Genomic DNA, 120,881 nt, shown 5'->3' with positions numbered 1-120,881 from the left:
TGGCTCCCATTTATCCAGGGCTCATTCTTCTCTTTCCTGAGCACCCCCTCCTTTCCCAGAGATATTGTGCCATCCGCCCACCACGCTCAAGAGTACAGTGGACTCCCAGCTCAACACACACACACTACACACCACATGCACACCCCACCCCGTCAAACATACATCCTCTGGACTCTCCGTACCTGCTTTGTCCCCTACTCCAGAAGAAGCCAAGCCACCTGAGACTGAGGGCACTTGTACATTCTCGTAGGTGAGTTCCTCATCCTCATCAGTCTCTGGGTCTGGAGGGGAGAGAAAAGGTGGAAGTGGGGGTGGGGTCATGAGGGAGCATGGGGTTGCAAAATAAAGAAGATGCCTCTTGCACCCTTACCCTGTCCTAACCGGCTGGAGATGCTCTTCTTCAGGGGAGCCTTCACGAACCGCAGGTCTGCGTAGGTGATGGCCTCAGCCATTGCCCTGAGCACCTCTGCTCCCACCCGTCTCCACCTTCTTCCACCAGCCCCAAGCTTCCCTTGACACTCTCCCCTCTGTCCCTTCACACTTTTGGGGTCTGTGTCCCTTCTGTGACTGCACAGCTTAGTGCTTTGCCCTGTGACTTCCAGTTACAAAAGAGGAAGATGTCAGCAAGTGTCAGACAGATGGGTTCAGTGAAGCAGATTGCATCCCTGAGCCTCCGCCAGAGGGACAGCGGATGGGAAACTGAGGTCCAGAACATGGGGGTAGAGCCTGGAGGTGTCACCGGATCACTACTCAGGCCTGTCCCTTCGTCCTGCCTGTGCCCCCCCCCCTTCATGCGTCCCGGATGCACTTTGGCAGGGCTGGGCTCTAAATGCGTGTCCCCCTGCTCATCTACCCTGATTTGCCCTATGCTCTTCTCTTGGCTGCTCTGTCCACGGGCTTATCCATGTGTTGTCAGAGCTCTTTTGTGCCCAGCTGAGCCCACAGGATCTCCCCAGTCATTGCTCCACAGTGGGGCTCCATCCTCCCCATCATACTGGGGGGTCCTAGCGTGGAGCCTTTGCTCCTCATCATCCTGGGGTTCCCAGCAGGTATGGGCTCCCAGAGAGTGGAGCTCATTTCCCTATCAGTTTGGAGGCTTTCAGGGTAGACCCGGCTCCCCTCCTGCTGTCGTCCTGCGGAGCTGCTGAGGATCTCATGGGCAGGGAGGTTCTCACTCCAAAGCCCTTCCAGAGTATGTGGCGGCCCTTTGGAGGATGCAGAGGATCTGGGACCACACTGTTTCTCTTCTACGAACTGCCCTAGATTCCCTCTTCCCAGCCTTGCCCTGGCCTCGTCCACCCTTGTTCCCTCCCGATCACACCTTTGGCCAATCAGCCCCTTCCTCATCCCATCCTGCCCCCTGCTGGACTCATGGCGACCTGTGTCCCGACATCTGAGCTGATCCAGCAAGCTGAGTCCGGAAGGCACGGGCTAGGGGACAGGCCTGGGCTGGGGGTGAGGATGAGGGACAACCCCAATCTTATGCACCTTTGGAAAAGCCTGCAGCAATGACCCTATATGCACCCTTGTGGGGGGTCAGAGAGCAGATGAACCAAGGAGTTGGGTTGCGATGAAGAAGGGCAGTGGCTTCTTAGAAGGAAGACAAGGAAACAGAGCAGGACTAGGTGCTGAGCGCACAGACTCTGGACCTGAGGTTTTGATATTTTCTTGGCTTTGTTTTGTTTCTTACTTTCCTAAAATTCTTACCTTAAAAACCCTCAACATTGTCCCTTTATACCCAGCCCTGAGGAAAAAGGGGGTGTTTGTGGGAGAAGACCAGGGGCTGGGAGGCCCTCATGGGTGGCAAAAGCCTGGCTGATGGAAGGGAGGGAAACCGGCAGGGGAAGGAGGGTTGTTGAGCAGTGGTTCAGATGTGCTCCCTAACATTCTTTTACCGACCTATGACCCCAAAAGGGCTTACTTCTGCGGGTGCAAAGAGGCTGAAACAAGACCGGCTATGTGGGTGGGAAAAACCCCCTTGCAGTGGGTGGCATCTGCCCCCACGGAACCTCTTCACACGCTGCACCTGTGGGGAGGAAAAAGGAAGGGGAAAGAGGTCCTCACCGCATGCTAACAGCTGTAGTGTATGACTAATGGTGTGTGGAGGGGCGCTGGAACGGGCCCTTGGGTCTGCTGAGAGCTCGGCCCCACAGCACCACCCAGCCCTCCCAGAGAAAGTGCCCACTGAGGTAGGAAAGCACATTTGTCATCGGAGAAGAGGCAGGTGTATGCATGTGTGTGAGTGTGCACGTGTGAACATGCATCCTCAGGTCTTCGTGGTCTGTTGGGGTGTCTGTGTGAGGTGAGCTCTATGTCAAGGCTTGCTGGAAGGATTGAGCTCAGAGGATTTTGTGGGCTGAAGGGTGCCTGTGATGGCTGTTCTTTTTTTCCATGGCAGGGAAGGAGGAGCCATTTGCAGAAAAGTCTTAAAAGGTCATGGGGAGAGGTTATAGAAATATTTCTTTTTTCAGGGTCACTGTTTCCTAAGGTAACCCAGCAGCTGTTAACCGTCCTTGCTTAATTAAAGTTTCCAACAACCCGGTCCCCTCCCCCAGCCCCCCATCAGGGCTTCCTCCAGATAACAGACCGTGGTGGGAGTTGGTGACTCCCTGGGGGCCTCTGGGACCTGTGAGACTGAGTGGGAGTATATCGAGCAGCTGGGGGCAGGGGTGGGTGGGGGCAGTCAGGGTACTTCGAGTCGGGGGGCAGTGCGTATGTAGACCAGTTGCAGGAACATTTGCAGGAATTCAGTAAACTGTAGATAACGCCCAGTTTTCAGAACCAGTACACAAGTGAACATGGCCCAGGTGCCCGGTAAATGCCAAACCACGTTTCTAGTATGTGCTCAAAAAAAGGATCAATGGCTATGCTGCCTAAAGGGGCCCTTGGAGAGGCTTCAGAAGAAGGGCACCCAGAGGCAACTGGAGTGAGCTAGACTGCACTTCCGCAATGGCGCGGGTACGTGACGAAGGCCTGGCCTGCATCTCTGTCCTCCTTAGCTCCTTTGGTGATGGTTCCGCATCCCCTTATGATGCTCTGCTTTCCCTTCCAATGCCTTCTTTTCGGACTGGGCTGTGAGAGCAGGATCCTTCTGCCGCATGTGTGTCCCACGTGATGTTTACAATATTGACCTTCACATTACCTTCCAAGACTGGACATTATGGAGGACACCTGTAACTCATGTCAGGAGAGGCTGCGGGCTTTCCAGAGCTGAGCGGCCAGCGCTATGCATTTCAGCTTTTCCACGGGTATCATATCATGGGAGCACCTGCAGGACAGACAGTGGAGCCCTCTCCTTGCTCAGTCCTGGCCTCTGCTTTGTGTGTTCCAGGGCTCTGGGTTGTAAAGGTGAACAAGAGGAGGGAGCCCAGCTACGAGGGCATTGGGAGAGTTTGCTGTGTGGAAAGGGGCTCATCTATGTAAACTTTGGTGAAGTCCAGGCCACATCAAGAAGTCAAGGAAGTCTCCTCCCTGAAAGTCAGGTTATAACCATCTTCATTACTTTAATCCACCGGCTCCAGGAGGCGCTAATCCATATAGACAGAGCATGGTAGGCAGATTAAGGGCCTCTGCAAAATGTTCACACCTGAATCCCCAGAACCTGTGCGTATGTTCCTTTACTTGACAAAAATGTAAATGTGGTTAAGGACTTATTGCATTTGGTAAAACATCCAAGATATGTTAAATGAGAGGAATAGCAGGCATCTCCGTCTAAATGTTTATTTTATTGGAAGTAGTTTTAGTATTTCACCATTGAGAACAATATTTGCTGTTAGGTTTTAGTAAAAAGTCTTCGTTATAGTTCAGCATTTTCGTCTTTTTCATTTTTACTTGGAATTTTTATTAGGAATTGTATTAAATTATGCTAGCTCTAAATATTAAATATGGGAGCTTTTCTTCTTTTCCTATAGTTTTAACTAGATTAAATGTCATGGAAATTATCATTATTTAAGAATACATAGGGGCGCCTGGGTGGCTCAGGCAGTTAAGCATCAGCCTTTGGCTCAGGTCATGATCCCGGAGTCCTGGGATCGGCCCGCATCGGGCTTCCTCCTCAGCAGAGAGCCTGCTTCTCCCCCTGCCCCTCGCCCAATTCACGCTCTCTCTTTCAAATGAATAAATAAAATCTTAAAAAAAAAAAAAAGAATAAATAAAACTTGGGTGCCTGGGTGGCCCAGTCCATTAAGCATCTGACTTTGGCTCAGGTCATGATCTCAGGGTCCTGGGATTGAGCCCCAGACCCCCATTCTGGGCTCCACGCTCAGTGGGGAATCTGCTTCTCCTTCTCCTTCTGCCCCGCCCCCACTTTTTTCCCTCTCTCTCTCTCTCTCCCCCTCTTCCTCTCCCTTTCTCTCCCCTCTCTCAATGATTTAAAAAAAAAAAAAAGACTACATAAAACTCAGCTCTGGTGCCCTTTGAATGCAATCTTTTCCAAAAGTAGGTCTATAATCACCTTCTTTTTCTAGTTTTTTCTAAGGTAGGTTGAGCTAGTCAAGCTTTCTTCTTTCTCTTGGGCCAGTTTTGGTCATTCACATTTTTCCTGAAATGTATCCATGTCCTCTAAATTTTCAAGTTAGTCGATGAGGAATTTTAGGTTACACCTTTTTATAATTCTTTTTTTTTTTAAGATTTTGTTTATTTATTTGTCCGAGCGAGAGTGCAAGAGCACAAGCAGGCGGAGCTGCAGGTAGAGGGAGAAGCAGTCTCCTCACCAAGCAAGGAGCCGGATGCGGGACTCATCCCAGATCAGGACCTGAACCGAAGGCAGAAGCCTAACCAACTGAGCCACCCAGGCATCCCACCTTTTATTGATTCTTCAATTTTTTCTTCTGTCTGTCATGTTTTCTTTCTCAGAACTAATCCTGTCTATTTTTTGCGCTTTTTTCTCTTTCTTTGCGCTTATAAGAGGCTTTCTTTGTTAGCCCTTTTAAAGAACTTTTTAAAATTCATGCTTTTTGTTTGTTCTGCATTTCATTCATGTCAGCTTTTGATATTTCCTGATTAATTTTGGTTTCTTGCTCTTTTTATAATTTATTGAAATAAGTACCCCCTTTATTTTTTCTCTTTTTTAAAGCTTGCTATCTTCATAGCATTTTGGGGACATATAATACAGGGTAATTGAGAGGGTATCCAGTATCACTATTTTTTCATTCAGTGTTTAAATTTTGTAACTACTATAATTTTGTTCTTTTTTGAAACCAGTTTTACTGTATTGTAATTTGTATGCAAAAAGTTTTATCAATTTTAAGCATACAATCCTATGAGTTTTGACAAATGTATTCAGTCACACAACCTCCACCATAGTCAAGGTACAGAAGATTCCCATCACCCAAAAAGTTCCCTCCTACCCCCTCACAGGCAATCCTCACACCGCTTCCAGTCGGTAACTTTAATTCCCCTTACTGGATACCAGCATTACCACTGCTTTCTGTTTATCTGTGTGGTATCCCTTTCCCACGTCTTTATTTTGAATCTTTCTTGATCGCTTTGCTTTAAGTATATTTCTTCTAAGTAGCGTTGACCAGGATTTGATTTCTAACAAAGTCTTAGGGTCTTTTAATGGAAGAATTCAATCCACTCATACTTACTATACCGAGTGATACATTTGATTTATTTCCATCTTGTTTTTAAATGTGTGAACGCTGGTGTGAACTCTCCTTTTCTTTACCTTTGCTGGACTGAATGAATGGTTATTGATCCCACTTTCTCCTTGTTAATTTGGAGTTTGTCATTCTATTCATAGTTACCATCCCTTGCTCTGTTCCCTAAAATAGATGCACGTGACCTAGTGTGTGAAAACAGAACAGCTATTTCCATCATACTCTACTTATCTTCTACTTCCTCTCCACCTCAATAAGATATGGTCTTTAGATTACTTTTACTGCCTTTCCTCCTCCTCCTTCCCCCGCAGATCCTGGAACACTCACCTTCCCCTTATCCTCACTACCTGATTCCAGAGTTTTATTGAGATAATTTAGTCCTTATTAGAATTTCCCTTACGACGTGTTCCTTCTGTTTCAAGAGTATTTAGCGTATGTGTGACATGTTATACATATACAGGAATATAGATATAAATATATAGATCATGGTTCGTTGCCCCCCACTGATTTCTTTCCTCCGCCCTTGACCTTCCCCCATCTTGAAGTCTGTTCTGATTCATTTGTTGCTTCATTAGAGCCTTTTCTTAAAAGTATTTCTCACATAAAATACTGAATGATTTTTGTAAATCTTCAACCATCTTTTTTCCCCCTTCGCGAGGTCCTGGTCGCAGGCCTTTTCCATTACCTCACGTTCAGTTTTACTGTCCTTTAACTTAACTGCAAATAAGAAGAACGAACTTTCTTTCTGCTCGGAAATGTGTGTAACATTGTTCTTATCCTTAGAGGAATTTTAAGCTGTATAGGGCTAAATCTTTCTTCAGCTCAGGGACATTCCATGTATTATTTAATTATGACCTCTCCTCTGCTGTTCCTCTTCTCCCAGAACTCAAAGACTTCGCAGGCTAAATTCCCTGGGTCTGTTTCAGTCTCCCATCCTTCACCACATAATTTGCATCTCCATATTTTTGTTGCATGTTTTGAGATATTTCATCTGTTTAATTTTCTGGACCTCTTTTGGGGATTTGGCAGTAACCATCCTCTCCTTTGCTTTATGTATGGAAATTTTTAGTTCTGATATCACATTTTCTAGTTCAGGGAAATCTTCTGTGTTTGACCTTCACGCGTATCTCCCCCAGGCTCTCATTCAGTTAGAGACCATTTGTTTCCTCCACCAGGTCTCTCCGCCCTCTGGTTTGTCCGCATTCTCCTGGCCTTAAAGGCTGAGAAATTCAATCCACTGTTAGTTTTTAGAGAGCTGGAGAGACTCGGCAAAGCCATTGATTGTTCCTAGGAAGCCACCTCTTTCTTGGACTTGCTGCCTTCCTGAAGGTCCTTTTTCTTGGCTCTCAGGCTGTTCTCCAGAAACTTGTCTGCAGGAAATTCTCCCTGCCAGAACTAAGCAGAGCCCATTTAAATTTCGTCCTCTATAGCTGGGAGTTGTCAAAGGGGCTGTGGAAGGGAGAGCTTCACCAGGGTTTCCATATACCCAGACTCCCCTTGCTCTAAGTAGTCTAAATATTATTGACAGATACAGTGATACTCACCAGAAGACTTTTTTTTTAAGATTTTATTTATTTATTTGACAGAGATAGAGACAGCCAGCGAGAGAGGGAACACAGGCAGGGGGAGTGGGAGAGGAAGAAGCAGGCTCCCAGCAGAGGAGCCTGATGTGGGGCTCAATCCCAGAATAGCGGGATCAGGCCCTGAGCCGAAGGCAGACGCTTAACGACTGAGCCACCCAGGCGCCCCTTGCCAGAAGACTTAAACACAGAAGCCATTAATAGCAGGTGCCTCCGGGAACTACAGCTGAAAGTAGGAATGAGGTCTGGGAATGGCCTTTTACTTTTTTCCCCCCATACTAGTATTTCTCAACCTCAGCACTTTTAACTTTTGGGGACCGAAATTCTGTATGGTGAGTGGCTGACCTGTGTGTTGTAGGACGGTCAGCAGCCTCCCTGGCCTCTGCCCCCGAGAGATCAATCGCTCAGGGCGCTCCCCAGCTGTGACGACCACACACATCTCTGCACATTGCCAAATGTTTCCTGGGGGCAAAGTCACTTCTGGTGGAGAACCACTGGTGTCTACCTTTCAGTTCTATTTAATTTTTTTAAACATGTGCACACATTATTCCTAAAATTAAACATTGGAGGTCATGAGACAGAGAAAATATCAAGCAGCTGTGAGGAAGCAGAAACCAGAAGTAGAGAATGTGCAGTAAAGGATGAGGAAGCAAGTTAACAAAGTAGGGGAAAATGGGAATAAACAAAAGAAGCAGAAACTCTGTCAGAGTCATGGGACAGGAGGAGCAGGAGTGGGAAGACCCACGTACTCCTGTCACCAAGGTCCCCAGCAGGGCTGTGACTTGAGACCCGAAACCCAGCAACAGTCTGCAGAGGCCCAGTCATATCAGAGCCACTGTTCTGCGGTCCCCATTCCATTTGGCTTCCTCCCTGCCCCAAGTGTCCTAACAATAAACACCCCCTCACTTAAGGAAGGCTAAACGAGTGTATTCCTTACAAACAAAGCCCCGTAGACTTGGTTCCCAACGAAGAGACAGGCTCTCCACAGTTTTCTGTTAGTACTATCTTCACTTCTTAGCATCACACTTTCAGAGAGACTCTGCTCAAGCATAACAGTGAGAATGATGAGTAGGCTGCGAATAAGGTCTGTAAAAGGAACTCAAAAAAGCTTTTGCCGGGAAGGAGGGGAAAAAAAAGACTTAGGCCATCCATCAGGGCTGTCATGTACAGGAGGGAGAAGGGTGATTATATGATTGTAGCTCAGGAGGCATAACTGATGACAAAAGTAACAGGGAGGCAGATTTTGGCTCCAAAAAAACCCCACAGTTCTCTCAAAAACAAAAACAAAAACAAAAACAAAAACAAAAACAAAAAAAAAACGATTGGAAACCAGCACGTGGTAAGGTAGTGCGTTCCCTATTCCTGGAAATGTTTAAGAAGAGGCTGGTAGGGTGGCTCCTGCAGTGGGTATAAGTTTGGGCCAGATCTGCCTCCTCCCAGCTGTAGAATTCTAGAATTTTAAAAGCCTGGCAAGAGGCGCACACTAAGCATAAATATGTTAGAGTCAAATGGCATTATAGTGCATTGAAGTAAGTCAGAAGAGGGTGACTGGTGGAGTTGAGCAATAAGGGAAGATCTCAGAGGTTCAGCATCTTCTGCTGGACCTGATGTGCTGGTCTTTCCCCTCACAGAATTGGTCAGAACTGGTGGTTGCAAGAGATAGAAAAATCTAATTTAGAATGACTTAAGCAAAAAAGAGAATGCATTAGCTTACATAACCGAAAAGTTCAGGAGGCAGATCTAGCCCTGGGCATGTCTGGATCCAAGTTTCAACTGAAGTCATTAAGACTTGGTCTCTCTCCAGGTCCCAGCTCTATTTCCCTCCTTACAGCCAAAACCAGCTTGGAAGTTTAGACTCATCTTGACAGAGTACAGAGCAAGGCCAAAGATGGAGGGGTCTTGGCTGGATGGCTTACTAGGCCCCTCCCCACCTACAAGTAATTCCTTAAGAACTTTCTATCATTGAACATTTGACCGTCGCAAAGACCCTTCCTCTTACAGTCTTGGGCTTATCCCCAATCCTCCCAGCTGAGTTCTCAGGAAGAGGGGGAAAGCTGGGGCTCCAGAAGGCTCTCTTGGCTTCCCCCACTGATCTGCCCCCTGGGAATTTGCCAGGAACAGGGCACTCCTTATGGCTGGAATCTTACACGAGTCAGGGAAGGGAGGTCACTAGGGAAAGCACCCCTGAAGCTTCAGAAGGGAAGACAGCTGCAAGGTGTTTGGGAAACGAGTGGACCAACTAGAGAAATGAGGCAAGGGAGTCCTCTGGAGGTGTCTGAGGTAGATCTGGCTGCCCCAATTTATTTTTTTTCCAAGACGTAGGGATCAACTAGGAAGTTGCCACCTCGGAGACAGACAAGTAAGACAGAAAAATTAAAAGGCTGTAAGGCAGAGAGAAGGTAAAAGATCCAGGCGTCAGGGACCAGAGGGAAAATAAGGTTCAGATCGTAGCCAGCTCCAGACCGAGCGAGTCGCTCGCTACGTTCTGGGAACCGGGAGGCGCTGTTGAGGGAACCGCAGGGTCCAAGCTCCGCGAAGCGTAGGGCTAAAGTCGTGGGGCGGGGAAGATTGCGGAGGTAAGGGGGGGGGGGGGGGGGGGACGAACTGTCGGGACTACATTTCCCAGCATGCCATGGACCGGGCAGCTCTACGCATGAGCAGAGATCGTGGCAAGACCGCGTCGCGCCAGGCGGGGGCGCTCCGGGTTTGGTCCTGAGCCGGCGGAGACCTCCGGAGATCCGGAGAGCGGTTGAGAAGACAGAGTGTTAAGGCCTGAGATGGTGGTGTTTGAGGTCTCGGCGGCAATTTCCGGCTCGTCCCAGTGGGTTGGCGGGACCCCAAACCCCTTCTCTTACAGAGTCCGGCTCTCACGTCCCCCAGGCCGCGAGCACATCGAGCGGTCTTCAGACTAGCAATCCTCAGAACCCCACATCCCGCTGCCAGTGGTTCCCCGCATCCGGTGCCGGCCCCCAAAGCCACCCTCCCTCCCACACAGCCTCAGCTGCCTGTTCTTTACCGCGACCGGCGCCTCTGCTGGGGGAGGCCCAGGTTGGGGTCCACGGAGGCAGATCTAGCATTTAGGTTATTCTGTGTGTGTGCCGAGGGGTCTGCCTTATTGGGACCACCAGGTAGGGCTCAGGAGCACGGTTCCCTACTCTGGTTTTCTCTGGGTCTGTGAGTGGGAAGGAGAGATATTTGGAAGTAAAAGCCTGGCTGCCACTGTCTTCTGGCCCTGAAACCTCAGAAAGGTCTGTTAAGCCAGACTTGCCTCTACAGAAACCCTATGGGGAGGTGGGTAGCCTTGAGGTTGTGGATGGCGGCAGCGCACTTGCAGAGGCCATGGGAAGAGTAGGTCAGGGGCTGGTAAGCTTGCAGGCTCCAGGTGGTGGGAGTGGGGTGGCTCTGAGTGCAAATTCTGACGATGTTCTATCAGCAGCAAGTACAGCTTGAGCTGGGCTCCAGCCTCCACCCCTAGCACCCACCCTGGCAGTGTTGATGCCACAGATGCTCTTTGTCACTATTCTCCATCACGACACCCCCAGAAGTGCTCTGTGCAGAGAGCAAAGCTCACACCCCTACCACGTAGGGCCTGTTGCAGGTCTGTAGCCCTCTAGATAAAAAGCTAAACACTTTCTGAGAAGTTTTATTTGAAAACTTGGGGACACAACAGAGGCAGCAGGATGTGGACTGATATTCTCCAGCCAAGGTTCTCAGATAAGAAGTCAGGTTTGGGTTCCTCAGGTCACTAGGTTCCAAGATCCCTCCAGACTGCGGGCTCCCAAGGAGTATACCCACCCTTCTCCCCTCAGGCTGTTACCCCCTCCACCACTGCCCACTTCCTGTATCTGAGGGGACACTGAAGTAGTAGACTTTAAGGGAGCCAGAGCAGAGAGGATCTGGTTAAAATCCACAAGGAGGGGGAAGTGAGAAACTTGGGAGCTTGGGGCCTTCGAGGAATAGATAGGAAAAAGAGAGAAAGAGAGTGATGGAGAGGGGGCCACTGCCTCTGTTTCCTCCATCCCCAAGAAACTGGGGACCTACTTGTTCCCCTGAGGTGTCTCCCTCACAGTTTAGATGGGAAGTCTGGGAAACATTACCTCCTGTGACTGGACAATGGCTACCTGTCTGTGGGGGGTGGTTGGGAAACAGTCATGACGGGGCAGGGTAACAGTCATCCCTGCAGCAGAGGAGGCTGGGGCATGCATGTCCCACTCTGCCAGCCCCTCCCTCTCAGCTGGGTGCAGGCTGGCTGTTGGCATAGGCCTGGTCTGGGAAGGAAGCCCGCGCTCTGCGGGTCTGGGCACACACTGAGGCGTAGAGCTCCGGCTCGGGGCCTGAGGCCTGGGGCTTTGGCTCAGAATCCAGCACCACCTCTGAGTACTTGATGGGGGTTCCGGGGCTGGGGATATGGCCCTGAGAAGGCCGCAACTGCAGGCTGGTATAGCACATCACTTTCTCTGCAGCCTGGAGATTCAAGGCTGTTAGAAGTTCACTGGACCCTTGGAAAAACCCCCACTTCCTTCCCTCCCCTCTTCCTCAGCCACAACTGACTCACCGTGCCGGGGCCTCTAGGAGTTGGGTCTTGCTGGTCTGGCCCTGGTTCTTGAGATAGCCGACCTGAGATAGGGAACAGTAGTAATCTGGTCACTTCTTGTTCTTCCTCCTGCAATCCCTCATCCCACCCAACCAGGACGTGCATGGCCTCATTGCCCCTCCCCTCTGCCAGCTTCCTACCAGTCTGAAGATAAGGCAGGTTCCCATATAGGGGGACCTCTTCCACAGATCCTCCAGAGCTGCAAGACAGAGATTAGGGGATGAGGGGACTTCTTCCTAAGGGGGAACTCTTGATCACTTATCTCCGTTGTCCCCTACTCACCGTCCCTGTCCCAGATGGCTCCCGCTCCGGCCACTAGTCCATCGGAACAAGTGCGCAGCCAGTGAGATGAGAAGCAGCAGCATCGCAGCCCCTAAGAGGGCCCACAACCCCCAGGCCTGGGTCACGGTGGGGATTCCTGTGGATGCCGGGGGATGGAGGGTGTTACTACCCAGCCCAACCCCCCAGGTCCTAGCAGGTGGGACACAGGGCCATGTGACCCCTCCCCCTGCCCCTGCCCCGCCCAGCTCACCGGGCGCTAGCGGTTCTGTGCAGTTGTCACCTCTGCTCATGACTGCTGACCTGGGAGCTGAGTCTGCAAGCCCTGCGCTGAGGGGTCAGCCTGGTTTATGGCCTGATAGCTGCTGCAGGCCCCTCTACTCTCACCCCTCCCTGGGCCTGGCCCCCACAGCTCAGCATCCCCAATACTGCTGGTGGCAGAGTCACTGGTTTCCGGGGAGGAAGGGGGAGGGGAGGGATGAGTGAAAGAACAAAGACACCGCCCTGTGCCTGCACCTGCGCCACCCAGCATCTCCCAAGCTTCCGCCCCCACCCCTCGTGGCCCTATACCTTCTTTGGCCAGAGAAGAGAGAAGCAGGCCTGAGATTACTGTGCCACTGCGCAGGTGAGCCTGGGAAGACTCCCAGAGACAAAGTAGCATGAGGCAGGACCAACAAGACAAGGAAGCCAGGCCATAGGACAGAGATCTCCTTCCGCCACAGGGTGTCGCCTTTTCTCTCCAACTCCGAGACCCGCGAGAAAGAATGTATTCCTCACTGAGCATGCTACAAAGAGGAATGAGACAGGGAGGCTTCTTGGTACCTACGATCCCACTACACCCTGAGGCTGACTGTAGGGGATAAGATGACCATTGTCATTCTTATTATTCCTGGTATAATAGTTTAGGGGATAGTGGAAACTTAGGTTTCCCCACTACCCCCCGCCCCGACCCACTTCATCCAAACTGTCCCTAAGGACTGTCAATCTCAAAAGTTAGTTGAATTTAGGGGCGCCTGGGTGGCGCAGTTGTTAAGCGTCTGCCTTTGGCTCAGGGCGTGATCCTGGCATTCTGGATTCGAGCCCCACGTCAGGCTCCTCCACTGGAAGCCTGCTTCTTCCTCTCCTACTCCCCCTGCTTGTGGTCCCTCTCTCGCTGGCTCTCTCTCTCTCTGTCAAATAAATAAATAAAATCTTTTTAAAAAAAAAGTTAGTTGAATTAAAGAAACCTCTACCCCAGTATATCCTGGGAAACTGAGCCATGTCTTTGCACTTGCTCACTTCAGGGAGTGGAGTACCTGCCCTGCCCAGACACAGCCAAACCACAGGGGCTGCTCTTGATGTGGAAGAAGGATTTCAAGTTTCTTAGACCAGAGGTCAGTGATATGTCTGGCAATAGTAGGCCCAAATTCCCTAAAGGCAACAATCAGTTGAGGACCATTTATCATATTATACCTGGCCTGAACCACTTGTTTACGTTCACTGTGCCAATTGGCTTAGGGTCAAGGTTTGGGCTACACTGCTCTGCAATCAGGCTGCCTCTAGATAGTCAGCTAGACTACGGTAACTCCCGTGAGTGTGGCTCTCTCCTGCCTGCCCTGCCCCCTCCACTTCTGGAAGAACAAGAAGATACACCGTAGTTCATTCATTTATGTAGCACACATATACCTCATTCGAGTCACCTGTGCCAATTGAGCGCTTATGTGCCAAGCTCTGGAGATAAAGATGCGAGTGGGAAATGGCTTCTTTCCTCAAAGTGCTCCTGATCTAATTAGGAAGATGACCCTATGTATCCCAGACAATTAAAAGGCAGCATGAAACACAGGGAAAGTCTCCAGGTCTGCCTGAGGTCCTGGCGGTGAAAGGAAGGGCTCGGGGTGGGGTTTGATATGAGGTAACTGATAGGGACACAGAAACGTGTTAGAATCTCTACTTGCCTTTCCCGTGAACTTACTTAACCTTCCTGAACCTTTGTTTCCTCATTCTTTGAATGAGCTTAATTAGGGGTGCCTACGTGGTTCACTCAGTTAAATGTCTGCCTCCTTCAGCTCAACTCATGACGTCTGGGTCCTGGGATCCAGCCCCAGGTCAGGCTCCTCGCTGAGTGGGGAGTCTGCTTCTCTCTGCCCTCCCCACCGCTTGTGCTCTCTCTTTCTCTCAAATAAGTAAATAAAATCTTTAAAAAAAAAAAGCTTAATTATATTTACCTGTTGGGTTGTATTTCATTCAACAAGGATTCATTGCCTGCTAGCACCAGGTGCTGTGCTAAGCTGTAGGAATAAAATGATAAAGAAATATGGCCCCTGCTGTCCTGCAATTTACTGTTTAGCAGTATTTTCTTTTTATAATTAATTTTAATGGATTAACTGATTTTTAAATAACTGATTTTAGAGAACCAAAATGGACTTTTTCCAGTTTTATTGAGATACAACTAACATATGGTGATGGTTTAAAGAAAGTACAATAGCAGCACTAATGAATAAATTAGAAGTTTAGGGGTTTTTGAAGGAAACACACCTGAGGTCTGAAGGGTGTGCAGACGTTAACTGTACAGAAGGGAAATAGCAGGGGAAGGTGCAAAGGAGAGTTATAATTTCAAGTGCCTGGCTCGTAGCAGCTGCTCCGGTTAAAATCACTAGTAGGTAGGCACGGTTCTAAGCACTTTACTTGGATTATCCCACTTAATCATTATAACAACTCTGTGAGTTACATATATGTGTTATCATTATCTCCATTCCTCAGAGTGGAAACTGAGGAAATAGAAATTAAGTAACTTGCCCAAAGTCAGCTTTCGAGTAGTGGAGGCAGGATTCTAGGCCAGGCAATCAGTCCACAGTCTACTGTGTGCCATGCTACACAATGAATGGTGGCTATTAGAAGAATTTGCCGATTGGAGGGGGTGGGGAAGAGGAGGCCATTGTAGGAAAAAGGAACTGCAAAAAAACCCACGAAGAAAACCAAAAAACAAACCGTCGTGATTCGTAACGTTTGTTAGGTCATAGAAGGGAATGGTTCGGGTGAATTAGTCTATTTCTACGAGGGTCCAAAGCAGTTCCGTGCTTGAATGACTAAGGTGAGGGTCTTGAATGACTAAGGTGAGGGTCTGTCCCATCTGTAAAAGGCAGCCGCGCTGAGAATGAGCCCCGTGTGGTTGGTGCGCAGAGACGCACTGCCTGTGTAACTAGAAGTGCTGACGGACGACGCCCCCGCAACACGCCGCTCAGCTCCCCCGCGCACACGGGATGGCTTCTTGGCGGACATTATTGTGCAAAGCAGGGAAAGTCAACGTGCAAGCGCACGCGGCACTTTCTGCCAAAGGTCCGGGGACTTTCCCCTAGGCACGAATAAGGAACAAGTCCCTCGTCTGTAGCCTAGGAAACAGGCCTTCTGCACGAACTGCGTGAAAAACAGCTATACTCTATTCTTTTATGGTTCGCCAGGGCAGTCATTTTTTGATTAGGGTGAATAGGTTGTTAGCATAAGAAATAAAATCAATTTTCCAGCATAATCTTATAAGAGTGTAGGCTTCTAGAAGCATTCTGGCCAATAGAATTCCTAAATAGATGAGATATGAATTCATTTAGGAAAGCTGGTCCAACGTCCTATGCTAATAAGCCTGTCCCGCCCACACACTAGGTGGGCGTGACCTCCTAGCGCGTCCGGGAGCAGGACCGACGCACTTCCCCGCATGCGCATGCGCCCTGGGGCTCCCGGCCAACCCTGGCGCCGCCGGGCGGTTCATTCTGTGGTCTGCAAATGGCGGGCTCGGTCTGTCTTGCGGGTTTGCTGGGGTTGCTACTTGTGTCTGCACTGCCCGGGGTCCTCGGAGACCGCCGCAGCCCCGACCTCCGGGTACACCCAGGTATCAGCGAGGGCTGCTGGAGGGAGGCTAGGACTGCCTACGGGTCCCAGCTCTACTGACCCGCCTCTGCCGTCCTCCGCAGGGGACCCCGCCCAGGTCGGCCCTGAGGCCACGGAACCCCGGCGACGGCCGCCGCCCAAGGACCAGCGCGAGCGGGCCCGGGCGGGAGCTCTGCCTTTGGGGGCGCTGTACACCGCGGCTGTCGTGGCTTTTGTGCTGTACAAGTGTTTGCAGGTGCGGGACGACCAGGGGTGGGCATGCCCCGGGCCTGAATCTCCCATGGGGGCGCTATGGTACCATGAACAAGACACTTCTTTCCGTCATTCTGTAAACCGGACTGTAGTTCCTTGACTTTCCAACACTAGGGGATTATTTTGAGCAGCCGGTGAGGTAGCAGGTGTGAAGGGCGCTTGGTAAATTGTGAATAAATAGTGACCACCACATTTAATTCTCCCAGCAGTCCAATGAAGAGACGAGGTCATTTGGTCAAAGCCACGCAGAGCAGGTAGTAACTGGTAGGGCTGGGATTTGAACCGAGCTAGTAAGTGTCCATCCTACAAAAGTGTGGCTCCTGGTAAAATTCCAGTCGTGGCACAAAGTGTTGATTGCTGTAGCCACAACATTCAAGGTACCAGTCTCCTGTTCTTAGAAAGGAGACCCTGAAATGTGAACTGACAGTACATTTTATGGAAATGGTTGAAATGGAAAGTAATATCTCCCACGGCTCTATCTTCAAACTGGCCTGATTACTTATTTGCATTGGGAAGTAGAGGGCTGAACCAATGTGGAGATGATATGAAATTAAAAGGGTGGCTAATCATGATTCCAAATAGATTTGACAGGTGAGGATGAGGGACTGAATTTAATAATGAAATCTAAAGAGAATCAGTAATAAATTCTATTTGTGGACCCAAATACTATCTGGAAGAAACAGTACTTAGCAGCAGTTTTTTAGTTGAACAATAAAGTTCAGTTGTGTCATGTGACAACCCACTTCCCCAGTCAATGCTAGGAACAAGGTATTGCACCTCATCTTCTAATCAGAACACTCCTGGAGGATTTTATTGTCTTCAGGGGACTACTTTTAAGAACACTACATGCCCAGTAGAGCAACCAGAGAAAACCATGTGGAATGAGCACCAAATGAATAAAATTGGCAATATTAAACCAGAAAAGACATGGGGAGGGGTGCCTGGGTGGCACAGCGGTTAAGCGTCTGCCTTCAGCTCAGGGCATGATCCCGGCGTTATGGGATCGAGCCCCACATCAGGCTCCTCCGCTGGGAGCCTGCTTCTTCCTCTCCCACTCCCCTTGCTTGTGTTCCCTCTCTTGCTGGCTGTCTCTATCTCTGTCAAATAAATAAATAAAATCTTTAAAAAAAAAAAGACATGGGGAAGGGAAACGGGCAAGGACCATTGTCTTCAAATTCCTGAGCGGCTATCATGTTGAAAAGACATGATTTTGGAAGGCAACATGGAAAGAAGATACATGAAGGAAAATTTTTGGTTTTGTATATAAACTAACAACCAGAGCTTTACCAAACTGGAGAGAGCTGTTCATTCCTGGGAGTGTGTCATTAGACTGAATCACCACGTGTAGGGGCATACTGACATGTTGCTTCAGTCCTGGGTGAGGAGCTAGACAAGATGTGATTGTGATTCTCTGAAGTAAAAACCCCATAGCTTTCTCGACTTCAAATTATCCTTCTCCTCCTCCTCTCACGGGCTTTTAAGACGGAGGTATGGAGAAGCTTGTTGCTGCAGGCTAGCCCTGTCTTTCTTCTATAGCAGGGGAAAGATGAGGCTACAGTTCTCCAAGAGGAGGCAGGCAAGAAGGAATCACTGCAGTCAGGTGGGTTTTGCACAAGTCTGTGTTCGGCAGGGGTTTAGGGGACAGCAGAAGGTATAAATAACCATTGCTCTCCTTTTCTCCCTTACCCCCAGAGCAACAGCTGGCCCAGTTGACACAACAGCTGGCCCAGACAGAGCAACACCTGAACAATCTGATGGCCCAACTGGACCCCCTTTTTGAGCGGTAAGAGCAATGGCCCTGTGGCCGGGGGAGCTTTGTGATAGGTGGAAGAGGTGGGGACAGAGATCGGCTGGCCTCTGAGTGGATATTTCTACAGTGTGACTACCCTGGCTGGAGCCCAGCAGGAGCTTCTGAATATGAAGCTTCAGACCATCCACCAGCTGTTACAAGACAGCAAGCCAAACAAGGGTGTGGACGTTCCAGAACCAGGTAAAGGGTTGGGTGGTGAGAGTCTGGTGGAGGTAGAGACAGTCTGAGATAGGAATATGCCTGATCTTTCCCCTCACAGAGGCCAGCGTACCCTTTCCTGAGGACTTATGTATAGAGGAGGAGGAGGCTGGTGACAGTCAGGCCTGGGAGGAGCCCTTAAACTGGAGCACAGAGACAAGAAACCTAGCCACTCCCTGGGAAGTGGAGCAGGGGCTAAGGAGAAGATGCAGCAAGGCTGTGGGAAGGGCCGCAGTCACGGCCCCCACCGGCAAGGAGAAATGGCAGCTGAAGGTTTAGTAAAACAGTCTGTTCTTGTGACTGGATACTCCTGTGTGCTTTTTCCATTCCAGCTGGTCCTACACACACCCTTACTAGGTGCCCAAGAACAACTGGGCCTTCTTGAAAACCTTCCCTTATTAGGATAAAAAGAGGCCACCTTCCAGTGTGAGAGCTGAGAGATAGAGGGAGCTCCAGCTCTTTTCCTTATATTCCTGAGGCCACCATCCTGCCTGCCTTCAGGGCTTAAAAACCTCTCCTTCTCATATTGCAGAGCTGAGACAGAAGGGCCTTTCCAAAAAGGGGGGGGGGGGGGACACTTTACTAAAATCCAGTGGGAAAATAAATTACAGAAACTGCGTACAACATAAAAACATCCATGTTTACAAAGCTGCAGTCCTGATAAATGGCCAGCCCGGAGCTTATCAGTCCTGAATCCCCTCCTCTGTGCTGGAGGGGCTGGTTCAGCAGAGCTTCGGTTGGGTCAGACTTGGTTTCCTGATTCTTAAGGGCTGGTCGGATGAGCGGGCACGCCTTGGTCCCATGCAAACCCGAAACAACCCTCCTCAAACCATGAAGGGCTCTGTGTTTTGTTCTGTTTAGTTAGTACTGAAGGTTTCTTTGTACTCCTGACTTTGACCTATCCCTCAAGTATCCTGGGTTCTGGAATTTTAAGATTCTTCTAGTTCTGCTGGCTGCTATGGAGAGAAGACAGTTCAGGCACTGGCATGAGCACTCTATGCAGACAAAATCACCCATGGCGTTGGGGGTGGGGTGGCCCAGCAGATAGAAGACGTGAGATAGGATTAGAACTGCTCATTCCTAGCCCATGGGCCTCATCACACACGCTCCCTGAGGGAAGGCACAGCTTACCTGATGGCCAAAGTCAAACTGTGGTGCCAGCGCAACAGCTCCTCCTGGTCTGTGCACATAAGTAGTAGCGTCTCGTGGGGAAAGGACAGCTGGGGAGAAATCACCTCTCAGTGCATGGCTCAGAAAGGTCCAGGCTAAAGCTGAAGGCCTTGCTGTTTCCATGGAGGTAATTCAGGGCTGAGGTGAGAACTAGGGATGAACCCCAAGCCCCCACTATCTCAGTGCAGGTGGCTTAGTTCCTCTGAAAGGGGCCCAGGCCAAGGAGGTAAATAGTCCATAGGCACTTGAGGTCTGTTTTGAGCCTCTCCTACTTAACTAGGGCTCCCGCCCATAACTTACGCTGAGCAGTCCACCACAAGGGCCTCCTGAGTGGCCAAAGACCCTCTGGAGTTGACACTGGGCCATGGGGTAGAGGGCACGGCAGGCAAAGGTGCCACTCTGCAGCAGATGCAGTGGTGGTCGCGGTTTGGCCATGAGGAGCACATCGGAGAAGAGGAAGAACATTCGGGGCCGAGGCTCCCCACGGGGAGGCACTACCAATAGCCAGCCCTGACGCAGGAACCAGCGACCTGGTGGTGGGGGCGGCGGGGGGGGGGGGGCTGTTATTCGGTGCAGCTCCAGGACCATGATCCATGGGAGGAGAAGGAAGGGGAGGCTAAGGAAATAGGGCGTATGTGCTGGCAATACAGAAAAAGGAAGGTCAAAAAAGGGCAGTTTGAGGATTGGGGATGGTGGAGGGGGAGGGAGAAGCAGAATGTGCAGGCTACCTGAGGTAAGCCCCTTTGCCTGGCGGCCACTGAGCAAAGCCTGAATTCGCTGGAGGTGCTGGTCATTCTTCTGTTTCTGACCAATGCTGTGGACTCTCTGGACAGTCTCACTTATCAGCCGGGCAGCCCCTGCAACAACATCCCCCGCCCACTCCCAGTACAGCTTTGGGTGACCGATGGTGGGGAAAGGCTGTTCTGGGGGGACTAGGGTGAGGGTCTGACCTCTTGGAGAGTAGGCAGGGCAACAGGCACGTTGTGTACATGTCAACGGAAGACAGGGACATACCAGACATTGTTGGAGGTCAGAACCAGAAAGGGATACAGGAGAGGCAGTCTCCTGCCTGTGTTTCAGAGGAGCGAGAACATACGTGTGAGCTGCTGGTGGTCAGGGCTGTGGGGACCTGTGTTTTCAGCCAAAGCCATGACAAGATTCTCATACCTGGAATTAGACAGCTGAAAGTCCATGGGGGGGAAGTAGAGCTGGGCAGAATTCCTTCTGCCTGACATACAGGTCACCCCCAACACACACTTCAGTTGCAAGGCCAGGAAAGATCTGCTTCTGATGACTGCATCCCCTCTTTCATCTGGGACTCAGAACCTGGGCCCACACCACATGGCCCTCTTCCATCCCACCCTGAAAAGTCAGGAGCAGACTGACCATAATTTGGGAGTCTAGATCCCAAGATGAAACTTAATCCATCCAAGGAGGATGCAAGAGACAGCCTGACTATATGCTCTTAACCTCCCCAGGAACAGAAATCTAAGCTAGGCAAACCTCTCATCTCAACAACTCTTCCAGATATCTTGCTCGTCACTAGCTCTATTAGAGGCCCCCACACTTCAGCGCAGAGTTCCACATTCCTAGCTAAGGGCCTGAGGCTGCAGACCTCAGCTGCTCCAGTGGGTTCACACTTAACTTTTGCAAGAGGTTTTTAGGAGCAGTTTGTTCCAGGAGAGAGGCAATGGGACAGAAGCCATAAACCCCACAAAGCTGAGAGCAGCAATCGTAGAGACTCAGAAAAGAGAAGTTGGCTGAGTCCAGGTGAGTTTACTCACTGCTGGAGCCTCTGCAGAGGCAGAGGGAGCAGGTCCTGAAGATGAAGGCTCCCAAACTCAGGGCGGCCTTCCTGAAGTCGCACAAACCTCCGGAAACGTTTGTTTTTCTTTAGTTGCTCCTGGGTGATGGGGAAAGGGTTGGCAGCAGGGAGAGAAGCCACTCCTTATATTGTATTCATCTGTGTACACATCCCCAGCCCTCTGTAAGCTGTGTCCTCCTGAGAGAACCCCTACAGTGAACTTAGGATGGGGACCCCCACAGGGCTCTATAAATGTAGGAATGAAGTTTGGAGCTCCAGAGGAAGAGGCAATGTATGGGGCAAGAGGGGAATGACTTGGGATTATCTTCAGGTTACCTGCAGGGTGGTCCGGGACCTCTCTGCGTTGGCAGCAAATTGGGTGTAGAGCTCCAGGTGGGGGCAGAAGCTTTCCAGCCCCTGTCCCCAGTGCCCTCCTTCCAGGTAGGGAAGCAGCTCTCTGCGTGGGTGAGGACAGTAAAAGAGCAGTCCAACAACTACTCAAGCACCACCTCACTGAATTCTCATAACCTTGCCCTGGAGGTAGTGGTATTACCCCATTTTACAGATGGAAACTGGGGTAGGGTAAGGCACTGGGCCAAGACCACAGGTGAGGTAATTGGCTGACTCCGTACATGAACTTGGGTTCCCCCCCCCCCCCTCCAAGCTTCGTGCCTGCCAGAGGCCAGGGCCCTCCTCTTCTCTTTCTCCACGCCCCTTCTACTCACTGGCTGGCGCCGTAAATGAGCTCCCAGGGCCCAAACAGGGTCTGGCGTTCTGCTGGTCGCAGGGTGCCCTTGGCTCTCAGAATCCCCACGAAATACTGCGGAAGAAGATTAGCGGTATATAGTCTGCAGGAAGAGGAGGCTAATGCCAAGCCGCTGCTAGAAACTGTAGAATGCTTGAGCTCCCTACATGCAGGCGGACAGTCCAAGACCATACTCGGGGTCACCGACCTCGCAGAGACCCTCCCATACCCTGGGGTCCCCGCCCCATACGGGAGGGCGTGCGCGGCCGCACCGTGGCCACCAGCCCCAGCTGTTCCTGGTAGCGCCGCTCAGTCTCCAGCAGCTCTCGAGCAGTGCGGGCGCGCTTCCGCTCCCAACGGGCACGCTGTTCTTGCACTGGGCACCTTCCGATGGCGCCCGGCCTCTCCATTCCCCGCGGAGAAGTCGATGCTTCCGGCCGCAGCCCGCCGGAGATTCAAATCCCAACCGCTCCGGGGGCGGGGCCGGGAGAGGAGTGCGCCCCCTGGCGCTGGGAGGCTGCACGCAGGACGGAGCATGCGCGGCGGCCCGCCGAGCCGCATCGAGTCTGTGCCGGTAAGGCCTCGCCCTACCGCCAGGGCGGCGCTGTAAGTGCGCGAAGCCCGCTCAGGCAGCGTCGAGTGGGGCCAGTGGATGACCCTCCTCTGAAGTGGCGCTAAGCTGAGGCAGCCGTCTGGACCTTGAGTCAGGAGATTGGGGAGTGCAGACACCAGCGGGACCTCAGTGTCCTCTCTGTAAAATTAGGAAGGGGCAAGAATTACGGCTCATATTCTGTCCTGGGCCTGTGCCAGATTCTGGGGCCCAGGCGTCCCCAGTGCTTTCACTACTAGGAAACCTCCCGGTCACAAGGTTTGAAATATTTGGGCCCTTGGACAAAAGTTTATAGGTTTTAAGTTACTAACTCGTTTTCTCCTTTCATACTGGTCCAAAACCTGACAGCCCATTAGCTCCTGGTCAGCAACCGTCGGTAACTAACATGGTAGTCAGAATTGCTGTGATTCTGGCCAAAGGCTAAAGCTTGGAGTTCATTGGTCTGTGCTACCTTGTCAAAGATAAAATGGACCAGATTTTCCTTACTTTGTTAGGTCTTTCGAAAAATTGGCAATGGCCCTGGAGGGTAAATTGGCAGTGCCATTTTGCCAGTATGTATGAGAAGTCTTAAAATGTGCTTACTCTTATGACCTAGCAATTCCATTTTTAGGAATGCATCCTAAAGAAACAGATATGTGGACAAAAATGTATATATCAGAATGGGTGGTACAATGTTGTTTGTAACAATAGAAAACTGGAAGCCACCTCTACCATTGGACAGTGGTAGAGAATTGACTAGGAGAATTGCGGTACGGCTATTTGAAGGAATAATATGAAAGCATTAAAAATGTAAAAAAAACCCTATCAATATGGAAAAACACAGAGTATATTGCCCAACCAAAAACGGCAGGCTAACAAAGCTGTTTGTACAATATGATCCCATTTATGTATAGCATATAGGACTGGAAGGATAAACAATCAAGAGGTAGTTGTGGTTGTTATCTCTGGGTGATGGGATTGAAGTTAATGCACTCCACAAATATTTTCTTAAGCACCTAATCTGTGCCAGGCACTGGATCGCTGAGGTTAAAGGGGTGAATGGGACAAATAGGGTGATTTTTTAAATTCCCTTATGTTTTTCTCCTTTTCCCAAGTTTTCTGCTTGAGCATGCATGCATTACTTTTTATTTTTATTTATTTTTTTGAAACATTTTATTTATTTGACAGAGAGAGAGAGCACAAGTAGGGGGAGCAGCAGGCAGAGAAAGAGGGAGAAGCAGGGGAGCTCGATGCAGGGCTTGATCCCAGGACCCTAGGATCATGACCTGAGCCAAAAGCAGATGCTTAACTGACTGAGCCACCCAGGTGCCCCACATGCATTACTTTTTAACTAGGAAAAAAAAAAAACTACTAAAGACCAAAATGTTAAGAAACCTTCAGACCCTGCATTCCTACCACTACGGACTCCTAGGAATTTGGACCCCAAGACAAGAACCACGGTACTGTTAGGGTTCTGAGGTCCCCTCTAGCTCACTGACACGAAGAATTCTAAGGAGAAATTCTGGACTTAGATCAGGGAAAAACAACTTGAAGGGCTGGATGGCGGAAAGAGAAAGTTTGAGTCAGACTGTACCTTGGACTCGAGTTGCAAGAAAACGGGTGATACCATATAGGTGGAGGACTGGTTACACTGTCTCAAGTGAATGTGGGGCAGTCCACACTACGAGTTCATGGGTGGAAGGGGACAGATAATCCCACCGTAATCAGTATCACTGTGAGTTTCTTCTGCAGCCCTGGGATGAGCAGAAACATGGCCCTAAGTGTCTGAAGACACAGACCCGAACAACCAAAGACTTGGCCATAAGCACCACAGAGAGGTCATGCATCATCAGGCAGGGGGCGCCCCAGTCAGTTGGTCCCGAGTACATTTTGTCCCAACCTGGGAAAGCTCCCGGAATAAGACTGTGGGAGCTCAAACCTGTTTTAGAGTTTGGCAGTCTCCCAGCTGCAAAGGCATGATCCAGGGTCAGAGTCTACACTCCCGACCCAGACCAGAGACACAGTCACACACAGAAACAAAGTGCTTAAGAAAGAGATAGCACCATGGAGAATGGTGTTGGAAAAATTAAAAGGCTGAAACAGAGAGACCTGCACATCGACATTGATCTAGACTCTGAAATACTGACTAAAAGCAGCTGAGATGGCAGGGAGACGTGTGGACATACAGAGTGCTACAGAGAAGTGTACCAGGGAATCCTGACAGAGACCCAAAAAGGAAAACGATGGAAATATGAAGAACATTTGGAAAGAGGGAAAATGGAGGAAAGCTGGGATGGGTCTTGGAGAAAGATCTCCACATGCACAGACTCCAGGCTCCAGTTAGCATGGTGCTTCTGTCTTCTGTGCTTCCCTTGACCTCTTCCACCTCAACTAGATTCGCCATTACCACGTTCTGTCTTGTCCAGGTCCATCCAATTCAGGAACTTCCATGTCCCCTCCATGTGTCAGTGTCTAACCAAGGTGCTGACGTCACAGCTGACCCAGACAATAAGCTGACCTTCCACATGGTGCATTGGATCAGATTTCCATGGATGGCTCTTAATTTGGCTCCAGAAATAGCAACCTAGATTGTTAGGCTGACTGGCTCCTTGGAGGACAGCAGTTGTTCAGTCTGTGCAAGTTTTGGTATACAGTATGACAGTTAATCTGACAGGGCAGATAATTTGGGGTGCTGTAAAAATGTGACGTCATGCTCTTGGAACAGTTGTGGTTTGACAAACACAAGTCATTGACAATGAGCTCCCTGAGGGCAGAGAAGGCATCTTAGTCGATTTGGTTTTTCTCAAGTCCTGGGCAAGGTGCTCTGCAGAAAGAAAAATGCTCAGTAATGGTTGGTGAATAAAAGACTTAATCAAATACTGGACCCTGCCCTTATGGAACTCAAGGCTATTAGAGCAGATAAAATGTCACAAATCACCATAATATAAATTGGATGGTGGGCAAGGTCATTAGCAAGGGCAGGCAAAGAACTGTGATGGTTCAGAGGCACCAAAAATATCTTCCTGTGGTAGAGAATGGAGGAGGTGGCCTTCGAGCTGAGCCTTGAACCATAGAAGGGATTGAGACAGGAGAGAGAATAAAACTATTTAACAGGGTAGTGAGTGCACAAGTACTGATTCATGACAGTGGAAGCTGGCTGGGGCATTCAAGTGGGGTCCTTGGGCCTCTGCTTTGCCAGACATTACCTCTTTAGAGAAGAGATCAGTAGAGTCCCCAGGGAGGAGTGAGGTAGCAGGAGAGCCCTGAAGCTAGGGACTAGTTCTCGACAGGATTAGAGATATTTCAATATATTTCTCTAATCCATACAACCATAATGGTACATATCTACTGAATGTTAGCCGCGGATAGGAACTTCCTGAGATGGCCTTACTCTCTTTTGGTTTGTCGGAGCCGTAGGGACCTTACTAGAATGTGAGCTACAGAACAGTAGACGCAGTTCTCTAGTTCAATGCTGCATCCCTAGGGCTTAGAATGGTACCTGGAGGACTGGAGGAGGCTTAATAAATATTTCTCAAATGAATAGGCATACTGGGAACCCCAAGTCCATTCTTGGGTCCTTCCACTCTTCATCTCCTTGCACCTGCTCCCCCCTCAAATCCATGTTCCACACCAGCCCTCAACACAACCTAATATGAGAATTGTCATATTCTGTCAGATTCTGTCAATCTCCTGCACAAGATATGTGATGCCTTTCCTTTCCACAAAATACTATCCTCCCCATTGTTTTTAGCAACTGAATTGCTACTTCTTCAAAGTCCTGATCAGATTTTGTTTACTTCTGTGTTACTTTCTGAGGCAGAATTAATCTCTCTCCACTGAATATTGTGATAGTGTTTGCCCTCACTCACTAGACAGTGAGCAGCCCCCTAGGACAGGGACTGTGTCTTACTCATTTCTGTACCTTTAGTCCGTAGCCCAGTGCTGGACATAGTAGATGCTAACTAAATATTTGTTAATAAGAGTGAATGGTATTCCCAGCAGTGAGAACTAGATGAACAAAGGTGGTCGAAGGTCTGGGGAAAAAATGAATAGTTTAATTTGGCTGGAGTATGAGGGAGAATAGTAGGAGATAAAACGAATGGAAAGGTTTCTTGGGTAAGATTTTGAAGGGCGTAGAAGTCAACTAGAGGAAGAAGATGGGCAGCCAATGAAGGTTTTTGAGCAGAGGTGTAATATGATGAAAAATAAATTTAGCTTAAAGCCATCACAGTCCCTCTCCTATATATACTCAGTTTTCCATTTATACTGAGATTCGCCTCCCACCCACCTGTCTGTCTACCCACTCCCAGGCTTCCCCAGCAGCTTGTCCTACCCCTTTATCTGCTCCCTGGCTAGGCCAGGGATATATACATGGGCTGCTTCCCCCCTCAGCCAGAGGCTGTGGGGGCCCCAACTCCCTGTCTTTCCCCTTCTCTGCCTGGACCTGGGAAGCAGGCCAGTGTTAGCTGAGGCTGGCTGGTGAGCAGCTGGGCGGTGCCAGAGAGAGCCTGTCTAGTGCCAGGTGGTGCCTTGGGTTCCAGGCCGAGCCTATGACCCCGATAACCTCCTGCCTGTGCACATACCTGCCCCTCACACCACCCCCATCCAGGCTTTGGTATCGGGGAAGGGGCACAGGGCCAGGCAGACCCACGGGACTTTGGCTCCATCTCTACAAAAGGGCCCTCTGTGAGTCAGCCTGCTCCCCTCCAGGCTTGCTCCTCCCCCACCCAGCTCCTGTTTCCGATGCACGTACAGCCCGTACACACCGTGTCTGGGACACCCCACAGCTAGCCGCATGGCTCCCCTGTGCCCCAGTCCCTGGCTCCCTCTGTCGATCCCAGCCCCTTCTCCGGGCCCTGCCCTGCAACTGCTGCTAGTCCTGCTGCTCCTGGTGCCTGCCCGTCCCCAGAGCCTGTCCCGGATGCAGGGGACGCCCGGGTTGGGAGGGGATTCATCTGGGGAAGATGATCAACTGGACGAGGAAAACCTACCCAGTGAAGAGGACCCACCCGGACAGGAGGACCCACCCGGAGAGGAGGACCCACCTGGAACGAAGACTGAACCAGGAAAAGAGGACTCTCTGAAGTTGGAGGATCTACCTACTGTTGAGGCACCCAGGGACACCCAGGGCTCCCAGAATAATGCCCACAGGCACAACAAAGGTAAGTGGTCATCAGCCCTCCAAATTTAGACTCCAGGAGGTTTGTCCTCCCCGCATTAAAGCCCAGCCCAGGCAGGGATTATTCAGAGAAGGAAAGGAGCCTGTCCTGGGACAGTAGCCTTTCCCATCCCCACGGGATCTCATGCCACTAGGCCCTTCCCCCTTTCAGGGGGAGACAAAAAAGCACAGATGGAGAGAGGTGAGCAGGAAGAGATGAGAAAGAAAAGCGGGGGCGGGGGGGGGGAGTTGGGGAGGAGAAAGAGATGAGGAATGTGAAAAGAGAGAAGGCATAGGTGGAGAGAAATAAGAATATGAGGGAAGAGAAGAGGAAAGATGGCAGGGGGGTGGATAGCAGAGGAAGAGCCAGAGGGCTTGTAGAGATCACCTCATCTTCACTCTACAGGTGAAGAAACTGAGACCTAGGAAGAAGGAATAGCAAGTAGGAGAACCTGGTATTTTGACTCAGAAACCAGGATCCTTGGGAAGGTTGTTGGAGACAGGGAGAAAAGGAAGGTCTCTTGATTTGGGCCTGGGGACTGAGGTTCTCACCCACTCTACAGACTAAGACAGCGGTTGCAGACTGGTATGTCTGGGGCCGGCAGGATCTTTCATCTGCCAAGCTATGGTGTTATGTTTGGTTGCAATCTGTTGTGCTCTATACCTGGCCACGTTAGGTATTTCCGTTCCCTGCTATGCCCCTGTAAGGCATCAGAGTTGGAGAACCCCTACTAGTTGAGGAGGACCCGCCTCTTTCTGGCCGCTGGGGAGGGACTGGGCTTAAAGATCGACTTTTCATCCTTCTCCTTGATGCAGGGGATGACCACGGTCATTGGCGCTATGGAGGTGAGACACCCACCCCCTGCACACCCAACCTGGGCACCCTGCTCTGCTGATCTGACCCCTCAGCCATCCCGAACTCTGGTCCTGGGCGTCCCACCCACTGTATCCATGTCTGCCAGTCCCCAACACAGCCCGCTTCCTGTCTCTCCGTCCACATCCCTGATTTCTATTTCCCGCCCCATGCCTTCTCACTCCACCCCTCACTTTTTCTACCCCGCTTTCCTAACTGTTCCTGATCTTGTCACCAGACTTCCTGTCCACACTCTCTCACTCCAGGCGACCTGCCCTGGCCCCAGGTGTCCCCAGCCTGCGCAGACCGCTTCCAATCGCCGGTAGATATCCGCCCAGAGCGCGCCGTATTTTGCCCCGCCCTGCAACCCCTGGAACTCCTGGGCTTTGAGCTCCCGCCACTCCCAGAACTGCGCCTGCGCAACAATGGCCATACGGGTGAGGCGGGGCGGGGGGGTGGGGAATGCCTGGCTGCAGAGCCTCAGGGAGGGGGCGGAGGCTATCTGGGGATGGGCCCCGGCCTAGAGAAGAGGGCCGGCAGGGTCAGTGCCTGGGAGTTAGGCTGGCCCTCCCAGGTAGGTTGGCCCTGCCCGTTCACCTGCCTCTTCCCTCGCAGTGCAGCTGACTCTGCCTCCGGGGCTGGAGATGGCCCTGGGCCCCGGGCGGGAGTACCGCGCCCTGCAGTTGCATCTGCACTGGGGGGCGGCGGGTCGCCTGGGCTCAGAGCACACGGTTGACGGCCACCGTTTCCCAGCCGAGGTGAGCGCGCAGCGAGAGAGGCGAAGGGGGGCGCTGGGCCGGGGGTCTTGCCCACTTCTACCCTTTGTTTCTCTCCAGATCCATGTGGTTCACCTCAGCACTGCATTTGCCAAAGTTGAGGAGGCCTTGGGGCGCCCAGGGGGGCTGGCCGTGCTGGCCGCCTTTCTGCAGGTACCAGCCCTGGGAGCCCTTATTCCCTGCTTCCCCACGCCCCGGGGCTCAGTGTAGCTTGTCCCCAGAGACCCCCATCCTAGCACACTCACCCTGGCACCTGGCAGTCCTCATTCACTTATTAATTCATTCAACACCCCCTGTAGGTCAGGCATTGAGCCACACAAAGAATTCTGAAACCGTGGCTCCGCCCACAGCACGTGGGCGGGGCGGGGGGGGCTGACATGAAAGACATACAAAAGACACAGACATAGCAAAACAGGTGGTCAGAGAAAACTTCACAGAGGAGGTCAAACTCGAAGCCTTCAGTAGTGGGAAAGATATTCCATGCAGAGCCAACAATGTATGTGGACTAAAAATATGACCCACTCAGGGAATGGCAGGTGCAACGGAGGGGTCACCGGGAAGAGTAATTTCTTGAATACTCCTATAACCTTGAATTTCCATTTTGTGAAATGCAGTAAAGTCTAGAGAAATATTTAGTGACCTCTTTGGACCTGTAACGATCAGGGCTACATACACAGTGATTCGAAGAGGCTAGTAAAATGGAGGGATGGTGAGATACCTTCTAGGCTCAGTCACTGCCTAACTGACTCCTTAACGCCAGCCTCACAGCACAAAGTTCAGGGAGGTGCCTCTGAGACAGCATGTCCTTGCTCCGAAAGTCAAACACATGAATTATTAAGGCGAATGTAGAGGAAACGGGAATACAAAGGTGATACAGTTTTCTGTGGGGAGCCCATGAGTGCGTATGTGGACATAGGATCAGTGAGACTGGAAAAGATAGTAGGACCCAGGTCACTGAGGGCCTCCTATCCTAGTAAAGTGGCCCACCTTCCTCCTCCTCCAATTTACCGTTGAAAACTAGCCCACCGAGCAGGTTAGGTTTGTTTGCAAAATAAAAGTAGATCGATGGAGTAGTAACACAGAAGATTTTGTGTTCTCCCAGCATTCTCAGAGCTGAGAAATGGGGGAAGAGTATGGGAAGCCCACCTCACCTTCAGGCCTCCAGCCATGGCCTTAGACACCTGTAAAAACCTGTCTTGTACTGTCATTTCCCAGGAGGGCCCGGAAGAAAACAGTGCCTATGAGCAGTTGCTGTCGCATTTGGAAGAAATCACTGAGGAAGGTCAGTTTGTTGGTTTGGCCACTACCCTCAATACCCTAGTTGAAAACTGTCCTTGGGGAGCCTCAGGTGTGAGGATGGAGATGGGCTCCCTCCCACAGGCAGAGAACCAACGTGTGAGCTGACTGACTATGATCTTGACAATAATTTTAAAGCTGAGCAGAGGACCACAGGCTTTATGGCTAAAAACCAAAACAGACAACCCCCCCCAGCCCCCCCCAAAAACCCCAAACCCTACAAAACCCCAAATCAAACAAAAACCAAAAGAAGACACAAAACAAGACCAATAAAATATATAGATAGATGATAGATAGATAGATAGATAGATAGATAGATAGATAGATAGATAGATAGATGATAGTGTTTGGAACTTCAGAGGTTGAGTCCCGGGAGCTAAAATTTTTCTGAAAACTGTCTATTTCTCCATCATAAGCATCAAATATTTTAAATTTGTACTTTTGTTGGAAATCTTTCTCTTCTCAGCCACTCTGAGTCATTTTAAACCTCACTACTGGACCTTACATTTTACTCAACTAGAGGGAACTGTGCTTTTTGAGTTTTTGCATCTGTTTTTTATGGTTTCAAATGTTTATATTTATTTACAAGTTATTCCGCTCATTTTCCCTTTTGATTCATTTCGGGTTAAAATCTGTAGTCCAGCACGGTATCACAGTACGAGAAGTAAGGGTGAAGACTCAGAGGGAGGACCTTGGGAGCAGTTCCGTCACTCTGTGAGGCCCCACAGCCCTTTACCTTCTTCTGAGTTAGTCTTGTGCTGAGTTAGGGGAAGGGACACGCTTAGTGAAGAAGTGGTCTCAGGAAGTTGCTCCAGCTTGGCATTTGGGAGGTGAACCTGTATCCCTATACCCCAGAGCTTTGGAGGGAGTCGATCCAGGTGGGATTCCAGCACAGGTCCTCTCCACAGACTCAGAGACTTGGGTCCCAGGACTGGATGTATCTGCACTGCTGCCCTCTGACCTCAGCCGCTACTTCCGCTATGAGGGGTCTCTAACCACACCCCCCTGTGCCCAGGGGGTCATCTGGACTGTGTTCAACCAGACAGTGAGGCTGAGTGCTAAGCAGGTGGGGCTGGGGCATGGTGGTGACGTAGGGGATGTGGGGGAAAGGGGTGTAAAAGTGGATAAAGAGATGAAGCGGCCATATGGGGGAAGAGGGGGACGTAGTGGGTGAAGCCCTGAGGTGCTGGCTGTGAGTAGGCCTGTGACCCTTTCATTTTCTTGTCCTGAGCCCACTCCCACTGTCTCCTGACCTCCCCAGCTCCACACCCTCTTTGGCTCCCTGTGGGGACCTGATGACTCGCGGCTACAGCTGAACTTCCGAGGGACACAGCCTTTGAATGGGCGAATGATTGAGGCCTCCTTCCCCGCTGAAGTGGAGAGCAGTCCCAGGACTGTTGAGCCAGGTGCAGCTTTGTGATGGCCCAGATTGCCGAGTCCACCCCCACCCCCCCCCCACCCGCCATCGCCAGGTCCTTTACCCTGGCATGTGTCTTCATTGTGCCTGTGTCTGTTACTGGTAGTCACAGCCCCTGGTTCTAATGTGTCCTTTTTCTCTTCAGTCCACCTGCATTCCTGCCTTGCTGCTGGTAAGTCTGCCCCTTCTCTGGCTCCTGACCCCTTGGCATCGTTCAACCTCAGGGTCTAGGACCACCTCTACCCCCTCTCCTTTTCTGCAGAACAGACGTTCAACCCCAATAAGATAGAGTGTCAGATCGAGGGGGAGGGGGTTCCCCTGTTGTCCCCAGGGCAAAAGTTGGTTAGAATGAAGCTCCAGAAATCTCCTAGCATCCTCCTTCTCAAACAACCTTTTACTTTGCTTTTAGGTAGAAAAAGAGGTGCTTATCTTACTCCTTCTTGTGTATCCACCCCCATCCCTTTGCTAGCCTCTTCTGGATTCTGACAGAGGGCAGCTGGAGAGCCAGGGGGCAGGGTGTGGGATATACTGAAGCGGGCTGAGGGAATCCTACGGACTCCTCTTCACTCTGAGGCAGCCTCTCCTCTCCCTCCAGGTGACATCCTGGCGCTGGTTTTTGGCCTCCTCTTTGCTGTCACCAGCGTCGCCTTCCTTGTGCAAATGAGAAGGCAGCAAAGGTAATACCTGCTCGCCTCCCGCCACCCCCTCCCTCAGACGCAGCCCCACCTCCCTGGATGGAGTCCAGAACAGTTTCATGCAGTGCGTGCCAATGGGCTCATCTGGAGGGGGAGTTTTCTCATGTGCTTTTGTGTTGTGTAGACTCCGAAGTGGAAGTGGGACCAAAGGGAATGTTAGCTACCACCCAGCAGAGGTCACAGAGACTGTTGCCTAGAGGCCTCGGAACTTGGAGAATGTGCAGAGAAGCCAGCCCGAAGAATCGGGGGGAGCTGGAGACTGTCCTGTCCTACCCTTTATACCACTTCCTTTTTAAGGTCCAAGTATTTTTTTAAATAAATGTTTCTGATAAAACATATGGAAGACAGCTTTGTTCCCCAAATCAGGAGGATGGTGTATTTATTTCCTATTGCTGTCTTGAACAAATCACCACAGACTTAATGGTAATGCAAATCTATCCTCTTTGAGTTCTGGAGGTCAAAAGTCCAAAATGAATTTTCTGGGCTTAAGTCAAGGTGTCAGTAAGGACGGTTCCTTCTGGACACTTTGAGGGGAGGGGGTTTCCTTTTTCAGGTTCTAGAAGCCAAGCATTCCTTGGCTTGTGGCCCCTTCCTCATAGCACTCCAGCCTCTTGCTTCCGTTGTTGTATCTCTTAAAACTGCCTTTGACCTTGCCTCCCTCTTATAAGAACCTTTGTGATTACATTGGGCCTACCTGGATCACTTAGGATAATCTCCCCATTTCAAAATCCCTAGCTTAATTGCGAAGTTCCTTTTCCCACGTAAGGTAACATTCACAGGACTAGGGTGTGGACATCTTTGGTGGGGGGCATCACTGCCTGGCACAGATGTTATCAGGAAGGGGGCAGAAGTGACTGAGATAGAATAGCCGTGGGCGCACACACAGCAGTGTATGTGTCTGGGGGGAGGGCAGGCTTAGCCTCTAGGCTTAAAATCGTAGTGAAGCTTTGGGCTTTCGCCCTGCTCACGTAAAATCTGTGGAGCTTTGCAGTTTTGCCTTCAGACTGGCCGCCTGCTAGAGTGGCACAGTGCCGCTGACAGCAGCTCCTTTGCCCTGCGGGTGGTAAGGGCCCGGATGTTCCCCCGGCCCAGCGGGGCCTCTCTGCTTCACGCAGCCTGTTCACAACCCTCTGCAGTGAACCCAGTGCACCAACCCTTGGCTCCCTTCGAAAAGGAAGTCCTACTGTGCAGATTGGTCACTCAGGGGCCCTCCCAACTCCCCTGGGGCATCCGGGGCATCCTCTCAGCCTTTCTACTTTGGAAAGCTACCACCACCATTGCCAACACCAAAGAAAGATTTAAAGGGCCCTGTGAGGCGGTATCATCCATTTTATTGCGTTGGGGTGGCGGCGGCGGCCCGGCTGGGCCAGAGCCGGCCTCACAGGTTGTTGAGTTCCAGCAGGGTCTGGTCGAGAGTCTGGTGGATCTCCACGTTCTCCTCCTTGGCACTGGCCAAGGTCTCTGTGAGGGGAAGCAGCATGTGAGGAGGGGCGGGGAGACACGAGGGGTGATGGGGGATGGAGGCACAGGAAGACATAATCATGAAGGAATCGGAGGATCCCGTGCCAGGGGCAGATGGACGGACTGACCAAGACAGACACGGAGGCCTCACTCAAGATTTCGGGGCCACGGGGGTGGGATGGGAAGGCCTAAGTCATAAACTACTTTACCTCCTCCTTTGGAGGGCTTAAGAGAGTTGGAAACAGAAGGAGAGGCAAAGACTGAGTCAGAAAAGGGAGGGCCAGACAGACAGACAGACTGGAGACAGAAAACAGACCTGCAGTGAAAGCCCCATGTTGTTGGCATCCAGTGTTTTCCCAAATGTCACCCCAGACCTTTCACCCCTTGCCCTTCCTCAGCACCTCCCCACCCGTCTCCCTTCCAGTCTCCTTTATCCTGGAACCGCAGCGTAGTGCTCTGAGGTCAGTGACTGGGCTGGGTCGGCACAAGAGCACATCTCTCAGAGGCAGCGGAGGGCTCGCGGTGACTGATGGCGTGATACGTGCCCACATGCAGCAGTGAGACAGTGACAGAATGACAGTGCCGTGTGGAGGGGGTGCACGGGCCACAGTGTTCTGTGGGTGAGCTCAGTGCGGGGGAGTGGGTCACAAGATTGGGTGTGTCCGTAAGAGCCAGGATCTCTGTGGGGGTGATGGACGTGCTCTCGGGAGGGCAGGAAAACAGCATGGAGACCAAGTTGAGTTTATTAAGCAGCAGAAAGAGGTAGAGGCTGGAGGGTGGAGTGGGTGGATAGAAGGATGAAGCAAGTGCCAAGGTGGGCAGCAGGTGTGGGGGGGCTCTCCAAGGCTGCGCCCGGCCTGGCTCTGCGATGCTGACCATTTTGCTCCTCCTGCCTGCCCCCTCCCCGAAGAGAATGGAAAGAGGAGAGAAGGGGCTGAGGGCGCCACACTGGCGTGGGGCTCAGAGGGAGGTGATGTCGTTGAGTGCGTTGTCCAGTTCCTCGCTGATGGCCTTGTACTTCATCTTCTGTGCATAGACTTCGTCTGGGGGGTCCAGGGGAGGGGCCAGGTGGGAGAGTGCGGAGAGGGAACGGAGGGAAAGAGGAAAGGAGGGAGAGAGGGTAATGGAAAGAGAGAACAAGAATCAGAGAGAGGTGGACAAAGATGGAGTGACAGAAATAGGCCAGAGAACAGGCTGGACAGCCATGAGGGCTCCCTCCTCCCCTCTCTGTACTCGTCTCTTTTTCCTTTGGAGCCCAAGTTAGTTCTTCCCCTTGGACCTCCTACCTCCCCCAGGGACACAGGGCACAGTGCTTTGAATAAACAGGAGTGCTTGCTTCAAGGGGAGGGTGCTGGGGCCAGAAAGGACTAAGGTCCTAAAGTTGGAGATAAAATTGAAGCTTGCCTGAGAAGGCTGGAAGCACGAGAAGTGGGGATTAGGAAAGTGAACGGGTTATTGTAGAATAAAAAGAAAATACAGGTTAGGTACGACATTCTTGCTACTAATGAGAAATAGCCACAGATTAGCAAATACCTGGATGTTCGTTTTCATCAAATCTAGCTTAAAATTGTATTTTCCATTAATGTCATGAAAACAGATATTAGACCCAATCTCTCTATATTTAATAAAAAGATCTTTGTGATATACGCACTATTGTGTTGCACTTGGAGACGAATTGTCTAGGTCAGTGCTACTCAAAGTGTGGTCTGAGGACAAGCAGCGTTGCCCCTACCAGGGAGCTTGTTAGACATACAGATTCTCCAGCCCTGAGTCAGCAATCACTTTGGAGTAGGACCCAGGAATCTGTGATCTAAAAATTCTCGGCGGTGTTCTCATGCACACTCAAGTGTGAGAAGCGCTGGAGTGGGCACACTGCACCAGGCGCAACTACTTGAATGGTGGGCACAGACCCGGGAGCTGGTGGAATCCTAGATGGTCCGACAGTAATTTATCTGGGACAGATGTGACGGGAAAATAAGGGACAGACCAACAGTCACGGGGAGCGGGGACCCACTTAAAAAGGTCTGGGGGTTAGGGGAGTATCCCTTTACCTTCCAGGTCATCAATGGTCTTCTCCAACTTTGCCACAGACCTCTCGGCAAATTCTGCTCGGGTCTCAGCCTGGGAGTAAAGGTAAGATGGGGGAATGACAAAAATTAGGCCTTCCCAGATACTCTCACTTAAGTCAACCTCCTCTTCCATCCCTAATCCCAAAGTCCCTGCCACAGGCAATCTCTGTCGGGGATGGGGGGCTCAGGGGAGAGTGGGGACAGGGACTCTCACCTCTTTTAGCTTCTCCTCCAGCAGTTTGATCTCCTCTTCATATTTATCTTCTTTGGTGGAATACTTTTAGGGACATACACATGCCATCAGGAGATCGCCTCCACAAATCCTTCACTCCACTGAGCCCACAGGCTACTCCTGGTCTTGTCTCCAGGGAACACCCAGCCCCTCCCTGCCTGGGCCCATTGCCTCCCTCCCCTGCAGGACCCCATCCTCACTGCCCCTCTACCCCCCTCTACCTTGTCCGCTTGGGCTTCCAGGGATTTCAAGTTGTTGGTAACAATTTTCAGCTCCTCCTCTAGGTCCCCACATTTACTGCAGGGGGTGTGTAGCAGGGGTTGGGGTGGGGTGTGAGGGCACAGTGTGGGAGACAGTGGAGATGGCACAGTGAGGAAGGGGTGGAGGAGAGAAGAGAAGAGCAAAGTTGTGAGAGTGACAGCAGGCAGAGTTTGGAAGCCCCAGGCCCTTCCCGACCCCCAGCAGGTGAGAAAACAGCCTGAGACTGGGGGGAAGGTGAGCTGAGAGAAGGCACCATTGCCCAGAAAGGTCCAGAGAGGTCACTACCTCCTCCTCTGAGGCCATCAGGGACTTGAGGGCCTGGTCCATGGTTCGGAGTTCCTCCTCCAGCTGCCTGGCTCGGCTGGGGGCAGCAGTTAGGGGTCAGAGAACAGGACCTGTCCCTATGGCCCCAAGCCTGGGAAACAGCCTCCCTCGGTCCAGAGTGCCCCAGAGCCATTGGAACAGGCCGAGTTTCACTTGCCGCCCCAGGGTCCCCTTACCTCTCAGCCACCTCTGCTCTCTCTTCTGAGCGCTCCAGCTCTCCTTCCAGGATCACCAGCTTCCTGGCCACCTGGGGGGAAAGGGACAGAACAAGCAGAGCCCTGGTGAGTGGCTGGGGGCATCTGGGGTTTAGGAGGGAGCAGGAAGCGGGGCAGCAGGGCTGTCACCTCCTCATATTTGCGGTCTGAATCCTCGGCGATGTGCTTGGCCTCCTTCAGCTGCATCTCCTGCAGCTCCATCTTCTCCTCATCCTTCATGGCTCGGTTTTCGATGACCTTCATCCCTCTGGGGGGCAGGGAGCGCGGTGGAAGTGGGGTCAGGCCCAGCAGAGACAGGCTCCCAGCCCCTCCCCGGCCCGCCCCCTGGCAGGCCCCCTGCCCACCTCTCACTCTCGTCCGCTGCCTTCTCAGCCTCCTCCAGCTTTTGTAGGGCTGTAGCCAGGCGCTCCTGCGCCCGGTCCAGCTCCTCCTCTACCAGCTGAATGCGGCGGTTCAGGGAGGCCACATCTGCCTCGGCCTGTGGGTCAAAGGCCAGAGGTCAGAGGGGGGTGGTCTGCCTTGGATGAGGATCAGAGAGATTCCAGAGGATGGTAAGATTCTTGTCAGAAAGAATCTGTTTTCTGGCTTCCAGACTTTTCCTCCTTCAATCAACCATCTTCTATCCAGACTCTGTACTCCAGCCCCAAACATGCATTCCTTAACAAGCTCCACTCCTCTGCCTCAGGGACTCTTCTAGCACCGTGCACAGTTTCCGATGGTTATCTGCAGGTCTTTCTGTACCCACTGCAAGCACTCCACGCTCAGACCAGGTCCGAGGAGCCCTGACTCCTCCACAGCAAAGCTTGGCCCAGGTAAGGGGGTGGGGAAACCCAGGCCAACCTGACCACACCACCGCTAAAAATAGCCAATCACAGAGCCAAGCTCGGTGATGTCACTGGCTGCCAGTCAGACTCCCAGCCAGGGGCTCAGGAGGCTAGCCAGGCCCATGGGAGACATCCGTGGCTGTAGCAAGGGGCTTCTGGCCTCGGCCAGGAGGGCCACTGGAGGCGGCGAGGTGGTGGCAGGGCAGTGTGAGTGACACATATTCAGCCCCTGATCTGCGGTAGAGGCAAAACCATGGAGGTTTTGGGGACAGTCCGTGGAAAATGATGATACCTTACCAAAAAGAGAGGGCACGGCAAGAAGGGCCTCCAATAAAGGAAAATCAGAGCAGTGCAGTTTGGTGTTAAGAGCATCGGCTCTGAGTCAGACCGTGGTCTGTGAGCTCCAGCTCACCCACTCAACACTTGTGTGACCGTGGGCAACTTATCTAGTCTCTCTAGGCCTCTGATTCCTCCTAAAATTTTAAATCTGAGTTGACACAAGCAGTTCCTCTGGAGGCTGTTCTAAGGCAATGCAGTGCTTCTAATAATCAACAGGGCCACGGGGGAGGCCTGTAAAACCAAACAGGCTCTCTAGCTCTGTGCCAGGTCCACTGAAACGAGATCTCCAGGGCGGGAGCTTGGAAATCTTTTAATTTTTTTTTTTTTTAGCTTCCAAGGGATTCTGCTGATAAGCCCAGTTTGGGAAACAGTAAACTAAAATGCAGAAAGCATTTGAGCCCATTGCTTGCAGCGTCTGCACTCCATAAATGTTAGGTTACCCCTGTCTCTCCCTCAGAGACAAAGACCTCGAGATTTGAGACTGGAAAGGAGAAGGGCCAGCGTAGGGGAAGAAGTGAAAGAGGGAAGGGATGGGTGGCAGCCCTGGGGGCAGAGGGGGTAGATAGCGGGTCCTGAGGAGTACCACACAGCGCGGGAAACAGCACCATATATAGAAAGTCGCAGATTGTCCTCCAGGTGCTTGAGGCCACCTAGAGTGACAAAGGCCATCATGGGCAGAGGGCCAGATGACTCAGTGTGGAAGGATTCTGGGGACAGCACTTGGGGTTAGGAAGAATGACCCTGTGGAACCTTCGAGGTCTGTTCTAGAGAAAGATGAGACTTTATAAAAGGAAAACTCTCTTTGTGATAGTGGGGTGACAAATGACTCTGAAGAGTCTGGGAAGTCCTGGGGTCCTCATCACAGGACTGATATTTGCCATTTTCTGCTTCTCAAGCTCTTCCCAGTTACGGATGCTGCTCTCCAACCACAGGACAGGTACTACTGTCCCCACTGGATAAATGTGAAGAGAGAAGGGAGAAACCGAGGCATGGTATAAGTGAACTGCTGTGTTCAAGGTCATACAGTAAGTCCGGGCAGTGTTTGCTATTGACTCCTGGCACTGCTGCCCTGCGTCCCCAGCTCTGTCCCTGTCCACCCCTCCTCCCCTCCAGCCCCCACCCAGCTCCTTGGGTTTCCAGTCTTGCCTCCAGCTGCACTGGGCCTTAGTTATTTATAGAGCGTCAGATGCCCAGGGCTGTCTTTGCTAGCAGCTGCAGGTCAGTTCCCTCCCAAGTGCCCGGGCTGGTGGAGAACCAAACCCAAGCCTGGAGGTCAGAGAAACCAACCTTGGGGGGGGAGGTGTTGGGGAACATGGATAATGGTCAAAATAAACAGTAATGTCATCTTGGAGCTCGATGTTCAGACCCACTTTTGCCAATCCTCCCATACCTCCAATCATAGGCTCATTTTAATTCTGGATGGAAGGCAAGTGGGGAAACTGAGGCAGAGAATGATACAAGTATCGCATCCAAAGTCATATGGCTATTCTCCAACCTCAAGGTGGGGGCTGGGAATGGCAGAAGACAGAGAAGTCTGGTTAGGGGATGTGGGGTGGGCAGAAATCTCAGAGTGAACAGGACCTGCTGAGGTGGCTGCCTTGGCATTTGTGGCCCTGTCCCTCCACCCTGTGGCCTGGCATGGTCTCAAGGCTGACACCTTAATGAGGGTAAATGAGGGGCCATTAGAACCTGAGCTGGGCCCCGGTGCACAGCAGGGCTGCTGGAGCCAGAGGTCAAGGCCAGGGAATTTCTAATGGCCCCCCAGGGGTGTAACTCAAGTCAGGCCCCATCTCTGGATTCCTCTCCCTCCTCCTGCCCAATAGTACCTACACCCACACCCCACGAATGGAGCTGCAGCCTCTTCTCCACTTCCCGCTAGAGGATTAGCTGAGGTAGATGGTAAATTCTTGACCCCCACCCACGATGACTCACTGCTTGATCACTGTACATTCTAAGAGCTTGGAACCAAATAGAGTTACAAGGCTGCGTCTTCTGGAGGAAGTGGTGGGTGGTTTTGATTTACCCACTGGCTTAGGTTAATTGTGCAACCTTGCCCTAGCCTGGGTTTCTGAGAGGAAACCATTTCTGTCCTGGTGCTGGGGATGTCTAGGTCCCCTTCTCCCTTCATCTCCATGTCTGGGACCCCTCCCAGTGCACTCTCCCACCCCCAGGTCCACACTCACGTCGGTGGCCTTCTTCTCAGCCTGCTCCAGTTTCTCCTGGGCGTCCTTCACTGACTCGGAATACTTTTCCACCTCATCCTCTGTCCCCTTCAGCTTCTTCTGGAGGGCCTGCTGCTCCTCCTCCAGCTGGGAGAGAGAGGCCTTGGTTAGTCAGGCCCGGGGCTCAGGAAGGAGGCAGGGTTGAGTGTGAGGGGGGTACTCAAAGGTATTCAGAGGCTGTCCGGGAGGAAGCAGGGTAGCAGAGGAAGGACAGTGCAGCCAGGGGTGTGGAAAGGGACCTGGTGGGGGTAGAGAGAAAGCTTCCAGCCCCAAGAGGCAGGGCCCATCATTGCTCTGCAGGGGCAGGTGTGGAAATTGGGGGACTGCAGCTCCCCAGGCTATGATGGGTGAGATTAAGTGTGGCTTTGACTAGGTCCCTGACTGTAAGGTGAAGGTCCAGCCCCCACACTGGACGGGAGAGCCTGGGACTGCAGGCCGCAGGCTAGGGGGCACAGGGCGGGGCCTACCCCTCCGTCGCTGGGGAGGAGGGCGCCGCACGGGGTCCGGGGCCCCCACCTGTTTGCAGCGGTCCTCAGCCTGCTTCTTGTCGGCCTCGGCCTGCTCCGCACGGTCGATGGCATTCTCCTTGTCCAGCTTTAGCATCTGCATCTTCTTCTTGATCGCGTCCATGGCTGCGGTGGGGGGCGGGCCGGCCGGCGGGCAGTGCGGGCAGGACCAACGGGGCTGGCTGAGCTGACCGGGCGCACGGGTGGCGGGCGAGGAGGGCCAAGCCGGACTGGGATGTCCCAGCCGCGCGGGCGCCTAAAAGGCTGGGAGGGACCGGGCGGAGCCGGGGGCCGGGACCCTCCCCCACCGCGGCCCAAACCTTGTAGGGGCAGAAGCACAGCCCGGTGTAGGGGGGGGCACGGCCGCCCCCTGTGCCCACCCCCTCGGGACCGCCCCCTCGAGGCTCCTCCCCTCTCCCACCCCCCAGCCGTCGGAAGGTAAAGTAGCTGGTACAGTCCGCTGGAAAAACTCTAGCCTTGCGGAGGGAAGGGGTGGGGAGGGGACCCTCGGGCTTGGGGCTCTGCGCTTCCTCTGAGTGACAGCCCGGCCCAGTGGCAGCTGCGGCTGGGGCCCCTGGGGCTATTTCGGGGCGTGAGCTCACGGCAGCTGCGCGGGCGCAGGGAGCCGCGTGCCCCCCTCAGCTGCAGCAGCCGCTGCCCTTAATTTAGAAGTTTCCTGTAAATCCCCTTGGATTAAATGTCTCTTGGGAGGCGGGGCTCCTCCGTGGTTCGAGTACCTCAGTTTACCCTGAGTCCCAGACTCTGGGTCTGCGTTACCGACGTGGTAGTGACAGCGGTGAGTCTCACCAGGGACTTGGGAAACTGAGGCAGGAGGGGAGCCTAGAGCCCCGGCCCAGTGAGGAGCGAGGCCCGGCCTGCTGCCCCCGAGGGCGGGCCTGACCTCTCCTTCCCTGGCTTCCCCTTCCAGCCCCTGCCCCTGGAGCCAGGGCCCCTCCTCTACGGCGGCGGGGCGGCTAGGTACCCAGCTCCGCGCCCCGCCTGCCCTGCCCCCCACGTGCCCCGCATATTTTCCCCGTAGCTCGGCCCGACCGTACCCGGCGGGCTCCCAGCCCCCCACCCCCGGGACGCGTCCCTCCCGCCCCCTTCCCCTCCCCTCCCCCCGCCCGGCTTTCCCCTCGCCGCGGAGGCCCCGCGCGCCCTGCCTCCCCTCCCCTTCTCCCTGTGGGCTCTCCCGGCTCCTCTTGCTGGCCAACTTTACGCCAAAATTTCTTTTCTGCCCTTTTTTGGGCTGTTTCCCTGTGGGGAGGCGGGGCGGGCTGCGGCGGGGAAGGCGGGGGGCGAGGGGAAGAATTACTGAGCTCCCGGCGTCGGGAGTCGGGGGCGAGATGCCTCCACTCCTTGAGGCCGCAGAAGCAGCTCCTGGAGCCGGTCCCGGGGTCGGGAAGTGTGAGGCGCGGGGCTGTTTGTTTTCGTTTTTCCTCGGATGGGTGGGGGGAGAGGAAGTGGAGAGCAGGTTCGGAGGAGGGGGAAGGGGAGACCAGGCGGAGGAAGCTAGGCGGGAGCGGTTCGCCTCAATCCCCTGAGGCCGAGCGGTGGGAGGCCTGGCTTTTGCTGGTGGGGGTGGGAGCCGTGGGAACCGTGGGCCCTGGGCCCGGGCCGCGGGGGAGGGGGTGCGGGAATGTATTTAGATCTGCTTAGCTGCCGGCTTGCTACATGTGGAACGAACCTGACCTCGCAACGTGCATTCCAACCTTCTGCCTGTTTTCTCCAAACTCATGGAAGACACTTCCACCCTCCCAGTAGCCAGTGCTAAACCCCTGGGGGTTACACAAGCGCTCCCCGGTCCCTCACTTTTCACAGCCACTTGATCCTGGGGATCTGACTTCCTACAACATGAGGTTCCTCCGCAAAGTCTCTGGGGTTGTCTTGGGGAGCTCCTTACACTACCTCCTGCCTGTGTCCGCTGTGGTCTTTCTCCTGGGTCCCCAATTCGTATGTTCTTTCAACGGAACCTTGACATTGTTACCAAAAATCTTTTAGAAAGTTGATGCCAATAAGATCCTAGAATCCTCCAAAACCCCTCCCTCCTCCCTCCCTCCTTTGAGGATAAAAATCTACATTTCTTAATATGGTATATGAAGTCCGTTTTGGCCCCTGCCTACCTCCCTGCCTCATTTCCTTTCATTCCTATCCTCACCCCCAATACACAGACGTGTACGTCATGCTGCATTCATAAAAACTACACGCAGGACCTGGAAATAACCGCACTTTTCTTAAAGCTTCCACCTTTATGTATTCTGTTCCCTCCGTCTAAAATGTTCTTCCATTGGCTGATTCTGGTGGCCTTAAAAACTCAGATCAAATGATAGCTTTTCTGAGAAGCCTTCCCTGGCCACTGCCCCTCTCATTCCCTTCACCTAAGAGATGCGTGTTCTTGGTGTAGGCTCCTATAATTCTCCCCATAGTTGCTGCTGTAATTGTTCTTGTACCTACCTATATGTCTTCTTGGCCCATGAATCCTCCAGAACAGGGACTATCTTTTTCAAATCTGAATCCCCAATGCCTAGCATAGCATCAGGCGTAAGAGTTGACACTTGATAAACTTCTGCTAGGCAAATTTTTTTTTTTTGGTAAATTTTTTTATGCACACAAAAATATTAATACTGTCTGGATCTAAAGGAGCTCATGGTCTAGTGCAGTAGTTCTCAAACTTTTTTTTTTTCCCCAAACTTTGGTTTTAGAACCTCTTACATCTTAAAAATTAAGAATGGAGTTTGAAGATCCAAAAACCTTTTGTTGAAGTGGATTATATCTACCAATACTTACCATATTAAAATGGAAACGGAGTAAAATTTAAAATATTTATAAATTCATTAAAAATAACAGAAACCCATTATACATTAACCCTGTTAACAACTTTTTTTATTGTTGTATAATTAACATACGATGTTATATTAGTTTAGGTGTACAACATCTTGATTCAACAATTCTGTGCATTACTCAGTGCTCACCACGATAACTGTAGTCACATATGTTATTACCGTATTATTGACTATATTCCCTATGCTGTACTTTTCATGTCCATGACCTATATTTTATAACTGGAAGTTTGTACCTCTTAATGCCCTGTATCTATTTCGTATTTTGTTCATCCCCCCACCTCCCCTCTGGTAACCACCAGTTCTCTGTATTTAAGAGTTTGTTTTTGTTGTTGTTTAAGATTTTATTTAAATAAATTTGAGAGAGAGCGAGAGCACACAAGTGATGGGTGTGGGGGGGAGTAGGGGCAGAAGGAGAGGGAGAAACAGAAGCAGACTCCTGCTGAGCAGGGAGCTGGACATGGGGCTCAGTCCAAGGACCGGGAGATCACAACCTGAGCCAAAGGCAGATGCTCAACTGACTGAGCCACCCAGGTGCCCCTTGTTGTTGTTTGTTCATTTGTCTTTTAGATTCCACATATACATGAAATCAAATGGTATTTGTCTTTCTCTGACTTATTTCACTTAGCATAATACCCTCTAGGGTCCATCCATCTTATTGCAAATGGCCAGATCTCATTCTTTTTTATGGCTGAGTAATATTCCATTGTGTATATCAATACACTGCATCTTTATTCATCTGTCAGTGGACACTTGGGCTGCTTCCATATCTTGGCTATTGTAAATAATGTTGCAATAAACATAGGGGTGCACATATCTTTTTGAATTAGAGTCTTCATTTTCTTTGGGTAGATACCCAGTAGTGGAAATACTGGATCGTATGGTATTTCTATTTTTAATTTTTTGAGGAAACTCCATACTGTTTTCCACAATATTTGCACCAATTTCCATTCCCACTGACAGTGTACAAGGGTTCTCTTTTCTCCACATCCTCGCCAACACTTGTTATTTCTTGTCTTTTTGGTACTAGCCGTTCTGACTGGTGTAAAGTGATACCTCATTGTGATTTTGATTTGCATTTACCTAATGATTGATAATGTTGAGCATCTTTTCATGTTCTGTGGCCATCTGTATGTCATCTTTGGAAAAAATGTCTATTGAGGTCCTCTGCCCATTTTTTAATCAGGTTTTTTTTTTTTTTTTTTTTTTTTTTTGGTGTTGGGTTGTGTAAGTTCTTTAGATATATTGGATATTAACCTCTTTTTTTTTTTTTTTTTTTTTTTTTTTTTTTAAAGATTTTATTTATTTATTTGACAGAGATAGAGACAGCCAGCGAGAGAGGGAACACAAGCAGGGGGAGTGGGAGAGGAAGAAGCAGGCTCATAGCGGAGGAGCCCGATGTGGGACTCGATCCTGTAACGCCAGGATCACGCCCTGAGCCGAAGGCAGACGCTTTAACCACTGTGCCACCCAGGCGCCCCTGGATATTAACCTCTATCAGATACATCGTTTGCAAATATCTTCTCCCATTCACTTTTTGTTTTGCTGATGGGTTTCCTTGGCTGTGCAAAACCTTTCTATTTTTGTTTGTTTTTTTAAGGAAAGCTTTTTTTTTTTTTTTTTAAGATTTTATTTATTTACCTGAGAGAGAGAGCACAAGCAGGGGGAGAAGGGGGCAGAGGGAGAGGGAGAAGCAGACTCCTCGCTGAGCCCAGAGTCTGATGCGAGGCTTGATCCCAGGATCCTGAGATCATGACCGGAGCAGAAGGCAGATGCCTAACCGACTGAGCCACCCAGGCACCCCAAAACCTTTCTATTTTGATTATAAATGTTTTTTTTTAATGAAAACTATATTCACCTCCCTAAATTAGTGAGAGGATGGCTCTCTGGTTATTTTACATTTTTACAAGTCTCTTTAATATCTGGCTTAATAGAGGACATATGGATTCTCAAAATCTTGTGCTTTCTGTTGTTATAGGGTGGTTTGTTTAAAGTACTGTATATGAAGAAGAAAATCTGGTCTCGCACAGATGTATAGCTGGAAAACAGAGTAGTATATTTATAGTCTTTTCAGGGTAATTGTGTATATTCTTCTTTGATACTACCTCAAAGCTACCTCAGAATGGTAGTTTCTTAAGGGTTATTTGCAATGTGGATCTGAAACCACATCAGTAACTCTTTGGTGCTACATTACATTAAAATCCCCTGGTCTGTGTTGCACTTTGGTTGGATCTTTTACCCAGGGGGTAATTATGTAACATCATGCATCGGTCATTTGGAAAATATTGATTCACTGAGCTATGCAAATGTTCCAAATGTTGATACATTTCATTATACATTATTAAAAGAAATCAAATTCCTTAATATCATGATTGGTTTCAGTGGAAAAGTCTGTTTTGGGAGGCTGTGCAGCTCATGGTAGCAGACACAAGTTTTCCAGAATTCTAATCCTTACTTGAAAGCTCAAAATGGCAACAAATACTGCCGGGGTTTGGGGAGCCTGTGTGGCTCAGTCAGTTAGGCGTCTGCCTCTTGATGTCGGCTCAGGTCACGATCTCAGGGTCATGGGATCTAGCCGAGACCGGCTTCCCAGTGGGGAGCCTGCTGGAGATCTCTCTCCCTCTCCCTTTGCCCCTTCCCCCACCCTTGTGCACAGGCTCTCGCTCTCTCTCTCAAATAAATAAACCTTAAAAAAAAAAAAACTGTCGGATTTCCCCCTGATGTTATAGAGTCCACTTGTTCCTTTTTGAGAAGAGTTCTACCAGATACCAAAGTCTGATAACCATGGTTTGTCAGTCGTTTTCAAGCGTATTCCATGAAAAAAGCAGCTAGTTCAGCTCACAAGGCCGACGAGTAAGGCTTTCCTTGAGACACCGTCATACTTCCGTGGGCAGCGGACGTGCTCTGTGCATACTTCCCAATTCATCGCATAGAATATTGAAAAGATGGGGCACCTGGCTGGCTCAGTCAGAGGAGCATGTGATTCTTGATTTCAGGGTCGTGAGGGGGAGCCCCGCGTTCGCTATGGAGCCTACTTAAATACTGAAAAGACTTGCTACTCAAGGATTTAGATTTAATAAAATTAATTTTTAAAAGCTGCTTCATCAAGGAGATTCTTAGATGAACCTGGCATTTAGTTGTTAAATTGCTAGTGCGTGGCGGGGAAGAATGACAGTGAGTATCAGTACGGTTTGTGACAGTGCCTTGTTCCGTGCTAAGACGGTTTTACCTGCCATTTTTATCAGTACAAATGGTGAGCACTGTGAAGAAGGAAAATAATGTCTTCGTATTATGAAAATAATCTTGAGCTTACGGGCTCCTGAAAGGGTTTTGGGTACCAGGAGGTCCCTGAGGACCACATTGTAAGAACGGCTGGTCTGATGGGTATTTGAGCCTCTCCCTGGAAGGCTCCCCGGGGCATCACTAGTGAGAGGTGTGCGATTGGTCCCAGTTCCTGAGGACATGGCAGGGAAGTGGTGGCAGGAGTAAGCAGCTGTCCTGGGCTGATAGCTGGAGGAGTTCAGTCTGGACTACCACTCGTTGGGGAGGTTGTAGAAGGGATTTGAACTCTACGGTTCCCAACTCACGATGCTAGGACATTGAATCTGGGGTGAGGGGGCCACAGTGGTATGCACTGGAGTTGCCAGGCCTCTGCGTCAGAGAGGTGATAATGCATCTGTATTTTCCAGTGCTTAGCATGGGCCTGGCTTAGCAAATATTGAATGAATTAATCACAGGTGTCAGGAGTGATGGTAGGAGGCTGGCACCTTCCCTAAAGGGCTGCTCTGGGGAGGACAAAGTAATTCCAGCTACTTTAAACTTACTCTGATGGGGTAGGAGTAGAAGATGCTGTGGCTTCAAGGAGGTGAAATGTGCCCAAGAATAGTAGTGGGTGATGTTTATTTTACTTGGAGGGAGGGACAAGGAAATATACTGGGCAACAGGGCTGGTTAAAGAATCACGCATGAGAATCATGGCAGACCTGAGAGGACGCCACCTGATCCGTGCCGTGTGGGCAGAGGGGGTGAATGCGGAAGGAAGTGGAAACAACACTCACCTCCCTGACTGCCTCCTGCCACGTAACCTCCAGATTAGCAGGGCAACTGGAACAGGGCTACCAGTACCTGCCTGGCCACAAGGAGAGTTGTGCCCCCTGATGAAGTCTTATATGGGGATCAAGCTTTTTCAGTTCTTTTTCTTCTAGTAGTATTCTAGGCACAAGTAACAAGGCCTTGGAGGGCTCACGAGTGCCCCCGCAGTAGAAACTACGAGATGCGGCCTCAGGGTGGATTCTTTGCTTGTTAACAGCCTGGACCTTATCTGTGGTCATAGTTCTCTGAGGCTCAGACACTTGTAACTTACAGGCTTATTCTTTTCAGCAAAACTGCTTTTGAAAACCTTGAATTTGGCCAGGAACTGCATTTGTTCAAATACTCTGAGCAGTTACGAAAAAAACAGAGTGTCCCTGGTAGCCACAAAGGGCAGTGGCAGCTGCTGTCCCAGCAGAACGACACTTGGTGAGGCGTAGGCGCTGGCCAGTGAGCTAAGGGGACAACAGGAATAGGACTTCTCAGCTTCCCAACTATGGTGACTGGGTGTGAGGAGGAGGAAGGGGCTGCAGGGGGCAGCATGCCACAATGTACCCCACCCCATTTGTGAGCCAGATGAAGTTGTTGATAGAACAGAGTCACATTCTTTCCTCCACCTTCTCTTTCCCTGAGGGGACTCTCCCGTCTCCTCACAAAGCCAAGCAGGGGTTGCAGGCAGAATCACCTTTATTGGAGCATGACCTGTTTGGGGCTTACAACCCCGTGGCCCCCACAGATAGCTGGGGGTGGGGGTAGACAGTATCAAAAAAGGAGTAGAGCCAAGGCTGTGGGGACTGGCTGGAAGCTGCTGGCAGGGTGCAGCGGGCTGGAGCCCTGGCAGGTTCAGACTGACATACAGCAGCGTTAATAATACTCTTGGAGCGTTAATACTCTAGGGAGGGGCAGGCACTTAGGGGGCCCTAGGGCATGAAGGCACTTGGAGTCAGGGAGGGGGCAGGGGATGTGCAGCGGGACTGGGGAGGCCCAGGCCCGGGGTCTGGCAGGCACTCTGGGGAGTGCTGGGGCTGGGCGGGCCGGGCCGACCGCCCAGAAGGCTTTGGTAGCGGCGGGCACAGTCTCTGGGCTGGGTCTGCATTAAATAGAAGCGGCCGCCCTAATGCTCATCCCGAAGCTCTGAAGGCAGGAACTTGTACTGCTGTTGCCGGATCTGTGCCAGCTTCTTCCGCGCCTCTTCCAGCTCCCGTTCCTTCCGAAGCATCTCTTCCTGTGCGGCAATGATCTGAGGGATGGAGATCAGGGGCTCGGTTCAGCGAGCGTGTGCCTTAGGGTGCAGGGGCGCTGGGGCCAGCGCCGGCAGCGTGAATGCCTTGCTGGCAGGGTCCTTCAGGGTGTCTGGGGCAAAGCTCACCTGGGCGATGCCCCCCACCATCTTCTCCTTCACCACCACTGTCTCGTTCTCTTGGTCTTCAAAGGCTGCGGCCTTCTGGGCCGCCTTCACCAGGTTGTCCGAGGCGCGCTTCACCGCGTTGCCAGCAGCCTGGGCAGAGGGAAGGCAGTGGGAGGCTGGGAACTCAGCTGAGAGTCGCTCTCCTCCCTCACAGAGAAGCACGTCTTGGGGGTCACGGTTTAAAGCAGCACAGCCCAAGGTACCGCCGGATGGTCAGGGTTCCTCACCTGAAGTCGTTTCATTGCCTCAGAGTCCTGGTCAGCCTTGACCTTGCAGGCCACCAGGAGCTGGGCTGTGGACGCAGCCACCTGCTTGGCTGATGAGATGAGCTTCTCCTGGCTGGCGTGGCCTTGCACAGCTGCATTGGCGGCTTCACACAGATTGTTGGTGGCTGCGGCCACCATCCGGGCCTGCAGTGAGGAGGACTCGGTCAGAATACGCCTCCTGCCCTGGTCCTTCCCCTCTCCGGGCTTCTCAAGCCTCCCTAGCTGAGGGGCCTAGTAGGTACGGTGTACTCACAGCAGAAATGAGGCCTTGGGACCACTGCCCATCATCCAGTGCATTGGCTGGAATGGCGCCCACCTGTGGAGGACAGAGGAGGCCTATTCAGACCTGTGCTCTCCGTAGGTGTGTAAAAGCCCGCCAGCAATTTCAGGATGGACAGCGACACTGCTGCTGTGCCCATTCTTCCGGGCATCCGAGTGCGTACCTTCCCTTGGGCCACGAGTTCCCTCTGGGCGGCTGACGCCGCCTTTACCAGGGCGCTGGTGGCCGCCGCGATGGACTTGGCAGCTTCCAGTATCTGCTCCTCAAAGTTGAGGGACTCATCTGCCTCCTACAACGAACAAAGGTTGCAGAGAGAGACGCAAAGTCAAGGTGGGCACGTTCTCCCAGGAGGGGCGGAAAGACGGACGGGGGAGGACGGACCTTGGGTTTGGCCCGAGGCTTCAGCTGCTCCAGCTTTTTGGCTGCAGCCTCAATGGCGGCCGCAGCTCCCAGGAGCTCGTTCTCAGCAATGACTGTGGGGTCCTCTGGGTCCACCCATTCTGTTCCTGGTGGGGCGAAGGGAGGAAGAAAAGGGCTAAGGCAGAGCAGGGAGGTCAGGAGCACCGGGCAGCAGGGTTAGTAGCACCAGCCCCCGGCACCTGTGGGGAATGTGGGCAGAGGCCGGCTCAGAGCAGCGCAGCCAGGAGGCAGAGATCTCCCCGTGACAGAGGCTCTCTTCCCTCCCTGCCCCTGGTCACCCCTCACCCTTCATGGCCTCAGCAGCCTGGATGAGCTCAGTGACCGAACCAGCCACACGCTTTGAGTGTCCCGTCAGCTGCTGCTTCAGTTCCGGGCTTGGCTTCTGCAGGGTCTGGGGAAGAGAGGCCAGGGAGCAGGAAGCATCAGATCTCAGCTTCTACCAGAGCTAAGACACGGGCCGACTGTGACCCCTGCCCCTGCCGAGACCGCTTAACACCGCAGCCCTCAAACCCCACACCGCCTCGCAGGTGCACTCCTGGCACCACGCCGCACACATGGTGAACACAGCGGGAGGTGCGTCACTCACCGGCTGACAAGGAGCAAGGAGAATGATGAAATGAGAAGAAGAGACGAAGGTAGAGAAGGGGGCGGTCAGGTGGGAAGAGAGGAGATAAGAGAAATGAGGAGGAAGAGGTGAGCGGGAAAACCAAAGATTCTAAGAACGATGGGGCCCCAGTGGAAGGGAGACTTGGGAATGAGAACAGGTTTGGGAAGTAGAAGGGGGGTGGGGCGATCTAAACGAACAAATCGAGAGCGGGGTGTGAAGCACGTGGGGAGAGGACGGTCGTCTGGGAGGCTGGCACGAGGAGCAGACCACCCGCCTTCCTTACCAGCAGCACGTGGTCCAGAAGCTCCAGGTAGCCGTTGGCACACTCCCGGCCGTAGTGCAGGGCCCGAAGCCGCACATCAGGGGTCACTTCTGGGTGGTAAGCTGCTTCCTAGCCCACAGACTTAGCGTGAGGATCCCGAAGAGCCCCAGGCCCCCGGAGCCCCTGCACTTTCTCCCCTCCCACGTTCTGCCCGAGAGCTGCCGCACTGCCTCGGACTTCCGCCTCCCTATCAGGGTTTCTACCTTGCAAGCCCGAAGCATATCTGCGATAGCACGACGACTCAGATTAGCTGTGGCAATGACGTCCTCCTGGCGACAGGAGTTGCCAGCGGCAACAGCCTTGGCTGTTGCCATGGTAATACCCTTGGTCATGCGAATAAAATCTTCTGGGGTGGAGGTCTTGGCAGGTGGCTCTGGGGAACAGAAGACCTGTTGAGGGTCGAACAAGAAAAATTGTACGGTGAGTGGGACTTAAGACAATGTAGCACTCTCCTTGTATCATCTGTCCATTCATCCACCGGCTTGATAACCGGCATTCACCGAGTACTTATTGTAGATCGGGTCCTTGGAGGAGTTCACACATCACAGCTGACATAAGGCTGCTGCTCATTTCTGACTGAAGTGATTGGGAAGAGTTTATTTGTTTGAAATTTAAGAAGTACCTCTGAGCTAGGTTTTCATTCCTAAGTGATAGAGAAGCCTTGGAGGAGTGAGTGGCACAGGTAGGGCAAGGGCTGGGTATTAAGAGACCTAGATAACAGAAGGGCATTTTAGGTACACAGAGGGCCATGAATAACCAGGATGTCAAGTGAGAGAGTATCAAGAAATGTTCCAGAATTATAGGGATGGTGGAGAAAAGGTTGTTGGGGCCCTGAATATCAGATCAAGAAACTTAGAATTTTACATAATAAGTAAGTCAATAAAAATATTTTGATATATGTGTTTATCCAGCAAATTATTAAAAATCAGCAGGTGGTAGGTTCTGTGTGAGGTGTTAGAGGAGTGCAATGGGGAATAAAGGAGAAAAGGCCCTTGTTCTCATGGCGTTTACACTACTGTTTTCGACACAGACAACGAATAGGCAAATGAGCAGAAAGACTGACCTGAGCTGTGAAGGAAATAAAGAGGGTGCTGTGCTGAGAAATAAAAATGAGGTCCTTTCTCAGGTAGGCAGCTGCGGAAGCCTCTCTAAGGGGAGGGCTTTTTTTTTTTTTTTTTTTTTTAAAGATTTTAGTTTACTTTTCAAAGTAATCTCTACACCCAAAGTGGGGCTGGAACTCACGGCCCTGAGATCAAGCGTAGCATGCTTCACTGACTGAGCCAGCTAGGTGCCCCTGAGGAGAGGACACTTAAGCTGCAGCCTGAAGGACTGGGAGAAGCCAGATATTCAGAAAGCTGGAGTAAAGCAAGTGTGAGGGCCTGCAACAGGAAGGAAGGGACAGAGTGCAGGGACCGGGGCTGTGGAAGGGGGAAGAGCAGGACGAGAGGAGACGGGGGAGGTTGGCAGGGGCCATGGGGCTTGGAAGGTGACGGTAAGGAGTGTGGATTTTACCACAGACGCCAGGGCACTCACTAAAGGGTTTTAAGCAGTGAAGTGACATAACCTCGTTTATATTCTCTGGCTCCTGTGTACAGAGAGCGCATGGGAGGGGTGAATGAGGGGGCAGAGCAGATGGAGGCTATGGCATCAACGCACCAAAGGACTGGTGATGGTTTGGACAAGGTGGAGGTGGTGGGGGCAGGGAAAAGAGAAAATGAGATCCACCGGGAGGGAGCGCTGACACATCTCAGCGATGTGCTTAGATGTGAGGAACGAGAGGAAAATGAACATTACAGCTGGATTCCTGCCTTTAGGATCAGAGTTATTAAAAGGTGCCGCTGACCAAGATGGGAAAGACGAGGGAATGATCAGGTTTGGGAGACAGAAAGCTAAGAGTTTCAGTTTGGGCATCGCCAAGGACCGTATCAGAAAGGTGAATTCAGAAATGAGTAAGATGAGAAGGAGGTGAGAATGGCAGCAACTGAAGGAGAGGAGAGTCCCAGGCAGAAAGCCCGCGCAGCAAAGTGGAGGGAGAGCGGATGAGGACCCCAAGCAGGGTGCCTGCAGGGGGATGGGAGAGGAGGGCTGGGAGGACGAGCCATGGCCCAGATCGGGGAATGAGACCGGAGAGTCACAGGTGACTGAGGCGGCTACCATCCTAAGAGGAAGGGGCTTGTTGGCCAGAAGCTGGGAGGCCTGGCATCTCGGTGGTTTGTCAAGCAGGCAGCTAAGAATAACTAAACTCAGAACTGAAGTCAACTTGCTAGAGAACGACCATGGAAGTGGTTAAACATGCCAAAGAAGACGACAGAGAAAGGCGATTTGCAGCAGTTCGGGCCGGCCTCGGCGTTCACTAGGCCGGAGGTGGCTCGCTGGCGCTGTGGAAGAGGCACTGGAGAAGCAAGACAAAAGCCGGTGTCCGGAGGGCCAAGGAAGAAAGAGTTCCAGAGAGGCTTGTTCACAAAGTCAAATGATTTCAAAATGTCTGAAGAAGATGAAAGCCAAGAAGAGGCCACAGAATGTGGCAGCTCGGAGGCCACTGGTGGCGGGCGAAAGCGGGAGGGTGGGGGAAGGCAGGCGTCAAATGCTCACTAAGGAGTAGGCGAGGAGGGGAAAGACACCAGCGCAGCTCACTTAGGAAGTCTGGCTGTGAGCGAGGAGAAGGAGTGTGACTGTTTACATTTCTGTGAATACCTGAAATGCAGATTCACAGTCTGTCACGATCCCTGTCGGACCCAAGACCCCAGTGCCCCAGATTCTCGCTCACCGCCAGCTCCTGCCGTATGTGTTCTGTGGTTGCCTCCAGGGCCCGTGTGCCTTTGGTGGCCTCATCTTCCACGGCTTTCACGGTCTTGAGCAACGATGTCACGTTGGTCACCATCACCTGGGGGCATCAGAGGAGTTGCAGAGGGCGTCACGTTAAGAAACAGGAGGAAGCACAGTGATCCGCCCCTCTCCTGATGTTGCTCTCGTTCCCCTCCGACCTTGGCGGAGTTCTTGAGCTGCCATACAGCAGGGTCGTCCCCGACTTTGCCAGCTGCAGCCTTTGTTGCGCTGATGAGGTCTCCCAGGGCTTTGGCCACATCCTTCACTGCGTTGATCAGCACTACCTGTATGAGAGAGCGGAGGCTCCGGTCCGTGGGAGGGAAAGGGGGAACAGGCAGTGAGTGGTTCTGGCCAGAATTAGGGGAATCAGCTGGATACCTGTGTCTCAGGGTCCTCGGCTCCCAGGCTGGCTGCACCCAGCTTGACAACGTCGGCGAGGCGGGTGATGGTGGCCACAGAGGACTGGGCAGCCTGTGCTAACTTCTCCTGGCTCCCGGCTGCGTTCTGCACCAGGACCTTGGTGTCTTCCACCAGCACCTTGGCGGTCTTCAGAATGCCCTCCCTGAGGGAGGGCCCGGCTTAGTCAGCCCTTCGCAGGCCTCCGCCAGTCCCTCCAGCCTCTTCTGGCCCCACCCGCCACCCTGCCTCCAGGAGGCCCAGTTCCTTCCTCACCGGTGATCAGCAAAAGTCTCGGCTCCCTCGCGATTGAGGGTGCCGGCGGTAGCGAACATGATGGTGGTGTCGAGGTCGGCAATGATGCCCGACACTGCACTGGCGGCCGTGATGCAGGCCTGGGTGCCACGATTCCCGGCCTGCAGCGCGGCCAGCACATGGGAGACCTGGGGGAGGAAAGGCACATGGTGACTCTGGTCAGTGCCTCGTGGAAGGGGAAGGTCACCAGTGCCCAGGAGAAGGGATGGAGGAGAGGGCTGGGAAGGCGGGAAGAGGATGGGAAGGGCAGCAGGGCTGGGGAGCCAGTGCCCAGTCCACGGCGGCGAGTGCCATCACCTTCTCGGAGACTCTCCGGGCACACTCTATGAGCTCCTTCTTGGTGTAGGCGTCGCTAGGGCTGCACTGCAGGGCACCTGCCTTGGTGACCAGAGCGGCACAGCCGTGCCCCAGCTCCTGCACGCGGTGCTTGATGTGGGCACCTATCTGCGAGCGGATGGGAAAGGGAGATGGGCTTTACAAAAGGCACTTGGACCTCCACTGTGCTTGGAGGAGTCACGAAGGACCTAACAGAACATGCACCGTAGACTAAAGGGGTGGTGAGAAAAAGTGCCCAGCACACAGGTTTCCTGTTTCATATCCTTCAGGCAGGAGGTCACCTCCTACACATGGAAAATAATAGCACGCAAGCACCCACTGGTGAGGATTATGTTAAGCACAGGGAGGAGGTGGGGAAGAAGCACTTTATGCTGGGGTATTTGAATCAGAGGGCCACGGATTACAATTTGGCCTGGATGTGGTTAAGGAGGGGTTTGGGGCTGGGGATTAGGTGTGTGGTAGTAAGATCCAATTACTTGCTTTCTTGGAAAGCCAGCAGCTTAGGGAAGGAAGAACTTCATGGGTCTGCAACGAGGAAGAACTAAGAAGAGATTACAGACCCGCAGGATAGCAGAGAAGCAGCCACAGTCGCAGAGGGGTGTCAGCAGACCAGGAAATCTCTAGATTGTCAGCTGTCTCCTCTATCCCTGTGACTTTGATCCTGTCCCTATACAAGCCCTGACCACTCTTTAGTGGAGTGGCCCTGAGGGGGTGTTCCCCTTTCTCAAGAAGGCTAGACAGAGTAAGGGTGGGATGGCCCCGGAGGCTGACATGATGGGGACAAAGGGCATGCCACTATTTTCTGTGAGGGGCGGGGAGGGGGAGGCCTTCATGGCAGCTGCCCCCATGTTTACCTCTTCGTTCTCAGCAGCCACAGCTGCAGGCTTGGCCTGGGAGGCCAGACGGCCGTAGTCACTGGTCAGCTGGTTAGCAAGAGGGCCTAGCTCCTCAGGGCTGGTGTTTGACTTGGTTACCTGGTGACAACAGAAGAAGTAAAGTTATGCTCACACCAAGCTCCCCGGGGGTAGCCTTCTTACACTCTCCCAAACTCACCATCTCTTGAACGGTTACAGCAATGGCCTTGGCTGTCCGCACCATAGTTGTCTGGTAATCCACAAAAGAACCTTCTGGTTCACCCATTGGTCCTTCATCTAGCTGAGGGGGGCGGATGGAGGGAGGAGATTGATTGTCAGGTCTCTGACACCGAACTCAGGGACCCTGGCCCTGGGGAGCCTCTGACCGCAGGCACCCCAGGACTCTCACCTGGTTGATGGCCTGGGTGATGGAGTCCACCATGCCGCCAACAACCCCAGCAGCACTGGCTGCCTCGTTGAGGGTTGTCGTCAGGTCCTCTACGGCCTCTGTCATCATCTGCACAGCCTCCTCCAGGGCCTCCTGGGTGTGAGCTGCTTGCTGGGGGGCAGAGCGAGTGAGTGGAGGGGGGCTCTGGTGTTCCCGCTTCTCTGAGCTCGTCCTAGTAGCAGCCCCTCCCTCCCGCTCTCAGTACCTTGGGGTTCCCGCCGGCCTCCTTGGCTGTGTACAGCAACTGCAAGGCGGACTCTGCCAAGGTTTTCGTCTGGTCTAGGAGCGCCATCTGCTGCGGGTGGCTCAGGGTCTTGGAGGCAGCACCCACTGCAGCCAGGGTGAGCGGCTCAAAGTATTGTGCCATCTGGGACACCTGAGGCGGAGGGGTTCGAGTGGAGGTCAGCTGGGCCAGGAACCCTCGCCTGCCCTGCCCTGGGACTCCCCACTTGTCTCGCCGGGTACCTTGTGTCCCAGCTGGGAGGCTTCAGCCCGTGCAGCACTGGCCAGCGGCTCGATAAGGTGGGAGATCTCCTGCACTGCAGTGAGCATCTGAGTGTGCAAGGCCTGGGAAGGAAGCCGGCTTGAGCCCTGACTGTGACCTGGAACAGGGCCTCTCTTCCCAGACGCAACCTTTCATATAACCCGTTTCTCCCTTACCTCTTGAGAGATTCCCTCCCGGGGAGCAAGCTGTTGGCTGACTGCAGCGAGGGAAGCCTGGTCTAGGTCCCGCAGACAGCTGTTCAGAGCTGTGATGGCCGCCTCGCACTCCAGCTGCCCTGGAGCCTTGTCCCTGTAGACACATCATAGGCTCCAACACCAAGAACATCCCTTTAAAACAAGGCTAGTCTATCTTTCCCCATATCCCCCAAATTTTGGACAACAGGTCTCCAACACGATCCCATCTAATTGCACTACCCGCCCTGCCCCCGTTCTGCCACAGTGTATGTTCTCTAGTCACACCGGTTCTCTACCCCCGCAATACCTCATGCTCGTGATGAGCTTCTTGATGGAGTCTGAGACAGTCCGGGAGTGGCCAGCCAGCACTGACCAGCGCGGGGGGTCCCGGGGATTGACTGCTAGGGCCCGGGCTGTCTGGATCAGTCCCCCGGCACTCTCCAACATCGTCTTGGCAGAGATCACAATGGGCTCCATGGCAGCCCGGCCCTGGGGAGAGAGGAGGCAGGGAGGTGAGTCTCAATATCCTGCAAAGATGAGGGGGCAGCCGGCCCATCGGTTCTCCCTTCACATCGCCTCACCTCAGGGCTGATCTGGGCAGGAATGCTGGAGAACTCAGGGTTGGATGCAAAGGCACTCAGATTGTCCACGGCCTCCAGCAGAGGGGCCGTTGCTGCTCGGCACTGGGCACGGTTCTCTTCTGTGAAAGCTCCGTCAAGCGCCTGGAAGTGGGAGTGACAGGCCCTCAGGACTGACTGTAGGCAAAGGAGGTGAAGCCCAGGTCTCCTTTCCTGGGCTAAAGGGGCGGGGAGAGGCTGGTGATGACCAGCATGAACACGGAAGGGCTTGGGCTCAGGCAGACGGGCTGTGATAGAAGGCCTCAGGGACTAAGGCAGGGACTCGGGGAGAGGAAGACTGGACGGGTCAGAGGGAGGCTGGGAATTTCAAACACTGACAACCTTGATAGTCTTGACAAGATTGGCTGTGCTGTTGGCCACCTCCTTGGCCGACTGTACGAACTGGCGCTTGGCGGTAGGATTGGCGGTACGAGCAGAAGCCAGGCGGCAGCTGTTACACAGTGCAGAGGTGTGCTTGGCCACAATGGTGGCTGCAGAGAGCACCTGTGGAGACAGACACGCGGAAGAGCCACGATGAGGGCAGGAGGGAAGGGTATGACCCAGACAGGAGCCCGCAGGTTGGAGGGAGAGCAAGATCTCTGGAAGTCTAACGAGGAAAGATGGAGTCACCTGAGAAGTGAAGATTTGGGAGACAGAGATACCCAAAGATGAACAGGGTGTGGGAAGGGGGAGATGGAAGACAGACACACTGATGGAGAAGCTGTAGTAGGGTAAGTAGGAGAGTGAACTCAAACATCTACAGAGAAGTTCTGAACTTAGCAGTAACTAGAGTGACAAGAAACATGGCAGGAGAAGACAATTACCCCCAGAGAAGCTGTGTATGGAAGGTCAGAGATGCGCCCCCACACCTCCCTCTTGGGCCGGTCCATCCTGGCCCGGCACCCTTTCCCAGACTTGCCCATAGTACCTGTTCCCTTAAGTTACCTGCGCCTGCGTACAGCCAGGCTCCCCCAAACTCTGACAGGCCATCTGAATTGCCTGGTTTGCACGGGCGAACTGTGTGGGCTCCACCAGTCCTTGCTGCCCAGCTTGGCTGTTGGGATCAGAGACCCCCACCAGATATGCAGCCTGGGGAGAGAGAGGGGTAGGGGGCTGAGAAAGAAAGGCTATCTCTCGGTGGGACCGACCAGTGACAGTGGGCACAAAGGGGAGCAGGGGTAAGTTAGTAGCCAGGGTACTATGTGAGCGGGGGCATATTAACAAATGACAATCAGACTATAAAAAAGAAAAAACCTCTCCTGTTTTGTTGAATGTGTTTGAACATTTCAGGTTAAAAAGGAAAAAAAAAAAAGGAAAACCACATGGTAAGGGTTTCATCAAACTTCTATGTAGATGTGTATCTGGGGGACTGTAAGGTAAGAAGTACTGCTTAACATAAGTAGAAGTCAAAAAGTTTGAAAGCCACCCTGGCACGCACACACACACACGTGCACGCACACACACGTGCACGCAGGCAAAGCCCCTTTGAAAGAGTCTGAAAACTGTGCAGGATATTAGGACCACTGATATTCACACCACCTCCAAGCTTCAGAGATTTGGAGAGGAAAGGGATGGGTATAACGGTTGCCAACGATTTTTTATGATTAGAAGACCATCAGAAGGTTTGATTTATACTTCAAACATGGTCACTCTGCTTCTTGCTCTTTATGCTTTTCCAGAAATAAGTCACACCACATAGACTAGGCCACCCAATAGGCCATATAGAACAGGGCAAAGGAAGGTAGGAGAGACTGAGGGAGCAGGCTGGTAGGCTTTCAGGGAACAGTCCGAGATGAACAAGCCAGTCGGCCTTAAGGGTTTAAGTACTAAAGCAAAGTACCCTCACAGCTAACAGGTTGTTCCATCTTCATAAATGCATAAAAAGGCAAAGCTAAGTGGTGACTCAATTAACTGGAAATACAGTCACTGGTACTATTTTAATAAAGTGATAGTTAATGTGAAAAAGGGCTTGCATATGCTAATTAGCATAGACCAAGAAAGCCAGGGCTGGAAAAGGGCCCATGACTGGACAATGTCATCAGAACCCAAGGTACCAGGGGTTCAGGGGTGACAGCGACCAGAACTGTTGGTATTCTATGGTTGCTGACAAACATCTCCACGAAGGAGGAGGAAGAAATCCAGTTTCCACAGAGTTGGTTTTGCAAACATCACTTCTTGGTTATCTATGGGAGCGTCAGGCTGTTAGGGGGGCAGGGGAGGGAAAGCAGGGGACCGTCCAGGGACCGTCGCGGGGGAGTAACCTGTGCGGCTGCCTCGGTGAAGCCACAGAGGGCCTTGGAGGCTGTGGCGATGGCCTCCCCGAACTCTGGCAGGTTCCCATTCTTGGCGTTTTGGGAGATGCCAGTCATGGCCTCACCCAGTACCTGAGAAACAGAGGGTAGTAGGAGAATCCGTCCCTGTCCTCAGAGGGGCAAAGGAGCCCCTGGTTCATCCCATCTTCCTGCCCCCCGCCCCCCTTGCCCTCACTCACCTTTGAGTTCTCCATCACACTGTCTAGGCAGCCGAAGTAGGACATGTCATTGATGGGCTGGACCGGGTTCTCTAGGAGTTCCCGGACTGTCTGTACAGGGGGAGGACAAAGCAGGACTCAAGACACCGCCTTCACCCCCAAACCCAGAATACCTTCCTCAGCCTCCACACCATTCAGCCTGCCCAGTGCCCACCTCCAATTCCCGCAGGGCATTGTCACACTCCTTCTGGCCTGGAGCCTGCTGGGTGCACATGGTGATGAGCTGGTTGATGCTGTCAGTCACCGCCCTGGGAGGAACAGAAGGTTGAGTGGATGCACGCAGAGGTCATCACTCTTGGACGGGAAGTGTCTATTTCTCTTTTGTGTGTAACCACTCCTAAGGTGGGACTTCTCAGGAAATGTCCCCTCCCCAGTCTCTTCAACATTGCGGGGCTGGGCTTCCCAGCTCCTATTTACCGTGCAGCTGCAGCCAGCTGACTCTTGAGGTTGGGGGCAGCAGGGTCCGTGGACAGAGCCTTGGCAGCCAGAAGGAGTTTGCTCGAAGACATAGAGATGCCTTTCAAGTTGGACACGACCTGGGCCCGGTCCTCCTGGCTCTGTTGAAGGCGAAAAGGTCAACACATTGTCCAGTCAGTCCTTTCTTATCTGTCTCTAAAAGGGCTCTTCTGTCCCAGATACTCAAATGTTGCTAGAGACTGGAGAGGGGAGGGAGGGGAGGAAGGGAGGCAGGCAAAGGTGAGGACTGAGCAGTCACACGGGCACCTCTCGCCTAACCGCTGAGTTGGACCCTGTGCCTTTTCATACCGGGGCTTGTCCTGCCATCTCCACACCAGCTTCCAGGAAGGTGCTGAAGTCCTGTCCAAATCGACCTGAGGCTCGAGCCAGGTCCTGGGGGGTTCCCCGAGAAGCCTGTACCAGTTCTGTGGCTGCCTGATTCAGCCCAGCAGCAGCCTCATTCAACCGGCTCTGAGCTTCTTGAAATGTCCCGGTGCTGGGGGGAAGCTGCAGGGTCGGAGAGAAAGTCAGAAGCGAGCATAGGGAGCGACGAGAGGGAGAGTTTAGTCAAGTGCTGGGAGGTGGGCACAGAGCCTGGGAGTAATAAAAGGGGGTAAATCTGGGAAGTCAAGGTCAAGGAGAGGTCTAGAGGTGGAAGGAGAAATTTCGAATTCTTCAGCTCCTATGTGCCCCCCACACTCCTGGTCTTCCTACCGAGTCACTCAGGAGTCGCTTGCTGGCGTCTCCCACTGCTCGCAGGGCATTGTCCACATCTCGCTGGCCAGGCAGGCAGCTGACACAACGGTTCAGGGCCTGGGTCACCGCTTTAGCCACCTGAGGTGGAAAAGGGGAAAGGCGTTGCCAAAATGGAAACAATTTGGGAGAGTTCCTCCTCCACTCATGGGGACATGGGAAAAAACCATTCTACTGCCTCCAAAAGTGAAGAGGAAAGGGGGTGTGTAGCTGAAGTTAGGGTATCAAGTGACAGTGATCAAACTGTCTCGAACCTGGTGTTCAGCTAGGCCCCGCCTCAGGCTGAGACACTCCTACCAAGACTGAGGGAAAGGGTGGAATCCAGACAGGAGCTGGCAAGAGCAGGCCTGAGAAGAGGCCTAGCAGTGTGGATGAGACTTTGCTCTAGTCAGGTTGAGCTGTAGGTGGAAGTGGCCTCTTCCCCAGAGCTAACCTGGGCAAGCCGCTGCTGGCTTTCAGGGTCCCCTGGATGGCCGGCTGCCTTTTTTGCCTCCTCGATGAGGCTGCTGGCTTTGTCCAGAACATCGCTGGCTGTGTCAAGCACAATGGCCTGCACTGCAGGATCTGACGTCAGGGCAGCTACACCCCGAGCGGCCTGGGCCAGTGACCGTAGCCCACCTGCCACATCCCGAGCTGCGATCCCTGGGAGATGAAGGGAAAAGGTGCCTTTACTGCCAGGCCCGATCCCTGTGGCTTCCTCTGTCAGCTCCATCCCTCCTTCAGCTCCTGCTCCCCAGCCCCTTCCTGGCCCTGTCCACATACCTGCGTAATTCTCATTGCCCTGGGCAACCTCCCCCAGCAGCTGGGCAATGGCGGAGCTCACTGCTTTGGTGCTGTTACCCAAGTCCTGGGCACATTTCTCCATCTAGGGATGAAGTGGGAGACTCAGGGGCAGAAAGAACCGGGAAATGAGAACTTGAGAAGCTAGTTGGGATCAGCTGGCAGTTTAAATGAAGGTTTTGGGCAGCTCTGGAGTACAAGTGGGAAAGAAAACTTCAGGGTTTGATTAAGAATGAGTTTTTTTTTTTTTTAAATAAGATTTTATTTATTTATCTGACAGAGAAAGAGCGAGGTCGAGAGCACGCACAAGCACAGGGAGCAGCAGGCAGGGGGAGAAGCAGCTTCCCGCTGAGCAGGGAGCCTGATGTGGGGCTCGATCCCAGGACCCTGGGATGACCTGAGCCAAAGGCAGACGCTTAACCGACTGAGCCACCCAGGCGCCCAAGAATGAGGTATCAAGAATACTTACGGTCTCCCCAGGTAAGGGTTTAAGCTTGCCATCTCGAGCTGCTGCCTTCACTTCCTGCAGGTCTCTCTCTAGATTCTGGACCACACTCAGTGCAGAATCCATCTCCAAAGGCCCACACGCTTCCTGAGCCTACAGCGATAAGGGGGTTTGGGTACAGGAGGTACTGCTGTGTGCCACTGATGCCCCAGGTTATACAGTCACCCCTGTGTTAGGTTATTCTGCAGACCCCCATCATCCCAGAACTCTACCCTCATTTTCTCTCTTTTTTTTAAAGATTTATTTATTTGAGAGAGAAAGAGAGCGTGTGATGCGCTTGCACGCACAGCAGGGAGGCAGAGAGAAACTTTAGCAGACTCTGCGCTGAGCGTGGGGCCCGACACGGGGCCTGATCTCATGAGCCTTAGATCATGACCTGAGCCAAAATCAAGAGTCAGATGCTTAACCGACCGCGCCCCCACGCACCCCTACCCTCACCCCGAAGCCAGCCAGCTCCCATACCTTCTGGGCAGCGGTACGAAGTTCGGCCAGTGCGGTGCCAAGGTTTTTAGCACACTGACTCAGCTGCATGGCCGAAGCCTGGTCCTGAATTGTTGGCACTGATGCCTTCGCAGCGGCCACCATCTTCCCACCTGGCTGTTGGGGAACAGGTGGGCAGATGAATGTACCATCTGCTTGGGTACAGGGACTGATGATGCTTAGGACACGGCGAGTGCTGTGGCTCCGTCTGGGAAGGAGGCTATTGGCGGAGCTTTAAACTGTGGGGGAGCTCGGAGACTCAGAGGGTGGGAAGGGTCCTGTCTGAGAGGTGGGAGAGGGTGCCTTGCCTGCAGGAAGCTCTGGCTTGCGGCAATGAGGGCCAGCTGAGCACTGGGACTGTCAGGCTGAGCCTGGCTCCCTCGGACGCCCTGCACCAGCAGCGGAATTTGTTCTGCCACAGCCTGTGGGTGAAAACATCATGAGAGCCACCTTGCCACAGACCAGAGGCAGGGGGAGTCTCCCTCCTCCCACACCTCCTCCCACTGAGTCTCACCTTGCAGCTCTGCACCAGCAAGGGCTGGGGGCCGGCAGAGGCCTTGGCGGCGGAGGCTGCGTGCTGGGCCGCAGCGATGGTCTGTGTAGCTGAGGCCGCAGCCTGTTTGGCTGCGTGCTGTGAGGACAGAGTAGTTAGGACAAGCCCCAGGCGGTCCCCCACTCAGTCTCCGGCCCCTCCCGGTGTTGTTCCTCCCACGGTGCCCACGCTCTTGCTCCTGGCTCATGTCCCAGCCTCACCTCCAGGCGCTGCACCAGCTTCTTCTTGATGGCATTCTGCGCAGCTGCATTGGTCGCCATGCGCAGACCCTCGGCTGCCTCCCGCAGCCGCTGCTGCTGCTCCTCGCTGTCGGGGTGGGCGGCTGCTCCCTGAGAGAAGTGGAAAGACAGTCATCACTCAGCATCCCTGTGGGCCCCAAAGAAGCTCTGCTCTGATCCCTCCAGACTCAAACCTTCTCCTGAAGTCATTTCTAACTATCCACACTAAAGGTCACCACAGCTGACATGAGCTGCCTTGGGCAGGCAAAACGGAAGTGTAGGGGGGCCCTGGATTCCCTCTGGACCCTTTTCAGGTGGAATTATTTCTTCTTTCCCTCTTGGGGGGAGGAGCCATGTGTCTTTCCCTGTTCCTCACAAAATGCCACTAGCAAATGGGGGTGAGGAGGGCTCTCTGGGACAAGGAGGACACAGTTTAGAGCAGGGATCTCAAAAACCACATCAGGGGACCTGGCTACTCCTGCAAACTGAAGAGCCCCAGAGCCCAGGGAGTATGAGAGCCTCTTGGCTTCTTCCTGACAGTCTTCTGCACCTTGAGTCCCCCTGCCTTGTCTTTCTCTGCACTGTTGGTAGGGGAACCCCAAGGACTGAATGCTTCTGTGCATTCCCAGGAGAGACCAGAAAGCAGGCAGCAAAGTAGAGGAAAATAAGGACAGCAGACCTTGGACTTGGGGGAAGAAAAAGGGCACGGTCGCCTTTTCAGTTAGCAAGCACTCTGGCAGCCACTCTGGCTCGAAATCTGGGCCGCCATCCGCCTGGAGCCTGGGGTGCATTTATTTCCTGAGCACTTCTATCTGTTCTCATGTATTTCCTGCTTTTCTCCCGAGACCCAGGAAAAGGGTGACCATTTGGATCTTTCCTTCAGATCTCAGTCTGGGTGTTTGCACAAAAGGCCTTGTACCTTGGCAGCCTCCACCATCTTGGCTGTGGCATCAGCCAGGATCTTAGCGGCACTTAATAGCTTGCGAGAATTCTCCAGATCGCTCTCCCCCTCGGCATCAGCCTTGATGGCATTGACCAGGTCAGAGGTGGCTTGGGCTAGGATGCGGGCTTGTCGTACCATCTCACCTGAGGACAGGACACAATCAAGTAAGGAAGCCAGAGACGCTGTGAGGGGGACAGGGGTGGGGGAAAAGGGTGCAGACAAGGTGGACATTGCTCTTGAGGCCAGCTAAAGAGAGACAAAGGTTCTCAAAGTGATTCCCTGGAGTTGTTTTTTGAGTTTAGGATCTTGGAGAGGGAGATTCCCCAGTGGGCTCACATGGGGAGGAAGACAGTCTCTAATGGGTATTTTCAGCAAACAGTCTTGAGAGGATCAGATACCCATTGTGAAGGCTTTCAGAGGTGAGCGGGTAGGGTGCAGTGGGGAAGGCTAACTCTTAATAATGCCACCTTCCAGCTTCCAGCTGCGTTTGTGCAGACTTCTGTACATTCTCTAAACACACCAGAGGCAGACCACGTTCCTGCTTTACAGAGAACAAACTGGAGGTTTCAGAGAGACTGAACACCTAGCCTACTGTGCTGAGTCCTTAGGGGGAGGTGGCGGGTCTGCAAGGGAATGTCCATTGGGCTCAGGGAGCCTCACTGGGGTTCGCTGTCTTCCCAGGAGTGGTGTCCTTACCAGCGTCACCCATGGAACTGAAGATGTTCTCGGTGACGGTGAGGATGGTGTCAGTGGCCTGGTCATAACGGCCAGCAGGCCCAGCCCCCGTGGCGTGGGCCTTCACATGCTGCAGCAGCTCATTCAGGGCCTGGGTGACGGCTGTGGCCGCTGCTCCTACCCCCCGCAGCAGCTGCCCGTCCTCTGTGGCTGCCTGGGAGGCGGACACACAGCCCTCCACGGCTTTGGCCACCAGGCGTCCAGCCTCCACCAGCTGCTCTTGGCAGACAGGTGAGCTGATTGTAGGCGCCACCACCTGCGGGCAAACTGCGCGTGAGAGACGAAGGCCACGGAAAGGAGTCGTGAGGTGGGGTGTTTGTGGTGTTTGCGACAGTCACTGGGATAGGTAAGGAGGAGCCGAAGAGGTGAAACGAGAGGCTCTCGTGTGTGGCACCATCGCCCCTCAGCACAGGCTAGCGCAACCTCTGGGGCTCACCTTGGTACAGGCCACCAGCTGGGAGGTGGACAAGGCACACTGTGTTGCTGCAGCAATGACCTGGGTCTGAAGCCCCGAGTCCTCTGTCCGCTGGGCCACACTCTTGGCCTTGAGGACCAAGGCAGCTGCAGCACTTGCCACGGCCTTGGCTAGCTGCATTAGTACGTCCTGTGAGGAAAGAGCTGTCAGCAGGCCTGAGATTGGGCTTGGGATCCATGGACCCTTCTCAGAGGCATAAGCTGTTTCATTATTCCCACTGACTCCGATCATAGGACAGTGTATGCAGAAGCAACCAGAAGCTACCCCAAGCCCCTGCCTCGAGCGCCCAGTAGGACAGAACCCTCACCGAGGAACAAACCTACACCAAAAGAAACAGAGCCTACACCAAAGGGAGAAATGCATGAGGCGGATACACTCGGACGGCGATGGGGAGGGAGGGGCGGTGCCGTTACAATGGGATGGAGAGAGATACCTCTCGGGGTCCCTCCCACCCCCAGCTTCCTTCCTCCATTCCTTCTCAGTCTTGGTTGAAAGCAGTCACCCTGGAGTGCGAGACCCCGTACAACCCTCCCTGACCCCAAGTCCCAAGCCCTGCCTGTGACATGCCTCCCCATCTGCCAGCATGTTCTGCTCCCCCAGGAGGCTGGGGGACAGGTGCAGAGCGAGTGTATGCGGCTCAGAGAGGACAAAGCTGGGAAGGCCCAGGCCAGAGGCCGTTACCGTGGGGGAATCGGGGGGAGATCGAGCCCCAGCCCCTCTGGGTGCACATATCTGCGTGGGAAATCCAGGATGACAAGTCAGCTGAGGAAACTGGCATGGGGTGGGGAAGGGGTAGCTAGAGGAACAGTGTCCTCAGGGTGGCAAGGAGGGGGCTTCAAGATGTTAACTTGGGACAAGGGCTATACATGGGGAAGACAAGGAAAAGATGACAGGCGGCTACAAAATATTAATCAGCCAAGGGTGAACTAGTAGATTTAGTTTGGACTCAGGGGTTCTGAATTCTCATCCCCCCAAAAAGGGACTGGAGGTTCCCAGTGTCATCCCCTGCAAACAGAGGTTCAGATCGGCTCTGAGAAGTCAATTTGTAGTACCAGGAGTAGGAGCTAGATTCAGGGTCAGAGATGACCTCCAGGAAGGGGTGGCAGAAATCACTAACCTGGAAGTGGGGGTCAGTATCACTTTCCCCAATTTGCTGCAACAGCTCCCCACTGGCCTGGCCCACGTTCCCAGCTGCTTGCAGCAGGTTCTGACGGGGCTGTGGAGAGTGGACACCGGTCAGAAGCTGCCCAATCCCTGCCCGCATGCCCACGGTCCTACACGCCCCCAGGTCCCACGTCTCCACCCCGCAGCCTGGACTGCCCCCTTCTCCTTTGGGCTCTCCTCCCTAGTGGCAGCCCGTGGCCCCCGACCTCAGCACTGGCTGGCTGGGCACTGCGCAGCAGCTCAGACACCGCCCCGGCGAGGCCCTTGGCGGCCTGCAGCAGGGGCCGGCCGCTGCCGCCTTCATCCTCCAGCAGGGCGGCCAACAGCTTCACGCCGCGGGACATCTCCGTGAGGTTGGAGGAGATGGTGGTGACCGCACAGCCCACTGCTGTGTAGTCTGTCTCCGCAGGGTCCCCTGAGGGAGGAGGAAGAGGGGCAGGAGTGAGAGGTGGGCAGGCCAGACGATGGGCGGGGGAGGCACACAGTCAGAGGCGTTAGTCACACACACATCCTGAGAGAGACATACACGCACGCAGACTCTTCCATGAGTCAAGGGGCGGTCCCACCCAGAGCCAGTCACACTCATGCTTGCACGCGCTCTTCCTTCCCCTCCCTGCCGCACAGAGAGCTCGGCGTCCAGCTTACCCGCTGTCAGGTTCACCACGGAGGCAGTGCCGGCCGTGATGGCATCTACCTGGGAGTGGATCTCATGCTTTGATTCATCCATCTTGTTCTTACGCCAGGCCTTCGAGGCCTGCGAGAAAGAGAGAGAGAGAGAGAGAGAGAGAGAGAGAAGCAAAGCTCAGGATCTGCCCTGGTTTGGTTAACCCCATTCCCTCTGGGGAGTCCCAGCCTCAGCACTGCTGGCCTCTCCTCCCTCCCATACTCACAGCATCCTGGCCCAGAGGGGGCAGAGTGTCAAAGTCATCCAGAGTGGCCTGGGCAGCCTGCACAGCCTGCATACTGGAGTTGATGGTCCCAGTGAGTGCCTGCTGGGCTGACGTCTGCAACACAAGGGTTGGAGAAATAGGGAATGCTTAGAGGCAAGAGAAGGTAAAGGAGGACTCGAGGCTAGGGATAGGAATACAAACAGGGACATGGGAAAAGACTGCCTAGCTCCTGGCTGGGCCCAGCTGACGGGGGAGAAAGGCCTGGTACCGTGGTGGCAGCAGAGGCACTCTTACCAAAGGGGGCATGTGTCCTCGGTGCATCTGGCCACTGGTAATCTGCTGCTGGGCCGGTGGCATGCTGCCCACCTGGAAATTCTCAGGACCAGAGGCTCCGGAGCGCATGATAGCAGGCAGGGCCACAGAGCCGTGCTCCACTTTCCCCACCCGGTTATACTGCTGCTGTAGGACTGTCGACCTAGAGAGGGGACACCCTGGGCAGCACTCAGAGGACTTTGCGGTCTCACCCCCTTCCCACCCAGCTCTACTACCTTTGCAGGTCTTGTGGTCTGGGGCGGGGGGGGGCGCGTGAGGTCTCATGAGAGCCTGTGACTGGTTAAAGAACTGTCCTAGGGATTCCCCACCCCTCAGCAGTCGTTGGGAGATAGGCCCTGCCGTCCTTGCCCCTGACGGACGGGATCAGCCCAGTTCCCTTCGTACTTTTTGGGGGACACTGAGTCCTCCAGCATAGTAGACTCCTCGTCTCCCTCCAGCCCAAAGTGATCCTTGCTTTTTTTCTGTAGGAAGGAAAAAGGAACAACAATTAAAGAAAAGAGAGACAGGGAAAAGACAGCCTCTTCTTTCCCCTAGTCAGCCTTTTTCCAGAACCTGGGTCCCCGCTTTGAAAGGACCACCTTGGATAGAAGGTGAGGGAGGATAAGGAGAAGGCTGGGGTGCGCACCTTCTTAAGGATGATATCAATGTAGCCGGCGATGAGCTGTGCGATCTGCTCCCCTTCCGTCGTCTGTACTGAGTAGTAGCCATCTTGGTAGTCCCCAAAATCCTAGGGTGACAAGGTGGGGGCTTGGTGGGAGAGCCCGCATCTACCCAGGATGGAAAAGGGTAGGATGGGAGCCCCATGGATGAGCTGGTGAGGGGGCTTTGCCTGCCAAAAGCCCTCTAGGGAGAAGCCCATCCTTCTTCAATTTCCTCTTTCTTTATTTTCCTCCCTGGAGGGCACCGCTTTATTTCTGAAAAGCAGTCTTTGTGCTACATAGTTTCACATGCATGCCATTCATGAAATCTCTTCTCTCTCCCCCTGATAATACAGCTGGGAAGACACATTTATCATTGAAAGACAGCTGAGGGTGAGCACTGGTATCCAAAATGGAAAAACAGCCTTTACGAAGTTCTTGTCCCTTCGCTTGGGCACTTCATCAAGGCGGTGTCAGTTTCCAATCTGGCACACCAAAATATAAAGCTGGGGGGGGGGGACTATCATATAGTTGCTGCTGAAAGACAAGAGGCTTATTTTTTCTTTCTATCACCTTTTTCTTCCCTCTCCCCAAGTTTCCTGCGAGCTCGGCTTGCTGGTGATGGTTCTGTCCTGTTGATTTTAAAGACTGTTTCATTTAAGCATCAATTCTCTCCAGGAAAGCTTCTCCTCTACTCTGACCCCCATGGTCCTGTAATCGTTACATAGTTCCCCTTTTTCTGGATTCACACTCAGTGCACTATCCCAAGGGAGGGGAGAGACCTCTGCAGCTGCCCCCACCTGGAAATTCCAGAGCCCCTTCCCCGCTGGGCCCCCAGACTCACCAGGGTGAAGCTCTTGGGAGAGGCAGCCCAGCGTTTGATGTTGGTGAGGCTCCACTCCTGGATCACCTCTTTGGTCTTCTCGTCCACTCGCATCACACACTCCTTAGTGATGCCCAGAAGCCTGGGCACCAGCTTGTTCTTTCCTTTCATCTTTTCCTGTGAGGCAGAGGTTGTCACTGGTGCTGTGGCCAGAGGTCACACAGAGGAGTGAATGAGCAGATCAGATCTAGACCACAAGGGGGTGCTGAGGAGCGCAGGAGAGCTGAATAGGGTGTCCGGAAGGAGCCAGGACAAGCTCCTCGAGGGAAAATACAGGGTCGGGAGCCAAGTGGTGGCAGAGGGCTGACAACAGGGCGAATTTTCACAAGGTCAGAGCAAGGCAGAGAATGGGCCTTGTAGGGATGATGGAAAATGTGACCGAGGGCAGGGCCGGGGTTTGAGAGGAAAGGATAAGAGCGGGAATAAGGAGGACAGTGAGAAGGGTCTGTAGCCCACCTTAACCAGAAAGAAGGAGACGCCGTATGTCTTGAGGGAACGGGCTAGCTTCACGTAGCGCACCTTGGCCTCGATCTCACTCATCTGCCCACAATTCTTGTGTGCCTTAGAGTAGGAAATGGGGCAAAACGTTTAGCAAATGTGGGAACCTAGACAGTGTCACTGATCAGGAGTTGCGATGTTAACTACAATGGGAGCGTAGTGTGGGGGACACAGGAAAGGTTAGGGGGTGCAGGATATGAGAAATGAGAGGGTGACGGGCTGGGGGCTGACAAAGGATATGCACAAGCGACAATTCAGGGAATATAGTTAGAGAACTTGCAGATGTTCTAGAGACATAAACAGATAAGTAGAAGGTCAGATAGAAGGCTTTTTGGGCTGAGTATTCAAGAAGTGGGGATAACACATCTGTACAAAGATATACTTGTCACAGTAATTTCAGCCATACTGTCTCATTTGATTCTCCTACCAATCCTACCCAGGGCAGGTACTGTCATCCCACGTTAGAGGCAAAGAAAAGAAAACAAGAATATTGAATTGAATTCCACATCAAATGCAGTGATGGAACTGAGATGAAAGGCCCAGGTCTTCCGCTTTCTTGGCACAGGAGAGGTGGGAGAGCAGCTTGGTGGGTGGAAGCAGGGTGGGAGGAAACAAGGAAGGGGCTGGGGTCCATTCAGTCAGTAGGATTAAGCAGCAAAGCTCCCAGGGCATCCCCAACACTTCCCCTATCCCCATTCACCTGGAAGATCTTACGCTCTCCCTTCTGCTTCACATACTCCTTGGGCAGGAAGTCCTTCAGGCTATACCAGAAAAGGGAGGGTCAGCATGTAGTGGACAGCATCAGGGGTATGTGGGCCATGGACTGTGGGCCTGGGGGTGTGAGGAAATGTCTAGGACAGTGTTATCTTTGGGGAGATGGAAGGCTCGAGGGACCAGAGTTGGGATTATCCATGAAATCGAGACGACCTAGCATGAGCTCTTGAGTGCAGCCTGTGTCTCTCCCTACAGGGAAAGGAACCGAGGGAGCCTGAGTCGCAGGCTCAGTCCCTGAGGAAAGAGGGTCTAGAGCACTACCGCAGGGGACTGAGGGGAGGAGCTCAGTAGAAGGATGACCATGCACGTAGGAAGCTAAGCAAGCCACGCTGAACTCTACACATTCTGAGGAGGATCCGTGGATGAGACCTGTGAAGCTTTCTAAGTCTATGTTCCCTATGAGGAGAAATGTACTGTTTGCCTCTGGCTACTGCAGTAAAATTCTTCAGAGAATCTCAAAAAAGGTTACATGCTTGCTTGAGAAGCATGGGGCAGAGGCAGAGATTCTGGGCTACATTCAGGTTCCACATGGGGCCAGTGAGGAGACAAATAGCTGACGGCAGCAAAAAAGGTACCCATGTGGGTCAAACCCTGGTGCATCGGAAGAGGAACAGAGACAGAAGGCCTGGGAGGGGGGCAGGGCTGTTGGGGTCACAATGGCAATGAGTCCTGGGCCCTGACAGGGTGTGGGATGTGGGTCACTCACTCGAGGAAGCCAGCCTTGTGCTTCTGCTCATTGTGGGGCCCAAACTGGATCTGGCACTGGAAGCCAGCAAACTCACAGGCCTTGTCGAAGGAGACAGGGTGGGAGCCATTGAGGATGTCATCTCGCGCCTGGAGAACACATGGCGGCGGGTGTTGTGTTGGGTGCAGGGACCCCCCCCCCCCACTGCTTCCGCCCCCTCTCCCTACCTCCCCCACCCCAGGCAAATCCTCTCCACACCTGCACATAAAGAAGGTTCAGCTGTACGGGGTCCCGGGAGTCCACGTTCTGGTCTGAGTAGAAGAATTTCCGCCGCAGCAGAAGCGTCTCGTGCTCCTCCACTCCCTGTTCCCTCAGCGTGCGGCCATGGTCCAGCCAGTTCACTGGGACACACAGAGTCCCCTCAGTGCCAAGCCCCTGGGGCGCCTGTGTTGTGCGCTCTTTGGCTTTTTGTTGTTCTTCATTTCCTACCTTCCCCCACCGGTAAGTTCCGTGAATGTAAGACTTTGTTTTATTGCTGATACGTCCTGCATCGAAAGCAGTGTCTCGCAAAAGCAGAGTTTCCATAACTACAGAATAAACAGCTGCCCCCCGCCCCCCCAACCCTGACCATTTCCAGGGCCCTCTGTTTCCTATTTCTGCTTACACTCATCATCTGTGTGCAATTTCTGCTTTAGTTTCTCCATCTTCTTTTCATCTCGCAGCAGGGTCTTGTCCTTTCGTAAGGTCCCTGTCACCTCCTCCTTCTTCTCTTCCATCAGCTCTCGAACCAGTGAATATTCATCGTGGTTGGTGATGCCTGGGGGAAGGGGAGGGGTCAGGGTCGGTAGCATCCCGGGCACCACATCTGTGTTTTCTGGCAGAGCTGGAGCCTCCATTCCCGAGCCCTCAGCCCCACCAAGACCCCTTACCAATGCGGGCACAGATGGTCATGAGCATGTCGGTGACAGTCTTAGAGTCATCCACCATGATAGTCTTCACAGTTCCATCAAGCATGCGGATTTTTAGGGGCCTCTGTTTCTTCCTGTACTCCATGGTGTCCTGTTGGGGCAGGAATGGGAGGAGGGGCCCCTTGAAGCTAGAGGTATTATTTCCTTTTTCCATGGCCAGAGGGGAGGAAAGTAGATTACTAAAAGCAAGACTACGGTGGCTCCCTCAAAAAGCAAGTTATTTTGACTGCCTGGGATAGAAAGCCTGGAGAGGGTCAGAGACAACAGATATGGGTGCTGAAAAGAGGAGGTGGAGTAGGGGACGTTGATGGTCCTTGATGAAGTGATACTCACCCCATTTCGGAGCATGTAGTAATCCAAAGCTTTTCCGGCCTCCAGCCATATACCTTTTTTGGGGTCATCATCTGACAGAAACAGCCCAAAGTCGCTGGCTAAAAGAGAGGATGAATCACCTCAGACATATGAGGACCCCAGGGTGGCTGAATGGCTGCATGGCTGCCCTTTACTATTTCCCCAGGGACCGAGGGCCTAAAGGGGAGAGAGGGAACCATGGAGCATGAGGCCTGAGTAGCCTTGAGGGACAATGGGGTCATCCCTTAAAGCCAAGAGCCTGGGAACAAGGAGGGACCGAAGACTCCCACCCCTGCCACCAGGGTACTCAGACTCACGAGGGCCAGCCAGGGCCTCTGGGATGCGCTCACGAATGATGCGACAGGCATCGTACACCATGGTGGACGGCTCAAACTGCATCGTCTTCACCACATTCCCAATGCTGATCTTCAGCGAAAGTGCAACCATGGTGGCAGCTTCTCCTCTCCAGCCTGGCTCTACCTGGCCCGTGGCATCAGGGCATCAGCACACATCCTCATTAGTGGAGAGGAGGTCACCCAGATGGAGCCCCGGGGAGGGGTGTTTTTGAAAGGGACCCACCAGAGCAAGTAGTAACATAACTATTTTATTCTAAGAATTTTAAAGAGTAAAAAATTACTTATACCAAAAGAACCAATCCTAACCACCTGAGATATGTGAAGGAGTCTGGTCTGCAATGCAGTGTTCCCCGAGGACACCGTCCTGTCCCTACCACTAGCATCTGTGCCTCCCTTCTGTCTGCCCAGTGTCTCTCTCTTGCCCCCACCTTGCTCCTTTCCCAGCCCTGCCTCTGCCTTGTTTTCATCTTTTCTTGGTTCAGTCTTTTTTTCTTTGTCTCTCACTAGGTCTTGCTGGCTTTTTCCTGTCTGGGATTTTCAGAGCTCTGCCCTGACTCATCATGTGACCTTCGCTCTGACAGCTTTAGCCTCCTTCTCTGCAAAATGAAGACGTTATATTAGGTAATTCCCAAGAGATCCTGAAGCCTGCAAACACCGACTCTAGCTAGCCCGGCAGGGAGACCAAACACCGGCTGCTTGAGTCGTCTCACTGGAGAGGGAGGGGCCTTCCCAGGGAGCCTGGCCCCATATTTGGCTTCCCTGGCAGTCAAGCTAGAATGATGATTCTCTAATCCAAAGGGATCTCAGAAATAACCTAGTCAACTCTTCAATTTTGCAGAATGGATATCAGACCATGGTGGGGCAAGTAGGGTAGTTTCAAGGCAGGTCAGAGGAAGACCCCAGTCCCTCTAACTTGGTCCTTGCTCCAAGTCACGAAGGGAATCCCAGTCCTCACGACAACTCCTCCTACGCTCTCCTGTCTTCAGTAAGTCCTTCTCAAGCTCTGCCCTCCGTCTCACTGTCTCCCTTGATGGTGCTTTCAGTGCAGCTCGAGATATCAGTCCCACCCTGACCTCCCCCGCCCTCCTTGGCACCACCTCTCAGCAGGCTGGAGGAACCCTTGCAGGTGGCAGGTGGCACCCAGGGCACAAGAGGACAAGTCTACCTGGCAGCTGATGATGTGACCCAGTTTGGTACAGGGATTGGTTCCTCTCGACTAAGAGAATGAGCAACTCCGGGCTGCCCATTCCCCTCCTGGCAAATGGCTAGCCCCAAGTGGGGAAATGCAGGACTGGGGGAAGGCTGGAAGCAGGTGGGGGTGCTGGGATACAGAAGCCAGTTGAGAACCAGGGAAGTTGGGAAGGGATAGGTTTTTGGCGGGTGAAGAGGTTAGGAAGGATGAGGTGAAGGAGACTGAAAATCTAGAAAGAGGAGACAGGTATATGTGAGAAAGGTGTGGATCGGGGATCTGACAGACCATTCTGACCTTATAAGTAGTCCAGAGTCTCACAAGAAACCACAGCTCACTATCTTTATTTCCAAACAAGTGAGGACCCTTCCAGTCTCCCCAGCTCTCTGCCCACCTCCCTATTCCTCGGCCACCTCTCCCAGTAGCTTGACAGACCTGGCCGTGGGGTTGCTGGAGGGCTGGAGGGTCAACGAAGCAGAGGAGTCAGAGGAGCTGAGGGCAGAACTGACAGGACCCTCCACCCTAAGCTGAAACTGCATGTCTCCCCCATTTCCTCCGGACATATGGACACCCCCTTCTTCTTCAAGCAAGGAAACCTCTGGTGAGACCCCGATAAGGGAGATGAGTCAGGCCTACCCTTCCTCCCAGGCTGGTCCTGAGTGGACACCCACATCGCTACAAGATGGTGAGGCAGGAAAGGGAACTGAGAAGTGAACTGAGGGTGATGAGGGCACAGAACAAGGCCCTTGGAAGTATGGGGAGAAGCTATCCAGTTCCTGCTCTGCCCTGAGAACTTTGCTCCCTTTTCCATCATGTTTTACGAAACAGCAACAATGCCCCCCCATCCCCCTCCCAGGGAACTCCTCCTCCCTCAAGACATTCCTGAGATGCATTCCAGAGGAGTTGGGCAATGGGGGGGGGGGGAGGACAAGAGGTCAAATCCCAGCAAGGAATGGAATGTAAGTATACTGGGGGGTAAAGAATTTGGGGTACATGGAGAATATAGTCAGAACAGGTACCCACAAAGGGAGCTGCAGAAAGACAGGGAGCTACAGTAAGGGACAAAGGAGAGAGAAAGCTGAAGACAAAGTCAGAATGCATGAGGGTTGGGGGAGTAACACTCAGTCTGTTACCAAATTTGGCCTCTGAGTCCGCAACCGCGGGAGGGGGGGTGGTGGTTGTGGGTGAGACTGACATATCCGGCCTCAGGCTGTTGGAGGCTCATTTCAGGCTGGACTGGGCAGCTGAAGGGCTGGACCTGATCTCCCTCGACATAGCCCCTCACCACCTACACCTATCTACGCATATTCATTCTCCCCAACTGCACCCCAGTCTATACACAGAGCTCTTTACCACAAAGCTACTTACCCTGTCTCCACATACACGTTATCTCAAACATGCAGTCCCTACGCAGACCCCATCACAACCACATTATCCTCCCGTAAAAACCCCATCCCAGCACACAGCTTCCCCACAAACACACCTCTATCCACAAGAGAACAACTTGCCCCAACATCTCTCCTCCCATTACAAAGACATTCTCCCTCCATTCACCCAACAAGCATTTCGGAGGGTCTGTTGTGAAAAAGGCCCTGGGCCAAACTCTCAGTGACTGGGAAGCAAGAAGAGCAAGCCCTCCACTCGCTTGCAAGGGGCTCCCAGTTAGCTGAGTGGGAAGGCTAAATACAGAATTATAACACAGGGCAGGATGTGGTCAGAGTCAAGAGGTGTGTGCTCAGGGGACGGATCCCTTTAGATTAGAGAAGAGGGACCAAAAAGTCTCTGTGAAAAGTGTCACTTGAAGTTAGGGCTTTAAAAAAAGATAATAAAAAATCATAAGGGTCTAACTTTTATTGATGATTATGTTAATTTCTTTGTAGACATAATTTCATTTAATCTTTACAACAACCTGGCAAGATAGGTATCATTATTTCCATTTTTACAGATTAGGAGACTGAGGTGCAAAGACGTTAAATACTTCTTCAAGGAACTTCTCCAAAGTCATATAACTAGTAAATTTGTGAAGTTGTGAAGCCAGGATCCAAACCCACATCTCTCTGACTCCAAAGCCCAAGCTGTCTCCACTATGCCAGCCGGAGGTGAGTCAAGGGTAGCATTCCAGGCAGAGAGAAGAGTGTAAGCAAAGGTGGAGGAGCACGAAATCACAGAGGAGCGCGTTCAGGGAAGTGAGCGGGCAGGCGGGCTGAAGCACAGGGCACCTGCAAGGGAGCAGTGATGGGGAAGTCAGGGTTAGGCTGAAAAGGCAGGGAGGACTAGAGAGGAAGGAGTATTTTACCTACTGGAGGGCACCAGGAGGCCAAGGGAGGCTTTGAGCAGAAAAGGGACATAACCAGAACTAGATTTTGGAAAATAATTCTGGCAGTTACCTTGGAGACTGGTCAGAAAGACACTGCATTAGCACAAATGAGAAGTGATGATAGCAGTTAGAATGGTAGAGAGGAGGATGTTGCTTATTTATAGTTTTAAGAGGTAGAACTGTCAGGACCTGAGGACAGTCTGTCCTGTCAACCTTCAGGGGCCGGGGCCCAAAGTCAGACTAGAGTCCCACAGCTTCTGTCATCAGTAGCCACTCAGTGGCTGGGGTGGCTTGAGTTTACACAAGGAATTGGGAAGGGGAGAAGGGGAGGACTGGGTCGAGCTGGGTATATGAAGATGAGGCTCTGGGGCACAGAAGATGGGGATGTGGTTAGCACCAGGTAGGGGCAGAAGGGATGAGGTTAGTGACTGTATCGGACTAGAAATGGAGAAGACGAGGTGTACAGAGAGGCTGGGGAAGATGGTGGTAGGAAAAATAAATATATGATCAATCACTGGATCAGGCTAGCGGAAGGGGGAAAATAATTATAAGTCAGGGAATGACAGAGTGAGGTCAGAGGTCAGATCAGGCTGCAGGAGTCTGAGAAGAGATGGGGCTGTGGTCAGTAGCTAAAGGCTGGGATGGGGTGGGGAGGAGAGTGAAGGGACACTGGCAGAGTATAAGCAGAGCTGGAGTTGGTGGGGGTGGGTGGGTATGGGGTATAACCAGTGGCTGGGTCACACTGGGTAGAGGGGATAGTGCTGTGGTCAGTGGCAGGGTCAGGCTGGGAGTGAAATGGGGGTGTGGTCAGTGGCCTGGCTGGGCGTGGGATCAGCAAGACCCAGTTTCCTCTTTGGGTCTCATTTCCTCTTTTCTGTTTGGGGAGTGGGGGAAGGGGATCTACAACTGGACCAAGAAATTCAGGAGGCTTAAAGCCAGAGGCTGGTACATAGCAGGGCCTGGGAGTACCTGGCACTTATGTTGGGCTGGGGGTGGGGTATTCAGCAGACGACCAGGAGGTATGCAGGTGGGTGAGTGGGGTAAAGTGTGGGAGAGTGCTTTAAGATGATGGGAAAGCTCAGATTTGGGAGAGGGCAAAATATGGTAGGAGGTGCAGATTCAGGGAAATAGAACTGCAACTGGGAACCCTCGGTAAAATGAACAGCATGGGAGAGTTACAGGTGAGGGGAGAATTCTGTATGCAGGACTGTGCTTGCAGAAAGGGGGTATCGGGGGTGGGGTGGGGGGGATGGGGTGTGTGAACTGCAGGGCCAGGGAAGAGAGTTGGAGAGGACTTAATAACTAGTGAATGAGAGAATTGGGAGGCAGTGGGGCTGAACTTTCAGAGGATTCGGTCATCTCTTTCTCCCATGGCAACTGTGTCTCTGTGGTCAGCCTCCCCTTAATCATAGTCCCCTCTCCCTAAGTAGTCCCTCACTTATGACTAGACCTGTACCTCTCCTGGGTCCCAGTCCCATTCCCACCTCCTATCTTGTATAAACAACATAGCCCAGGAACCCCTGTCTCTCAACTGTGGTGACCACAGCAAGAGCCCTGGATTTAGAGAGCAGAATAAAGAAGCTGGAATCCCAGATACCTGCAATTCTAGTTGAAGCCCAGAACCCAAACCTGAAATTAGTTTATCATATCTCTGGGCTACAGAACGCCTGAAACTACGTAGGAATGAGACCTCCCCGCAGAATGAGTGCACCTACTTACTGCCAATCTCTTAAATTTTATCTGTCTGAGATCAACTACCCTAACCTCAACCATAACCCCCCCAAAACTAACCTAACTCCTAACATTAACCCTGACCCGAATTTGTTTCCTGTTTCTCAATACTGGCTTCGACATTCATCCCTTTCCTAACAGACACCCGTACCCAATCCTTGATCCCTAATATTGATCTAATTTTTACCTCTAGCACCAAATTCCCCAACCTTAACCCTAAATGTTGATCTCTAAGCCCAGAACTCCTTTGTCACTTGATGCCTGACTCATCCCATTGCTCTTTATCCCTAGTACCATGCTAATGTTCTCTCATCTCTAAAATTGCACTTTTTTCTTTTCTCTATGTCTCTCTTTTTATTTATTTTTTAATAATATTTTTATTATATTATGTTAGTCACCATACAGTACACCCCTAGTTTTTGATGTAAAGTTCCATGATTCATTACTTGCCTATAACACCCAGTGCACCATGCAATACGTGCCCTCCTTAATACCCATCACCACTGCACTTCTAACTTAATTCTTGTGTTGACCCTTAACCCGGTCCCGAATCCTAACTTGGACTTACGTTGTCCAGAAAACAAAATAATGACCTAAACCAAATTTTACCTACATAAAACGGACCTGACTGACACTAGTAACTCTAAATTTCAACTCCGGCTTTATAACTCCTTAAACTAACCTTGATTCCTGAACCCAACTCCACCTAATCCCCAGATCACCCGAAGCTTTCCTACCCACATACCCGCTATCAGCTAACCTCAAAGCCGATCCCCGCCCTGCGCCTCACTGCCACCCCACTCCTCACCCTCCCCAAAACTTATTCAGGACAGAGGACTGATCCCAGGAAGGGCCTGGCTCCCTTAAAACGGCCTACTTAACTCCCATCCCAAGCCGAGATACACTGGACGCTGACCTCTCCAACAGGACCCGAAACAGGAGACGCACGAGAGTCGGGGGCCCCACCCGCCCGCCCGCCAGCCCGCTTCCCCGGCCTTGCCTTGCGCCCCACCCTGAGGCTCCGGCTAGGCCCGGTCCGGCCTACCTGCGCTGCCCGGCTTGTGCCCCGCCCGCCGGCCCGCTAACCCGCTCGTTCTCCCGGTGGCAATCGGGCTCCGGCCTCGCCCTCCCTTCGACACTCTCTCGGCCACTTCCGTCCCCGGAACGTCCCCCACCCGCGGGCGGCGCCCTGGGCCCGCGCTCTATGGTTGCGGGGACAGCAGGAAGCTGCTCTGGCCCCAGCTCTCGATGCTCGGGAGCCGGCCTTAGACAAGCGGCCCCTCCCCGGCAGGAAGCAAGGGTGCGGCACAATCCGGAGAAAGCGCTCGAACTGTGCCCGAGTTCCCTTTTAGTCTCTAACCCTTCCCTTTTACAGCCGGCGGCCAAGGCGGAGCCCGTCCCCCGGAATGCCCGCCCTCAGGGTGTGAGGAAGCAGCAGGGACGTCCCCTCTATTTGCATAGCTCCCGGTACGTGGCGCGCAGCTGCTAGGCCACTTCCGCGTCAGAAGGAACTCCAAGTCCCGGAATGCCTCGTGGGTAGCGCGTCACTTCCGTAGTGTTGGAAGTTGCGGAGAAATCAGCCTAGGGGGCTGGTGCGGTTTGAGGACGACTGGTTCAGGGTTGCGGATAGGTGGTGGGGTGAGCTTCTTTGTTTCTGCCCACGCTTCCCGTTTATCTCCGGCATGGAACTGGCGTTGGACTTGGGTGACCAGGACCTGCTGGACTTCCTGCTAGAGGAAAGCGGAGATTTGGGGGCTGAGCAGCCGCTTTCCGAGGTGGGTGGGGGCTGTGAGACCAGGAGGCGCGGGGTTGGGCGGACCGCGTTCATGAGGCAGTGGGTAGTAATATGTCAAGGCTTGTTAAAATTTGAACCCTGTGCAGGCGCTGAGTGAATGGGAGACAGAGGATTTACTGGATTCCCTGTTGAGTCCCCCAACATCGTTGAACGTCCTTAGCTCCTCTGATTCCTGTCTTGTTCACCATGATCACACCTACTCTCTCTCACAACATGTCTCCATAGATCTAGGTGAGTCTGAAATAAGTGAAGTTTGGGGGAAGGAGAGGACTCGTGAGCCTGGCTATTTATACTTTTCCTTTTGCAGATGGTGGTAACTATGGAAAAGAGGGGGCGCAGACGACTCCACTGCGTGTGGAGGAGCCGGCAGAGCAGGTACTTATTTATGGCGGGATTATTCCCACATTGGACGGGTGGGGGCGGATTTCCCTTTCCTTTCTGACATCCCTTTACAACTCTGCTGCCCACCTCCTGGTAACCCCAGGAAATTGCTAGGCTGATACTGACAGATGAGGAGAAGAGGCTGTTGGAGAAGGAGGGGCTTACTCTGCATGGGACACTTCCTCTTACTAAGGTAAGACTCCCATTGGTGGGAAAGCTGGAGGAGGTTTGTGAGTCCCAAGTACCCACTTCTGTTAATTTTATATCAGGAAGGACTTAGGTTAGAAAACTTAGCAAATTTGTTCTAATAGGAAGCTGGAACATATCATTATGGTGAATGCAGAGGCAGATCCTAGTTTTGTGGGGCTTATACACATTTTTGGTATCCTCTTTAAGAAAGAAGAATTCAAAATCATCAGTGCAGCATTAGTATAGGGACTTGGAAAGGACTGTGCAAGCAAAGGGCCTTGATGCTTAGATTTCACTGGCCTCATGGTAATCCACGTATAGTTGAATGGTAGAATTAAGTTTTAGAATTCATCAAGGCTGGACTAAGTAGTATAGCAAGAGTAATTGTAAAATCCCAAGTTTTAAGTTTCACGCAATGAGTGGCAGCTTTACAAGCATGGTATTGTGGTACTGTTGTGAAATCAACAGTACAGAAAAGTTGAGAGAATTTTAATTTCTTAAAAAATACAAGATGAGTTAGCAGTTTGAGATGACTAAGAAAGCGAGTGGGGTTTAAAGGCTGTATCAATGCAGGTGTTGCCTCTAGAAGGGCAGTGACCATCTTACTCTCCTTTATACTGGCCAGAGCACATCTTAGTGTCTAGTTTTGAACCCAGATCTTTGACAGATATTAAGAGGATGCAGTCCATCCCGAGGAAAGAAGATAAGGTGAGGAGTCGAAATTTTTGCCCAGATTTTTTAACTCTGAAGACATGTTAAGTGCCTTAAAATAGTTAAAGACTGTTCATTCCATTTGGCCTCAGAGATAGGTACTAGGTAAGTCCAATTGATAGAAATCATAGAAGCATACGTTGGCTCAGGATAAGGAAGATTTTTTTTTAAAGATTTATTTACTTTAATGAGAGATTGTGCTTGTGTACACAAGCAGGGCAGGGTCGGGGGTGGGGGCAGAGGGAGAGGGAGAGAGAAGGAGAATCTCAAGCAGACTCCCCACTGAGCACGATCCGATGACCCTGAGATCATGACCTGGGCTGAAATCAAGAGTCAGACTCCCAACCTACTGAGCCACCCGGGTGCCCCGTTTTTTTGTTTGTTTTAATTAATAAAATTGTTAAAGATGGTCTGCTCGTGAGGACATTAACCCCTGGCCTTCAGAGGCATTGAGAGAGAAGCCAAGTGCCTATTGGTCAGGGAAGCTGTAGAAAGGATTCCTGCATTGAGAAGATTGAATTTAGTTGCCTTCCAACTATTTGATCCAATGTTCCTCTGATGAGACCTCTTTTCCACCTTCTCTTAGATGGAAGAGCAAGTTCTGACACGAGTGCGGAGGAAGATTAGAAACAAAAAGTCTGCTCAAGAGAGCCGCAGGAAGAAGAAGGTGTATTTGGGAGGTTTAGAGAGCAGGTACAAAAGGGAGAGGGACCGGGGTTGGGGGTGGGGGCGGGGATGCAGAGGTAGTTGGAAGTGTTTGGTTTTGAAGGGGCGATACAGGCCGTATCACCATATCCTGTTATTCCCCCAGGGTCTTGAAATACACAGCCCAGAATCTGGAGCTACAGAACAAAGTACAGCTCCTGGAGGAACAGAATTTGTAAGTAACTCTAACATCAGTCCCTTCTCCCTGCTGTTTTATGCTGTCTCACTCTTTCCCTTGCTCCACACTGGGCAGCTCCCACATGCAAGGTCTGGTGCTTGGCCTTTAGTGGATCTGATTCCAAGAAGCTCACAGTAATGGGGAGCAAATTCACAAGTAACTAAGTAAGTTAAGTATTAAGAAAGAGGAGGGATCAAGAAAGACCCCATGGGGCAGATGACAGTTGATAGTAACAGGTTTCTGGGGCGGGGATCAGGGTAGGGAGCACTCTAGGCAGAAAGAACACAGCATAGTACAGTCTGGCTGGAACCTTAATGTAGGTGAGTTGAGTCAGAAAGAGAACATTGAATGCCTGTGAGGATTATGTTCATAGCTGATCAGGCATATCTGCAAAGGAGTTTAAATCAGGTCAGGACAGAAAGGTGTTTATTTTAATGAGGAACTTTAGGCAATTTGTCCACAGAGAGGTAGAATCCATTTAAAAATAGGACGAAAAGCAAGAGATAATTCAGTGCACAGCTAGAGGGGTGGCCATAACATTGTATCTCAGGGTGCCAGGCCAGGGGCTGCTCACTGTCCCCCCTCTTCTTTTAGGTCCCTTCTGGACCAGCTGAGGAGACTCCAGGCCATGGTCATTCAGATATCGAACAAAACAAGCAGCAGCAGCACCTGTGTCTTGGTGAGCATGGTGACAGAAGGAGAAATCCTTTTCTCAGGTGGCAGGGACAGGGCTGCAACCTAGAACCCTTCTTCATTTTCTTTTTCCTGTTCTCCAGGTCCTACTTTTCTCGTTCTGTCTGCTCATCGTACCTGCTATGTATTCCTCTGACACAAGGGGGAGCCTGCCAGCTGAGCAGGGAGGTGAGAGGCTTGAGAAGACCATTAAGGAAGCGGGGGAGGGGCAGGGGGCAGCCTGGCCAGTTCTTGAAGAGTCTTTGTTTCCTTAGTGTTGTCCCGCCAGCTTCGTGCCCTCCCCAGTGAGGACCCTCACCAGCTGGAGCTGCCTGCCCTGCAGTCAGAGGTACCCAAGGACAGCTCAGACCAGGAGCTCCAGGCTCCCAGCAACTCTTGCTGCCTGCTCTACCACATGCCCCAGGCTCCTGGTGCTGAGCCTCCCCTGAAGTTGCCACTTCCTGTCCTTTCCTCAAAGCCTCCCTGCGCAGGTCCCATCCTTCCCCTGCATGCAAATTTCACAAGAGATGGGGGATGGCTCCCTACTCACAGCCCCACATCTGTTATCTTACAGGGCAGATATTCAGGCTAGATGAGAGGTTGGGGGGCTAAGCCAGAGCCTGGGGTTCCTAGTCTGTGTCTAAATGAAAGGAATGAGAGAGGCTACTCTGAGCTGTGTCAGGAAGCCTGAGAGGTCAAACACACCACACTTAACTGGCTTTCTGGGTCTTTTATTTGTACCCATGTAAATCTACCACCCCACGAATGGGCCTGGGGTAATCAACTAACCTCCTTGTACATTTCATGCAGTGAGGGGATTGGGTGAGGAGAGAAATAAATAAGTGATTCTGATGCTTGGGTCACCTTCAACCCCTCTTTACTGGCGCGAGTGGGTGGGGAGAAGGGAAGGGGCATGATTGTCTTGGTGGCTCAGGGTTGCAGGAGACTGGGGGGGAGGGGGGAGTGGTGAAGAGGAAAGGCCAGGCTGGAGGCCGGGCTGTTACAGCCTCCCTCCCACAGTTCAGAGGGCTCACTTTGGGTTTGCCATGGCTTCCTTTGGTCCAAGGTTAGGCCCTGTGCTCAGTCCTGTGCCCTGCTCGACTACCGGCTTAGAGGCCTTTTTATGCTGTTGCTGCTGCAGGGCCAACTGCATGGCCCAGATGCTCAGTGGCCGCATGTAGGCCAGCGAGCGGAACACCCGCTGCTGGCAGTATGCTTCAGGGGTCTGGAAGGCCAGGCCCAGACGCTCCCACACGGTTCGGTAGCAGCCTTCAGCTGTCTGGAAGCCTTCCCAAGTCAGGCCCTGTAGGAAGACATGTCAGTCACATTACTTGGCAATCCCTGAATAGCTACTTCAGCTGGACAGATAGAGACAATAGGGTCTCTGCCCTCAGGGAGTTCCCAGCTAGTGGTAGAAATAAACTTGACCCATAGAAGCCTGAAGGCAGGAAATGGAAGGCATGCCAGGGAAAAGGGAGAGGCTTTCCAGATGGGTAGGGCCCTACAGAAGTTTGATGGCTGAGGAAGTTTGCCAGCCCAAGGTACAGATGGTGGAGAGATGGAAAGGGGGTGCATTACCTCCTGGATCATGGTGGCTGCCAAGCCATAGACCACACCCACCCAGACTTCATCAGACTGGACACTGGATCTGTCGGGGACACCGTGGGGCTGCATGCCATTCACAGCCCCCATGGCTCCTCCTGCAAAGGCCTGGACATTGAACTCGAAGATAGTCTGGAGGGCACAGACCACATGAGGGGTAGGAAATACCTAGGGGGCAAAGGCAGAATCACGGTTTTTTTAAATTTGCTTCCCGCCTCCAGGAAAAGCCCACCTTTCTCTCTGGCTCCTCCTCCTAGTCTTTCTCACCTCAGTGTCTCCTTCTCCTAGACCACTGGCCCTCAGGAACCACTGGCCAGCACACTGGTCAGACATGATGCTACAGGACTGAGGCTGAGGGCTGCAGTCGTAGTTGTAATAGCGGCCTGGGGTAGAGGAAGACAAAATAAGGTTCCTTGTGTCCCCGGAGCTGCGTTAAGGCTCCTTAGGATCCTCCAACTCACCATTCCACAGCAGTCTCTCATAGGCTTCTCGGCCCCGTCTAAGGATGGAAGAAAACTTATCCTGGACGTCCTGTGCCCCACACAGAACAGCCATCTGGACCATCACAGCCACAGCTGCCAGCCACAGTCCTCCACAGTAAGCACTGATCAGGGACATGGGTTTGGGGGTCAGACTGGCGGCTCCAGCCACTCCCATGCAATGTAACAAGCAATGAGTCATTCTTCCCTGAGCCCGCAATTCCTTGGTGCCCAGTTCCCCACCTCAGGTACCCTGGAAATCCCTACTCCCCAACCTGGGGCCTGTGGTGATCCATCCATCGTAGGTCTGGTCTGCATAGCCTCCATTCTCAATGAGTCCATCTTGGTCCTTGTCAAACTTCATTTCGGACTCCATCACAGCCTAGAGAGGGACCAAGACACTGAAGACCTAGACAGATGCTAGAGAAAGACAACAATAGCCAGCTGGGCTTTCCCCAGACACTAGTCATGCCCTTGGCACACTGGCCACTGCACATGCATGTCTTACCAGACACACAGGCCACATGTCTCTCAGGAAGCCCTGGTCACCCGTCAGGTAATAGTCTCGATAAACCTGCAGCACAAACTTCAAGTTTAGGTCCTTCCAGTCAGCGGTATCGTGGACCACATATGCGTTGACTCGGAGCCATGGCTCGTCATCTGTGGGAGGGGAGGAAACCTGACTGATTTGCATTGGTGGGTAGAGTAGAGGGTGCAGAAGTTGAGGGAGGGAAGCGAACTCTGGGGTGGAGGAACTTTTACCTGGGTCCCCAATATCATGGGGTATGACGTTCCTCCTTTTCACAGGTGCCATTACCCCACTCATCAGGTACTGTCGCCGTGTCAGGTCCTCCCTGAGTGTAGCCAGAGCTGGGGAGCAGACACACAAGGGGGGGGGGCAGGGAATGGGCAGACTTGAGGTGGGGCTCAGAACTGTGTTTATGACCCTAGAGGGGAACCGGTAAGCAGAATGCAGATATGTTGGGTGGAAAGGAGGGTGGAGACAACCGGAGGGATGACAAAGATTCAAGGGTGTGGGGGGCTAAGAGGCCAGAAGGGGCACAAAAGGGACCCTCACCCATGTCGTATTGCAGACTGAGCTCGAGTTTGGGCCAGAGCATGACGAGGGCAAAGGAAGCGTAAAAGTGGACGTCATATGTGTTGTACATGCGATATTCCTGGCCTGGAGGAAGGAGGAAGACACACTTGCTGGAATTCCCGCTTCCCCTTCAATTCCCCTCCCTAGCTTGTCCTGGAGTTGGGGATGGGGCACTGGCTTACTCCAGACCTGCCACTTACCCCTCATCCTAACCAATCCCCCGGGGTAGGCAAAACCCACCATCCTGCCTTGTGGTAGGGCACTAACTGGCCTCATGGATATGGCCGGCCATACTGCAGCCTGCCCGCAGCCCATACCTTCAAGGTAGCCAAATCGACCATATTCCCGGAGGATGGGGCGGAGCTGACACATGCTCCCCACCAGCTCCTCTGGTAGGGAGTCCTCTGGAACTTCCAGCCATACTGTGCCTCCATCAGCCAGGAAGTATAGTTCATTGAACAGCGCAGATTTGTACCAGGCAGGCAAGGATCTGGGGAGTCAGGAGGAGGGAATGGTCTAATGAGTGGACTTCCTGGGAAGGGAAGGATTCTGGAGTTCCGCAGAGCAGGGGGCACCAAATGAATCCCAGCCCAACTCTGCTGACTGTGGTGGGTGGAAACTGAACCAGGGTATCCCAACTGGAGTGTGAGTGCCCGGGAGAAAGGCAAGAGATTGGCCCCATTGGCACCTGTCGTCCAATATTGGGCTCTGCCAAGCTGAGATCTTCTCTTCCCAGTCTACATATCGGCACAGGGCATAGTGGCTAAGGGCGGGTGCTGCATTACCATCACGGCCAAAGAACCTCGTGTACCGCCTGGAATGGAAAGAAAGGGGAAGAATGAGAACTCAGGTTCCAGGTCAGAGCTCCACTACCTTGGATCCTTGTACTCTCTTGGTCCCTTCACCTGTAGTAGACCTGGCCCTTAGCTCCAAACATGATTCTGGGCATATCCCAAGCCAGTGAGAACTCCAGGCGGCACTGGCCTCGAGGTGGTAGCTTGCCTGTAACACACACAGCCCCAGCGATGCCTACTCCTTTCTGCGAGGGGGTGCTTTGGCCTGAGAGAAGCACAAGAGAAATCGGCATAGGCACCCCCTTCAGCCCCAGGGATCCCTAATATGGGAAAATAAGGCCTATTCGTTACCAGGTCTCTCACCCCTCCTCCCAAGACGGGGACAACCTCTCTTCCCACCACCTCCCTATCAAATCCCCCCATCACCAGCAGGGGAGTCCAGCTGTCCATCTTGAAGTAGATCTTGCCACACCTGCTGCCCAGTGCTGTCAGGGTCAAAGGCTGTGATGTGGGTTACCGTGGTATCCGCCTGTTAAGGGGCCAAAGACTCTGAGGGGAAGCTCCACAAGAATGCTGGCTTTGGACTAACTCTCCAGTTCCCATTATAATTCCCACCTCCAAGTTCCAGAGGCTTAAGGGCTGTCGTGAGGATGGGACTCAGGAATTGAGGAAATGAAGAGACAGTGGTGGGATGGGGTACACTCAGGGGCCAGGTTGAGGGGTTTGGGGACTAAGGTCTAGGGTAGACTCTAACGTACCGTGAGTCGTGCGGCCACAGCCATCGTGTAGGGATTTGGAAGGGTTGGATGATGCAGCAGCAGCCCCTGTACCGTCTCCCCATCACGCTCCAGACAGAAGGGCTCATTCCACAATCCCCCTGGGGCATCATCTCCGACCCCCAGTCCATTCCGCATGGAGAACATGATGGACACGTCCAGGGCTTCGTCCCCTTCATTTTCCACATCCCACACAAAGACTCCTACAGGCAGGCTGCTGTCCTGGGAGCAAAAGATCAGACTCAGATGGTCCCAGTGCATCCCCTCCTGGCCCCACTCCTCTGCACCGAGGACCTGGCTCAAATACTATCCCCTGCCCCCAGTAGACTCTCTCTAGTTTCCACTTGCATCCCCCATACTCCCAGGCAGTCTGTCTTACCACTGAGCGGAGGTCCTGGAAAACCAGCATGATGTCATGTTCCAGTCCCCTCTCTTTCACAGATTGTGGAATTTACAGCAGAGACAGATCTCAGGGAAGGGAGGGCAATGGAGGAAACACAGTGGGAGCCTCACCTGGTAGTCATGGGGCAAGATGGGTGTGATCTGGCGACAGGTGAGGGTGACATTCTGGCCAGGAAGCTGATAGACAGTCCAGGCTCGGGGATAGAGGGCGTGGTAGAATGCAAAGTACCCACACAGGCCCCAGTTCCAGCTGCGCAGGACACTTGGGCGCTCCAGGGACAGGACTTGCTGGTACACAGTCTTCCCTTCCCGACGCAAGCACACTGTAAACTAAACCATGAAGGCAGATAGGCTGGGATGGGGCAACCACAAGCACCTCAAACTCGTCTCCCCTCCCCTTTCTGAGCCTACAGGGGTTATCATTGCACCACAGCCTCACGCATCCGCCAGGCCCCTCTCCCACACTGTGAGTCACCACCAGGTCCTACCTCCTCCTCCCCTCTCCCTGGCTTCCTCTCCCTTCTTACTATGGTGGTCTTCGTGCCCTCACCATTTCTGTGTTTATGCTCTGCTTCTTCCCATCTGGTATCAGAGTGATCTTTCTTACAGACAAATCAAGATATGCTAGTCTGTGTTTATGTTTCAGTGACTCCCCGTGGCCCTCAGGCTAAAGTCGAAATTCTTCTACCTGGCTTTCAAGGCCCTTTTTGATCTGGCCTTTCCCTGGCCATCAGACTCATTACCTGTTCAAGCACTTATACTCTGGTCATGTCAAATACTCACTGTTCCTTGAACACACTACATTTCCTCCTCCGTGCCTTTGCTCCTGCTCATTCTCCATCTGGTGAAACCTCTCATCCTTCAAAGCCTAGGTCAAATGCCATCTCCTCTCCTCAAGCAGTGAGTCATTGTCCTGGATGTCCCCCTACCTCTCTAGTCTAGCATGTTATAATGTTTTTGTTTACATTCTGACTCCCTGACTGCTCTATGGGTTCACTGAGGGCAGGGCCCTCTCCAGTTCACTGAGGTCCCACCCCCTTCTCCACTACGACTCTACCACCAGAGACAGGCACAGTTGGCATGTGTAGGGAGAGAATGGGCAAAGTCTAGAGCAGTGTCCCTTTTTTCTCAGTATACTATCTATCCCTCTCATTTTGGTTCTTATGTGGTCTCACAGTCTCCGTTTTCTCAAAGTCCTATTCCCCTAATAAAAATTTAAGCTTCTGGAGGATAGGGGCTATAAGGGGTTAATATCTCTTCCCTTGCTTCAAAGTATGCCCGATATTTTTAATGTATGTATACAATAATTTTTTATGTTGTCGGAATGGTAGAGAATGATTAAGACCGTGGGTCTTAACCACAGCAAGAGCTGGTTCTGAATCCCAACTCGCTTCCATTTGCCAACCACATGACCTTGGGCGTGTTACTAAATCTCTTTGGATCTTCGTTTCCTCATCTATAAAATGGGCATAATAATGGTACTTACCTTGTAGGACTGTCTTTAAATACTAAATATCATACAAAATGCATAGCACAATCTCTAGCACATGTTAAGCATGCAATAATTACTTTAACTCTAGAGTCATGATTCTGGAAGGCACTTCCCCTCAGGATACCTAATGGATGAGCCAGAGAGGAAGCTTCGGGCACTGGGCAGGGCTGGTAAACCTGAACTAGGATTGTCATTAATTGGACTCAAGGTCTGCTAGTCATTTTTTTCTTTGAAGATGAGCTGAAAGCTGGAGGCATCCCTCAGACAGGAAATGGGAATGTGGTAGACAGCTCCACCTGTGAGGTCGCTGAAGAGATATGACGAAAGGTAGACCACATGACTCTGGCAATTGAAGGCCCAGATGTGATGAAGGAACAGAGGGAAAAGAAGTGAAGCTTCGGAAAAGGGAAAAGGCTAGAGAGCTATGCCTGGGAGAGGAGGGGCTTCCCAGGCTCTCAGCCAGGGAGACCTCTGGAGGAGTGATCACCAGCAGAGGAGCTGACCTCTAACTGAAGGCCGGCAAATTAGAGTGAACAGTGGGTGTTCTACACATCTTTTCCCCCCATACACTTATAGACTTTTGCGTTTGTCTTCCCTTCTGGTCCTACTACATATTCTTTCAACCAGGTTAAGTGATCTGGGAATTCCCTGCACCCTCTGTGGCTGGGTACTGGCTGAGCTAGTGGACCTGGGGCAGTGAGGGACATAAGAAACATTTACTAGAGAAACGGAGGGCACGGGGGTGCTGGGGCTGGTTATGCTTTTAAGAAACGTGTGCTCTTATAGTAGCTCATTCCTAGTATATCCTAGCACAAGGCTGGGCACATGGAAAGCATCCTGAAAATACTTAGTGAAGTGAACCATGTGCACATGTGCACATCTAACTTGCACATCCTACATAGGCTAAGAGCTTCTTCCTGACCTGGGGTATTGTTCTGAACCTCTCTTCCCCGTCCTGGTTCTTACTTGGTCAGCGATGACTGTCCGGTGCTGGTACATTCCAGGATTAAGCTGCCAACGGCAGAACTGGCCTCTCCAGCCTCGGGTGATAGTGCCTCCGCCGATGCCACCCAAAGGACAACCTAGAGGTAGAATCAGGATGGTTAGTGGGGCATGGGAAGAGGAAAAGAAGCCCATTTCTTACTTTCTAGACTATAAAGAGGAGTTCCTCTAAAAACCACGGGAATATCCAATCAATACGTGTACACTTTAAACTTACACGATGTTTTGTGTCAATTATAGCTCTATAAAGCTGGGGAAAGAAAACCCCAGGGGATGGGGCAGTGCACTGTGTTTAAGCTGGAAGCCTCTTTGCCTAGCTCTGCAGTAGACCCAGAGGCTGGGCCCTCTCTGTGCAGAGCAGAGCTGGGGTGAGGCTCACCATAGATCTGTCTCAGGGGTACACAATTGATGAGGTCAATGAAAGGTGTCTTCTTCTCCACCTGGGTCTTCCGGTACCACCACTGCAGGTACCTGAGGAGCAAGAGGCAGTGTGAGTGGAAGGGGCAGGGGATGGTACCTCTTGGGCGACAGTCACCTGCCTCTCTCCAGCCAGCCAGTTGTAACTTCCCATTAAATGGGTCTGCAGAGGACCCATTCCCTTCACTTCCAAATCTCTCCTCCTCTCCATTTCTCAACAGGTCAAAGCCCTCTCCTCTTCCCAGTCACTCCAGCTCGCAGCACGGCACTGTCTTTGTTTCTCCTCTCACAGGAGCTTTCTGACCTTGCCTCACCACTAACTCCACTACCACTGCTTGAGTTTAGCCTAGGAGCTTTTGTTTGAGGTGCTTAAAGGGCCAGTTTTGGTTTCCCAACTACACCCCCTCCCCCCAAAAGGCACAGTCTACCGGGATAACTTTCTTCTTTTTAAAATGATTATTTTTCTTCCTGATTGTGAAAGGTGAAAATCTGTAAAATATACCAGATGGAAGGGAAAAAAATCCCACCCATAGACAGTCTTTACATTTTGGGGCATATCCTTTTAAGTCTTTTTAAAAAGTTCAGCATTTAAACTGTAAGCTTTCTGAGTCTGCTGTCTCATAATATCCTCATAAAGCCTTAAAAAAAATCCCTACATTTTCCTGGTCTTGTCACAGCTCTGTGTCCAATAGGCAAATGATTCTGTTTGGGATTCAAGGCTCTGACATCTGTTTCAGCCTAACTTCTAATCTTAAATCCTACAAATCCTCATTCAGAGTGGGTCCTCACTAAGCAACACTTGCCCCACCGGACTCTCCCAATTCCACTGCCCTCCCTACCCAGCTACTTTATACCCATTGTTCAAGCATACCACTTGTAACCACGTCATTGGGTAAGTAACTCCTCCGAGCCTCAGTTTCCTCATCTACAAGATGGGGTACCTCCTGTCCTACCTACTTCATGGAATGGCTGAAAGAGCAAATGGCATAATAGATAGGAAAGCCATCAAGTGGAATATGTGTGTCAGGTATGATCGTACCTGTAAATACACTATCTGAACTCCCAATCAGACACTGTTTTGTTATTTCTAAGTGTTCCTCATATGAGTCTGACATACTTTTAAATTCCTTGGGGAAAGGGATATTGACGATGACTGGTTGATTATCCCCAGCTTCAAGGACAGGCAGGGGACGTGGTCTGCAGTTGGTAAATACTTGCTGAATTTACCAATGATTGTACAAGCAAGGGGAGGAGAAATGTGATTACAGAATAGGAAGGGTAGATTCTGGGAGTAGGGGGAGGAGGGGGGAAGGCAAGGGATGAGAGGTTGGGAAGGTACAAGATGCTCTCTGCTGTTTTAGAGTAAACTGGACTTTGCAATTAGAGGCCAGAAAGAATGGGGGAAGGGGGGGAGGGTGCAGCAGGGATTAGGGCAGTGAGGGAGCAATGCAAGATACAGAGATAGGCAGAACAAAGGAGCATCTGCCATAGAACAAGCACTCAATAAATACTTATTGAATGAATGGACTCTAGCTGGAAGGGAGAGCAATCAAAATTGAGTTCTTCCCACAATGAGGCCAAGAGAAAGCTGGCTTGCTGCAACTCCTGATTAGAGTACCCCCAGTCTGGTTTCCTCTTAGGGTTCATCTCTCATTCTCTTAGCAGCTGGCCATTCCTGACCTATTTGGCCTCCTCCATAATGTCAGCCCCAATTTAAGAATTGTCATTCAGAATTGTTCCTTGTCTCACCCCTGCTTTCTCCTCAATGCAGGACCGCATCCTGTTATAAAAGCCCTGTGTTGGTGATCTCCACCCTATCCTGGCATGTGGAGCCAAGGTCCAGGGGGCTGAGCATAGCTTCAGACCTCTGACTCAGCTCATACTTAGGGACCGAGGGGCTAGCATGCCCACCTGTTCTTGATCTCAGTGTCCCTACCACATGTACTCCAGGGTGCTTCTCTCGGCACTCTAGCCCTCGATCTTATTTTAGCCCAGAAGCTTTGGGGGTCAAAGTTAGGCTGAGTCAGTTTCTGAAGTAGCCTGGATGGATGATTGTTCTCTGGTACAGGCCACCCACAGGATCTAGCAAAGGAGCCAGATACCCAGGCAGCGCCAGGCCCTTCCCACTGCTTCGAGCTGAGGTTAGGTAAATGGGCTACCCAACCCAGCCCTACAGCACTGACTGAGACGGATCCCCTGGTTTAGAGGCTGTTAGGGCTGGGTTTTCCAACCTTTATGCTTCCATCCCCAGCTGTGTTTACAGTGTGGGTTGACTCAGGATGACCTCAGGGTGATGCTTTCTGTCCTCATATCCACCTGTTCCTGTTAATAGGTCACAGATCCTCATCACTAGCTTTTGAACTCAGAGGGGATCGGTAGGGATCTAAAGGAGTTCTACAGCTCAGGGTAAGCACTTGGGGGTGTCCATAACCCTTGGGGGAAAGGGCTCAGCGCAGGCTCTGGAAGACTATATTACTGAGAGCTCTGGGGACACTTACGGCAGTGCCTCTCTGGCCAGAGGTCTTCTTTGTTTTTTATATCAGAGACTATCTATCCCAGAATAGTGTGAACATCACCTCTCACACCCTCTCCTTGGGGTGAGAGCAGGCAGGCTGTCACCCACTCCCTGGAGCTAAAACTTGAGGAAAGAAACAACGGAATGTGGTGTGCCTAAATGAGACAAGGAGAGTACCCCAGCTGCTCAGGGGAATCAGGGTTGATAACTTCCTCTCCTGAATAAAACAACATTGTGTCAGTACCCGCAGGAGCCAGACTACCCTTTCCCACCTTGCCACAAAGTATAGCAATTGCCAAAGGTTGGTCTTTGGAAAAGAGGGAGTATGTGAGAGGGAGCGTAAATGGGAAAGGTTGACTACGGGCCCAGATGTTCCTGTTCTTTCCTTCTAGGAACGTAAGTTATTGGGAGGAAGGGGGTTGCAGAGACCCGGTCTCACCCCCCAAAACCACAGGCTTTGAGTATGTTGGGGGTGGGGGACCACTTGCCTGGGACAAAGCACCCACCTGCTTTCTCACCCTTTCTCACCTCTGCTGGAAGTCTTGTGCTGGAACAAAGTGAAACCTAAGGTACTCTAGGCAATGGGATCTACTCACCGCAAGCCCATGCCCAGATGCTTTATCAGGTTGCTTAGGGATATGTTGTTGGCATGAAAGGGTTTCCTCTTCTCTGCAAACTCATGAGCGAGGCAGATGCGCCAGCCAAAGGGAGGAACCTGGTAGCCCTTAGCTTTACCTTCATAAGATGCCATCAGTTGCCCAGAGTCCTCCGGATTGCTGAAGCCCGGCTTACTTTGCCGTCGATTGTCCTCAGGGCTTTGGAAGTCTGTAACCTGCCCAGCCTCAGTGCCTCCAGCATTTTCAGGGCAATAAATCTGTGGATCCCCCTTGGCACACCTCGTCTGCTCCGAGGCTGGGACTCCAGTTCCCATGTTCCCTGGTTCCTGGGTCCCCACGACCTCGATGGTCCTGGGTCCCAAGTCTTTTGGTACAAAATACCTCGCCAGCCAAGTCCAGATGCGGGCAGCTGTGGTGGTTAGGTGTCGTCTCGGAGGGCCGGGCGCTGGGGAAAGCCGAGGTGAGCTAGTGTCTCTGTGGAGCCTGGGAGCTGTTGTTGCAGCGGCGTTGGCGGCGACAGCAATGAAACGGCCTCGGGCTCCCCCTCGGTCGTCTCTCTGGGTCCTGGGAGGGAAGGGTCGGGCCTCGTCGTCATTGGGCCGCGGTGATTAGTTAGCCCGGCCAAAGAGCTACCGAGTCCGCGGAAAGGGGAGGAGCCCCGGGGGCCAGCTCGCAAGGAACCGCCCCCGGGACCGGCCTGGGAGCTCGCGGCAGCCTCAGCCCGGTTGTCGGGCCGTGGCGCCAGGGCCCCCTTGGGTAGGGCGCCGGGTCCCGCCGGATGGTGTCTCGGTCAGCGTCTGCGCCCAGGTGCCAGCCCGTGGGAAGGTGACCCAAGACGGCGGGACGACCCGCGCCCCTTCCGGTCCGATCAGTGGGGTGTTTCCGGCCGGAAGGCGCTCAGTCCGGAGGGGGGGGGGCTGAAGGAAGTCCCGCCTCTGTCGCGGACGCCGCCACGCACTTGGCAGGGTCCTGGAGGGGCGGGCAGGTGAGGGCCTGGGTGTGCCGAGACCCTGTTTTCGACCGTGCGAGGTGCCCAGGCTAGGGGCACGAAGTGACGGGCGGCCGTGGCCTTGGGCTGGGACCTGGAATCTGAAGGGAGGGGGGCGGCGGCTGGTTTGGAGGTTCCGGGGGGGAAAGGGGACTAACTCGGCGCTAAGAGGGGCGGGGGTCTGGAGCCCCGAGCGGCGTCCTCCCCTACTGAGTCAGCTGCCACCCGTACTTATCCACCTCCCGCACCCCGAATCCAGATGCTTCCCTCAGACACCGTGGTGGTGACTGCCCGTCTCCTCTGTCCTCGCTCCTAGGCTCGCCGCAGACGCCCCTCCCTGCCATCGTACTGACCTCTGACCCCCCCTGTTTCCTTCTAGATCTGATTCCGGAGCTGCCATGATTGAAGTGGTAGCGGAGCTGAGCCGAGGTCCTGTGTTTCTGGCGGGGGAGGCGCTGGAGTGTGTAGTGACGGTCACCAACCCCCTGCCTCCCACGGCCACTTCTGCATCCAGGTGAGGATGCAGATACTGAAGAAGGTAGTTCTTCTGGGAGGAAGCCTGGTATCTATAGTGCTAAGCCAGAGCTCAGGTTGTCCTGTAGCGACGCCACCACCTTCTTGCTCATTGTGTTCTCATTGTAGGAAAGAAAGGGCTGTTTAACAGAAGATGTGTTTGACAGAGCCGTCCACACTCCTTTCCTCCCTCCTCCCCCATTCCCACTTTTACCCATAGTATATTTCTCTTTGTTTAATGGATTCTCTTTGGGGTTCTAGATTCCCTGATTCCTAGGACAGCCACCTCACCATGTTCGTCTCCTCGGGGCTAGGGAGCTTGGGAGAGTATTTGTGAGGTCAGGAACTCCCCTCTGATGCCTTCTTTTCCTCCTTTCGTAGTGAGGCTCTGGCCTGGGCCAGTGCCCAAATCCACTGCCAGTTCCATGCCAGTGAGAGCCGAGTAGCTCTACCTCCCCCTGACTCCAGTCAGCCAGACGTCCAGCCTGAGAGCCAGACTGTCTTTCTACCACACCGAGGTTAGAGATGGGCATTTACCTTTGGAAGGGGGTGGAGCCATTGTCACCTGAGAGTGAATTTGTTAAATTGTTCTAGTGGGTCCTTCTAGTCCTTGTCATATTGGACATGTGGGGGAATGTAATTGTTACTTTGAGGGTGTAAGACAATAAGAAAAGAGGGCAATGCTTACTGCCCCCACTTGCTGTGCTAGCTTCATCCAGTACTGGACAATGGGGTCATTAAATTGCAGGCTTTTTTTATCTCTTCTAGGTGAGAGAGGTCAGTGTATCCTTTCCACTCCACCAAAAATCCTTTTCTGTGATCTGAGGCTAGATCCTGGAGAGTCCAAATCATGTGAGTGACTGCTTCCTCCCCACCCCTGGATTGCCTTCTAAGCTCCTGGAGGGAGGACTTCTCTGGCTGCCTCTGGCTGCCCTGACTACTACTTCCCAACCAGACTCCTACAGTGAAGTGCTGCCCATAGAGGGACCACCCTCCTTTCGGGGTCAGTCAGTCAAGTATGTCTACAAACTGACCATTGGCTGCCAGCGTGTCAACTCACCCATCACTTTACTCAGGGTTCCTCTGAGGGTTCTTGTACTGACAGGTAAGTAAGGATTTCTGGAGGGAAGGGCTGGGGAGGAGCCAGGGAAGGGCTGGGGAGGAGCCGGGGAAGAGCCGGGGAAGAGCCTCACCACAGCAGAAATGATCTGTAGAGGGCTTGTGAGGGGGGCTGGAGGGAAGCTTCCTGGTCTTAGTAAAGGTGCAAGGAAGTGTGTGTGGGGGGTTCTGGACAATAGGTTAAGAGGGTTCTGGCTCCCATTGCCTTCAGCCTTCACAGGTTGGAGTCTAAAACCCTAACCTCTACTGTCTCTTCCCTCCTAGCACTACCTTTCTGCTCTTTCTCTCTGTAGGACTTCAAGATGTCCGGTTTCCCCAGGACGAGGCTGTAGCCCCATCTAGTCCATTCTTGGAGGAGGATGAAGGTGGGAAGAAGGATTCATGGCTAGCTGAGCTGGCTGGGGAGCGCCTCATGGCTGCCACATCCTGCCGCAGCCTCCGTGAGACTCCTTTCACAATTGCCCCTCCCACCCCACCCCCCATAGCGTTACAGATTTTCCTAATTGCCACGTACTTCTGAGGATTCACTGATATTCCACAGTTATAAAGAAAAGCCCCACCTTGGCCTCTGGCTCCCAGCCCTACGTACTCTCCAGTGTGGACTCCAGTCTTATAGTGTCTCATTCTCCCCAGATCTATACAATATCAGTGATGGCCGAGGAAAAGTTGGGACATTTGGCATCTTCAAATCTGTATACAGACTCGGCGAGGATGTGGTGGGGACCTTAAACTTAGGGGAAGGAACTGTAGCTTGTTTGCAGGTGAGAAGGAAAGGGGTCTTTGGGGTGCTGGGCCTGGAGGGCTAGGGAGGAAGGAGAAGGGCCTGCATAAAGAGGGGTGGTATACAGAAGTGAATAGTGTGGTCACCCAGGGTCCTTTTGGTAAAACAGCTTGAGGTTGGGTTCAAGCTTCTCATCTAGGGTCTGCACTTCCCAGTGCCTGCTAGCACCCACTTCTCTTCTTGCTCCCAGTTTTCAGTAAGCTTACAGACTGAGGAGCGTGTACAGCCTGAGTACCAGAGGCGCCGCAGGACGGGGGGTGTCCCCTCTGTGTCTCATGTGACTCATGCCCGGCACCAGGAGTCCTGCCTGCATACAACCAGAACCAGCTTCTCGCTCCCCATCCCTCTCAGCTCCACCCCAGGCTTCTGCACAGCCATTGGTGAGATCCTGATCCTTATCGGAGGGGGGAAAGAGACATTCCGTAGAGCATAATGGGTCCTGACTCCTAACAAACCCCTGGCCATATCCACACCCAGCCTCTGACCCTTAACACTTTATCAGACGTTCAGCCTGTTTTCTAGATGTACCGATGCTTAAACTCTTAAGAGCTTTGCAGGTATCCTTCTTTCCCCTACCCACTATTGATCTCTGATTCCCCAGCATGTTTACTTCAGGCTATCAAGTCTTGACTGTCCCACGCTATGGTTATGAGGTGCTTGACCCTGCTATCCTGCTTGTCACGTTTCTAGTTAACAGATTTCTTTAGAGAAACCCTTGATCCTAGCCCTGTGACTTCTCCCCCTCTTCCTGAATACCGTTTTTTTCCTCATTCACTAACCATCCAACATTGGTTTTTACTCCTGGCTTCTAATGCCTCTGCCTTTATCTTTTTTTTCCTCACAGTGTCCCTTAAATGGCGATTGCATTTTGAATTTGTAACATCGCGAGAACCAGGTTTGGTGCTCCTACCTCCCTTGGAACAGCCCGAGCCTGTCACCTGGACAGGGCCTGAGCAAGTGCCCGTAGACACCTTCAGCTGGGACCTCCCCATCAAGGTGCTGCCCACAAGCCCTACCCTGGCCTCATATGCAGCCCCAGGCCCCAGCACCAGCACCATAACCATCTGAAACTGGCTCACCGTGACACTATCTTTCTTCAGGATACTGAGAACTCAGCACCTGGACTCTAGTAGGGCCCTTTTTTCCCACGTGGGGTCCAATGGCACGGACAATGAGAGGCAGGCTTTCAGCTGTAGCATTAATTTATTTATTCAGAATAAATTGGCAGCTGCTAGTGGTTTCCCTGGAAGTGGCAGCAGCAGTGGGCGGTCAGCAGAAGGGTGATCAGTTGAGTTTAGTTGGAGTGGGGAGCAGGAGCCCCAGGAGCAGGGGTGTTAGCTGAGCCCCATTCTGGGTCGGGCCCTCCCCCTTTGCAGGGCAGCCGAGGGTCAGATTTTTGCACCAGGGAGAATTGGCAGGTTCCTGCCTCCTGACGTACCTCACACCCTGCAGGGAAGTCGATGGGATGCTGGGACCTGGGGAACCAAAGGATGGGAAAGGAGTCAGCACAGTGAAGGGCCACCTTTATCCCTGCCCCACACTTCCTCTCTGCCAGCATTCCTCCCATATCTTTAGTGCCCTCCTGGTCCCCCTAACTAAGCTCTTGCTTACCATATATGGATTTTTTCATTTCATAGCAGAAATATTTTCCCTCCAGACCCACCCCCTACATCCCTCACTTTGTAGCCTGCAGCCTTATCTCTCAAACTCTTGTTGGTACCTTCAGGTTCGGCCAGCCTCATACCTCTGTTCTGTTCATTCTCACATCATAGCAATCTGGTTACACCCTGGCCAGCCCTCAGTCACTCATGTCAGAGCCATTCTCTCTGGCCATCTTTGGTCACTCACGTGTCACAGCAGCCCACACCGACAGGATGCAGACAGGTACAATGGAAACAGTCCTTGCGGAGCCAAGACTCACCCAGGGTAAAATATTTCCCTTCATAGTGGCAAGGGGCTAGGGAAGAATAGGAAATGTTAGTGTGTTGGGGAGTGGTGGTGGCAGACAGAATCGCTTGTGGTCTGGAGTGGAGAAAGAAAGTGCGTATCACCCCCATATTTAGTCTCTCCTATTTCCAAGCTGCAGGGAGTCCGGGTATTCCGATAGAGGGTCATCTCTAAGCCCCCCTCATCCCAGCTCCCTCTGTCCTTGTCGTTTCCTGATGCCTCCCCCAGCTTTACCTTGAGCTTGGAAGTAGCACTTGCTGTGGACTCCTGGCTGCTGGAGGAGCAGAGAGATCACCAAGCAGATGATCCCCCAGCTTCCCAGGACCCCCTTCGCCCGTCCAGCCCAGAGCATCCTTAGGGTCATTCCTGCAGCACAGCCCTCGCGATCCCTTCTTGGCCTCTGTTCAGGCTACTCTGGTCTTGTCTCTTTGGCTTTTCTTTGTTTTTCTCCTTGGGTCTTAGTTTCTGTCTTTCTCCCCTGGGCTCCTGTCTCACACCATCTCCGTGCCCTCTGCTCTCGCAGGCTTGGGGATGTTTATAAAGTGAGGACCCTGGCCCCCTGCTGAGTAGAGCTGGAAAAGCTGTAACTCTGTTTCCTGAGGTGAGGGCATGAAAACAAGAGGTCTAGCTTTAACAAGCTGTGAGAGCTGATTCATGCCCCGGCACAGCTAGGGGGAGGGAGGTGGCCATGGAAGGGGCACTGGACTGGGCACTTCCCCAGCAAGGAGGTGGGAGGGGTGAGGGCCCCCAGGTGGTCCCCACATCTCTTCCCTGACCTGGAGTGAAGGAAGCATTCCACCCCGCCCCCAACACACACACACACACACACACACACACACACACTCACACACACACTCCAGGGGTGTGTGTGCTGGGATCCTTGCCTGGACCGGAGGGAGGCATTTCCTGGGGATGGCTAATCCTGTGCCCCAGCCAAACCAAGGAGCTGCAGTAGGGTGCGACAGCCAGAGGCTCCAGGAGAGCGAACAGGCACCTGGAGTGCAGAATGTTTCTCTCAGACCATAGGGCAGAGTCTCCCGGAAGTATCCTAGAGACAGGGATGCCCCTCAGAGATGGGGAGGGAGGTGTCTCTTTTCCACAGGTATACCGAGGATGCATTGTTCAGTACATCCAAACGTACAGCAGATACAAGATCTTCCCATATCTGGGGATGGCTCTTTCAAAGAGGAACATCTTTAAATGCCCTGATGGTATGAGTCACTCCAGTTTCACAGAGGTACCCCTCTTTTCTCTTGTACATTATGGAATGAGAATTGAGGAATCCTCTGACATCCTCTTTTGGGTTCTCTGCAGGTTCTAGAGACCCCCAAGATGGGCGATTAAGAGCATAGGTTATAGAGTCAGACTGGTTGAATTCAGATCCTGATTCTGCTTAAGACCATGTGACCCTGGGCAAGCTACTTCACCTCTCTAAACCTGATTCCTTATCTTTACATTGGGATAGTAATACTAACTCATAGGGTTGTTAAGAGGCTTTCAATAGGGGAATGCATGTAATGCTGGTAGTACTGTTCCCGGTACATGGCCCTCAGAAAATACTAGCTGCTGTGATTGCTGCAGGAGCTCAGAGACAAAATGGGTACATTCCTTTGTTTGAATCACATTGAGTAGCTCTGCATAGCTGAGGGCTTCTGTTGGGGGCTGCTCTCTCCTACCACAGACTTCTGCCCTTTCCACAGTCATGTTCTACATTGTGCTTACCACCTCCAGTCTGAGAAACAGTGTTGCTGATAAACCCACTTTTCCTAGGTCAGTACCCTCATTCTGCCCTGGGAAGAGGTGTCATTTTCTCATCCCTCCAGCTAACTTTGGGACTCCTGCTTTTCACATTAGGATTCTGATCCATTGCTTCCCATCCCCACTCAAGTTCTTTCTGACCACTGTAATGCTGGCCATCTCTTTGCTACTAAGGGCCCCTTTCTTTCAGTTCGCCACACTCCAAAGACCCTATCCGAGCTATTCCCCTCCTATACAGAGGGCCAATCGCTTTGAAATTCCATTTTTCCTTCTAAGTCTCCAGCCCCTTTTACTGCAAGACTGCCATTCCCTGTCACCTAGTGGATCAAATACAACTACTTGCGGCTGACCTTTTTAGAGGGCCACCCTGCCTCATTCAGAAACACCATTCAGAAACAATTTCATCCACCCACCTCAGAGTCTCCGTCTTCTTCCAAGTAGATAGCTTACGTGGATGGAGATGCCGACTGTACCACATGTTCCCCCTAGTCAGGTCTGGTACCCTTTCTATTTCAGAGGAGTACCAAGAGAAAAAAGAAAACTCGTGGTTGAAGCAGGGTGATCTAATGTAGGCTGGTGTGTGGGAGGCATGGGCCTGGACTGCTCTCTTGGCTGGAGGAGGTGGATGAGAAGGCCTTTCTAGCACAAGGGCCCAGAAGTCTTGTCAGTGGTCAGTAGCTCTGCTGCTACCTTTCTGGGAAAGGGGGCCCTGCTGACACCTGGGAGTCTGGGACAGTCTTTTGCTCCTGCAACCTGGAGCCAACCCAGTAGGGGGCAGACATGACTGGTAAGCTAGGAAGCTTGAAGGTGGTGATGATGCTGGAAGGCAAAGGGGGCCCGGTGGGGATTGGTGTCTGTGAGGTAATGGGGACAGAAGTGAGAGCAGCCTGTAATGGAAGATGAGGTAGGCATATGGGCAGGAGTAAGGGGGCTTCTGGAAAGAAAGGCTGGGGCTGAGCCAGGAACCCCCTCAGAAGTTGTGGTGTGGTGGGTGTTGGGGAGGTGTTGGTTGAACACACTTGCGTTCCTGCTGGTGTGTGCGCTCAAGTGTGCGTCTCTGTAGCTGTTTGGGAGCCGGAGGCCACGCTTACGGTTGCTGTGTGTGTGTGTGCTTGTGTGTTGGGGATGTCAGTGGTTAGGGCCCAATTCTGTGATTCCTGGGGCAGCGGTCGTTGGGGGTGCCAGTTGTGGGGGGCGCGGCCGGGAGGGGCGGTTGGCGCGCACTGCCCGCGCGCGCGGGGACAGAGAAAACATCCGCCGGAGGCCCGGCCGGGCTGCGCTCCAGCGGCGCCGGGCAGGTGCGCGCGGTGAGGAAGTGAGCGCATTCCGGCCCCCCGGCCGCCGGCCCTCCGGTGAGTCACCGCCGACCCCCGCTGCCCGCCGCCGGATAGGAGGGACCGGCCGCGGCGGGGAGATTCGGGTGGCCGGAGCCCCCGAGGGTGGCTGGGGGAGGGGGGAACCCAGGGAGGGTCACCGAAGCGCTGGGGAGAGAGTTAAGGGGGGAGAGGCCCTACGGGGTCCAGGTCCTGCCTTCACCCCAGGCGCGAAACCTCTCATAGACACCGAATATGGAGCAAGTGACTGAGTGGAGGCCGGCGGGGAACATCCCCTGGGAGAATCTTGTGGGGGCAGAGAGAAGGCCCCAGAGAGCTGGCCGGGGGGAGGGAAAGGGGCCCCAGGGCCAAACGGCAAGTGGGCGAGGTGGTGCGGCCCAGGGAGGGGCGGAGTGCGGGGCTGCGGAGCGAGAGCACGGTGGACTGGACTGGAGTGCTGGAGGACCGCAGCGCCATTGTAGGCCTTGGCGAGCCAGAACCTGTAGATGGAAGGACACTTCCACATCAGGTAGGAAGGTGGAAATGGCCAGACCCCAGAGATAAAGTCTGTCCAGAGGTCTGTGCGCTCGGACAGTGGAGGCTAGATTTTGGGGGTAGCAGGACTTAGGGTTATGTAGGTACCATTGTGGCTAGGTCATTAAAGTCTTTGAAGGCTGGCATGAGGAATTGAGATTTGGCCTCGCAGGTAGAATCGATGGCCTCTGAGCAAGAAGAGGAGTGAGTGACTTAAAGGTGAGGTTATCTGTGTCTAACATTACTGCCTGCCATTCAGTCTTTGCCAAAGAATTAGGCATTGATGTGCTAATTTTAATAGTCATTTAAAATCACATGACCGCATTTATCAAACGATTAAATGTTGACGTTTTAAAAATAGAAAAGTTAAAAAATCTGACTCAATATTTGATTTAGAACCCACAGTGAGGGTATCAAGATTAGTTATATGGCATTGTCATGCTTTTGTGGCCGTTTCCCCTCCTCGACTTGAGTGAATTCTGTGTTTCTAATGCCTCAGTTCTGTATCAGCACAACACATCTCATTTCCCCTTCCCTCATCTTATGGTCTTTATTTTTAACCTTAAACTTTTTTTCTGTGCAGCCCTTTAACCTGTCCTATGAATCCGGAACTGAACCAAGTAAAACCACTGTAGCCTAATGCCCCAGGCCTGGGGCATTAGGCTACAGTGTACAAAGACAAATAACTTGGTTTTACCATATATATATATATATATATTAGGTTACTTACTATCTTCTGTGGACAAGTATGTAACTATGAAGTTTCTATACTTAACCTGTTGCTGATAGAAAGAGAAAGCTAAAGGTGTTTTATTCACAGTAGCATTTCTGTAACAGCATTTACTAGTCTGATTTCTAAAATCAGCTCTACAATGGTATTTTGTACTTGTCTCAGAAGTTGACACTAATTCCATCATGATCTTTATAGTTTATTTTATCTTGAGCCAAAGGCAATTTCAAGGAGTAGGATCTTTATAATTTTTTAAAGATCTTTAAATCCTGTAGTTGCCTTTGGCCCCAGACAAGAAAATCTGGGTCAGTTAATTAAAAAAAAAGAAAGAAAGAAAGAAAGAAAGAAAATAATTTCCTACTTTGGGCCCTGTTGCTTTCTCCTGTGCTGTTTCAGTTCCAGCCCTGCCTTATTCCCAGTGGCTTTTGCCTTCATTCCTTCTTTGCTCTGCTGGGCATCTTTAGAGGAAAACTTCACACCAACTTCCTCTACCATAAATTCTCTCCCTTCCCTCAACTCTACACTTCTTTTTGCCAACATACACCACTACTTCTTCATTGATTTTTTTTTTTTTTAAGCCTACAGCCCTTTCTGGCTCTTTTCCATTGTTAACACTCTCTTGTTGAAATCTTCTTTTTTTCCACCTTTCTCTTTAGTAAGACCTTAGATTTTTTTGAAAGTTGGATTTTATTTATTCTGCATGATCTACTTCTGTCTTCCTTCCTCTTCTCTCACCTTTTTCTGATTCTGGACTGTTTGTAAAGCCTGTTGTGCTTGCTTTCACCAAGGCTTCAACCTTCCCCTTATGATTAAGCTAGTCTTCCTCTAAGACACTTATGTTTCCACTATTTTTCCTACAAGAATAAGAGTTTTCAAATTTACATCTACTTCAGTCTCTTCTTCCAGTATTTTGCATCCAGAAGCATGATGTGGTCAATGGTAGAGTCCATTGAATGACCCCACTTAAGCTTGGTGTTGTGCTAGCCACTGGAGAGTGAATTTCACGGTTCTGGCGCCAGAGTCCTCAGCGCTTACCAGCAGTGGATGTTATCACATGCATGTGCATGAATTCTCTCATGTATACATATACACTAAAATGCACAGGTAATATAACAAGCTAATACATGTATATGAGTATATATTCCGTATGTTACATTATAATCAAGCCAAGTACATTTTGGGATGGAAGATGAGGGTAGGTTAAGATCATAGCTAGGATAGAAAGTTAAGAGACCTCAACCTTTGGCATTCTCTATTGAGATGAGAAGGATGAGAGGAGCCGTTCCTGTGCAGATGAGGAGATCACATGACGGAGACTGAGTTTCAGGAGTTGAGAGAGATGACAAATAAGACTGTGTGAACAGCAGGAGAATGGGATGGAGGGGCCAGAGTCCCAAGAACATTCAGTCGCTATAGTCAGCCTGATGTTCTCTCTGGCAGAGAATATAAAAGATACTCTGGTTCTAGTACAGATTTCAACTATGGTCAAGTTTCCATTAATAACCCATGTTGAAATTTTCCTACCTTGTCTTTGAACCATTGGTACCATTCTTAACAAGGTCGTGTAATTTTTTTCTCCTTACAAATTATCACATTCATGATAGCCCATACCAATAATTAACCCCTAACTAACCACCATTAATTTTGACTAAATTCCCTGTCCACTTACAGGTTTTCATTGTTCCTGCCTGCTTTGCAATCTACTTGTGGCAGTAGTGACTTTTAAAATTCTAATTATGGCTATTATTTTTATCTTATTTGTAAATTGCTCTTTTCTTAAAATTATAGACTCAAAATTAGATATTTAGAAGACATTTAGTTCTTCGTTACTTCTGAAAGATGATCAAGTAGGTCTTTGCTTGACTGTCTCTACTGAATAAAATGGGTTACTTCCTCCTGCGGTTGGAGGCTGCCCCTTCTACTGTTATCTGGCTTTAGGTACCAAAGGGTTGTTAAGCTGCAATCTGTCATGTTATGGCATCTCATTTCCCCCCTAAATTCTGCCTTTTGAAACAACATGGGGGAAAAAATCTACTTGTTTTTTCAATGTGGCAACTCTTTAAAGATTTGAAAAGCGTTTGTTTTTTGTTAGCTATTTGTCTAAGCTTTTTTCTTTACTCCAGCACTGTCCAATAGAACTTTCTGTGATGATGGAAATGTTCTCTACCTGTCCTGTCTAATCTCTAGACACTAGCCACATGTGGCTTTTGAGCTCTTGAAATGTAGCTAGTATGACTGAGAAATGGAATTTTAAATTTTAGTTAATTTAAATTTAAATAGCCCCATGAGGTGAGTGACTTGCATTGGTACAGCTCTAAACTCTGGGAGTTAGCTTATTGTCATATGGCTGTCTTTTGGCTGCTCCAGAAATCTTATGGTCACTTCAAACATGTAAAAATGTGTGTAACTGGGCTCTTGCTCTGCCTAAAGGCCAGTCTTACATGTTGTCACAGCTGAGAAAAAATGCACCCAGTCCCAAAGCCCTGATGAGTAATGTCAGATTTTACTGAAGGTTCCTTAGAAGGGGTAGAAGATAAAGGCTATATCTCATCTCTCATATCCCAAAAGCAATGCTTAGAAAAAAAATTCCTCATTTAATTTCTCTTTCCCAAAGAGAAAGAGTCCCTAAAGTCCCTCTCTCTCAAGTGGCTACCAGATCTCTCCCTCATCTTTTCTCTACTTCTCCCAAAACATCTTTTCTCCTTCTCTTTGAACCTTTTCTCTATTCTCTTTGAGCACCACCCTCTTCTCCTTTGAGAAGAGTTCTTAAGTGTGCTCCTCTTTCTTCAACTTCCCTTCCCTTTCATTATGTCTGCTCAGTAAAATCGAAGAACTTTTTCTGGACCCATCTTTCTTGGGGTGAGGGTGGGGGGGAGGAAGTTAAGGCTAGAAGACCATAAATAATTTTTTTCCCTTTCTCACATAATTCCTGACCTCCTCCTAGGAGTCCTCTCGTTTTCTTATCATTGCTGAAGAGTCTTAATTTAGTATTCTTTTACAGAAGAATCTCCATTGTCTTCTTTCACTCCAGATCTATGCTTGATGTCCTTCTTCACCATTCCTTTATCCATTTCCCTTTCCTTTTTCTTTTTTTGCTTATGTTATTTTTAATAGATTTCTCTTTACCAATCTTCTACATGTGGAGAGAGGCTGCATCCATTGAGGGAGTGGCATTTATTGCCCACTGTTGTCATCCAGTGCCTTGTCCTCCCTTGATTTCCTTCTTGGCTCACCATCATTGTCCATACCTACCTCCCTTCATTGTCTGTTTTTCTAATTTTTGTTTGTTTGTTTTTGTTTTTAAGTAGGCTCCATGCCCAATGTGGGGCTTGAACTCAGGACCCTGAGATCAAGAGGAGTCACATGCTCTGCCAACTGAGCCAGCCAGGCGCCCCTGTCGTCTGTTGTTCTAGTCTCCTCCTTATCCATATCTTTAATAACATTCACTATTTTTTTTTTAAGTGATTTTTGGGGTCTCATTTTTTCCAGGGGACCTCACGTAATTCTCTGTATTATGACCAAAAGTGTGTATGTAGCATTGATTTCTGTGGATTGGGAATGATGGTGTTGAGGGGCAGAATATCCTCAACCACGGCACTGATGTTTTGGCCTGGATAATCCTTCATTGTTGGGGGCCAGTCCTGTGAACTGTGGGACGTTTAGGACCATCCCTGACCTCCACTGTGACAACCAAAAATGTCTCCAGACATCGCCAAATCTCTGCCTGGAAGGCAAAATCTAAACCCCTCCCCTGCCCCGCCCCGTCATGTTGAGAACTACTGTGCTAGAGTATGGGCTTTCTGAAATTGATAGGTGGTTATACTTTTTCTCTCTGACTGCTGATTTATTTGCTTAGCCTGGGTTCTCAAAAGTGTGGTCTTTGTCTTCCTTGGCAGGAGGCAGCTTCTTAAAATTGCAGGTTTCTGAGTTCACCCTTGACCTGTTGAGTCAGAAACATTGGAAGTGGAATCTGGAAACCTGATTTTTACAAGACACTACCCTCTCTTCTCCCCTAATCAGGTAATTCTTATGCCCTAGGCTTGACCCTTCTGTGGCATAACTGCTGCATTACCCGCATTTTTTTCCTGCGAATCTTGCTGGTGCTCCAGCTTTGCTTCCGCTCTTGGCCCCATGATGCCAACACAAATAAGGAGGCCTCAGGTTACCAGGACAACTGAAGCACAGGAAACCGTAAAGGCTCTGTGCTCCCACAGGCATCATGGACTGTGGCTATACTGGCTTGATGTCTCGGTAGGGGCTCAGTCATACTTTCTGCTTCCCATCCCCAAACTCCACCGACTGGCAGATAGCCAGGCCCAAGCCACAGACCCTGATTTTACCGACCTGGTGGTGGAATATGCAATGGGTGGCATGGAGAATGGTGAATGAAGCTTTCTTACTGACGATGATATTCCGTGTCACCTTGGTGATAACTGAATTTTATACTGGTGAGGATTATATTCCCCTGAGAGCTGAAGAGATTACAGGTTTTGGAGTCAGGATGCTTAATTTATTTCTATTATTTATAGTTGCCTCAGTGGACCTTGAGTCTTAGATCTTTTTGGGTCCCTGGGTAGATGTTTTCACAATTAGCTTTGGGTCAAAAGACTTAGCAATCTACTTCTGATAAACTGTAAGAAGCTAATGTTTAGCAAGAAAAGAATAGTTACCAGATAATGAGTTTGAGTTCTTTTTACATTTCGCTATAAAGCTAGTAATTTGTTTTAAGGAAGATCATCTGGTTTGATCAAGTCTTTAAAGCCATGAATAAATGAAAATCTACTTGCACATCTAAGTGCTGAGATGCTTAGAAAATGTTGAATTGATCCAGAACTAGAGCAGGCCACCTCCCTGGAGCATCTTGGCAGGTCAGAGCGAGAGAGAGCAAAGGGTGATAGGGCAGACTTGATGGCTCTTTTCAAACAGTTGAAGGGTTCTCCTATGGACGAGGGGCTAGATTCACGTGCTTTAGGTCCAGAAGGTAGAATAAGCACCTTTATTTCAGATGACAGTGATAGACGGACAGACTTTGGTTCAGTAAGGAAGAATATCTGATTAGTTGGTGGATCTCAAATTGGAATGAACTGAATTGTTAGGCAGTGAACTATTTGTGACTCTATTGTTTATATGGAGGTTAGATTACTGCTTGCACAAGGTTTGGATGAGATTTGGGACATTAAATTGAGTTTGGCCTGGAAGGAAAAGCAGGCACATTTATTGGAGGTCAATTTACCCTTTCTATTATATGATTCTGTGGCAACTCTTGAAGTCATCACTGTTTTCCTAGGCACCTCTGCCAATTTACCCCCTTGAGTCATTGAATATTAGAGTCGGCAGTAGAATCTTTAGAAATTTCTCACATGTTGTTCCCTAATCCTCTGGAGAGTCCTCAAGAATGCCTCAGAGGTGGCTGAGAGAAGTGAAATGGAGGCTAGCTGAGGCTCTGAGTCCTTCACCTCTGCTTCAGCCAGAACAATCTTGCCTTGTTTTTCCCCCAGAAAAAAAGGGTTCCGCTGGGGGGAAAACCTTGTAAAAGCCCAGATATCCTAAGTTCTTCATTTTACTGACAAAGAAACTGAGATACGGAGCAGGGAAATGTCTTGCCAGAAGTCACACAGCTAATAAATTTCAGAGTTGGAATTCAAATTTAGCCCTTCTAATCCTAGTTTTCCACTCTACTAGTCTAACTTCTTATAATTCAGTAAAAGTTTCTGTCTATTTCTCTGGCCCCACTGTAATCCAGAATTTTATTTCCTCAGATTTATCCTCCCAAATTAGCCACTGAAACTAGTTTCCCTGCTCTCCAATTTCTTCTTCTTCTGGTCTGTGTTATATACATGGTTGCCATGTTATTCTTCTTGAAACATTGTCTTTATCATGAGATTTCCCTGCTTAAGAACCTTCCCTAGGGATGCCTGGGTGGCTCAGTCGGCTCAGGTCATGATCCCAAGGTCCTGGGATCGAGTCCCACATCAGGCTCCCTGCTCGTTGGGGAGTTTGCTTCTCCCTCTACCTGCTGCTCCCCTGCTTGTGTGTGCGCGCTCTCTCTCTAACAAATGAATAAATAAATAAATAAATAAATAAATAAATAAATAAATAAATAAATAAAATCTTAAAAAAAAAAAAAGAAAGAAAGAACCTTCTCTATATTGCCTAGAAGAACTTTTCAGCTTGACACACTGTTAGTATTCTTTAGGATTCTCATTGTTCAACTAGCCGAACTTTTGCTCAAATCCATCATATTATGGGTAATTAAGGGGCTATATAGAATAGTGAGATTAACTGAGTCCCACCCTACTTCTAAACAGCAATTTTGGCAGAATTTTCATGTGTACAGTTTTAATCAGGCGTGATGAGAAGATACAAAAGAAATAAAACATTACAGCTCATAAGCAGCAAGTTGCACAACAATATGGATCATGTCCAGTTTATATGACACATACATGCATTTGTTTCAAAACAAGAATGGGTTGTATAGAACTTTTCTGGAAGAAAATATACCAAACTGATAACAGACATTATCTCTAAGGAGGGGGATTGAAGAACAGTGGGGGATAGTGGAGGAAGGGGGGTACTTAACACAGTTATTTCTCCACTGAGGAGAGCCTCACAGGGTGGAAGGGAAACCTGAGGAAGCAGGCTTAGAGATGACAGAGAAGGAACTGCCCACCTCTCTTGCCTAGATCCACTGCCAACCATTTCTTTGCTTCCCGCATCACTCTGCTGAAGAAGTGAAGTGCCAAGAGATCGTTTGATTGGCTGAGCTTAAATCAAGGGCCATCTATGGCTCTATCAGGATATAGAAAGAAAGGGTCTGGGAAACGAAGTCTCCCCTCCCCCAGAGAAAGTCCTTGGTTTCGGTGGAGGGAGGGTAAACTTTTGATTTTCCTCTCCCAACAAAGGTGTACACAGGAGAGTTAATTGCCTGAAATGACATCAGAGTACTCTTCAGAAGGGGACATGGGCGCTGGGAACTAGAAAGGACAAACGTCCACTGAATTCATCACCCCTCCCCTCACTTCTTACCTACCCCTCCATCCTAGATCTTTACTTTTGGCTTAACCCAAGTCCTCTGGTGTGGTTTTAGCATTTACTAGAGATTGAGGTGCAGTGAGTTAAGGGGATAAGGGAGAGAAGTGCAAGACAGGGCAGGTAGAGAGGGCAGGTGGAAGGTTTTACTTTGCTTTCTGCCCTTCCTGTGTTTACATGAAAGCTTTTTCAGTGCCCGACCATTTAAAAAATGATCATAATAAACATTTATAAGTCAAGTTACAAATAAAAACTATTCATCTGGCTGTTCTAATAACCTGCTTCTCTGATGGTGGAGCCATTCTTCCCCTGTGCTGTATAGAGTGTGGCCAGGGAGGCATTTCTGCCCATCTCCTCTGTGTGTGTGTGTGTGTGTGTGTGTGTGTGTGTGTGTGTGTGTGTGTGTTCGTTCCTGCCAACACACATACCAGATGATTCTTCACTGTCTTTGGAAGGTCCAGACCCCAGTCAGAGTATGTATTAGAAGTGGTCTGTTTTCCTGCAGTAGGGATTCTTTACTTTTGAAGCATTAACCTCCTGATAAAAAATAGCTTTCTTTAACTGTTGTCATTGCTTAGGCCTGATTTTTTAAAAATTGACTTGGGTAAGGGGCGCCTGGGTAGTTCAGCTAGTTAAGTGTCTGGCTCTTGGCTTCAGCTTAGGTCATGATCTCAACGTGGTCGGATCAAGCCCCGCATCAGGCTCTGCATTCAACGCTGAGTCTGCTTCAGATGCTCTCTCCCTCTCCCTCCCGCTCATTCACTGTCAAATATATATATATCCTTTTAAAAAATTGACTGGATTGGGTTACTCATGACAGGGTATGCAAATTCACACTGACTTTTATGAATTAGAAAATAAATTCCCTAAGTCATTCCATTTCCACTGAACAGAATCCATTCCTCTAGTATGTCGCAGAAAACTGATGGATCTTGGATAATTCTATACTACCCATGGGCTGCTTAACCTCCGTAATGATTTGCTGGCCAGCCACTACTGGAAACAAGCCTTAAATAACTCCTTAACTATTGCAAAATAATTATTTTTTCAACTTAATGGAAATATAATTTACAGACAAGATGATGGATGTACTTTAAGTGTACAATGTAGTGAGTTTTGACAGATGTTGACACCTATATATCATCATCTTCCCAGATTGTAGAAATCTGTTACCCGCCCCCTCCTGCACGAATCCCCTTCTTATCCTTTGCAGTCAGTCGCCCCTCACCCCACCTCAGGCATCCACTGATCAGAGATCACTGTGGGTTAGTTTCGCCTATTGTAGAGCTTCATATAAATGGAATCATACAGTGTGTGTCCTGTTCTTGGCTTGTGTAGTTCAGCATTAGATTTCTCATATCCATCCTGTTCTCGTGTGTATCAGTAGTCCATCCCTTTTTATTGCTAAGCCGTAGTTTGGATATACCACAATTACTTCCCCAGTGGTTGATGACACTGAGCTTATCCATTCTTCTGCTGATGGACATTTAGGTTGTTTTCCACTTTTTGGAAGCTGCTATGAGCATTCACATACAAGTCTTTTTGTAGACACGTATTTGCATTTTTCTTGGATAAATACTTAGGAGTGAAATTTTAGGTCTTGTGGTCAGTGAATATTTAACCTAATGTAGAAAAAAAAGTGCCAAAGTGTTTTTCAAAATGCCTGTACACTTTACACTTACCGGCATTGTGTGAAGAGTCCAGTCGCTCTGCACACCCATCTGCACTCGGTATTGTCAGGTTTTAAAATCATTCTAGTAGGTGTGTAATGATATCTCATTGGGGCTTTAGTTTTCATTTCTCCAGCAATTAATGATAGTGAGCATCTTTTCATGTGCTTGTTCGTCACCAATATCTCACATTTGGTGAAGTCTGTTTAAATCTTTTTGCCCATTTAAAAAATTGGCCTGTGGTCTGTTGCTGTAAGAGTTCTTTATATATTCTGGTTACGAGTGAGCCTATGAATTGTGAGTATATGTGAGTCTATGAATTGAAAATATTCCACGTAGTCAGTGGCTTGTCCTTTTTTCTTTAAGGTGTCCTTTGAAAAGCAAACGTTTTAAATTTTGGTGAAGTATAATTTCTTACTTTTTGTTCTTGTACAGTTAATGCTTTTTGTGCCCTGCATAAAAAATCTTTGCTTACACCTGAGTCACAGATATTCTCCTGTGTTTTCTTCCATATCTAGAAATTTTATAGTTTTAACTTTTGTGTTAGGTCTTTTTATGTTTATTATCCAATTTGATCATTTCCTTTGCCTTTCCTCAGTGTATAACAGACACAGTAAGAAAGAAAGAATCTGAAATAAAGGTGATTCTCTTAAAAAAGGATATACTGTAGAATAGAAATATTAAACTTTTGTTCTATGTATTGTTGTCTTCATCTAATATTTATTAGCTATTCACCTAATATTTATTAACTATTCATTAACTATTCAAAATATGTATCAGTCATGTACTGTACATCAGGCACTGGAGATACAGTAATGAGCACACTAGACAGTGTCCTTGCGCCATGGAGTTTACATTTCAGTGGAGAGGTGGTGGTTTAGTGAGCATCCATTGTATGCGTGACAAAGTCAAGGAAATGTTATTTCCTCTCTCTCTGATTCCTCAGTTGAAATGAGTATTTCAGATCCTTGGCAATCTATTTAATCTCACTGTATGATAGAGCAGTAAGCACTTTCCACAAAGGGTCACTGATCTATAGAGAGAAGGGAATTGGCTTCATATGGCCAGCTATTGTGCAATAAAGCGGTGTAACTGTACAGGATAGAAAACCATAGTAAGTGATCTCATGCTCCTGTTACTATTGAGATATAGTGAAGAGACTTTGGCTTTAAAAAAAAAAAAGTTTTGTCTTTGTCTCCAATCCTTTTTTTTTTTTTTAAGATTTTATTTATTTATTTGACAGAGAGAGACACAGCCAGCGAGAGAGGGAACACAAGCAGGGGGAGTGGGAGAGGAAGAAGCAGGCTCCCAGCGGAGGAGCCTGACATGGGGCTCGATCCCAGGACCCTGGAACCACACCCTGGGCCAAAGGCAGACGCTTAACGACTGAGCCACCCAGGTGCCCCTCCAATCCTATTTTTGATAATATCTTTTTTGCCAAAAGAGTTCACTGTTACTATCTTTACAGAACTCCCATATTTCTTTCCTGATAGCCAGATATCCTGAGAACCAGATATCTCCTATAATTAGCCAATTCTATATTCCCTAAAGCCAGTCATACTTCATTTGTGTTAATGATACCACCATTCTTCAAGCCACCTCAAGTATCAGTAATAAGTGTTGTTCACTATGAACATTTATAAACTAGTACAAATACTAATAACCAGTGTTAATTTAGAGTAGGATGAGATCACTATGACTGAGGTTGGCCTTTGTGGGAGAAATAAAGATTGAACTAGTTATGAAAGATGAGTAAGATTTCGATGGATGCAAAGAGGGCAGATCAATTTGGATTAACAGATGTGAGGAAGAAGAGATTAAGGATCGGTACATATAGCGATCATGGTATGACTCCCCTGTCTATCTATAGCAGACATCATTAATGCATCATCATACTCATTCTTGCTGGTAAGACTGGGACTAGATAATAGTAAAAGAAATGTAGACAATAAGTGGAGAGATATTTTGAAAGGCATCAGTGAGACTTTGTGAAAATGTCTGACCTAGGAGGTCAAGATACGGGGCATTTCCTGGGGTGGGGGGAGTAGGGAAGCCTTTGGTGCAGAGGCTAGGAAGGGTTTCTGCTACATCTGTACCGAATGTACAAGCATCTGAGGGCTGTGATAGGCATCATAACCAGATTCAGAAAAATAGTGCAGGGGAAGACAGTGCAATTTATTCTGTCAGGGGGCACCACTCAGGTTGTTTTGGGCTGAGAGAGACCATAGAATTATACCAGCCACAGAGTTGGGCCACAATTGCGGAGTAAGCAGCAAAGGCAGAAGAACGTTGCTCTGGAGATCAGGGAAGCCAGAGAACCACTTGCTCCAGGAGTCCAACTTTTTCTTGCTGCTATGAAGTCCCCTTCCCCTCATACATCCAGATCCATTTCAGATAGAAAAGCAGGGGAGAGGTGGCTTTCTAAGAGACCAAACAATTCTTCTTATTCAAGAGAGTCTGAGCAGTACCTTAAAGACATTAAATGATCAGATCTGACTTTGTTAACCCGGGGAACGTCTGAAGGATGTGGTATCAGCAACTGTGAAGATGTGCAAGACCTTCATGAGGGTAAAGGGTACCAGTCAGCTCATCTACCAGCTTTGATGAGGTAAAGCAGGACTGAATGTGGAATGCTGCAGGCCTGTGCACCTGTTGCCAGGAGGGGCTGACTGGACCCGTCTAGGCAGGTTAGGATAGGTGCCAGAGGAGTCTGCTTGAGATTCTCCCTCTTCTTCTCCCCCCACTCGCACATACGCTCTCTCTCTAAAATAAATCTTTAAAGAAGTAGCAGTGTTTACGTGGTGACCTTAATGATTTTGAGGTGATCATGTGGAAGGTAAGAAGAATGTTTCAGGCAGAGGGAATAGATTATGGAGCACCTTGAAATCCATGATAAGGTGTTTGTAGTTCATCCTATAAAGGGGAGGCCAGTCTAGGGTTTTACACAGAGGAGTGTGTTGACCAGTACTGCATTTTGGCTGTTTTATAGACAGATGGGAGAGGATCAACACTAGACTCTGGGAGACAAGTTAAAGGGCCGTTACACTGGTTCAGGTGAAAGACGATGGTTTTCCCTGTGTAGGGTAGAGCAGTGGAGAAGTGGATGGATTTGAGGGAATATTTTGGAGGTCTATCCAGCAAGACTTAGATGTGGACAGTGAGGGAGATGAGAATTCAAGGAAGACTCTGAGGTTTTGGCTTGAGCATGTAGGTGGATGATGGTGCCAGTTACAGTAAGGGAACTTTGGGGTGGGAAGATATTTTGGGGGAAAATCATGTGTCTGATTTTGGACATTGAGTTTGAAGTGCTTGCAGTCCATCAAGTGAAGAGACCCAGTAGGCAATTGGATATATTAATGTAGAGCTGACAGAACCCATGCTGGGCACATAGAGATAGTTATTGGAGTTATGCATGGGTGTAGGTAGAATTATTGAGCGCTGAGTGGAGAAAAAAAGAAAATTTAGAATAAAGCCTCCAGGAATACCAATGAACCCGAGGGATAGGTAGAGAAGGAAAACCCAGTAAGAGACTGAGAGAGAGGTGCCAGGTGGTTGGAAGAAACCTATGGTATGGCGGTGTCACAGAAGGTACCCACTGCAGTCTGTTGTAGAGAAATGTCAGAGTGTTTGGCTGGACTCCTGGTGCTGCTGAAGGTACCTATAATATTTGATCGGATGGGTGGCCTGCAGAGGATCAGAGGAGTAGACCTGGAGTTCCCAGGCACCGTAAGTGTCTCCCTAATAACATGGCAGCCTCTGTCAAATCTGAAGAAATCTATACTCCAGGAGGTAGCAGGGGCTCAGAGGAAGGAGAAGGCTCCCACACAGCTGTATTACCTTCAAAGCTCTGCCTTTGACCTGGTCAGGTTCAGCAGGATCCAGGGGAATCCCAGTCTGTGGACCTGACCCATCCCACAAATTTTGTTACATTTTTACCACTTCCCGGAAGCTGATCCTCACCCTTTTTTCTGTCTTTGCCACTCTGATTCTGATGCCTAATTCATTCCCCTTGGTTCATATCTTTGGTTTAGTTTGGCTAGCTTTCCCTTTCTGAGTAGTAACTTCCATATATACATACTTCTTTTTTTTTTTAAATGATTTTTATTTATTTATTAGAGAGCCAGTGAGAGAGAGAGAAAGAGAGAGGCAGAGCATGAGCGTGAGCCATGGGGAGGAACAGAGGGAGAGGGAGAAGCAGGCTCCCCACTGAGCAGGAAGCCTGATGCTGGGTCGATCCCAGGACTCCGGGATCATTATCTGAGCCGAAGGCAGACCCTTAACTGACAGGCACCCCACCTTATATACATGCTTCTAATCACCACTACGCGTGGCTGGCAAGGCCCAGAAGCTGCCTCTTTCTGTACTGCCCTGATAAGCAGTCACCAGAGTATGGCCCAGGACTGTAGATATCTGGAAATGTTAGTGGCTCTGACCCTTAGAAGTTTTGTTTTCCTCAACCATCACCTTTTCTCCTTTCTTACTTGTCTGAAGTGTGTTTATTAGCTAGATGTTAAAGGCTGGTTCTACCCTTCAATGAATCTTGGCTTTTATTGCTATTCTGAGCTAGTATTTGGGCCTAGTCTTGCTCATGGCCTTAAGGGTTTTGATGACCTTTCCTATGGAGTAATATTCTGTGGCACTTTCTACCATGTGCTTCTTTCCTGCTGGGATTAGTCAAAAATTAATAAAAAGTTCTATCTTGCTATTCCAAAAGTCTGTAACCTCTTTGTTCTGTGTATTGGGTTTGAGGAATGCCTGTAGCCCTTAGCTTATTTCAGGACCTATGATTAATATACCGTAGGTCTAAATAACAAATTTGCATGCCCCCTGTAGCTTGTAGTTCCTTTCCTTTTTTTTTTTTTAACATTTTATTTATTTATTTGAGAGAGAGCACAAGCAGGGGGAGCAGTAGACAGATGAGAGGGAGAAGGATACTGCCTGCTGAGCAGGGACCCCAATGTGGGGCTCAATCCCAGGACCTTGGGATCATGACCTGAGCCAAAGGCAGATGCTCAGCCGACCGAGCCACCCAGGTGCGCCTGTACCTTGTAGTTTCATATAGGAGAAGCTTAAGGGCAGAACTCTGATTGGAAGGGGAGGGAGACGGTTAGATTTGTCTTGAAGCTGAGTCCACGAGAGTAATGTGATCGGCTGACTAGTATTGACTACCAGCAAAATAATAAAACAAAGATGTGGGACGCCTGGGTAGCTCAGTCGTTAGGCGTCTGCCTTCGGCTCAGGGCGTGATCCCGGCGTTCCGGGATTCAGTCCCACATCGGGCTCCTCCGCTGGGAGCCTGCTTCTTCCTCTCCCACTCCCCCTGCTTGTGTTCCCTCTCTCGCTGGCTATCTCTGTCAAATAAATAAATAAAAAATCTTAAAGACAAAAAAACCCCCACAAAGATGTGATTAATAAAAATATGTGCTTTCTTCATTTAAGTGAGTTTTATAAATGTAGAATCTAGAGCCTTAAAAAAAATCTTCTGTTGGCCAATTAATTTATTTACTTAGTTTATTCCTTCCCCAAACAAGGTATACCATTACCTGAGAATTTCAAACACATGCTTTGCTGACTTTTCTTCTATTTATGTATTTTTATTTGGTTTATTTTATGAAGAAGGGGAAGGAATTCACTGCCATTGGTGCCAACAACTCTTCCTCAGATCCTCCAAGCAATCTTTTTCATGGTGAGTTGTGTAAAATTCTAATCATTGCTGTTGCACAATACCAAAATACCTTTTATATGTAGCAGTGACAGCACACATGCCCACACCCGGTGAAACAAGGTCATGTTCCACCAGAAATTATCTACGTTGAGGTGATAGGTGATGATGCCATGACTGCAGGTGAACTCACCAAGGAAATGAGCATGGAAAGAAGAATGTAGAAAGCTGAGGACCAGGGTGGTGGTGGGGGTTGGAGGGAAGCTCACAGTTCAGAGGAGGAAGAGAATCTTCGCCACAGTAAGAAATTAGTGGACACTGAGATGGGAGGGTGACGAGGCGAATGAGCTGTGGTGGAAGTCTTGAGAGTTGCAAGAACAAGGTGGTGGTTAACAGTGTCAAATGTGATTAAAATCTAAACAAAGGAGCTTATGGTCTTGTGTAAACCAGGAATGCCTCTGTGTTCTTCCTCATCTAAATCATTCATAAAAATTTTACACTAGATTATTCAATTCAACAAGTATTTATTGAGCTGCACACTAACTGTGGTGCAGTTGTATAAAAGAAGCATAAAGTGTTTTAAATAAATATACTGGCAATTTATACATTAAAACTCCTGTCAATTTTATCTGGTATATTTGTTAAATATAAACTACAGACCTATTTCAGTGAAATTTAAAAAAATCTTTTGGGGGAGCCTGGGTGGCTCAGTCAGTTAAGTGTCTGACTCTTGATTTTAGCTCAGGTCATGATCTCAGCATTGTGAGATGGAGCCCCGTGTTGGGCTCCATGCTGGGCGTGGAGCCTGCTTAAGATTCTCTCTCTCCCTCTCCCTCTGCCCCCACCCCCCACTCTCTCTCTAAAAAAAAAAAAAAAACTTCTCTTAAAAAAAATAGTTTGGTATCCTTTCATCTCTGATACCTTTCTAAAAAAATCTTGTAATTTTTTCTTATTACGGGAATAATACATATCATTGAAAATAGAGTTATATAAGGGTGCCTGGATGGCTCAGTCAGTTAAGCAACTGCCTTTGCCTCAGGTCATGATCTCAGGGTCCTGGGATCAAGCCCCATGTTGGGCTTCCTGCCTATCAGGGAGTCTGCTTTTCTCTCTCCCTCTCCCTCTGCCCTTCCCCCTGCTCGTTATTGTTTTCTTACATTCTCTCTCTCTCAAATAAATAAATAAATAAAATAAAATATTAAAAAAAAAAGAAAGTATAGTTACATATAAAATTCTAAACCATGCTATCCCCAAGAGATAGCTATTCTCAACACTTGGATTTATGCTGTTCCAGGTTTCTACTCTGTGCATGTGGTGGGTGTATATTTTTAATGAAACTGGGCTCGTTCCATACATGTTTCAACTTTCTGTTTTCATTTAGTGATGTGTGGTGAACAATCTTTGATATCATATATCTCTGAAACAATGTTTAATGGGGTGCTCAGATTAACTATGTATGAATGTAACATAGTTTAATTATACAGTGCCCTTTTATTAGAAATTTAGATCTTTCCTGATTTTTTTTATTATTATGAACAATGCTGTGTTGGATATCTTTCAGGCTAAATCTATGATTGGTTTCTTTAGCCAAATTCTTGAAGTGGAATTGATGGGTTAATGGTAAAAATATATATTTTTTGTTTTATATTTAGGTATTTATTTTGGTAAAAATATTTTAAAGGTGTTTGATGGAAATTGCCAGGTTGCTCTCTAAAGTTGTATCAGATTTAGGGGCGCCTGGCTGGCTCAGTCAGTAGAGCATGTAACTTTTGATCTCAGGGTAATGAGTTCAAGCCACACATCGGGTATGGAGCCTACTTGAAGAAGAAGAAGAAGAAGGGGAAGGAGGAGAAGAAGAAGAAGAAGAAGAAGAAGAAGAAGAAGAAGAAGAAGAAGAAGAAGAAGAAGAAGAAGAAGAAGAAGAAGAAGAAGAAGAAGAAGAAGAAAAAGGAGGAGGAGGAGGAGGGGAGGAGGAGGA

General features: G+C 51.0%; 11 protein-coding genes, 1 long non-coding RNA gene and 1 other non-coding gene across 27 annotated transcripts in view; 5 read left to right on the top strand and 8 right to left on the bottom strand.

Moving 5' to 3' along the window:
• The window catches only part of CD72 (CD72 molecule), a 7,148-nt gene extending 6,552 nt beyond the window's left edge, over window positions 1-596 (bottom strand). For both annotated transcript variants that reach the window (XR_015727417.1, XM_045780627.2), the window contains exons 1-2: window positions 371-596; window positions 183-281 (exon numbers count right to left, since the gene is read on the bottom strand). Coding sequence is in view for 1 of the 2 variants with exons in the window: in XM_045780627.2 (XP_045636583.1) it covers window positions 183-281; window positions 371-452 (181 nt within the window). In the remaining variant the exon portion in view is untranslated. The remainder of the gene's footprint in view (window positions 1-182; window positions 282-370) is intronic.
• Window positions 597-10,817: 10,221 nt separating this feature from the next.
• SIT1 (signaling threshold regulating transmembrane adaptor 1) lies at window positions 10,818-12,843 on the bottom strand. 2 transcript variants are annotated; one of them, XM_087869573.1, is made up of 6 exons: window positions 12,624-12,818; window positions 12,307-12,383; window positions 12,057-12,192; window positions 11,915-11,973; window positions 11,736-11,797; window positions 10,818-11,644 (listed from the first exon to the last, which is right to left on the bottom strand). In XM_087869573.1, exons 2-6 carry the CDS (start codon window positions 12,344-12,346, stop codon window positions 11,411-11,413), a joined length of 531 nt encoding a protein of 176 aa, XP_087725699.1. In that variant the 5' UTR covers window positions 12,347-12,383; window positions 12,624-12,818; the 3' UTR covers window positions 10,818-11,410. The 2 variants fall into 2 exon arrangements, with proteins under 2 accessions (XP_087725699.1, XP_045636547.2); XM_045780591.2 differs by lacking the exon at window positions 12,307-12,383 and having other exon boundaries at window positions 12,624-12,843.
• A 2,331-nt stretch (window positions 12,844-15,174) lies between these two features.
• On the bottom strand, window positions 15,175-15,447 carry LOC148108586 (RNase MRP). Its single transcript, XR_015727555.1, has one exon.
• Window positions 15,448-15,744: 297 nt separating this feature from the next.
• On the top strand, window positions 15,745-18,471 carry CCDC107 (coiled-coil domain containing 107). The gene is made up of 6 exons (XM_045780572.2): window positions 15,745-15,912; window positions 15,995-16,146; window positions 17,700-17,763; window positions 17,856-17,946; window positions 18,041-18,153; window positions 18,233-18,471. The coding sequence occupies exons 1-6, from the start codon at window positions 15,807-15,809 to the stop codon at window positions 18,448-18,450; spliced, it is 744 nt and encodes a 247-aa protein (XP_045636528.2). The 5' UTR covers window positions 15,745-15,806; the 3' UTR covers window positions 18,451-18,471.
• Window positions 18,472-18,790: 319 nt separating this feature from the next.
• ARHGEF39 (Rho guanine nucleotide exchange factor 39) lies at window positions 18,791-22,428 on the bottom strand. Of its 2 annotated transcripts, none has more exons than XM_045780571.2 (9): window positions 22,163-22,428; window positions 21,871-21,965; window positions 21,482-21,602; window positions 21,126-21,244; window positions 20,438-20,508; window positions 20,070-20,198; window positions 19,642-19,871; window positions 19,303-19,391; window positions 18,791-19,124 (listed from the first exon to the last, which is right to left on the bottom strand). In XM_045780571.2, exons 1-9 carry the CDS (start codon window positions 22,298-22,300, stop codon window positions 19,112-19,114), a joined length of 1,005 nt encoding a protein of 334 aa, XP_045636527.2. In that variant the 5' UTR covers window positions 22,301-22,428; the 3' UTR covers window positions 18,791-19,111. The 2 variants fall into 2 exon arrangements, with proteins under 2 accessions (XP_045636527.2, XP_045636526.2); XM_045780570.2 differs by having other exon boundaries at window positions 18,791-19,127; window positions 22,163-22,426.
• Window positions 22,429-22,431: 3 nt separating this feature from the next.
• Window positions 22,432-33,036, top strand: CA9 (carbonic anhydrase 9). The gene is made up of 11 exons (XM_045780553.2): window positions 22,432-27,641; window positions 28,454-28,483; window positions 28,757-28,927; window positions 29,106-29,248; window positions 29,327-29,419; window positions 30,482-30,548; window positions 31,471-31,628; window positions 31,824-31,968; window positions 32,125-32,151; window positions 32,575-32,656; window positions 32,799-33,036. Exons 1-11 carry the CDS (start codon window positions 27,275-27,277, stop codon window positions 32,869-32,871), a joined length of 1,356 nt encoding a protein of 451 aa, XP_045636509.2. The 5' UTR covers window positions 22,432-27,274; the 3' UTR covers window positions 32,872-33,036.
• A 949-nt stretch (window positions 33,037-33,985) lies between these two features.
• Window positions 33,986-41,391, bottom strand: TPM2 (tropomyosin 2). Of its 4 annotated transcripts, none has more exons than XM_045780563.2 (9): window positions 41,138-41,391; window positions 40,583-40,708; window positions 37,581-37,714; window positions 37,366-37,483; window positions 37,198-37,268; window positions 36,983-37,058; window positions 36,419-36,481; window positions 36,187-36,256; window positions 33,986-34,135 (listed from the first exon to the last, which is right to left on the bottom strand). In XM_045780563.2, exons 1-9 carry the CDS (start codon window positions 41,249-41,251, stop codon window positions 34,053-34,055), a joined length of 855 nt encoding a protein of 284 aa, XP_045636519.1. In that variant the 5' UTR covers window positions 41,252-41,391; the 3' UTR covers window positions 33,986-34,052. The 4 variants fall into 4 exon arrangements, with proteins under 4 accessions (XP_045636519.1, XP_045636516.1, XP_045636517.1 ...); XM_045780560.2 differs by lacking the exon at window positions 36,983-37,058 and adding an exon at window positions 36,658-36,733; XM_045780561.2 differs by lacking the exon at window positions 33,986-34,135 and adding an exon at window positions 34,861-35,178.
• Window positions 41,392-48,724: 7,333 nt separating this feature from the next.
• TLN1 (talin 1) lies at window positions 48,725-80,406 on the bottom strand. 5 transcript variants are annotated; one of them, XM_087869569.1, is made up of 58 exons: window positions 80,079-80,406; window positions 73,758-73,916; window positions 73,423-73,520; window positions 73,051-73,180; window positions 72,786-72,938; window positions 72,380-72,522; window positions 72,143-72,270; window positions 71,363-71,423; window positions 70,621-70,725; window positions 70,126-70,281; window positions 69,269-69,370; window positions 69,028-69,104; window positions 68,605-68,785; window positions 68,311-68,424; window positions 68,066-68,174; window positions 67,627-67,835; window positions 67,374-67,472; window positions 66,938-66,988; window positions 66,218-66,385; window positions 65,743-66,037; window positions 65,023-65,189; window positions 64,086-64,214; window positions 63,847-63,963; window positions 63,641-63,754; window positions 63,315-63,449; window positions 62,817-62,945; window positions 62,330-62,432; window positions 62,001-62,209; window positions 61,529-61,648; window positions 61,124-61,321; window positions 60,776-60,915; window positions 60,513-60,606; window positions 60,320-60,409; window positions 60,090-60,212; window positions 58,774-58,917; window positions 58,171-58,332; window positions 57,793-57,933; window positions 57,519-57,700; window positions 57,194-57,326; window positions 56,999-57,100; window positions 56,739-56,909; window positions 56,495-56,644; window positions 56,285-56,386; window positions 56,086-56,205; window positions 55,193-55,339; window positions 54,857-55,023; window positions 54,563-54,746; window positions 54,343-54,468; window positions 54,126-54,242; window positions 51,562-51,747; window positions 51,320-51,427; window positions 50,715-50,820; window positions 50,391-50,515; window positions 50,173-50,298; window positions 49,983-50,045; window positions 49,691-49,873; window positions 49,425-49,553; window positions 48,725-49,295 (listed from the first exon to the last, which is right to left on the bottom strand). In XM_087869569.1, exons 2-58 carry the CDS (start codon window positions 73,885-73,887, stop codon window positions 49,170-49,172), a joined length of 7,677 nt encoding a protein of 2,558 aa, XP_087725695.1. In that variant the 5' UTR covers window positions 73,888-73,916; window positions 80,079-80,406; the 3' UTR covers window positions 48,725-49,169. The 5 variants fall into 5 exon arrangements, with proteins under 5 accessions (XP_087725695.1, XP_087725693.1, XP_087725696.1 ...); XM_087869567.1 differs by having other exon boundaries at window positions 73,758-73,920; window positions 80,079-80,405; XM_087869570.1 differs by having other exon boundaries at window positions 73,758-73,920; window positions 80,120-80,400.
• LOC123781167 (uncharacterized) lies at window positions 74,038-80,504 on the top strand. The gene is made up of 3 exons (XR_006776625.2): window positions 74,038-74,417; window positions 76,931-77,084; window positions 80,409-80,504. It is a non-coding gene; the product is annotated as an uncharacterized LOC123781167 (long non-coding RNA).
• Window positions 80,505-80,573: 69 nt separating this feature from the next.
• Window positions 80,574-84,516, top strand: CREB3 (cAMP responsive element binding protein 3). Its single transcript, XM_045780558.2, has 9 exons — window positions 80,574-80,808; window positions 80,915-81,059; window positions 81,136-81,203; window positions 81,313-81,402; window positions 82,696-82,802; window positions 82,921-82,989; window positions 83,587-83,671; window positions 83,769-83,853; window positions 83,940-84,516. The coding sequence occupies exons 1-9, from the start codon at window positions 80,716-80,718 to the stop codon at window positions 84,254-84,256; spliced, it is 1,059 nt and encodes a 352-aa protein (XP_045636514.1). The 5' UTR covers window positions 80,574-80,715; the 3' UTR covers window positions 84,257-84,516.
• On the bottom strand, window positions 84,380-96,247 carry GBA2 (glucosylceramidase beta 2). Its single transcript, XM_045780552.2, has 18 exons — window positions 96,135-96,247; window positions 94,839-95,444; window positions 91,690-91,781; window positions 91,275-91,390; window positions 88,928-89,146; window positions 88,397-88,636; window positions 88,065-88,167; window positions 87,750-87,903; window positions 87,533-87,658; window positions 87,162-87,334; window positions 86,824-86,928; window positions 86,508-86,615; window positions 86,254-86,405; window positions 86,021-86,127; window positions 85,728-85,870; window positions 85,534-85,649; window positions 85,243-85,434; window positions 84,380-84,967 (listed from the first exon to the last, which is right to left on the bottom strand). Exons 1-18 carry the CDS (start codon window positions 96,245-96,247, stop codon window positions 84,695-84,697), a joined length of 3,138 nt encoding a protein of 1,045 aa, XP_045636508.2. The 3' UTR covers window positions 84,380-84,694.
• Window positions 95,499-110,953, top strand: RGP1 (RGP1 partner of RAB6A GEF complex). Of its 5 annotated transcripts, none has more exons than XM_087869572.1 (9): window positions 95,499-95,666; window positions 96,227-96,361; window positions 96,742-96,878; window positions 97,129-97,212; window positions 97,316-97,465; window positions 97,773-97,844; window positions 98,113-98,240; window positions 98,451-98,640; window positions 99,105-110,953. In XM_087869572.1, the coding sequence occupies exons 1-9, from the start codon at window positions 95,638-95,640 to the stop codon at window positions 99,326-99,328; spliced, it is 1,149 nt and encodes a 382-aa protein (XP_087725698.1). In that variant the 5' UTR covers window positions 95,499-95,637; the 3' UTR covers window positions 99,329-110,953. The 5 variants fall into 5 exon arrangements, with proteins under 5 accessions (XP_087725698.1, XP_087725697.1, XP_045636511.1 ...); XM_087869571.1 differs by having other exon boundaries at window positions 97,773-97,919; XM_045780555.2 differs by having other exon boundaries at window positions 95,508-95,721; window positions 97,773-97,919.
• Window positions 99,555-100,571, bottom strand: MSMP (microseminoprotein, prostate associated). The gene is made up of 3 exons (XM_045780564.1): window positions 100,442-100,571; window positions 100,109-100,217; window positions 99,555-99,735 (listed from the first exon to the last, which is right to left on the bottom strand). Exons 1-3 carry the CDS (start codon window positions 100,569-100,571, stop codon window positions 99,555-99,557), a joined length of 420 nt encoding a protein of 139 aa, XP_045636520.1.
• Window positions 110,954-120,881: the final 9,928 nt, after the last annotated feature.

The sequence above is a fragment of the Ursus americanus genome, chromosome 18 (genome assembly GCF_024610735.1).
Source record: "Ursus americanus isolate L20-20 chromosome 18, mUrsAme1.1.p, whole genome shotgun sequence".
In the NCBI taxonomy this organism is placed as follows: domain Eukaryota; kingdom Metazoa; phylum Chordata; class Mammalia; order Carnivora; family Ursidae; genus Ursus; species Ursus americanus.
The sequence above is the reverse complement of the archived record's forward strand: the minus strand, read 5'-3'. Positions and strand labels throughout refer to the sequence as shown.

What these genes read in the sequence shown, in the direction of transcription:
- ARHGEF39 (XM_045780570.2), bottom strand. Translation starts at nt 22,300, where the DNA reads ATGGAGAGGCCGGGCGCCATCGGAAGGTGCCCAGTGCAAGAACAGCGT. An exon ending in TGACCACCAGCAGCTCACAC is followed by an intron (nt 20,199 to 20,437) that starts GTATGTTCTCGC and finishes ATGTTGTTGCAG; the next exon opens with GGGCTGCCCGGCTGATAAGT. An exon ending in CTTGTGGTGGACTGCTCAGC is followed by an intron (nt 19,392 to 19,641) that starts GTAAGTTATGGG and finishes ATTTCTCCCCAG; the next exon opens with CTGTCCTTTCCCCACGAGAC.
- CA9 (XM_045780553.2), top strand. Translation starts at nt 27,275, where the DNA reads ATGGCTCCCCTGTGCCCCAGTCCCTGGCTCCCTCTGTCGATCCCAGCC. An exon ending in TGCTGGCCGCCTTTCTGCAG is followed by an intron (nt 29,420 to 30,481) that starts GTACCAGCCCTG and finishes GTCATTTCCCAG; the next exon opens with GAGGGCCCGGAAGAAAACAG. An exon ending in CAAATGAGAAGGCAGCAAAG is followed by an intron (nt 32,657 to 32,798) that starts GTAATACCTGCT and finishes TGTGTTGTGTAG; the next exon opens with ACTCCGAAGTGGAAGTGGGA.
- TPM2 (XM_045780563.2), bottom strand. Translation starts at nt 41,251, where the DNA reads ATGGACGCGATCAAGAAGAAGATGCAGATGCTAAAGCTGGACAAGGAG. An exon ending in AGAGCAGAGGTGGCTGAGAG is followed by an intron (nt 37,059 to 37,197) that starts GTAAGGGGACCC and finishes TGCTGCCCCCAG; the next exon opens with CCGAGCCAGGCAGCTGGAGG. An exon ending in TGATGGCCTCAGAGGAGGAG is followed by an intron (nt 36,482 to 36,982) that starts GTAGTGACCTCT and finishes TGTCCCTAAAAG; the next exon opens with TATTCCACCAAAGAAGATAA.
- CCDC107 (XM_045780572.2), top strand. Translation starts at nt 15,807, where the DNA reads ATGGCGGGCTCGGTCTGTCTTGCGGGTTTGCTGGGGTTGCTACTTGTG. An exon ending in CGACCTCCGGGTACACCCAG is followed by an intron (nt 15,913 to 15,994) that starts GTATCAGCGAGG and finishes CGTCCTCCGCAG; the next exon opens with GGGACCCCGCCCAGGTCGGC. An exon ending in GAAGGAATCACTGCAGTCAG is followed by an intron (nt 17,764 to 17,855) that starts GTGGGTTTTGCA and finishes CCTTACCCCCAG; the next exon opens with AGCAACAGCTGGCCCAGTTG.
- MSMP (XM_045780564.1), bottom strand. Translation starts at nt 100,571, where the DNA reads ATGACCCTAAGGATGCTCTGGGCTGGACGGGCGAAGGGGGTCCTGGGA. An exon ending in GTGCTACTTCCAAGCTCAAG is followed by an intron (nt 100,218 to 100,441) that starts GTAAAGCTGGGG and finishes ATTCTTCCCTAG; the next exon opens with CCCCTTGCCACTATGAAGGG. An exon ending in GGTGTGGGCTGCTGTGACAC is followed by an intron (nt 99,736 to 100,108) that starts GTGAGTGACCAA and finishes TTGGTTCCCCAG; the next exon opens with GTCCCAGCATCCCATCGACT.
- CREB3 (XM_045780558.2), top strand. Translation starts at nt 80,716, where the DNA reads ATGGAACTGGCGTTGGACTTGGGTGACCAGGACCTGCTGGACTTCCTG. An exon ending in TGGAGGAGCCGGCAGAGCAG is followed by an intron (nt 81,204 to 81,312) that starts GTACTTATTTAT and finishes TGGTAACCCCAG; the next exon opens with GAAATTGCTAGGCTGATACT. An exon ending in GGACACTTCCTCTTACTAAG is followed by an intron (nt 81,403 to 82,695) that starts GTAAGACTCCCA and finishes ACCTTCTCTTAG; the next exon opens with ATGGAAGAGCAAGTTCTGAC.
- SIT1 (XM_045780591.2), bottom strand. Translation starts at nt 12,837, where the DNA reads ATGCTCAGTGAGGAATACATTCTTTCTCGCGGGTCTCGGAGTTGGAGA. An exon ending in CTCTTCTCTGGCCAAAGAAG is followed by an intron (nt 12,193 to 12,623) that starts GTATAGGGCCAC and finishes CGGCATCCACAG; the next exon opens with GAATCCCCACCGTGACCCAG. An exon ending in CTCCTAGAGGCCCCGGCACG is followed by an intron (nt 11,645 to 11,735) that starts GTGAGTCAGTTG and finishes TTGAATCTCCAG; the next exon opens with GCTGCAGAGAAAGTGATGTG.
- TLN1 (XM_087869569.1), bottom strand. Translation starts at nt 73,887, where the DNA reads ATGGTTGCACTTTCGCTGAAGATCAGCATTGGGAATGTGGTGAAGACG. An exon ending in GACCATCTGTGCCCGCATTG is followed by an intron (nt 72,939 to 73,050) that starts GTAAGGGGTCTT and finishes CCCTTCCCCCAG; the next exon opens with GCATCACCAACCACGATGAA. An exon ending in ATCTTGTCAAGACTATCAAG is followed by an intron (nt 57,934 to 58,170) that starts GTTGTCAGTGTT and finishes TCCCACTTCCAG; the next exon opens with GCGCTTGACGGAGCTTTCAC.
- GBA2 (XM_045780552.2), bottom strand. Translation starts at nt 96,247, where the DNA reads ATGGCAGCTCCGGAATCAGATCTAGAAGGAAACAGGGGGGGTCAGAGG. An exon ending in CTGTGGCCGCACGACTCACG is followed by an intron (nt 88,168 to 88,396) that starts GTACGTTAGAGT and finishes GCCCCTTAACAG; the next exon opens with GCGGATACCACGGTAACCCA. An exon ending in TAGGAGAAGGAGACACTGAG is followed by an intron (nt 85,435 to 85,533) that starts GTGAGAAAGACT and finishes TTTGCCCCCTAG; the next exon opens with GTATTTCCTACCCCTCATGT.
- RGP1 (XM_087869571.1), top strand. Translation starts at nt 95,638, where the DNA reads ATGGTGTCTCGGTCAGCGTCTGCGCCCAG. An exon ending in GAACTGTAGCTTGTTTGCAG is followed by an intron (nt 98,241 to 98,450) that starts GTGAGAAGGAAA and finishes TCTTGCTCCCAG; the next exon opens with TTTTCAGTAAGCTTACAGAC. An exon ending in AGGCTTCTGCACAGCCATTG is followed by an intron (nt 98,641 to 99,104) that starts GTGAGATCCTGA and finishes TTTTCCTCACAG; the next exon opens with TGTCCCTTAAATGGCGATTG.